This window comes from Hyla sarda, chromosome 7, assembly GCF_029499605.1.
Source record: "Hyla sarda isolate aHylSar1 chromosome 7, aHylSar1.hap1, whole genome shotgun sequence".
Taxonomy (NCBI): domain Eukaryota; kingdom Metazoa; phylum Chordata; class Amphibia; order Anura; family Hylidae; genus Hyla; species Hyla sarda.
In genome coordinates, this window is record NC_079195.1 from 223,202,075 (window position 1) to 223,346,253 (window position 144,179).

The window sequence follows — 144,179 nt, forward strand, 5'->3', positions numbered from 1 at the left end:
ATCTGTAAATTACTTCCATTAAAAAAAAAATCTTAATCCTTCCAGTACTTTTTAGGGGCTGTATACTACAGAGGAAATGCTTTTCTTTTTGGATTTCTCTTATGTCACGAGCACAGTGCTCTCTGCTGACCTCTGCTGTCCATTTTAGGAACTGTCCAGAGCAGCATATGTTTGCTATGGGGATTTTCTCCTGCTCTGGACAGTTCCAAAAATGGACAGAGATGTCAGCAGAGAGCACTGTGGTCATGACATCAGAGAAATCCAAAAAGAAAAGCATTTCCTCTGTAGTATGTAGCCCCTAAAAAGTACTGGAAGGATTCAGATTTTTTAATAGAAGTAATTTACAAATATGTTTATCTTTCTGGCACCAGTTGATTTAAAAAAAAAAATTTAAAAAAAGTTTCCACGGGAGTACCTCTTTAAATTGTACCAGTCATTAAAAAAAAAAAACTTTTAGAATTTGGTAGGGACATGTAAGAAGTTTACATCGGTTGGGGTCTTACTGTGAAGACACCTACCAATGACCAGAATGCTTCTCTCCCAACTCTGTGTCTATGAGACCTAGACGACCCCTTTATACTTTCCTTAGTCTGTCCAGGTCACGTGCCACAGAGCTAGGAGAAAACATTCTCCCGATTAGTTCTCGTGACCCTCACCGATCCCTAGATATAGCCAGGAGGAAGGGTGCCTTAAAGGGGTACTCCGGCGAAAAACATCAACAAAGATAGGGGATAAGATGTCACATCACGGGAATCCCACCGCTGGGGACCCCTGCGATCTCCGAGCTGGCAGCGGCGGCATATGGAACACGGAAGCTTGGAGCTTCTGTGTTCGTGATGTCATGCCACGCCCCCTCCATTCATGTCTATGGGAGGGGGCGTGACGGCTACTACGTAGCCATCACGCCTCCTCCAATAGACATGACTAGAGGGGACGTGGCAGCTGTAGTCAACAGTCATCCGGCACGGAACGGAGTTTTCTCCGTGCACGGATGACCAGGTAGCTGAACCGGAGATTGCATGGGGTCCCCAGCAGCAGGACCCCCGCGATCAGGCACCTTATCCCCTTATCCTTAGGGGATAAGATGTTTTTTACCGGAGTACCCCTTTAAGCACTTCACTCTCCCTTACAGCACAAGACAAGCGCCATTATAAGTTTATGTGGTTCATCTTGTAGAGATTTCAGGGAGCCGGGGAGAGAAGCGCACAGCTGCACACTTCTCCCTGCTATATCTAGAACAATCTCAGATTCCGACTGATACAAAACATCTTTACAACATGTGAAAAATTTTAATTGGTCGGGGTCTGAGTGTTTGGACCACAACCTATTTCTAAAATGATGGGGGAGAGAAGCGCACAGCTGAGCTCTTCTCCTCCTATCTGTGTCGGCAACCGAGACAATCCCATAGACTTACATTGCAAGTCACATGACACAGAGCCGGGAAAGAATGTGCTAAGCGAGATTCTCGTTACCGGTTAGGGTCTGAACACTCACATCCCAATCGTTCACAACCAGGGTACTTCCAGCTGTTCAAAAACTGCAACTCCCAGCATGCCCAGAATGCCTTTAATTGTAGTTTCGCAACAGCTGGAGACACAAAGAATGTCACTACGACAAGTCAAAACTTTTTGAAAATGTAAAGAGTTACACCCTGCGTCAATATCGACAGATCTGCCCCGTTGCGCCATTGCGTAATCTCTGACCGTCTTTGGTTTGTATAAGGTACAATAGGTCTCGGAAACAAAGCAGCCACCTTGCCCGTGGTGACCAATCAAGAGTCCACATTCAGTTTCCCAAATACAAAGCTGAACTCTGATTGGTCCCCGCTTCTCCCTCCGATAATGTTTTGATACATGGGGCCCATTGTCTATTATTATAACACTTTACGTCTTATACAAAAAAAAAAAGAAAAGAAACTCTGACATATATATATATTTTTTTTTCTTCACAAAAATACAGGATAATATAAAGGTCACAAGGCCACTAATAATCGATACGTCATATAAGATATGTACGAAAAATATCAAATAATTGCAGAGGAGAGTTTATTTGGTTGACGTTTTGTGTCGATGCCCTGAACGAAAACATTTGGACGTCATCGCCTAAAGCTCCTGAAAGAGAAGAAAACGTAACAAAAAAACATACGGCATAAACGAGTCACCTATATGGAGGACGTAGCACCACGTGGATACCGCACACGGACAACAATAAATAACCAGGGTGCCTATGGGTCCTCCGGGCGGAAGGCTTGGCTGGTGTCCTCGGGGTGTACCGGCGTAATTCTGGTGCTCATGAGCGTGTAGATGTACGGCCAGATTCTGTTCGTCTCGGTTCCTGAGAATGTGTGGAGAACTCCTTTACTCCTGGAAGAGAGACATACAGGTCAGCGATGATATCCCGCACTGATCCGGAGTTATATCCTGTATTATACTCCAGAGCTGCACTCACTATTCTGCTGGTGAGATCACTGTGTACATACATTACATTACTTATCCTGTACTGATCCTGAGTTATATCCTGTATTATACTCCAGAGCTGTACTCACTATTCTGCTGGTGAGGTCACTGTGTACATACATTACATTACTTATCCTGTACTGATCCTGAGTTATATCTTGTATTATACTCCAGAGCTGTACTCACTATTCTACTGGTGAGATCACTGTGTACATACATTACATTACTTATCCTGTACTGATCCGGAGTTATATCCTGTATTATACTCCAGAGCTGTACTCACTATTCTGCTGGTGAGGTCACTGTGTACATACATTACATTACTGATCCTGTACTGATCCGGAGTTATATCCTGTATTATATTCCAGAGCTGTACTCACTATTCTGCTGCTGAGGTCACTGTGTACATACATTACATTACTGATCCTGTACTGATCCTGAGTTATATCCTGTATTATACTCCAGAGCTGTACTCACTATTCTGCTGGTGAGGTCACTGTGTACATACATTACATTACTGATCCTGTACTGATCCGGAGTTATATCCTGTATTATATTCCAGAGCTGTACTCACTATTCTGCTGCTGAGGTCACTGTGTACATACATTACATTACTGATCCTGTACTGATCCTGAGTTATATCCTGTATTATACTCCAGAGCTGTACTCACTATTCTGCTGGTGGGGTCACTGTGTACATACATTACATTACTTATCCTGTACTGATCCTGAGTTATATCCTGTATTATACTCCAGAGCTGTACTCACTATTCTGCTGGTGAGGTCATTGTTTACATACATTACATTACTTATCCTGAGTTATATCCTGTATTATACTCCAGAGCTGTACTCACTATTCTGCTGGTGGGGTCACTGTGTACATACATTACATTACTTATCCTGAGTTATATCCTGTATTATACTCCAGAGCTGTACTCACTATTCTGCTGGTGGGGTCACTGTGTACATACATTACATTACTTAACCCGCACTGATCCGGAGTTATATCCTGTATTATACTCCAGAGCTGTACTCACTATTCTGCTGGTGAGGTCACTGTGTACATACATTACATTACTGATCCTGTACTGATCCGGAGTTATATCCTGTATTATATTCCAGAGCTGTACTCACTATTCTGCTGCTGAGGTCACTGTGTACATACATTACATTACTGATCCTGTACTGATCCTGAGTTATATCCTGTATTATACTCCAGAGCTGTACTCACTATTCTGCTGGTGAGGTCACTGTGTACATACATTACATTACTGATCCTGTACTGATCCGGAGTTATATCCTGTATTATATTCCAGAGCTGTACTCACTATTCTGCTGCTGAGGTCACTGTGTACATACATTACATTACTGATCCTGTACTGATCCTGAGTTATATCCTGTATTATACTCCAGAGCTGTACTCACTATTCTGCTGGTGGGGTCACTGTGTACATACATTACATTACTTATCCTGTACTGATCCTGAGTTATATCCTGTATTATACTCCAGAGCTGTACTCACTATTCTGCTGGTGAGGTCATTGTTTACATACATTACATTACTTATCCTGAGTTATATCCTGTATTATACTCCAGAGCTGTACTCACTATTCTGCTGGTGGGGTCACTGTGTACATACATTACATTACTTATCCTGAGTTATATCCTGTATTATACTCCAGAGCTGTACTCACTATTCTGCTGGTGAGGTCACTGTGTACATACATTACATTACTTATCCTGTACTGATCCTGAGTTATATCCTGTATTATACTCCAGAGCTGCCCTCACTATTCTGCTGGTGAGGTCACTGTGTACATACATTACATTACTTATCCTGTACTGATCCTGAGTTATATCCTGTATTATACTCACTATTCTGCTGGTGAGGTCACTGTGTACATACATTACATTACTTATACTGTACTGATCCTGAGTTATATCCTGTATTATACTCCAGAGCTGTACTTACTATTCTGCTGGTGAGATCACTGTGTACATACATTACATTACTTATCCTGTACTGATCCTGAGTTATATCCTGTATTATACTCCAGAGCTGTACTCACTATTCTGCTGGTGAGGTCACTGTGTACATACATTACATTACTTATCCTGAGTTATATCCTGTATTATACTCCAGAGCTGCACTCACTATTCTGCTGGTGAGGTCACTGTGTACATACATTACATTACTTATCCTGTACTGATCCTGAGTTATATCCTGTATTATACTCCAGGGCTGTACTCACTATTCTGCTGGTGAGGTCACTGTGTACATATATTACATTACTTATCCTGTACTGATCCTGAGTTATATCCTGTATTATACTCCAGAGCTGTACTCACTATTCTGCTGGTGAGATCACTGTGTACATACATTACATTACTTATCCTGTACTGATCCTGAGTTATATCCTGTATTATACTCCAGAGCTGTACTCACTATTCTGCTGGTGGGGTCACTGTGTACATACATTACATTACTTATCCTGTACTGATCCTGAGTTATATCCAGTATTATACTCCACAGCTGTACTCACTATTCTGCTGGTGGGGTCACTGTGTACATACACACTGTGCAGTCAGGTCATCTATGTTTTTATATAACCTCATCAATGTGAAGATGAATCCAAGATCCTCCAAGTGTTAAACTGTGAACGTTCCGGCTCAGGCTATTTCTGTCCTTGTCACAGAGACTATGCAGAGATTTCTTTTCATGAGACCCCTGGCCGGCAGGATCAGACCGTTTCAGGACAGAGCTGAAGTTCCACAGGGTCACATGATATAGACTGACGTACTGGAAAACCAGTGTAAAAGTGACCTGTAAGATTGTCCGGTTTACACGTCTCCTAGTAACGTGCCCTATTAGGACACAATGAAGCAATAGAGGGAACACAGTTGGCTTTAGACCTAGATGTTCTTTAGCATCAGAAACCCGGATTATACAATTAGTCCAAATAGTAACTAAGGAAATCAAAATGTACTTTAGTGACCGAGACACCTAAACTGAGCCTAAATGTATAATCTGTACTAAAAACACCCAGTATGACATACCGAACATATCAGCTAAATCCTATACCAAGCAAAATGTCCCAACGTGTTTCCCCCAGGTGGTTTCTGGATCATCAGGGAACTATAACTAGCGATCAGGAGCGATACATTAAAACATGGTAGTCATGACATCTGTTCATAGGATAAACATACATTGAAACATTTATAATCCGTACCAAACGAAATCTAGTATATCATACATAAGTGACCTGCTAAATCATATAAACAAAACAAAATGTCCCAACATATTTCCCCCAGATGGTGACAGAATCAACAGGGGACTATAAGTGGAGGGAAAAGCAATACACTAAAACATATTATAGTCATGGTGTTTGCCCCCAGGTGGTTCCTGGATTATCAGGGAACTATAACTGTGGCCAAGAGTGACATACTGAAACATGGTCATGGCACTAGTTCATACGATAAGAACACATGGAAAAATGTATAATCCGTACCAAAAACACCCGGTACAGCGGAAAACAACTAAATCATATACCAAATTAAAGGTCCCAACGCATTTTCCCTGGGGGTGTCGGGATCATCAGGGGACTATAACTGGGGTGAAAAGCAATATACTGAAACATATAGTAGTCATGACACCAGTTTATAAGATAAGTATAATCCATACCAAAAACACATATAGCGTACTGAGCATATATCAGCTAAATCCTATACCAATCAAAATATCCCAACGTATTTTCCACAAGTGGTTTCGGGAGCATCGGGGGACTATAACTAGGATCAAAAGCGATACACTAAAACATATGGTAGTCATCAGGATAAATACTCATTGACAAACGTCTAATCCGTACCATAAACACCCAGTATAGCATACATAGGAGATCAGTTAAAACATATACTAAACAAAGGGTCCCAACGCATTTCCCCTGGTTGGTGACAGGATAATCAGGGGACTATAATGAGTCAAAAGCGATACACTAAAATATATGGTAGTCAGCAGAATAATTACATATTAAAAAAAAGTAAAATTTCCACAAAAAACACCCAGTATAGCCTACATAGAAGAACAGTTAAAACATACAGTTTACTAAACAAAGGGTCCCAACTTATTTCCCCTAGTTGGTGACAGGATCATCAGGGGACTATAACTAGAGACAAGAGCGATACACTAAACAATGTCTAATCTGTACCATAAACACCCAGTATAGCATACATAGGAGATCAGTTAAAACATATACTAAACAAAGGGTCCCAACGTATTTCCCCTGGTTGGTGACAGGATCATCAGGGGACTATAACTAGAATCAAGAGCGCTACCCTAAATTTCTAATCCGTACCAGAAACACCCTGCCTATCATATATAGAAGATCTTTACTAAACAAAGGGTCCCAACGTATTTCCCCAGGTTGATGACGGGATAATCAGGGGAATATAACTGGGGTCAAGTGAATTTGGCTGTCCGGGCATGCTGGGAGTTGTAGTTTTCTACCAGCTGGAGGCATACCAATAAAACGTATGGACAGGGGTTGCCCAAATGAGACATGTTGTAATAAATGCAGACAAGGATATAAAAGAGGAGGCTCTGTTCTCCCGGTTCCGTGCAGCGATGAGTCCTGGTCGTCTTCACACACACAGAACTCCCGACGCGTTTCTTTTTATATAATCTGCTGAATCACTCACCGGATTTTTGCTATTTCCTCTCATGCAATAATAATAATACCGCAGAGTAAACTCACTTATATCGCTCCATCACCGGTTTGGCAACATCTTTGTATTGGCGCAGTCTGGCGACCACCGCCTCCGGCTTGTCGTCCTCCTGCTGGACCAGTTGCTCCCCGGTGACATCATCGATGCCCTAAAAATCACATAAAAAAATAAAAAAAAGGAACAAATACTCAGCTCCGAGAATAACACAAACTGTTTGTTATTTGTTTGTATTTTTATGCTCAATTTATATTGTTCTGCAAGTGGTTACTTTGTTTAATTACCTTAACACAGTGTTTCCCAAGCATGGTGCCTCCAGCTGTTGCAAAACTACAACTCCCAGCATGACCGGACAGCCGATGGCTGTCCGGGCATGCTGGGATTTGTAGTTTTACAACAGCTGGAGAAAAACTGCTAGGAAACACTGCCTTAATAAATAAATACATAAATACATACATAAAAAATAAAGTTCTTATATTATTATATATTTATCTATGTATGTTTATAGTAAGATGCTGACTTTATTACAATATTACAACTCCCAGTATGCCCCAGCAATCTCAGGCTGAGTTATAGTTTTGCAACAGCTGGAGACACACTGTTTGAAAACACTGATCTAATAAACAAATAAAAAAAAATAAAACAAAAAATGTAAAAAAAAGTTCTTATACTATTATATACTGTCTATCTATGCATGTTTATTGCAAGAGGCTGACTTTGTTACAATATTACAATTCCCAGACTTTACGGGCATGCTGGGAGTTGTAGTTTTGCAACAGCTGGAGACACATTGTTTGGAAACACTGTCTAAATAAATAAATAAAAACTTCTTATATTAATATATATCTCTTACTATGCATGTTTATAGTAAGATGCTGACTTTATTACAATATTAAACCTCCCAGGCATTCCGGGCATGCTGGGAGTTGTAGTTTAACAACAGCTGGAGACACACTGTTTGGAAACACTGCCTAAATAAATACATAAAAAAATATTATATATATATATATATATATATATATATTTATGAATGTTTATGGCAAAATGCTGACTTTATTACAATATTACAACTCCAAATATGCCCTAGAAACCTCCGGCTGTCTGGGCATGCTGGGAGTAGTAGTTTTACAATAGCCACGGGTCGCATAGCAATAGCTTACACTATCCACTACAGACTTCCGTGTTATAAACCTCGTGTCTTTCACATGTACCGTGACCGATATAATAAATCTCATTACACTGCAGCCGAACACAGAAACAATTACAAAACAATATTATGTAATGTGGAGAATTCTATAAACAAGACTCCATAACACTGCCACCTAGTGATCACACACGAGATGACAACAACAAGAAAAACAAAACAGAAAAAAAAATCCTACGTGATAAATTAATCCGCCTGGGCTGCAGAAAATGTTACCGAACACGGAGACAGATAAGTAATGGAAGGAAAACAAGGGGCCTCATTTACATTCCAATTCAGTATTATAGTAGTTATATTCTTGTATATAGGAGCAGTATTATAGTAGTTATATTCTTGTATATAGGAGCAGTATTATAGTAGTTATATTCTTGTATATAGGAGCAGTATTATAGCAGTTATATTCTTATATATAGGAGGCAGTATTATATTAGTTATATTCCTGTATATAGGAGGCAGTATTATAGTAGTTATATTCTTGTATATAGGAGCAGTATTATAGTAGTTATATTCTTGTATATAGGAGCAGCATTATAGTAGTTATATTCTTGTATATAGGAGCAGTATTATAGTAATTATATTCTTGTATATAGGAGCAGTATTATAGTAGTTATATTCTTGTATATAGGAGGCAGTATTATAGTAGTTATATTCTTGTATATAGGAGGCAGTATTATAGTAGTTATATTCTTGTATATAGGAGCAGTATTATAGTAGTTATATTCTTGTATATAGGAGGCAGTATTATAGTAGTTATATTCTTGTATATAGGAGCAGTATTATAGTAGTTATATTCTTGTATATAGGGGGCAGTATTATAGTAGTTATATTCTTGTATATAGGAGCAGTATTATAGTAGTTATATTCTTGTATATAGGGGGCTGTATTATAAGTTATATTCTTGTATATAGGAAGCAGTATTATAGTAGTTATATTCTTGTATATAGGAGGCAGTATTATAGTAGTTATATTCTTGTATATAGGAGCAGTATTATAGTAGTTATATTCTTGTATATAGGGGCAGTAATATAGTAGTTATATTCTTGTATATAGGGGCAGTAATATAGTAGTTATATTCTTGTATATAGGAGCAGTATTATAGTAGTTATATTCTTGTATATAGGAGCAGTATTATAGTAGTTATATTCTTGTATATAGGAGCAGTATTATAGTAGATATATTCTTGTATATAGAAGCAGTATTATAGTAGTTATATTCTTGTATATAGGAGACAGCATTATAGTAGTGATATTCTTGTATATAGGAGCAGTATTATAGTAGTGATATTCTTGTATATAGGAGCAGTATTATAGTAGTGATATTCTTGTATATAGGAGCAGTATTATAGTAGTTATATTCTTGTATATAGGAGCAGTATTATAGTAGTTATATTCTTGTATATAGGAGGAAGTATTATAGTAGTTATATTCTTGTATATAGGAACAGTATTATAGTAAATATATTCTTGTATATAGGAGGCAGTATTATAGTAGTGATATTCTTGTATATATGAGCAGTATTATAGTAGTTATATTCTTGTATATAGGAGCAGCATTATAGTAGTTATATTCTTGTATATAGGAGCAGCATTATAGTAGTTATATTCTTGTATATAGGAGGCAGTATTATAGTAGTTATATTCTTGTATATAGGAGGCAGTATTATAGTAGTTATATTCTTGTATATAGGAGCAGTATTATAGTAGTTATATTCTTGTATATAGGAGCAGTATTATAGTAGTTATATTCTTGTATATAGGAGCAGTATTATAGTAGTTATATTCTTGTACATAGGAGGCAGTATTCTAGTAGTTATATTCTTGTATATAGGAGCAGTATTATAGTAGTTATATTCTTGTATATAGGGGCAGTATTATAGTAGTTATATTCTTGTATATAGGAGCAGTATTATAGTAGTTATATTCTTGTATATAGGAGCAGTATTATAGTAGTTATATTCTTGTATATAGGAGCAGTATTATAGTAGTTATATTCTTGTATATAGGAGCAGTATTATAGTAGTTATATTCTTGTATATAGGGGCAGTATTATAGTAGTTATATTCTTGTAAGCAGGGGGCAGTATAATAGTAGTCACATAGTTATGCTATTGCACAGGTGACGTACGATCCTAAAGTACCACGGACGGTTTTATTTTCTCACTTTTACTTTAAATCTAATCCTGGCTGACCATTATTCGCTGTCACTGCTGTGTGAACCCTGTTTCTAGATAACAGATGTAACCATTGAATTGATGTTTTTTCTTCAGTAATATAACACGTTACAATGTAACCCCAACTAAAATGAGCTACATTGTGATCCTAGCAGTTCCCATACAATCTGTACAAATGATTGGAGGACAGAACTGAGTCCTTGAAGCCAATATAAATGTAGCTGAATCCAGAGCCGACCTGGTCCTATATATATAAGAACAGCTCTTCTATGCAATTGTGGACTTCATTTTTTTTTTCTTGTAACGTATTGTTTAAAGGGGAACTCCGCTGCTCAGCGTTTGGAACAAAATGTTCAGAATGCTTAGAGCCAATGCCGGGAGCTTGTGTCCTCAAAACCCCGCCCCCTCAATGCAAGTCTATGGGAGGGGGCGTGACGAATGTCACACCCCCTCCCGTAGACTTGCATTGAGGGGGCGGGGTGTGACATCATGAGGGGGCGGGGCTATGACGTTACAAGCTCCCAGCGCCGTCTCTAAGCATTCGGGAACATTTTGTTCCAAATGTTGAGCTACCCTTTTAATTGGACCAATCTGAAACACAGCGTCCTTAAAGGGGTTATCCATTATTGTGCGATTTTAGTACCTCCATGCCAGACAGTAATGGACATGCTTAGGAAGGATCTGCGCTTGTCTTGGGGCTAAATGGCTATGTTGTGAGATTACCATAATGCTGAGGCTATCTTTCTGTGAACTGGGTATTTCCTGTTGGAGTTCCCTCTCTTCAACTACAAATCCCATCATTCTTTTATTTTTTTTATTTTTTTTATGAGGTCACATTTCTTCCTCTCACACATCAGCCACCCCACCTATTGAAGCACAAGTGAGCTGCATTTCATTCAAAAGACCAGTGTTTTCTATTCAGGGTGCCTCCAGCTGTTGCAAAAATACAATTAATTGCAGAATGATCTCCCACCCAGCGGTCACTCCACCCATTGAAGCAAAGACAGGCTCCATCTAAACAACTGACTAGTGATGTAATGTCTAGGGCCGCACTGCAACCTGGGAAAACCTGAGACAACACTCATTTTGTATGCTGCTAAAAATAAACATCGGGGCAAAAATCACAGAAGAATTAAGAGACCAGCCATCAAACACAGGTACAGGCACTAGATTATGAACTACACTAACTTTACAGCCCCTGTAGCCTAGTCCAATTTAGAAAAATCCTGAAATACCCCTTTAATACAGGTCATGTGCAGCTTTTTAGCCAATCACTACTTTTTTTGTGATCAGCTCAGAAGATGCACATGACAAACAGAAACCATACCAATGCTCTACGAGCTAAATATATCAGCAGCAGTTGCACAAATCTCTCTAGATTTCTACATTGCATCAGTCTGGGTTCCAGGTTGTTTAGCTCACAGAGCATAGTCTGCACTGCATACAATTGTATCAGCTGTGAGCAGGATTAGCTATATACAATGGATTTGTCTGGAGGACAGGCTGTTTAGCTCACAGAGCATTTTCTAGACTGGATACAATTGTACAAGCTGAGACCAGGACTAACTATGTACAAGGTATCAGTCTGGGGTCAAGGTTGTTTAGCTCACAGAGCATTGTCTAGACTTGATACAACTGTACAAGCTGAGATGGGGACTAACTATGTACAAGGTATCAATCTGGAGTAAAGGCTGTTTAGTTCACAGAGCATTGTCTAGACTGGATACAACTGTATAAGCTGAGACCAGGACTAACTATGTACAAGGTATCAGTCTGGAGTCATGGATGTTTAGCTCACAGAGCATTGTCTAGACTAGATACAACTGCACAAGCTGAGACCAGGACTAGCTTTGTACTTTGTATCAGTCTGGAGTCCAGGCTGTTTAGCTCACAGAGCATTGTCTAGACTAGATACAATTGTATATACTTCTCAGCTGAAACCAGGACTAGCTATGTACAATGTATCAGTCTGGAGTCCAGGCTGTTTAGCTCACAGAGCATTGTCTAGACTAGATACAATTGCATCCAGCTCCCCCAGGACCTTCACCAGTCAGCAAAAACAAAGGGCCAAGACACTCCCTAGAACAGTGTTACCTAACCTGCGGCTCTCCAGCTGTTGCAAAACTACAACTCCCAGCATGCCCTGACAGCTGAATGCTATAATGCTGGGAGTTGTAATTTTGCAACACTTTAATAGCCACAGGTCGAGCAACATTGACAAGGAGAGTGTTTCCCAGCCAGTGTGCCTTCAGCTGTTGCAAAACTACAACTCCAAGCATGCCCGGACAGCCGTTGGCTGTCCGGGCATGCTTGGAGTTGTAGTTTTGCAACAGCTGGAGGCACACTGGCTGGGAAATACTGCCCTAGAGTATCAGTGTTCCAGAAACACTAGCTGGAATGTAAAATAGTTTCTCCACCCAAAATAGTAAAATTCCATACAACAACAACAGGGGAGCAGTCGCGGGCGCTCTACGTCCTTACGTGCACTTGGGGAGGGTTGAATTCCAGGTTGTAGACTCTTCCGCTCGGCAGGTGAACCCACCGCGTGTTCAGACGATCCTTCAGGGTCTCAAAGGGGATGTTCAATGTGATCACCAGGTCCAGGTCACAAATCTTATCAAGGGCCTCCGCCTGCACCACCGTCCTGGGAAACCCTAAATACGAGAAGAGGGACAAATCAGATATGGGGACCCTAAAAAAGCTAAACAAAAACAAACCAGAAACAATTAATCAACATTGCAAATGTAACTTGCAGCGGTGACAGCGGTCAGGTCCCGGCAGGCTCCTGGGAATGGCGCATAAGATGATTACTATGCACCGTGATCTCAGCGCTGCCCTGGGGCCGCTTAGCAATCACGTAGCTTTCCACTCGGTCATGTGATGAGGTCGCATCTGAACGGGTCATCTTATTTGTTCCTTATTTCTTCACTGTTTTTATGTTTTGATTGTATTTTGTATTTTATCTACCTGAGGGGGCAGTCATTGTAAATCCGGGAAATAACTCATTGACTTCTATGGGCAGGGCTGGTGCAAGGATTTTTGCCACCCTACTACTGGGGTGACACACTATAACAAACCTCCTCCTCATGTAATCCCCTTAATACTGGGGTGACACACTGTAACAAACCTCCTCCTCATGTAATCTCCTTACTACTGGGGTGACACACTGTAACAAACCTCCTCCTCATGTAATCTCCTTACTACTGGGGTGACACACTGTAACAAACCTCCTCCTCATATAATCTCCTTACTACTGGGGTGACACACTATAACAAACCTCCTCCTCATGTAATCCCCTTAATACTGGGGTGACACACTGTAACAAACCTCCTCCTCATGTAATCCCCTTACTACTGGGGTGACACACTGTAACAAACCTCCTCCTCATGTAATCTCCCTACTACTGGGGTGACACACTATAACAAACCCCCTCCTCATGTAATCTCCTTACTACTAGGGTGACACAATGTAACAAACCTCCTCCTCATGTAATCCCCTTAATACTGGGGTGACACACTGTAACAAACCTCCTCCTCATGTAATCTCCTTACTACTGGGGTGATACACTGTAACAAACCTCCTCCTCATGTAATCTCCATACTACTGGGGTGACAAACTGTAACAAACCTCCTCCTCATATAATCTCCTTACTACTGGGGTGACACACTGTAACAAACCTCCTCCTCATGTAATCACCTTACTACTGGGGTGACACACTGTAACAAACCTCCTCCTCATGTAATCTCCTTACTACTGGGGTGACACACTGTAACAAACCTCCTCCACATGTAATCTCCTTACTACTGGGGTGACACACTGTAACAAACCTCCTCCTCATTTAAACTCCTTACTACTGGGCTAACACACTGTAACAAACCTCCTCCTCATTTAATCTCCTTACTACTGGGGTGACACACTGTAACAGACCTCCTCCTCATTTAATCTCCTTACTACTGGGGTGACACACTGTAACAAATCTCCTCCTCATGTAATCTCCTTACTACTGGGGTGACACACTGTAACAAACCTCCTCCTCATGTAATCTCCTTACTACTGGGGTGACACGCTGTAACAAACCTACTCCTCATGTAATCTCCTTACTACTGGCGTGACACACTGTAACAAACCTCCTCCTCATGTAATCTCCTTACTACTGGGGTGACAGACATCAGAGGGGGTCTATGTGGTGCTGCTGGCTGAGCTGTTGAGTGAGTGTTTTGGATGTTGTCTAACTTTCTTGCGGCATGCAGAGCGGTGCCCCCATCAAGAGGGTGCTCTAGGCGGCTGCCTATTTTGCCTATAGGCAGAGCCGGCCCGTCTATGGGAGAGTGTAGTGGGCATGCTCTGACAGGTGCAGGGAGAAGGCCTCCAGCAGGGTTACCTGACATTGTAATCCTGCCTGTGATAATGAGATGACCTCTAGGGGCTCATTCACACTACGTATTTTCTGAGCAAAATATCACTTGGAAAATACCATGCAGCAGCCTTAGTGTTCTTAAAGGGGTACTCCACCCCTAGACATCTTATCCCCTATCCAAAGGATAGAGGATAAGATGTCTGCCGCTGGGGACCCCCACGATCTCTGATGCGGCACCCCAGACATCCGGTGCACGGAGCGAACTTCGCTTCGTGCCGGATGACTAGCGATGCGGGATGGAGGCTCATGACGTCACGGTCATACCCCCAATCGTGAAGTCACGGCCACGCCTCCTCAATGCAAGTCTTTGGGAGGGGGCGTGACGAGCTATGTACAATGTATCAGTCTAGAGTCCAGAATGTTTAGCTCACAGAGCATTGTCTAGACTGGATACAGTTGTATATACTTCTCAGCTGAGACCAGGACTAGCTATGTACAATGTATCAGTCTGGAGTCCAGGAGGTTTAGCTCACAGAGCATTGTCAGAGACTGGATACAATTGTATCACTTCTCAGCAGAGACCAGGACTAGCTATGTACAATGTATCAGTCTGGAGTCCAGGATGTTTAGCTCACAGAGCATTGTCAGAGACTGGATACAATTGTATCACTTCTCAGCAGAGACCAGGACTAGCTATGTACAATGTATCAGTCTGGAGTCCAGGATGTTTAGCTCCCAGAGCATTGTCTAGACTGGATACAATTGTATATACTTCTCAGCAGAGACCAGGACTAGCTAAGTACAATGTATCAGTCTGGAGTCCAGGATGTTTAGCTCACAGAGCATTGTCTAGACTGGATACAATTGTATATACTTCTCAGCTGAGAGCAGGACTAGCTATGTACAATGTATCAGTCTGGAGTCCAGGATGTTTAGCTCACAGAGCATTGTCTAGACTGGATACAATTGTATATACTTCTCAGCTGAGACCAGGACTAGCTATGTACAATGTATCAGTCTGGAGTCCAGGCTGTTTAGCTCACAGAGCATTGTCTAGACTGGATACAATTGCACACAACTCCCCCAAGACCTTCACCAATCAGCAAAAACCAAGGGCCAAGTCACTCCCTAGAACAGTGTTACCTAACCTGTGGCTCTCCAGCTGTTGCAAAACTACAACTCCCAGCATGCCCGGACAGCTGAAAGCTATAATGCTGGGAGTTGTAATTTTGCAACACTTTAATAGCCACAGGTCAAGCAACATTGACTAGGAGAGTGTTTCACAACCGGTGTGCCTCCAGCTGTTGCAAAACTACAACTCCCAGCATGCCCGGACAGCTGTTGGCTGTCCGGGCATGCTGGGAGTTGTAGTTTTGCAACCGCTGGAGGCGCTCTGGTTGGGAAGTACTGCCCAGAGCATTTTCTAGGCTCGATATAAATATATCCACTTCTCAGCTGTCTCTTCAGTGAGAAAATGAAATACAATTTATGTTATAAAGATTCATTCACACATCATTCAGCTTATTTATCCTGACTCCAGAAAACCCTCTAACACAGCGGCATCTCTCTGACAGAATAAGGTTCATTGCTGGCAGGAGGCACTCCGCATATAACAGGCGGCTATGGTTTATTTTGACAGTAAATTAAATGGGTTCTTCACTGGAAAACATTTTCTTTTAAATAAACTGATGCCAGAAAGTTAAAGGGGTATTCCAGGAAAAAACTTTTTTATGTGTTGTGTATGTATATATATCAACTGGCTCCAGAAAGTCAAACAGATTTATAAATTACTTCTATTAAACAATCTTAATCCTTTCAGTACTTATGAGCTGCTGAAGTTGAGTTGTTCTTTTCTGTCTAAGTGCTCTCTGATGACACGTGTCTCGGGAACTGTCCAGAGTAGAAGCAAATCCCCATAGCAAACCTCTTCTACTCTGTGCAGTTCCCAAGACAAGCAGAGATGTCAGCAGAGAGCACTGTTGCCAGACAGAAAAGAACAACTCAACTTCAGCAGCTGATAATTATTGTAAGGATTAAGATTGTTTTAATAGAAGTAATTTACAAATCTGTTTAGCTTTCTGGAGCCAGTTGATATACAAAAAAAAAAAAAAAAAAAAAGTTTTTTCCTGGATAACCCCTTTAAACAGATTTATAAATTACTTCTATTAAAAAATCGTAATCCTTCCAGTACTTATCAACTGCTGAAGTTCTTTTCTTTTTGTATTTCCTTTCAGTCTGACCACAGTGCTCTCTGCTGACACCTCTGTCCATGCCAGGAACTGTCCATAACAGGATATGGGCTTTCTATGGGGATTTGCTCCTACTCTGGACAGTTCCTAAAATGGACAGAGGTGTCAGCAGAGAGCACTGTGGTCAGACAGAAAGGAAATTCGAAAAAGAAAAGAACTTCCTATGGATCATAGCAGCAGCTAAGTACTGGAAGGATTAAGATTTTTTAATAGAAGTAATTTACAACTCTGTTTAACATCCTGGCACCAATTGATTTAAGAAAAAAAAATTCCCAATGGAGTACCCCTTTAAGAAGAAAAATAATTTTATGTGCATGTCTATGAATGTGAAGTGTCGGCCATATAAATGATTCGGCTCCATACAGCACAGATAATTTCTGCAGATACAAGTATAAACTGGTGACAGCTGGGAGGGGAGGACAGCGCTCCGCAGGGACAGGTCTGCTGGGAGAGATTACACAGCAGGTCCCTATAGACAGGGAGGAGACTACACAGCAGGTCCCTATAGACAGGGAGGAGACTACACAGCAGGTCCCTATAGACAGGGAGGAGACTACACAGCAGGTCCCTATAGACAGGGAGGAGACTACACAGCAGGTCCCTATAGACAGGGAGGAGACTACACAGCAGGTCCCTATAGACAGGGAGGAGACTACACAGCAGGTCCCTATAGACAGGGAGGAGACTACACAGCAGGTCCCTATAGACAGGGAGGAGACTACACAGCAGGTCCCTATAGACAGGGAGGAGACTACACAGCAGGTCCCTATAGACAGGGAGGAGACTACACAGCAGGTCCCTATAGACAGGGAGGAGACTACACAGCAGGTCCCTATAGACAGGGAGGAGACTACACAGCAGGTCCCTATAGACAGGGAGGAGACTACACAGCAGGTCCCTATAGACAGGGAGGAGATTACACAGCAGGTCCCTATAGACAGGGAGGAGATTACACAGCAGGTCCCTATAGACAGGGAGGAGACTACACAGCAGGTCCCTATAGACAGGGAGGAGACTACACAGCAGGTCCCTATAGACAGGGAGGAGACTACACAGCAGGTCCCTACAGACAGGGAGGAGACTACACAGCAGGTCCCTATAGACAGGGAGGAGATTACACAGCAGGTCCCTATAGACAGGGAGGAGACTACACAGCAGGTCCCTATAGACAGGGAGGAGACTACACAGCGGGTCCCTATAGACAGGGAGGAGACTACACAGCGGGTCCCTATAGACTGGGAGGAGACTACACAGCAGGTCCCTATAGAAAGGGAGGAGACTACACAGCAGGTCCCTATAGACAGGGAGGAGACTACACAGCAGGTCCCTATAGACAGGGAGGAGACTACACAGCGGGTCCCTACAGACAGGGAGGAGACTACACAGCGGGTCCCTATAGACAGGGAGGAGACTACACAGCGGGTCCCTATAGACAGGGAGGAGACTACACAGCGGGTCCCTATAGACAGGGAGGAGACTACACAGCAGGTCCCTATAGACAGGGAGGAGACTACACAGCAGGTCCCTATAGACAGGGAGGAGACTACACAGCAGGTCCCTATAGACAGGGAGGAGACTACACAGCGGGTCCCTATAGACAGGGAGGAGACTACACAGCGGGTCCCTATAGACAGGGAGGAGACTACACAGCAGGTCCCTATAGACAGGGAGGAGACTACACAGCAGGTCCCTATAGACAGGGAGGAGACTACACAGCAGGTCCCTATAGACAGGGAGGAGACTACACAGCAGGTCCCTACAGACAGGGAGGAGAAATGACGGCGCGGTGCCCAGTCATGTGACAACAGCGACAAACAGTACAACTTATGATAAATGGTGCTTGATAAGCCGGGGCCCTGTGATAGATTTTGCACTGGGGCCCAGGAGCATTATGTCTCATATGTGTCCTGTCATTTCTCTGATGATACGATTCTGGGGGTGAATCCTGGAGACGGAATTGTCAGAGTGCAGACTAAATAATTCAGCTAAATGTACAGTAATGTACAGTGCTCTGACACGATGCATTGTGGGAGATGTATTGTTCTCCATCCTATGCATTTAAGATGATAGCACAAATGATAATAGACTGAACCAGCAGGGGGCAGCAATCAGATCAGAGATTGTACAGCCAACTAGTCTATGTTGACAACAGCCCTTTAAATATATATATATATATATATATATATATATATATATAGATATATATATATATATATATATATATATATATATATATATATATATTATTTATGTATTTATTTATTTAATGATTTTGCTTAGATAATGCAGCATGAGCTATTACTAGAAAATATATATCCTGACCCCATAGAGATAGCAGCAGCAGTATACAGATAGAGATGAAGGGGAGGGCTATAACTGCTATATATTCTGATCCCATAGAGATCTCAGTAGCAGTATACAGATAGAGCTGGAGGGCAGGTGTATAACTACTATATTTACTGATCCTATGGAGATAGCAGAAGTATACAGATAGAGCTGGGGAAGGTGTATAACGACTATATACCATAATCCCATAGAGATAGCAGCAGTATACAGATAGAGCTGGGGAGGTGTATAGCTACTATATATCATGATCCCATAGAGATAGCAGCAATATACAGATAGAGCAGGATATCCTGTTCCCAAACAGATAGCAGCAGTATACAGATAAACATGGAGGGGAGGTGTATAACTACTATATATCCTGAACCCAGAGAGATAGCAGCAACAGTATACAGATAGAGCTGGAGGGGAGGTGTACAACTACTATATATCTGATCCCATAGAGATAGCAGCAATATATAGATAGAGCTGAGGAAGGTGTATTACTACTATATATCCTGATCCCATAGAGATAGCAGCAGTATACAGATAGGGCTGGAGTGAAGTTGTATAACTATAATATATCCTGATCCTATAGAGATAGTAGCAGCAGTATACAGATAGAGATGGGAGGAGAGGGGTCTGGAAGCCAGCAGGAGAAATCTGATATAAAATGATGTCATCCTGTAGATCCCAGGACAGTGATCACCAGTCTGTGGGTAACACTGGTGATTACATGACCCACTTACAGTAATTAAATTCATAAATTCAGCTGTGCTGGAACAAAACAGATGGCGCTGTAGGACTAGTGATGGTGACTGTGTATGATATGGGCAAAAAAAATGGAGTGTCAGCAATTAATAATATGTTCATCCCTTCGCTATTCTCATGTTGGCTGCTTGAGTGCCCCGACCACTCTTCCTGTGACCCAGCTTTCAAAGACTTCTGATTGGCACATCAATCCAGTTTTACAGTAATACATCACAAGCGACCATATTTCTCCATAAATAGGCTGATATACTACGGAGATGTCTCGAAGTATATAAGGTGTCTCTGCTTTTCTTAGATCTAAACCACATAATGTGCCACTGCCAGAAACCTGACATTATTATTCCTATTAATATTGGTGCAAATATCCTCATCCGGCCCATAAGGCTGATATAAAGCCGGACATGGTCCTCAGCAGCGGCTGTGATTCTGATCAGTGAGCTTCCTGCTGTGACCCCTGGCAGATGGAGGCGATACATAGGAGATCATACAGGATAATAAGGTGTCAGGTCTTCGCTGGTGCCCCCCCCCCCCCCCCCCCCCCCCCGCAGACCCTCTAATGAGGATTCATAACCAGCTGCAGCACAGATCACATGGATAGAGCTAACATCTAGTATACTGTTCACATACTAGTGCAGTGCTTCTCAACCAGTGTGCCTCCAGCTGTTGCAAAGCAACTCCCAGCATGTCTGGACAGCCTTAGGCAAGTGTTTTTTCCCAACCAGGGTGCCTTCAGCTGTTGCAAAACTACAACTCCCAGCATTAAAATTAAACACCCTAAATATCACACAGGTTGTATTGTACAGAGCCTGGAGCCTCAGGACGGCTGTCACTATCTGGGGCGCTTCTCATATACGCCCTTCGCATGTCGGGTCCTGAATATAAAATCCATAAAACATCAGCATCAATTTCATTTCAGTGAATCATATTAATCCAAATCTACTAAGGAGCCATCTTCTTAAAGAAAATGGAAGATATCCTAAACTAACTGAGGATATTGGAGATATGAACAGTACCTGGTAAAGTCAAGTGGATGGTCGGGGTAAAGTGGAAAAGTCGGGGTCCACTGCTGCCCGTCTAGACACCTGGAACAGATGCACCAATAGGATGGGGACAGCACAGGACAAACAAGTAGATGGAAAGGGACAGCACAGGACAAACAAGTAAATGGAAAGGGACAGCACAGGACAAACAAGTAGAAGGAAAGGGAAAGCACAGGACAAACAAGTAAATGGAAAGGGACAGCACAGGACAAACAAGTAGATGGAAAGGGACAGCACAGTTCAAACAAGTAGATGGAAAGGGACAGCACAGGACAAACAAGTAAATGGAAAGGGACAGCACAGGACAAACTAGTCGATGGAAAGGGACAGCACAGGACAAACAAGTAAATGGAAAGGGACAGCAGAGGACAAACAAGTAGATGGAAAGGGACAGCACAGGACAAACAAGTAGATGGAAAGGGACAGCACAGGACAAACAAGTAGATGGAAAGGGACAGCACAGGACAAACAATTAGATGGAAAGGGACAGCACAGGACAAACAAGTAGATGGAAAGGGACAGCACAGGACAAACAAGTAGATGGAAAGGGACAGCACAGGACAAACAAGTAGATGGAAAGGGACAGCACAGGACAAACAAGTAAATGAGCAGGGACAATGCAGGACAAATAAGTAGGTGAACCGGGACAGCACAGGACAAAGAAGTAAAGGAGCAGGGACAAATAAGTAGGTGAACAGGGACAGCACAGGACAATCCAGTAGATGAACAGGGACAGTAAAATGACAAACAAGTAGATGAACAGGGACAGCATATGACAGACGGGTAGATGAACAAAGACAGCACAGGACAAACTAGTCGATGAACAGGGACAGCACAGGACAAACAAGTCAATGAACAGGGACAGCACAGGACAAACAAGTCGATGATCAGGGACAGCACAGGACAAACAAGTCGATGATCAGGGACAGCACAGGACAAACAAGTCGATGATCAGGGACAGCACAGGACAAACAAGTCGATGATCAGGGACAGCACAGAACAAACAAGGTGATGACCAGGGACAGCACAGGACAAACAAGTCGATGATCAGGGACAGCACAGGACAACCAGTAGCCCCAGCATTATTTGTAACCTATAAGAAATCTTGGTGGTTTCTTTAGCCTTTTCAGCTCTGCTCTGTCTAGATGTATATGATGTTTACAGATTCAGGCCTGCCTGGCACATTAACATTTCTGTTTTCATGGTTTTCTGGCTCCAGCTGGCATATAAGATTTAGGGCCTGGGTAATAAAGGTAATAGCGAGAGGGAAGAAAGCGCCGGAAGGTGCTGCCAGAATTATAAATCTCCCTTCTCCCATTGCAATGTGAAGCAACTACCTGGCCGTCTATCAAGTCCCCCGGTTACCATAGCTTCTCATTGTCACTTACCCGACAGCTGGAGAACCAAAGGCAGAGGAGCAGCTCCCTAGACCAGTGTTTCCCAAGCAGGGTGCCTCCAGCTGTTGCAAAACTACAACTCCCAGCATGCCCGGACAGCCAACGGCTGTCCGGGCATGCTGGTAGTTGTAGTTTTGCAACAGCTGGAGGCACCTTGGTTGGGAAACACTGCCCTAAAAGTATAACCTGCATAATGTGTATGGACACAGCTTACATTACGTTTGTAGTATGTAACCAGGAATACACATAGATCTGCATGGGAGCTGTATACACAAACCAGGACTATTTGCACATTGCTTCACTTTATATTTTTTTTAGATGCACAGGAGCAGTAAAATGGTTGCAAGTGTGATAGCCTGGGGGAGTAGGGTATGGGGGGGGGGTGTAGCTGTGCGGTTACTAAAGGGTACTTGTTAACCCTTGCTATTCGTGACGCCAGGGTGAGGGCTCCTTAGCAATGCTTGTCCTACCGCCACCCTTCCCAAGAGCGATAGGGAGGTATTAAATAATTGAATGTCCACAGCATTCTTGTCGGAACTTTAATGAAGATTTTATGCAAGCTTTATAACCGGAACAGTCTCTATACATGCAAAGTCTCTTAGAGATTGACAGTGGTCGGGACTTTAAGCGGTTTAGAGTAAGTACTCTAATATGCATTATATTAGATATTTATATTATTAAATATATACTTATAAACATTATATAATTAGAGTAGAAGGAGGCGACTAAGGGCTGTCCCACCTGGGAAACCCTACCTGAACGTAGGAACTCTGACTTCAGGGACCACTACACAAGGTATGGTATGCAATACGGTACCGGGACACCACACAATTATGCCATGCAACACTTATCTCCCATCTCTTCCAATTGATCTTATTGTTCCAGACTCTTTCCTGTTGGAAGTTATGTTTAAAGGGGTACTCTGGCGCTAAGACATCTTATCCCCTATTCAAAGGATATGGGATAAGATGCCTGATCACGGGGGGTCCCACTGCTGGGGACCCCCATGATCTTGCACGCAGTGCCCCGTTACTATCAGTCCCCGGAGCATGTTCGCTCCGGGTCTGATGACTGGCGATCACGGGGCCGGAGCATTGAGACGTCAAGGTTCCGCCCCGTGTTACATCACGCTCCGCCCCCACAATGCAAGCTTATGGAAGGGGGCGTGACAGCCAGTCATCAGACCCGGAGCGAACATGCTCCGGGGACTGATGGTAACGGGGTGCTGCGTGCAAGATCATGGGGGTCCCCAGTAGCGGGACCCCCGCGATCAGGGATCTTATCCCCTATCCTTTGGATAGGGGATAAGATGTCTTAGCGCCGGAGTACCCCTTTAAGGTTTGCACTTTTCCCTTTGTAGATTGAAAGGGGTACTCCGGTGGAAAACATTATTATTTTTTTTTTATCAACTGGTGCCAGAAAGTTAAACAGATTTGTAAATTACTCCTATTAAAAAATCATAATCCTTCCAGTACTTATCAGCTGCTGTATGCTCCACAGGAAGTTCCTTTCTTTTTGAATTTCCTTTCTGCCTAACCACAGTGCTCTCTGCTGACACCTCTGTCCAGAGTAGGAGCAAATCCCCATAGCAAACCTCTTTTGCTCTGGACAGTTCCTGACGTGGACAGAGGTGTCAGCAGAGAGCACTGCGGTCAGGCAGAAAGGAAATTCAAAAAGAAAGGAACTTCCTGTGTATTATACAGCAGCTGATAAGTACTGGAAGAATTGGGATTTTTTAATAGAAGTAATTTTCTAATCTGTTTAACTTTCTGGCACCAGTTGATTTTAAAGAAAGTTGTGTAGTTCTTTCCAGTCTGACCACAGTGCTCTCTGCTGACCTCTGCTGTCCATTGTAGGAACTGTCCAGAGTAGGAGAAAATCCCCATAGCAAATATTTGCTGCTCTGGACAGTTCCTAAAATGGACAGTAGAGGTCAGCACAGAGCACTGTGGTCGTGACAGAAGAGAAATCCAAGAAGAAAAGCATTTCCTTTGTAGTATACAGCCCATAAAAAGTACAGAAAAGATTAAGATTTTTTAATAGAAGTAATTTACAAATCTGTTTAACTTTCTGGCACCAGAGGAAAAGAAATGCTTTTGAATTAACTAGTGGCAGAAATTTATACAGATTTTTACGTTACTTCTATATAAAATCTTAATCCTTCCAGTACTTATCAGCTGCTGTATGCTCCATAGGAAGTTGTGTAATTCTTTCCAGTCTGACCACAGTGCTCTCTGGTGCCACCTCTCTCACCGTATCAGGAACTGTCCAAATCCCCATAGCAAACCTCTTCTACTCTGGACAGTTCCTGACACGGACAGAGGTGGCGGCAGAGAGCACTGTGGTCAGACTGGAAAGAACAACACAACTTCCTCTGGAGCATACAGCAGCTGATAAGTACTGGAAGGGTTAAGATTTTATATCGAAGTAATGTACATATCTGTATAACTTTCTTGCACCAGTTAAGTTGAATACATTTTTCCCTTCAAAGTAACCCTTTAAAGCTGCTATGACCTGCACCACAGAGCAAGATCCTAGACTGCCTTTAGCAGTTGCAAAACTACAACTCCCAGCATGCCTAGACAGCCAAAGGTTGGTTGGGAAACACTGGCCAGAATGTGGTCCTCCAGATGTAGCAAAACTGCAACTCCCAGCATGCCCGGACAGCCGTTGGCTGTCCGGGCATGCTGAGAGTTGTAGTTTTGCAACATCTTGGAGGTCCCTAGTTTGGAGACCACTGACCAAGACTAAGACTATGTATGATTTTGGGGTAAAAAAAAAATCCATCATGGAACCTGTAGCAATAATCTGAGGAATAGCCACAAATAGAGATGAGCGAACTTACAGTAAATTCGATTCGTCATGAACTTCTCGGCTCGGCAGTTGATGACTTATCCTGCATAAATTAGTTAAACTTTCAGGTGCTCCGGTGGGCTGGAAAAGGTGGATACAGACCTAGAAAAGAGTCTCCTAGGACTGTATCCACCTTTTCCAGCCCACGGGAGCACCTGAAAGTTTAACTAATTTATGCAGGATAAGTCATCAACTGCCGAGCCGAAAAGTTTGTGACGAATCGAATTTACTGTAAGTTCGCTCATCTCTAGCCACAACGTCTGTAGCATCAGCCTGTCCGCACTGCGGAAAATACGCGCCAAATTGTGCAGATTTTTTCCTTGGCAGATATGGTAAAAATTCTGAACATTATGTCTCTTTTTCTGTTTAAAATCCATTTATTTTAAATTTAAAATGTATCTGCAACAAAATCGACAACATCTGTGGGTTCAGATTTTTTATTCCCTATTGAAGTAAAAAAAAAAAAAAAAATCGCACTAGATCTTCAGCGTTACCAACATTGAAGTTTAAAAATCCACAACGCAGGTCGATTTCAGCCTGGATTTCATGTGGATTTTTTATTATGATTTTTATTTTTTATTTAATCCATTTTGATGTTACCGTAAATGTTATAAAAAAAAAAAAAATCCCCAGCACTTCTGCTACATGTGACCGGACCCTAAAATAATTCACAGACAGATCGCTCAGAGATGAGGAATAACCGTGTATGGAATTGCTATTCACAGGGAATTCTCGATTAAGAAAAAAAAAGTCTAAAAATATATTTCTTGGACAACAACCAAAATGACTGCTCCCATGGCTTCCATAGGGGTCATTACCCTGCTTTCCCAGACTTCTGAATGGAAAATACTGCTATAACTACTTATTTCCATATTTCTTCGTGTGGTGTCCCGGTACAGGACTTTGTCCTGTTCCTGTCTAGAGTCCCCTCAGCTTGAGTCCCTCCATTTCCATAGGGCTCTCCTGCAGGGTTTACCCCTGGTCGCCTCATACAACTTATGTTAATATATTATTTAATGTATTGGAAACGTATATGTATAGGACCTTTCTCGGGTCACGTGATGTACAGTTGTAATGTATAATTGCTTAAATGGTACCTTTCATCAAAAAAACGTTTGATATATTATAGATTAATGTATGCAGAATAACTTTCCAATAGCATGTTATTAAAAAATATGCTTCTTTCTGTTTAATTTCTCACTTTGAAAAAATGACCACTAGGGGTCTCCCTACCGACCTTTTTTTTTTTTTTTTATAGATTTCAGACTCATGCTGGAGTCATAAATCTCCGACTGCAGCCGGGACACAGACAAGCTCCCTGGCAGGGAGAAGTGCTGAGTTTGTCTGTGTCCTTGCTGCAGTCTGAGATTTAGGACTCCAGCATGAGTCTGAAATCTATAAAAAAAGGACTGGTAGGGAGACCCCTGGTGGTCATTTTTTCAAAGTGGAAAATTAAATAGAAAGAAGCATATTTTTTAATAACATGCTATTGGAAAGTTATTCTGCATACATTAATCTATAATATATCAAAAGTTTTTTTGATGAAAGGTACCCTTTAAGGACCTTACTGGGTCATGTGATGTACCCAGAGTTCACTGGGTTCAGGACTTACAGGTTTGCTGACCAATGAGCTTAGTCCAGCCCCTTATTATATAAAGGGCTGTAGCCACTAAATTCACTCTCTTATCTCCTGGATTTCAGCCAAGCACATTCAGCACATCTAAAATCATTTAATCTAGGCCAAAGCCTGAAGGAACCTGCAGCCACTAAAACCGTGAGTTACAAAGGTAAATCTACCAAATTCTGTGTGACTACTACGGGCTAAAGCCTTATAATTAGTAGCACAGTGACCTGCATTAAACAGCTCATTATCTCAAGTCCCAGCAAAGCCTGTGAGGAACCTGCATCCTGGTTACTTCTAAAGAGACTGTTTCTGTATAAAGACTGTTGCATAAAATCTGCAAGTAAAGTTCTCCAGTTAATTTATAAAATCTGCTGTGGACATTCTGTTTATTCCCTGCCGTTTCTGGGCCAGTTGGCGGTAGGACTATTAACTCTAAGCAAACCGCACCCAAGCATCTCGACATTCAAGGGTTAATACCACCAGACCCTGTAACATTACTGCAACACCCTAGACACCACAACTCTCCTGGTTCACCACATTCGTATCACGCAAGGAGTCTGTATGTTCCCTACCTGGGTTTGTGTGGGTTTGAATGGGCAGTATAAGGGCCTTCAACTATATATGGGGCAGTATAGGGGCCTACAACTATATATGGGGCCGTATAGGGGCCTACAACTATATATGGGGCAGTATAGGGGCCTACAACTATATATGGGGCAGTATAGGAGCCTTCAACTATATATGGGGGAAGTATAGGGGCCTACAACTATATATGGGGGCAGTATAGGGTCCTACAAATATGGGGGCAGTATAGGGGCCTACAACTATATATGGGGACAGTATAGGGGCCTACAGCTATATATGGGGACAGTATAGGGGCCTACAGCTATATATGGGGGCAGTATAGGGGCCTACAACTATATATGGGGGCAGTATAGGTGTTAGGATTCGGCAGGCTGGATGTGGATCCTCTGTGTCAGCGAGGGATTGGCGTGGACCGTGTCGGTGGACCGGTTCTAGGTTGCTACTGGTCTTCACCAGAGCCCGCCGCAAAGCGGGATGGTCTTGCTGCAGCGGTAGCAACCAGGTCGTATCCACCGGCAACGGCTCAACCTCGCTGACTGCTGAGAAGGCGTGGGACAGAAGGACTAGGCAGATTCAAGGTCAGACGTAGAAGAAGGTCGGGGCAGGCGGCAAGGTTCGTAGTCAATGAGGATAGCAGGAGGTCAGGAACACAGTTATGGCAAACACAGTAATCGCTTCCTCAAGGCACAATGGCAACAAGATCCGGCAAGGAAGTGAAGGGGAAGTGAGGTTATATAGACAGGGAGCAGGTCGAGGCTAATTAGACTGATTGGGCCAGGCACCAATCATTGGTGCACTGGCCCTTTAAATCCTAGAGAGCTGGCGCGCGCGCACGCCCTAAGGAGCGGAGCCGCGCGCCAGGACGAGACAGCCAGGGACCGGGACAGGTGAGTGACTTGGGATGCGATTCGCGAGCGGGCGCGTCCCGCTATGCGAATCGCATCCCCGCCGGCAGTGTCAGTGCAGCGCTCCCGGTCAGTGGGTCTGACCGGGACGCTGCATAGAGAGGAACGCCACGAGCGCTCCGGGGAGGAGCAGGGACCCGGAGCGCTCGGCGTAACAATAGGGGCCTACAACTATATATGGGGGCAGTATAGGGGCCTACAACTATATATGGGGGCAGTATAGGGGCCTACAACTATATATGGGGGCAGTATAGGGGCCTACAACTATATATGGGGGCAGTATAGGGGCCTACAACTATATAAGGGGGCAGTATAGGGGCCTACAACTATATATGGGGGCAGTATAGGGGCCTACAAATATATATGGGGGCAGTATAGGGGCCTACAACTATATATGGGGGGCAGTATAGGGGCCTACAACTATATATGGGGGGCAGTATAGGGGCCTACAACTATATATGGGGACAGTATTGGGGCCTACAACTATATATGGGGACAGTATAGGGGCCTACAACTATATATGGGGACAGTATAGGGGCCTACAACTATATATGGGGGGGCAGTATAGGGGACTACAACTATATATGGGGGCAGTATAGGGGCCTACAACTATATATGGGGGCAGTATAGGGGCCTACAACTATATATGGGGGCAGTATAGGGGACTACAACTATATGTGGGGCAGTATAGGGGCCTACAACTATATATGGGGACAGTATAGGGGCCTACTACTATATATGGGGACAGTATAGGGGCCTACAACTATATATGGGGACAGTATAGGGGCCTACAACTATATATGGGGGCAGTATAGGGGCCTACAAATATATATGGGGGCAGTATAGGGGCCTACAACTATATATGGGGCAGTATAGGGGCCTACAACTATATATGGGGGTAGTATAAGGACCTACAACTATATATGGGGACAGTATTGGGGCCTACAACTATATATGGGGACAGTATAGGGGCCTACAACTATATATGGGGACAGTATAGGGGCCTACAGCTATATATGGGGGCAGTATAGGGACCTACAACTATATATGGGGCAGTATAAGGGCCTATAACTATATATGGGGGCAGTATAGGGGCCTACAACTATATATGGGGGCAGTATAGGGGCCTACAACTATATAGGGGGCAGTATAGGAGGCCTACAACTATATATGGGGGCAGTATAGGGGCCTACAACTATATATGGGGGCAGTATAGGGGCCTACAACTATATATGGGGGCCGTATAGGGGCCTACAACTATATATGGGGCAGTATAGGGGCCTACAACTATATATGGTGGCAGTATAGGGGCCTACAACTATATATGGGGGCAGTATGGGGGCCTACAACTATATATGGGGGCAGTATAGGGGCCTACAACTATATATGGGGGCAGTATAGGGGCCTACAACTATATATGGGGGCCGTATAGGGGCCTACAACTATATATGGGGGCAGTATAGGGGCCTACAGCTATATATGGGGGAAGTATAGGGGCCTAGAGGGGCAGTACAGGGGCCATCAACTATATATGGGGCAGTATAGGGCCTACAGGGCAGTACAGGGGCCTTCAAGTATATATAGGGGCAGTACAGGGGCCTATAACTGTATATGGTAGCAGTATAGTGGCTTACAGCTATATATGGGGGCATTTAGGTGGTGGTGACAACCCCTGTGGGAGCTGTAACCTTGACCATCGTGGTTGTCACGTCTCGGTTGCGATCTGCCGTGTTACATAACTGGGAGTTACATAACATTTCTGTGAATGGACAAGGTTGTAGGAAGGCGCCCATGATGACAACCCTGCCGAGGCCTCGCTCCGTCATGGTCCGGCTGGTAAAGGATGAACGGGCCGGGGGCACCAGGTCTGAACTACGTTCTATTTTGTTAATTAACCATAAACCTAAACGTCGGGTCGGTTCTGTTAAAAAGTAAAGGATTGTGTCAAAGTGAATGAGAAGTTGTGTGAATGTGATTGTATGGGGGAGGGGGGGGGGTACAATGCCAAAAACCACAAGGTTCTGTTATTACACAACGCTTAGTCATCTCTTTCCGTTAATGTCACATCTGAGCCGGGCAGATAGAGACGGAATATTCCACAGGACGAGCGAATACTCAGATTATTTCACAACAAAGGCTTAGGAGGCGATGGAATCGTTGCAAAACTACAACTCCCAGCATGCCCGGACAGCCAACGGCTGTCCGGGCATGCTGGGAGTTGTAGTTTTGCAAGAGCTGAAGACCTACAGCATGGAGATCACTAAGCTAGAGAGTTCAGATGGTAAATAAAGGGGGCTTCTCTGTCTATAACATTGATCATTGGGGATCCAATTGCTGAGACTCCACACCCCCTTTTTTTTAGAATGGGAGTCAATGGGCTACTGAATTATTATGAAACTGCCTGTATTGGTGATTTACAATATACGTTGGGCATTGATCCAGATGTATATGTCTGACGGCAGGACGGCCGGGATGTGATGTGAACAGACCCTTAGTTTTCGGGATGAGAGGCATCCATCACTGACTAGATGTGTTTATACTGACATAAACCACTATGAGGGGGAAACTTTGTTAAAAAAAGAGAAATTTTGGGTGAATTTATATAAGCCCTAAAACAGGACCAGGCAAAATGTCTTCTAGTGCTTCTCAGAGTCATGTTTAGCTGTTAAAGGAGATAAGTTATAGATCAAGGGGGGGTCCAACGGCTGGGTCCCCCTGCAATCTCCTGTAAGGGGCCGCAGGAAGCGCTGTGCCATCCCCAGTAGGAAGCCACGGCAGACACGCCCCCTCCATGTATCTCTATGGGATCGTCATGGTCCTCACATGACACGTCAGCCGACACGCCCCCTTCCTGCCGACTGCCGCGGCCCCGTACAGGAGATTTTGGGGGTCCCAGCACATGGACCCCTGCGATCTGTAACTTATTCCCTATCCTTCAGATATTTATATTCCACTATAGTATTCCTTTAACAATTTCTCGACAAAAGGTACACTACCTAAAAGTAGCCTCTGGGAGCCTTTTTATAGGGCAGCAGGGGAAGCACTTTTAGGTCTTGAGGCAAGACCTAGTATCAGACCACATATTTGCTAAGTTACTTACTATGGATAGGGGATAAGTTAAAGGGGTACTCCGGTGGGAATTTTTTTTTTTTTTAGGTCTTTATAAGTCAACTGGTGTCAGAAAGTTAAACAGATTTGTAAATTACTTCTATTAAAAAAAATCCTTACCCTTCCTGTACATTTTAGCAGCTGTATGCTACTGAGGAAATTCTGTTCTTTTTTAATTTCTTTTTTGTCTTGTCCACAGTGCTCTCTGCTGACACCTCTGTCCGTGTCAGGAACTGTCCAGAGCAGCATAGATTTACTATGGGGATTTTCTCCTGCTCTGGACAGTTCCTGATACGGGCATCAGGTGTCAGCAGAGAGCACTGTGGAAAAGACAAAAAAGAAATTCAAAAATAATAGAATTCCCTCTGTAGAGCATACAGCTGCTAAAAAGTACAGGAAGGGTAAAGATTTTTAATAGAAGAAATTTACAAATCTGTTTAACTTTCTGGCACCAGTTCATTGAAAATTTTTAAATGTTTTCCACCGGAGTACCCTTTAATTTTGGCTGGAGTTCTCTCCTTTAATTATGACTTAATTGTACTGCTCAGATTAATTATGACTTAATTGTACTGTATCAGAATCGGGAATCAGAAGCTGGACATTTGGTTTTCTCTTGATCATGGGAAATGTAGTCAGCAATAGGAAATCATTTCAGTGATGGTATTGCAATCAGTATGGTTGAAAACTAACGCCTCCCACATCAACTAAAACTGGTAAGCACAAGGCATACACAAGACCCTCTACATTATTCTCTAATAATAGCCTACGCTGCACTATATTAGCTAAAAATTAAATTTCTCAGAAAGCCCATTAGGACAGCTATAAGAGTGAGGACCCAGAAGTGCGCGCTCACCGTCTAGCAGCCAGCTGTGCGTCCTCTTCTTCTCTAACTCCGACAGCATGACCCGGGTGATGAGCTCATCGGGGACGGGGAGACCTTGTTGCATATACTGCTTGGCTAACACTCCGGCTTCTGTGATCGAGAAGAAGAAGGATCTGTTAATGGATTTACAGCAACAAAGCAGAACTATAACATGAGAAGAACGTACGCTGCGCTACTAAGGAAGGAAGGAAACATAGCACCAGTTGATTTGAAAACATTTTTTTCTTCTTCCGGAGAACCCCTTTAAAGGGGTACTCCGGAAGGAAAAAAAAAAGTTTTCAAATCAACTAATGCCAGAAAGTTATACAGATTTGTAAATTACTTCTATGAAAAAATCTTAATCCTTTTAGTACTTATCAGCTGCTGGGGGCCACCGTTAATAACCGACATGGGGCTAAAGGGACATTTAAACCATCCTGGTGGTCCAGTGGGGTTCTATGGTACTAAAAGTAAAAAAAAAAAAATTGAATAACAGTAAAAAAAAAAAAAAAAAAACACACATTAACCCCTTCCATATTAAAAGTTTGAATCACCCCCCCTTTTCCCAAATTCCATATAAAAAATATGTTAACATAATAAAAAATTTACATGCGTGCGTAAATGTCCGAACTATGAAAATATAATGTTAATTAAACCGCACAGTCAATGGCGTACAGGTAAAAAAAATTCCAAAGTCCAAAATTGCGTATGTTTGGTCACTTTGTATACCCTAAAGAAGTCCCATCAAAACAAAAATGGTGCCGATAAAAACTTCAGATCCCGGCGCAAAAAAATTAGCCCCCTGTACATCCCCATGTGTGGAAAAATAAAGTTATAGGGTCAGAAGATGACAATTTTACACATACTAATTTTGGTAAAATAAAATAAAACCTATATAAATTGGGTATCCTTGTAACTGTATGGAGCTACAGAATAAAGATAAGGTGTCATTTTTACCGAAAAGTGCACTGCATAGAATCGGAAGCCCCCCAAAAGTTACAAAATGGCGTTATTTTTCCTGTGCAAAATTGAAAGTGTTATGATTTTTAGAAGGTGAGGAGAAAAAATTGAAAGTGCAAAAATGGAAAAACCCAAGTCCTTAAGGAGTACTCCTCTGTAAACATCTTATCTCCTATCCAAAGGATAGGAGATAAGATGTTAGATTGTGGGGGTCTCGCCGCTGGGGACCCTAGCGATCTCCGCTGCAGCACCCCTGCCATTCAGTCCACCAAGCGAACCCCGCTCTGTGCCCAATGACTGACGATGCCGGCCGCCACCCCCCCCTCTATTCACATCTATGGGAGGAGGCGTGACAGCTATGTACTAGCCGCCACGCTCCCCTCCCATAGACATAAATGTGTCGGTCCGGTGGTCGTGGGGGTCCCCAGTGGCAGGACCCCCGCGATCTAACATCTTATCCCCTTTCCTTTGAATAGGGGACAAGATGTTTACGGCGGAATACCCCTTTAAGAATCAAACTAAAAGGGTATGTATACTTTTGCAAACACTTTCCCTTACTTTAAAGCATCTACAATTTACAATCTACACACTAAAAAAAAGAAGAAAAAAAAAGCAAATAAGAAAAATAATCTTCTACCGTTTTGTGTATACAGCTCCTGCCTAGATCTATGTGTCTCCATGGTAACAGACTACAAACACATCAGATTGATGATGATGATGAGGGACTCTCTGTCGAGCCTTTTCCAGACTATTTCAAACAAAAATTCAAACGGCGGATGGAAACCGGGGACAATGGGGGAGATTTATCAAAACCTGTGCAGAGGAAGAGCGGTGCAGTTGCCCATAGCAACCAATCAGATTGCTTCTTTCATTTTCCACAGGCCTCTAAAGAGGCCTGTGGAAAATTAAAGAAGCAATCTGATTGGTTGCTATGGGCAACTGCACCACTCTTCCTCTACACAGGTTTTGATAAATCTCCCTCAATATGATACATCACATTCCTGTTTACTTTGGATTCATAGGGGAGAAGAAAAAATTATTGTGTGTTATATGGGGGGGGGGGGGGGAAGAAGGATCACATGACAAACCTCCAAAAAAATCCTCATCTCTATGGCTCCCCCACTGACTTTAGGTCACACTTATTGGGTACAGTTGTTTCCTATAGGTTTAGCCTTCGCTGGGCATCATGAAGACCCTGCTGTCTATGCAAACGGCCCACGTCCGCGCGGTCCTACCGCCAATGTTTCGGCGGCACCTGCTAACAGTGTGCCTCCAGCTGTTGCAAAAACTACATCTCCCAGCATGTCCGGACAGCCAATGTTGTGATGTAAACAAATGTTGTGATGTAAACAAAAACCTTAAATGGGCACTATCATTAAAACTAATTTTCGCTATTGCTCTCCTTATGGTAAATAAAAAAAAAAATCTTTATAATGTACTTTGTTAAAAAAAAAAAATAACACTTTCAATGTTTTATTCGTGTTTAAAAAAGCTTCCACTAGGTGTCGCTCTACTTGTCCAGAGCACATTTCCCCCCATCTCTTGCACAGACTTTGGACTCCTGCTCGCCTGGCAGAAGTCCAAAATCAGGAAAAGCAGTCTGGAGTGCTGAGGGGTGTGTGTGCAGCTTTAGCCAATCATAGCTCATCTCACACTGAACTGCTCTGGGCTGTGTGTAGCAGAGTGAGGGAGGAAGTTCTCCCCTGTATGGCTTCAGATGATGTCACGCCTGTGGGAACACCCCTTTCCAGTCTGTGAATCTGACTGAGACTGAGCAGAAAATACAGAGCAATATTAAAGTAGAAAACTAACAAATAATAATAAATAAAGGCCGGGGGTGGTTTATCATGATGGGGGAAGTGAACTGGGAGGATTATAACTTTTAACAAGATCATGAGAGGTACTCTTTAAAATTTTACATAAGAAAATGAAGGAAAAGGACCTCAGTTAGGGAGAAAAACTAATGAATCATTTGAGCCATGTGTCTTTACAAAGGAAGAGGTTGTATGTCAGATGTATAAAGTAAAGACAAATAAGTCACAGGGGCCTGATGGGATACACCCAAGGTTATTAAAAGAACTTAGCAGTGAGCTAGCAAAACCGTCAACAGATTTATTTAACCAATAGATTGGAAATTACCAAATGTTGTGCCCATTCAAAAGAAAGGTTGCAGGGAGGAATCAGGTAACTAAAGACCAGTAAGCCTGACATCAATAGTGAGGAAATGAATGGAAACCCTACTAAAGGATAGGAGAGATCATGTCCCTGATCTTCTGGATTTTTTTTGAATGGGTGACTAAAATAAAAAATGGCAGTAGACAGTGCATATCTAGATTTTAGTAAGGCTTCTGACACTGTCCCACATAAAAGACTTATCAATAAACTGCAGTTTTTGAGCTTGGACTCCCATATTGTTAAATGGATTAAAAGGGGTTCTCCGGTGCTTAGACATCTTATCCCCTATCCAAAAGGGATAGGGGATAAGATGCCTGATCGCAGGAGTCCCGCCGCTGGGGACCCCCGGGATCTTGCACGCGGCACCCTGTTTGTAATCAGTCCCCGGAGCATGTTCGCTCTGGGTCTGATTACCGACGACCACAAGGCCGGCGGCGTGTGTCCCCAGCGGCGGGACTCCCGCGATCAGGCATCTTATCCCCTATCCTTTGGATAGGGGATAAGATTTGTAAGCACCGTAGAACCCCTTTAAATCAGTGGCTCAGGGACAGACAACAAAGGGTTGTAGTCAATGGAAAATATTTAGGGGCCCTCAGGGATCTGGACTGGAACAGAGTTGGTTTCTACCAAAAACAGCACCACACTTCTTGGTTTTTCAACTTAGCTCCATTAACTACAATGGAACTGAACTGCAATACCACAAACAACCTGAAGACAAGAGTGGCACTGTTTGTTTGTTTTTTCTTAGTTAGTTTTTTTCCCCACAAATCAGCTGTTTTGGGGAAACCCTTTTAAGTTAGTTAGCAGCTAAATAAACAATACGATAGTACGCTGATAAAGAACTACAGAGATAGCAATACAAGCTGAGACACGCTGCTCTCTGTATGACATTATACAGGTATTCACCCGGGGGCAAAAGTGAGAATAACACCATCTCAATGTTGGGTTTTAACAGCAAATTTTCGGACGATGAATCCTTTAAACCAGTGTTCTCCAAACTGTGGGCCTCTAGATCCGAAACTACAACTCCCAGCATGCCCGGAGTTGTAGTTTTGCAACAGCTGGAGGACCGTTTGGAGACCACGGTCTTAAACGCTTTATTTCTTTAAAATGGGTTAAGAAAGATTAGTAAAGCATAGCTGCTTTTCTTCCAGAAACAGCGCCACCCTTGTGCTCAGGTTGTGCTCGGAATTGCAGATTAATTCCATTGAAGTGAATGGAACCAAGTTGTAATACCACACACAACCTGAGAATGAGTGTGGTGCTGTTCTTGAAAGAAAGCTGCTATGTGTAACTAAAGGGCCTGTTCAAGTATTGCAGCTGTGCTACATTGAAGTGAACCGCTCTGAGCCGCAATACCACACACAACCAGTGTTCAAAGGGTGGCGCTCTTCTTGGGCAAAGTATTACTGCAAAGTCTTATTAGTAAAAAAAAAAGATTTTAGCTCAGTGGTCTTTAAACTGTGGACCTTCAGGTGTTTCAAAACTACAACTCCCAGCATGCCCGGACAGCCGTTGGCTGTCCGGGCATGCTGGGAGTTGTAGTTTTGCAAAAATAAAAAAAAATGTATAAAAAAAAATGCATTCCAATGCACTTTGCATTGGTATTACCAAAGGTCTGTCCAAGTATTGCAACTCTGTTACGTTGAAAAGAACAGCTCTGAGCCGCAATACCACACACAACCAGTGGTCAAAGGGTGGCGCTCTTTTCGGGCAAAGTCTTATTAGAAATAAAGGGTTATGGCTCATTGGTCAGTGGACCGTCAGGTTATCCAATCAGTGGACCTTCACGTGTTGCAAAACTACAACTCCCAGCATGCTGGGAGTTGTAGTTTTGCACAGAAAAATTGTATAATGAATGCATTGTGCTAGTTTTTTGCGCATACGGACAGATCATGGATCCTGCTGAACAAGCGACAGATGGAGAAGGAATTGTGGAGGCCGGGATGTTATTCTCAGCGTGAACACAATAGACTTATAAAAGGGAACCCTGCCAAGTATTTCACACCGCCAAACAATGCCCCCATGCTGAACGGGATTTATGCTTTGATATCATTTATAATGCGCAGGACGGACAAGACACTGCGGTCTCCAGATCTTGGTAAAGCATCGACATAAAAGCCTCTTCTATGGACGTCCATCATTCAAGAGTAAGGATAAAGGATAACACCGCTTATTACTATCCCAGATATGAGATCTCTATGGGATCAGGATATATAGTAGTTATACAGCTCCCCTCTAGCTCTATCTGTATACTGCTGCTGCTATCACTATGTGTTCAGGATATATAGTGGTTATACACCTACCCTCCAGATCTGTGTACTGCTGCTTCTCTCGCTATGGGATCAGGATATATAGTAGTTATACACCTCCTCTCCAGATCTATCTATCTGTATACTGCTGCTATCTCTATGGGATCAGGATATATAGTAGTTATACACATCCCCTCCAGCTCTATCTGTATACTGCTGCTATCTCTATGGGATCAGGATATATAGTAGTTATACACATCCCCTCCAGCTCTATCTGTATACTGCTGCTATCTCTATGGGATCAGGATATATAGTAGTTATACACCTTCCCTCCAGCTCTATCTGTATACTGCTGCTATCTCTATGGGATCAGGATATATATAGTAGTTATACACCTCCCCTCCAGCTCTATCTGTATACTGCTGCTATCTCTATGGGATCAGGATATATATAGTAGTTATACACCTCCTCTCCAGATCTATCTATCTGTATACTGCAGCTATCTCTATGGGATCAGGATATATAGTAGTTATACATCTCCACTCCAGATATTTCTGTATAATGGTGCTATCTCTACATGATCAGGATATATATACCTCCCATCCAGCTTTATCTGTTCACTGCTGCTATCTCTATGAGATCAGGATATATAGTAGTTATAAGTTATACACTTCCCCTCCAGCTCAATCTGTATACTGCTGCTGCTATCTCTATGTGAATAGGATATATAGTAGTTATACTTCTCCTCCCCAGCTCTATCTGTATACTGTTGCTATCTCTATAGGATTAGGATACATAGTAGTTATACTCCTCCCCTCCATATCTTTCTGTATACTGCTGCTATCTCTGTGTGATTAGGATATATAGTAGTTATACTTCTCCCCTCCAGCTCTATCGGTATACTGCTGCTGTCTCTAGGATTAGGATATATAGTAGTTATACTCCTCCACTCCATATCTATCTGTATACTGCTGCTATCTCAGGATATATAGTAGTTATACACTTCCTCTGAGGCTATGTTTACACAGTTTAGTTTTTTTTGCTGTGTTTCTTCTATTTTTGTAGTGATTTTCCCAAAACCACAGCAAAAAAATTGCTATTTTTTGCAGTTGTGCAAATGTGTAATTTTTACAGCGATGTTGGAAAATGGCAGCAAAAACAGCCCATATGCTGTAAATGTCCACTGTGTGATTTGCCTGATGACTTCAAATTTTCAGAAAACCCCACAATTGTGTTTATAGCTCAAATCACATTCACCTCATGATAACATTTCTCTACAAAACACACTTTGAATAGCCAAAAGCATCAAAACTGCACATAATGTGAACTGTCCCCCAACCCACTTATGAGTCTAATCAGTTCACCTGGTTGATCTCCAGCACCAGCAGTCTAATTAGATGACCAGGTGCAGTGATCAAACTCCACACTCTTTCTCTGCAAAGCCAGAGGATTCATGGGAAATGTAGGCAGCAGTAGGAAATCATTTCAGTAATAGAATTGCAATCAGTATGGCTGCAAACTCATGCCTGCCACATCAGCTAGAACAGGTAAGCACAAGGCGTGCACAAGAACTTCTACATTATTCTCTAATAATAGCCTATGCTATGCTGCACTATATAAGCAAACAAAAATGTATTGAATACCTGTTTATTTGCTATGATGTGCTGTTATGTTTAAATGGGCACGGTCACCAACATTTTTTTTTTATATGTTGTAGTACTACAAAATATCTCTAATATAGTTTCATTTTTTATAATTTTTATTAAAATGGTTTAATTTACATTTGAAAACTGCCCACTAGGGGTCTCCCTCCTAGTGGCTGGCTGCAGGCTGGCATGACGTCACGCTTGAATTCGGACCGATGCCGGCCTGGCATTGGTCCTAATTCATTCAGCCTGCGCTCGCTCCCTGCCTGTCAATCAATCGGACAGGCGGGAGCGAGCGCTGTGAAAGCGGGGGCTTGAGCGCATTGGCTCCCTAGCCTCGCACTGGCCCCGCCCCCAGACATACGCGCGGCAGCACGCAGTGCTGTGCTGCTGCTGGTTCTGTCTTGGACATGTTATAGGGAGCTGTAAGGGATCCGGTAGTGCGGCCGTGATTTTATAGGGAGTTTTTTGGAGGCGGGCCGGGGGGTTGGGGGCGATGGGGGGGATTTGCGCTGCGGCCGTGGTCTTATAAAGGAACTGTGGGGTGGGGGCGGAGCGGGTTTCGCCGTTACAAAGATTGTTTTCAGCACAGGGGGCCTCTAGTTGTTTCACCACTACAATTCCCAGCATGCCCTGAAAGCCAATAGATGTCAGGGCAAGCTGGGAGTTGTAGTGGTGAAACAGCTGGAGGCACCCTGTATATTTGAACTAAGGGCGGAAGTCGGCCCTCCTAGCAGGCATCAGTGACGTCACGCCTGCTGGGGAAGGCTGCTTGGTTGTGAGCACACTACCAGGCATGGTAAAAAAAAAATTAAAGGCAGGAAGGGGGTTAGGGATAGATTGGTAATAGGCAGGGACAGAAAAAAATATATAGGATGGTGGGAGCTACCCTTTAATTTATTTTTTATATTTCCATAAATTTTTCTTTGCAGTGCCGCTCAACACCTCTTAAAACTCCAGCTGGGTTGTGTCTGGATTTAGTCGCTGTATAATGCCATATGCCATTGTAGAAACTTTTACGAGCAGGTGCTCTGAAGGTCATTGTGCGGCTGGTACTGGGTGAAGGGGCGCGCGCTGCAGGCAGAAGCGGCTGGCATCTTTATCCATCTTTTGTATACCCTGGATAGTCACAGCCTTTAAAGGGGTACTCCGGTGGAAAACATTTTCTTTTAAATCAACTGGTGTCAGAAAGTTAAACAGATTTGTAAATTACTTCTATTAAAAAATCTTAATCCTTCCAGTACTTATCAGCTGCTGTATGTTGCACAGGAAGTTCTTTTCTTTTTGAATTTCTTTTCTGTCTGACCACAGTGCTCTCTGCTGACACCTCTGTCTATTTTAGGAACTGTCCAGAGTAGGAGAAAATCACCATAGCTAACCTCTCCTGCTCTGGACAGTTCCTGACATGGACAGAGGTGTCAGCAGAGAGCACTGTGGTCAGACAGAAAGGAAATGCAAAAAGAAAAGAACTTCCTGTGGAACATACAGCAGCTGATAAGTGCTGGAAGGATTAAGATTTTTTTTAATAGAAGTTATTTACAAATCTGACAACAGTTGATTTAAAAGAAAATGTTTTGCAGTGGAGTAGCCCTTTAATATTCCAGGAGCAGCTTCTTCCCATCTGATGCGGTCCCTGACAACAGTAGGGGCGCAGGGTGAAAGCTGTCGGAGCTCGTCCCTCTCTGACAGGTTTTGCAGAATCCAGGTGACCCCCTGCAACTCACTGCTGGGCCATGTGGAACCCGTGTGGGTGCGGTCTGACCGATCCTACACATAGATCTTCATTGATGGAAGGATCTGAATCCCTTAAAGCAGTGCTCTTCAAACTGTGGACCTCCAGCTGTTGCAAAACTACAACTCCCAGCATGCTCGGACAGCCGTTGGCTGTCCGGGCATGATGGGAGTTGTAGTTTTGCAATAGTTGGAGGTCCCCAGCATGGAGACCATTGTCTTAAAGGGTTGCTCTGGTGAAAAATAATTTTTTTCATACCAACTGGCTCAAGAAAGTTAAACAGATTTGTAAATTGCTTCTATTTAAAAAAAATCTTAATCCTTCCAGTACTTATCAGCTGCTGTATACTACAGAGGAAGTTGTGTAGTTCTTTCCAGTGTGACCACAGTGCTTTCTGCTGACTGTCCAGGGAAGAAACAAATCCCCAAACAAACTTCTCCTGCTCTGTGCAGTTCCTGAGACAGAAAGAGGTGTCAGCAGAAAACACTGTGGTCAGACTGGAAAGGACTACACAACTTCCTCTGTTGTATACAGCAGCTGATAAGTACCGGAAGGATTAAAAAATTTTAATAGAAGTAATTTATAAATCTGCTTAACTTTCTTGAGCCAGTTGATATGAAGAAAAAAAAAGTTTTTTTTCACCGGAGTACCCCTTTAAATGCTTTATTTATTTAAAGGAGTTATCCAGAATTAGTAAATCATAGCTGCTTTTGTTAAGAAACGGCGCCACTCTTATGCTCAGGTTGTGTATGGTACTGCAGATCAGCTTTATTAAAGTAAATGAAACCTAGTTGTAATACCACACTCAACCTGAGGACAAGTGTGGCACTGTTCTTGGAAGAGAGCTGCTATGTTTTACTGACACTGGATAACCCCTTTAAAGTGTCAGTCCAAGTATCACAGTTCTGTTACCTTGAAATGACCGGCTCTGAGACGCAATACCACACACAACCAGTGGTCAAAGGGTGGCGCTCTTTTTGGAAGAAGGTCTCGTTCTCTGTAACCCCAGAGACACATAGTTATACAGAGGGACTGTAAGCACAAGTGGTGGAATGTCTTCTGCTGGAATTTCAAAGTGTTCTCTGTGCAGCGGAATCCCATTGCCAGCAATGGGATTCCGCTGCCCCGGAATTTCCAACCGAAATTCTTAAGGGGAATTCCATAGTGTGAACCTAGCCTTAAAGGGGTACTCCAATGGAAAAAAATTTTTTTTACAATTAACTGGTGCCAAAAAGTTAAAACAGATTTGTAAATTACTTCTATTTAAAAATCCTAATCCTTCCAGTACTTATCAGCTGCTTTATGATCCGAAGTTTGTGTAGATCTTTCCATTCAGACCACAGTGCTCTCTGCTGCCACCTATGTCCGTGTCAGTAACTGTCCAGAGTAGGAGCAAATCACCATAACAAACCTATCCTGCTCCGGACAGTTCCTGACACGGACAGAGGTGTCAGCAGAGAGCACTGTGGTCAGACTGGAAAGAACGACACAACTTCCTCTGGAGCATACAGCAGCTGATAAGTACTGGAAGGATTAAGATTTTTTAAATAGAAGTAAGTTATGCAAAGGGGCTGTATGCGCAACTCCAGGTGTTGCAAAACTACAACTCCCAGCATGCCCGGACAGCCGTTGGCTGTCCGGGCATGCTGGGAGTTGTAGTTTTGCATCAGCTGGAGGTCCACGGTTTGGAGACCACTGTCTTAAATGCTTTATTTCTTTGAACTAGAACTGTCTGGATGGCACAGGACAGAATGGCGTCAGACTGTGCACTAATATACCGCAGATTTCTGTAGTTCCCTTTTTTCTGAGAACCTCCTTTCTTCTTAGGGCCGAAACCATTCAAGTTCCTACTATTCATTTCAAGTCAGTTCCCTGCAGAAGTAAGAGCATATATCTCGACAGGCAAGCCAACTGTGGGGACCCTAGTGCGGGTGGGCTGGGGGGCCCCTCAGGCTTCTATTAGGCTGGGGTTCAAGTGAAATTCGGCTGCAGCAGAATCCTATTACTATCAATGGGAGTCCGCTGCACGGCGCACACTACAGAATTTCTGCTAATGAATCCTGCTGTACAGCGTTTCCCAACCAGTGTAGTAGTTGCTGCAAAACCACAACTCCCAGCATGCCCGGACAGCCGAAGGCAACATAAGAGCCATTGCACTGGACTGCAACCTTTAAATGGGTACACCAGTGGAAAACATTTTTTTTAATTAACTGGCTCCAGAAAGTTAAACAGATTTGTAAATTACTTCTATTAAAAAAATCTTAATTCTTTCAGTACTTATGAGCTGCTGAAGTTGAGTTGTTCTTTTCTGTCTAAGTGCTCTCCGATGACACCTGTCTCGGGAACTGTCCAGAGTAGAAGCAAATCCCCATAGCAAACCTCTTCTACTCTGTGCAGTTCCCGAGACAAGCAGAGGTGTCAGCAGAGAGCACTGTTGCCAGACTGAAAAGAACAACTCAACTTCAGCAGCTGTTAATTATTGGAAGGATTAAGATTTTTTAATAGAAGTAATTTACAAATCTGTTTCACTTTCTGAAGCCAGTTGATATATATATATATATATATGTATTAAAAAATTGACATTACAGACAACGTTCAGACGAGCGGATTTTCCGCACGTATTTCGCTGCGGATCCGCCGCTGAAGGACCTCTGTATGCTGCCTTTACAGGTGCCTGCTAGGAGCGGTAATATGCCGCTACGAGCAGACACACTGCGATGTGCGAGTGACCGCGCGCATGCGCAGTATACTCGCACATCGCGGCAGCTCTCGGCCTAGCTCATAGAGCAGAGGGAGCGGCTGTAAATCCACTCGTCTGGATGTACCCTTAATCCTTCCAGTACTTATCAGCTGCTGCATGCTCCAGAGGATGCTGCATGCTAAGGGTTAGTTCACATGTGTGTATATTCTGCTGCAGTTTTGCTGTAGCAGATTTTGCTGCCTATTCAAAAGGGCAGCAAAATCTGCAGCAGCAAATCTGAAGCAGAACATTTGCATATGTGAATGTATCCTAAATTCATTTCTGTGCAGAAAATTCGCAGCCAATCCACCACCTGTGATCCTAAGTCTGGGTTCACACAGCTGAAAATGTGCGGAATGTCCAGACAGGCGGACATTCCACACATTTGCACGATCTGGGGGCCACTAGGACCGCTCGGAAATGCACCATCTTACAGTCTATTCTTTTTGCTGATGCCGGAATCTGAATTTCTGCGGCAAAAACATCTGGCAGGGAAATTCTACCGAGTGCACAGTGCAGCAGGATCCAATTGAAATGAAATGCAATGGAATGTCAGTGCGGAATATTCTGACAGAATTCCACAAGGACATTTCGCCATAGGAAAACACCCTAAGGGTACGTTTACATGGGCGGATTACCTGCGGAATTTCCGCAGCGTATTTGCTGCGGAAAAACCGCTGCAGATTTTGCTACCATTAAAGGGGCACTCCCCTGGAAAACATTATTTTTAAATAAACTGGTGCCAGAAAGTTAAACAGATTTGTAAATTACTTCTATTTAAAAATCCCTGTATGCTCCACAGGAAGTTCTTTTCTTTTTTAAATTTCCTTTCTGTCTGACCACAGTGCTCTCTGCTGACACCTCTGTCCATTTTAAGAACTTTCCAGAGAAGAAGCAAATCCCCATAGCAAACTTATCCTGCTCTGGACAATTCCTAAAATGGAGAGAAACACAGAGGTGTCAGCAGAGAGCACTGTGGTCAGACAGAAAGGAAATTCAAAAAGAAGAGAACTTTCTGTGAACCTATAGCAGCTGATAAGTACTTGAAGGATTAAGATTTTTACATATGAAGTAATTTATAAATCTGTTTAACTTTCTGGCACCAGTTGATTTAACAAAAATATTTTTATGGGGAGTACCCCTTTAACTAAAATGGGTCAGCAGAAAATCCGCTATACATGCAGATTTGCAGATTCTCCTTCAGGCCCAATGAAGTCAATGGTAGAAATCCGCTGCGGGAAATTCCGCAAGTAGAGATGAGCGAACTTACAGTAAATTCGATTCGTCACAAACTTCTCGGCTCGGCAGTTGATGACTTATCCTGCATAAATTAGTTCAGCTTTCTGGTGCTCCCGTGGGCTGGAAAAGGTGGATACAGTCCTAGGAGACTCTTTCCTAGGACTGTATCCACTTTTTCCAGCCCACCGGAGCACCGGAAAGATGAACTAATTTATGCAGGAAAAGTCAGCAACCGCCGAGCTGAGAAGTTTGTGACGAATCGAATTTACTGTAAGTTCGCTCATCTCTATCCGGAAGTAATCCGCCCGTGTGAACATACCCTTATACTTGCCTTCCTAATGCCCTGATACAACAGTGCCAACACATCTCCCGACGATTTCCGTTCTTCCTGCCTGGCGGCGATGTGTCATGTGACCGCCGCAGCCAACGATGCCACATATTATCAGCGAAGCAAGAAAAACAGATTAAGGCAGAGGGGAGCTAAGATTGATAAATTGAGTATTCACCCTTTAGTTCCTTTACAAAATTGTTGTTATGTTTGCTTTCAAAAACTGCACCCCTCCTTTCCTCAGGTTGTGTGCGGTATTACAACTCAGCCCCATTCACTTCAATGGAACAGAGGTGAAATACCACACACAAACTGAGGACAATAGTGGCGCTGTTTCTTGAATCCTGGCTAACTCCTTTAAATATTACTCACAGCTGAGCAAGTATATACAGTACTATTAATCCACGACTGATATATTTAAAGGGGTACACCGGTGGAAAACTTTTTTTTTTTTTTTAAATCAACTGTTGCCAGAAAGTTAAACAGATTTGTAAATGACTTCTATATAAAAAAAAAATCTTTACCCTTCCAGTATTTTTTAGCAGCTGTATGCAACAGAGGAAATTGTTTTCTTTTGGAATTTCTTTTTTGTCTTGTCCACAGTGCTCTCTGCTGACACCTCTGTCTGTATCAGGAACTGTCCAGAGCAGGCGAAAATCCTCATAGCAAACCTATCCTGCTCTGGACAGTACCTGATACGGACAGAGGTGTCAGCAGAGAGCACTGTGGACAAGACAAAAAAGAAATTCACAAAGAAAAGAATTTCCTCTGTAGCATACAGCTGGTAAAAAGTACTGGAAGGGTAAAGATTTTTTTAATAGAAGTAATTTACAAATCTGTTTAACTTTCTGGCACCAGTTGATTTAAAAAAAAATTAAAAAAATTCACCGGAGTACCCCTTTTACCCGCACTCACACATTGTCGCACAATGGGAAAGGAAGAATTGCGCTGCTGATGCGTTTTGCCGGTGGAGGATTGTCTAAACTGGATACTAGTGTCACAAACCCTCAGCTGTGAGAAATGTCAGGTTTGTATGGATCCTTGTGAGTGGATAATGAGAGTCAACAATGTAACATCAGGCAGAGTCTATATACACAGCTCCTTATCTTTATAGTGCACTCAGCAGTGCGGACTGGATCGATATACTGTGTCTGACAAATGCTCCTATTTAAAGGGGTACTCCGGTGGAAAGAACTTTTCATATATATATATATATATATATATATATTAATTTTTTTTTATTTTTTTTTTTTAAATCAACTGATACCAAAACGTTAAACAGATTTGTAAATTACTTATATAAAAAATTCTTAACCCTTCCAGTACTTATTAGCGGCTATATACTACAGAGAAAATTCTTTTCTTTTTGGATTTCTTTACTGTCACGACCACAGTGCTCTCTGCTGACACCTCTGTCCAGAGCAGGAGAACCTGTAATAAGATAGAAAAGGGACAACCGTATATGGCGCCTCGTGTATTACCCCAGTGGAAACAAAGGTAGGTATAAGATACAGCAGCTGGGGCAATGTAATGCCCCCTTCAGATGGCCACTCACCTTGGTATAAAGAAATAAAGGCGTATCACCCAACACCCAGGGGGGGGTACAGTATGGGAGGTCATCTGCTGTGCCGCAGTTCACTGGACTCAGAGAGGGAGGGTCCTGATAGAGATGCGAGGATAGGGAGAAAAAGACCTATAAACCGGCGCTGCTGATTCACCACATCAGAGACAGAGATAGGGGTTCAGGAGCCACTTGGGATCCACTTTTATTGAGATTACGCGTTTCGAGGGGAGCCCCCTCTTCTTCAGATCAGTCCATTTTAAGAACTGTCCAGAGTAGGAGAAAATCCCCATAGCAAACATATGCTGCTCTGGACAGTTCCTAAAATGGACAGAGATGTCAGCAGAGAGCGCTGTGCTCGTGATGTCAGCAGAGAGCTCTGTGTTCCAAAAAGGAAAGAATTCCCTCTGTAGTATTTAGCAGCTAATAAGTACTGGAAGGATTAAGATTTTTTAATAGAAGTAATTTACAAATCTGTTTAACTTTCTGGGACCAGTTGATTAAAAAAAAAAAGTCTTTAAAGGGGTACTCCGGAGGGGGGAAAAAATGTTTGAAATCAACTGGTTCCAGAAAGTTCTACAGATTTGTAAATTACTGAAAGGATTAAAGGGGTACTCCGGTGGAATTTTTTATTTATTTTTAATTTATTTTTTTATGAACTGGTGCCAGAAAGTTAAACAGATTTGTAAATTGTTTCTATTTTAAAATCTTAATCCTTTCAGTACTCATCAGCTGCTGTATGCTCCAGAGGAAGTTGTGTAGTTCTTTCCAGTTTTACCCCAGTGCTCTCTGCTGACACCTCTGTCCATGTCAGGAACTGTCCAGAGTAGGAGCAAATCCCCATAGCAAACATCTCCTGCTCTGGACACTTCCTGACATGGACAGAGGTGTCAGCATAGAGCACTGTCGTCATACTGGAAAGAACTACACAACTTCCTCTGGAGCATACGGCAGCTAATAAGTACTAGAAGTGTTAAAGGTGGTTATCCAGGAAAAAACTTTTTTTTATATATCAACTGGCTCCAGAAAGTTAAACAGATTTGTAAATTACTTCTATTAAAAAATCGTAATCATTTCAGTACTTATGAGCCTCTGAAGTTAAGGTTGTTCTTTTCTGTCTAAGTGCTCTCTGATGACACGTGTCTCGGGAACCGCCCAGTTTAGAAGCAAATCCCCATAGCAAACATCTTCTAGACTGGGCGGTTCCTGAGACACGTGTCATCAGAGAGCACTTAGACAGAAAAGAACAACCTTAACTTCAGAAGCTCATAAGTACTGAAAGGATTAAGATTTTTTAATAGAAGTAATTTAAAAATCTGTTTAACTTTCTGGAGCCAGTTGATATATATAAAAAAGTTTTTTTCCTGGAATACCCCTTTAATAGTGTGTAGTAACTGCAAGACAACCCAGTAATATTCCACAATGTACATTGTTTCTACCTATTATGTATCTGGAGTGAATCCAAAGCAAACTCCTTCTCCGAATTCACGTCCCCTCCCCGAGCCGCAGGAACAAGACGAGGCCGCCATCCCGGGTCCCCATAAGGATCAATGATTAATATACACAGGTTATCCTTCATTAGCCACAACCTGATACCCACCGTACCTGCTGAGCGACGGCCACACTCTGCCGCCTCCCGGAGCCGATTAGGAGAAGGAGACGCCACGTGCGGCCGACATCCTGCGGTCACGGGGTAATAGGCCCCGGGAAAATAACAACTAGAAGGATTAAGAATTTTTAATAGAAGTCATTTACAAATCTGTTTAACTTTCTGGCACCAGTTGATAAAAAAAAAAAAAAAAAAAAAAACGGAGTACCCCTTTAAGGGAGTGTTTCCTAACTAGGGTGCTTCAGCTGTTGCAAAACTACAACTCCCAGCATGCCCAGACAGCCAAAGGCTGTCCGGGCATGCTGGGAGTTGTAGTTTTGCAACAGCTGGAGGTCCACAGTTTGGAGGCCACTGACCTAGAGTATCACCTATCACCATGATAGGTAAGTTGTCGCTGGGAGTTGTAGTTTTGCAACAGCTGGAGGCCCACAGTATGGAGGCCACTGACCTAGATTATCACCTATCCCCATGATAGGTGAGTGGTCGCTGGGAGTTGTAGTTTTGCAACAGCTGGAGGCCCACAGTATGGAGACCACTGACCTAGAGTATCACCTATCCCCATGATAGGTGAGTTGTCGCTGGGAGATGTAGTTTTGCAACAGCTGGAGGCCCACAATTTGGAGATCACTGACCTAGAGTATCACCTATCCACATGATAGGTGAGTTGTCGCTTTGCAACAGCTGGAGGCCCACAATTTGGAGATGACTGACCTAGAGTATCACCTATCCCCATGATAGGTGAGTGGTCGCTGGGAGTTGTAGTTTTGCAACAGCTGGAGGCCCACAATTTGGAGATGACTGACCTAGAGTATTACCTATCCATATGATAGGCGAGTCGTTGCTGGGAGTTGTAGTTTTGCAACAGCTGGAGGCCCACAGTATGGAGGCCACTGACCTAGAGTATCACCTATCCCCATGATAGGTGAGTTGTCGCTGGGAGTTGTAGTTTTGCAACAGCTGGAGGTCCACAGTTTGGAGGCCACTGACCTAGAGTATCACCTATCCACATGATAGGTGAGTCGTTGCTGGGAGTTGTAGTTTTGCAACAGCTGGAGGCCCACAGTATGCAGACCACTGACCTAGAGTATCACCTATCCCCATGATAGGTGAGTCATTGCTGGGAGTTGTAGTTTTGCAACAGCTGGAGGCCCACAATTTGGAGATGACTGACCTAGAGTATCATCTATCCACATGATAGGTGAGTCGTTGCTGGGAGTTGTAGTTTTGCAACAGCTGGAGGCCCACAGTATGGAGACCACTGACCTAGAGTATCACCTATCCACATGACAGGCGAGTTGTCTCTGGGAGTTGTAAATGGTTAAAGAACTTAGAAAAACTGGGTCATAGAATCCCAGAAAACAAACAAGCTGCTCATTGAGAAGACGTCAATCCGATTACTACCTGTAAGAGAACGTTTACCCCGGTAGGATAACAAAATAAATAAATGTATTCTAGCAAGATCCAGGATTATATGCAGGATTATAAAAACATGACCGATTTCTTTCCGAAACAGCGCCACACCTGTCCTCAGGTTGTATGTGGTATTGCAGTTCAGTTCTATATAAGGGGTTATCCCAAGATGAAAACTTATCTTTTATCCTAGTGTTTCCCATCCAGGGGGCCTCCAGCTGTTGCAAAACTACAACTCCCAGCATGCCCAGACAGCCGTTGAAAGGTGTACCTAACAAAATGGCCAGTGAGTGTCTCTGACCAGCCATACTCTCCACAATGCAAAACACTCTATAAGAGTCCCTCAGGTGTGAAACATGTCCTTGCAGTACAACATTCCATATCGTCGTAGCCAATAAAATCTCTATAATTTATGATGATCCCACCGATCTATAAATTCAGTGTTTCCCATCCAGGGTGCCTCCAGCTGTTGCAAAACTACAACTCCCAGTATGCCCAGATAGCCTTTGGCTGCCTCCCGCTGTTGCAGCACTACAACTCCCAGCATGCACCGACAGCCTTTGGCTGCCTCCATCTGCTGCAAAGCTACAACTCCCAGCATGCTGGGAGTTGTAGTTTTGCAACAGCTGGAGGCACGCTAGCCAAGAGCTGCAAACCTAGGTACTGGTATAGCTTCAGTTCTCAGAGTTACAGCTCTTGGCTAGTGTGCCTCAAGCTGTTGCAAAACTACTACTCCCAGCATGCTGGGAGTTGTAGTTTTGCGACAGCTGGAGGCAGCCAAAGACTGTCCGTGCATGCTGGGAGTTGTAGTTTTGCAACAGCTGGAGGCAGCCAAAGATTACCCATGCATGCTGAGAGGTGTAGTGTGAACAGCTGGAGGCAGCCAGTGGCTCTATGTGCATGCTGGGAGTTGTAGTTTTGCAACAGCTGGAGGCACACTAGCCAAGAGCTGCAACCCTAGGTACTGGAGGGGTCTCTATGTGTCTCTGATGTATTTTCTGGATGTATCAGCTGGAGGCAGCCAAAGGCTGTCCGTGCTTGCTGGGAGTTGTAGTTTTGCAACAGCTGGAGGCAGCCAAAGGCTGTCCGTACCTGCTGGCAGTTGTAGTGTTTCAACAGCTGGAGGCAGCCAGTGGCTATATTTTCATGCTGGGAGTTTTGGTTTTGCAACAGCTGGAGGCACATTAGCCAAGAGCTGAAACCCTATAGACTGGTGGGGTCTCTATGTGTCTCAGATGTATTTTTACATGTATAACCCCAGTCCCTAGCTGTAACAGCTCTTGGCTAGTGTGCCTCCAGCTGTTGGAAAACTACTACTCCCGGCATGTTGGGAGTTGTATTGCTGCAACAGCTGGAGGCAGCCAAAGGCTGTCTGTGCATGCTGGGAGTTGTAGTGCTGCAACAGCTGGAGGCAGCCAGTGGCTCTATGTGCATGCTGGGAGTTGTAGTTTTGCAACAGCTGGAGGCACACTAGTGAAGAGCTGCAACCCTATGGACTGGTGGGGTCTCTATGTGTCTCTGAAGTATTTTCGGATGTATTTCATGGCATAAATAGGTTAATCCAGCCTGACACTCAGCGTTTCTTGTCTATAAGTCTCTTTTTTTTAAATGCCTGCAGATTTGAGCGGCGGCCCAGCTGTCTGTAGCCACACTGCCTGCCTGTTCTGTGCTGCGCAAATCCTCCAGAAATAAGCTGTGGGCCACACGTATGCCACTTGTTGACTGCGTGTCCCTGTGGGAGGGGGGTGCCATACACCCACTGCAGGAAAACATTGGCGCACTCACTGGTAATGAAGCACTGAGGCGGCAAACGCATTAACCTGGAGATAAAGACGGCACTAAAGTGCAATTCATCTTGTCGTCTGGAAAAAAAAACTAAAGACTAAACAAAAAAAAATAACCCAGATCTACACGTAAGGTATTGGGAATACTGCTGGTGCCTATCTGCACAGATAGCGTGATTGCTTCCTTTCCGCTCTTCATCACAGTACCCCCCATAGGACATCTGCCAGTTCCCCATCCAGAGCTGCTGCCGCATATTTCATTTCACAGCCGACTATCGCACAATCAGTGAGGGTGCAGCACCAGCTGTATTCATTCCCTGTCTGCTCCTCTGCCTGTGTCATTGTTCAGCATAAGGCAGCATGCTGTAATCACACCTTGGGAGATGGTGATGTAGGCAGTAGGGACTGGTCAGTGGTGGTGACATCATGAAGGGGTGTGGCTAGAGATCAGAGACAAGATCAAGCCACACCTCCTGAGACAGGGTGATGTGTTGTCTCAACAGAGAGGGAAAAAGCAATGAGCTGCTGAGACAACACCCCTCTGACAATAAGATGACAACACAACTTGCTGTCTGGAGAGAAGGAGGAGCCAGGGAGCTGCTGAGACAACACCACACTGACAATGAGAAGACTAAACAACTTTCCATCAGGAGAGAGGGAGGAGCCGGGAAGCCGCTAAGACAATGCCACACTGACAATGAGAGGACTACACAACTTCCTGTCAGGAGAGGGGGAGGAGTCAGTGAGCTTTGAGACAACAACACACTGACAATGAAAGGACTACAAAACTTCCTGTGTGGTGAATCACGCAAAAACATGCTGAGGACAGAACAATTTTGATAGCACTTTAATAGTAAGTTATATATCGTGGGGCAATAGTTTTCTTTCAATACAATTTTGTGATATCAGAAAACCCCTTTAACATGTTGCAGCCCCTCAGTTCAAGGTTTTGCTGGGGGTCCAGTTTAGATGATAAGAGAAAGTATAGAACTACTTCAAGAATCTGCAATGATTGTAGGGTCTGTCGAACACCCTATTAGGAAATAGAACCTTAAAGGGGTAGTCCAGTGGTGAAAAACGTATCCCCTATCCTAAGGATAGGGGATAAGTTTCAGATCACGGGGGGTCTGACAGCTGGGGCCCCCCGTGATCTCTCTGTACGGGGGCCAGGCTCTCCGGCCAGATAGCGGGTGTCGGCCACCGCACGAAGCGGCGGCTGACACGCCCCCTCAATACATCTCTATGGCAGTATCGGAGATTGCCAACGGCAGCGCCCCGGCTCTGCCATAGAGTTGTATTGAGGGGGTGTGTCAGCCGCCGCTTCGTGCGGTGGTCAACACGCCCCCTTCCCGCGGGCTGCAGGGGCCCCGTACAGGAGATCGCGGGGGGCCCCAGCAGTCGGACCACCCGCGATCTGAAACTTATCCCCTATCCTTAGGATAGGGGATACGTTTTTCACCACTAGACTCCTCCTTTAATAGGATACAGCTACAAAGAGCGTCTCTCACTCTGGAGGACCTGTCCTGTCCTGCAGTATTATGCACCATTTCACCTGTGGTGGCGCTGCAGGAAAACTGACAGCTAGGTCTACCCATCTAGCAAACTGGAATTTTTCAAAGTGGACAATAACTCCTTAAAAGGGGTATTCCTGGAAAAAATTTTTTTTTAGATATCAACTGGCTCCAGAAAGTTAAACAGATTTGTAAATTACTTCTATTTAAAAATCTTAATCCTTTCAGTACTTATGAGCTTCTGAAGTTGAGTTGTTCTTTTCTGTCTAAGTGCTCTCTGATGACACGTGTCTCGGGAAACGCCCAGTTTAGAAGCAAATCCCCATAGCAAACCTCTTCTAAACTGGGCGTTTCCAGAGACACGTGTCATCAGAGAGCACTTAGACAGAAAAGAACAACCTTAACTTCAGAAGCTCATAAGTACTGAAAGGATTAAGATTTTTTAATAGAAGTAATTTACAAATCTGTTTAACTTTCCGGAGCCAGTTGATATCTAAAAAAAAGTTTTGGCCTGGAATACCCTTTTAAGGGTGCGTTCACACGCTATTACTAGCAGCGAGTTTCACGCTGCGGGAAACCTGCTGCGAGTTAAGCTACCATTGATTTGAATGGGTCCACAGACAGACCGCAATAGTGTCAGATTTGCGGACTGTCCGCGGACCCATTTTAATCAATGGTAGCGTAACTCGCAGCGGGTTTCCCGCAGTGTGAAACGCGCTGCTAGTAATAGCGTGTGAATGCACCCTAAAGGGGTACTCTGCCCCTAGACATCTTATCCCCCTATCCAAAGGATACAGGATAAGATGTCTGATCGCGGGGGTCCACCTCGATCTCCCTGCTGCACCCGGTAGTCGTTTAGAGCGTCGGGTGCAGTGCCGGAGACTTGTGATGTCACAGCCACGCCACGCACGTGATGTCACGGCCACGCCCTCTCAATGCAAGTCTATGGGAGGGGGCGTGACGTTGTCACGCCCCCTCCCATAGACTTGCATTGAGAGGGCATGGCGGTGACGTCACGTCATCCGGCATGGAGCAAAGTTTGCTCCATGCTCCGGATGTCTGGGGTGCCGCAGCCGAGATCGCGGGGGTAGGGGATAAGATGTCTAGGGGAGGAGTACCCCTTTAAATAATAAGTGCTCCATAGGGATCAACTAAATATGCGCATAAACAGCAATACCCTAATCTATACCTGTAATTTCAATTACTCTCTTCCAATAGGAGTGCAGTGAAGTCATATACACCGCCTGCAATGTTTGGTAGGATCACTCCGCACTGCAAGGTTATCACTGGACGAAAACCCTGACAAGCAATTGCTTCCACTATTCAGATGTTTACACGTTGCAGAATGTAAAAATATTAAACCTGCTCAACAATTCAACCCCTGGGAGCGAGGGTTAAATTTGTTCTGTACAGAGCCACCTCTGGGACCAATCCCCAAGGGAAGCCCGAATTATCATACATTTACTACAAAACCATACCGCCCAATTAGGTTTCCAAGCTTATCTCATTGTTAGTTCAATGTTGTTGTAAATCTGTATGATTTATTCATTAATTATTCATGAGAGTCTGAATTATTATATAACTACCATAATACTGCTCCCAATGTACAAGAATATAACTACTATAATACTGCTCCTATATACAAGAATATAACTACTATAATACTGCTCCTATATACAAGAATATAACTACTATAATACTGCCCCTATATACAAGAATATAACTACTATAATACTGCCCCTATATACAAGAATATAACTACTATAATACTGCTCCTATATACAAGAATATAACTACTATAATACTGCTCCTATATACAAGAATATATCTACTATAATACTGCCTCCTATATACAAGAATATAACTACTATAATACTGCTGCTATATACAAAAATATAACTACTACAATACTGCCTCCTATATACAAGAATATAACTCCTATAATACTGCTCCTATATACAAGAATATAACTCCTATAATACTGCTCCTATATACAAGAATATATCTACTATAATACTGCCTCCTATATACAAGAATATAACTACTATAATACTACTCCTATATACAAGAATATATCTACTATAATACTGCCTCCTATATACAAGAATATAACTACTATAATACTGCTCCTATATACAAGAATATAACTACTATAATACTGCCTCCTATATACAAGAATATAACTACTATAATACTGCTCCTATATACAAGAATATAACTACTATAATACTGCTCCTATATACAAGAATATATCTACTATAACACTGCTCCTATATTCAAGAATATAACTACTATAATACTGCCTCCTATACACAAGAATATAACTACTATAATACTGCCCTATGTACAAGAATATAACTACTATAATACTGCTCCTATATACAAGAATATAACTACTATAATACTACTCCTATGTACAAGAATATAACTACTATAATACTACTCCTATATACAAGAATATAACTACTATAATACTACTCCTATATACAAGAATATAACTACTATAATACTGCTCCTATATACAAGAAGATAACTACTATAATACTGCTCCTATGTACAAGAATATAACTACTATAATACTGCTCCCTATATACAAGAATATAACTACTATAATACTGCCCCTATATACAAGAATATAACTACTATAATACTGCCCCCTATATACAAGAATATAACTACTATAATACTTCCTCCTATATACAAGAATATAACTACTATAATACTGCTCCTATATACAAGAATATAACTACTATAATACTGCTCCTATATACAAGAATATAACTACTATAATACTGCTCCTATATACAAGAATATAACTACTATAATACTGCCTCCTATATACAAGAATATGACTAATATAATACTGCTCCTATATACAAGAATATAACTACTATAATACTGCCTCCTATATACAAGAATATAACTACTATAATACTGCCTCCTATATACAAGAATATATCTACTATAATACTGCCTCCTATATACAAGAATATAACTACTATAATACTACTCCTATATACAAGAATATATCTACTATAATACTGCCTCCTATATACAAGAATATAACTACTATAATACTGCTCCTATCTCCAAGAATATAACTACTATAATACTGCCTCCTATATACAAGAATATAACTACTATAATACTGCTCCTATATACAAGAATATAACTACTATAATACTGCTCCTATATACAAGAATATATCTACTATAACACTGCTCCTATATTCAAGAATATAACTACTATAATACTACTCCTATATACAAGAATATAACTACTATAATACTGCCTCCTATACACAAGAATATAACTACTATAATACTGCCCTATGTACAAGAATATAACTACTATAATACTGCTCCTATATACAAGAATATAACTACTATAATACTACTCCTATGTACAAGAATATAACTACTATAATACTACTCCTATATACAAGAATATAACTACTATAATACTACTCCTATATACAAGAATATAACTACTATAATACTGCTCCTATATACAAGAAGATAACTACTATAATACTGCTCCTATGTACAAGAATATAACTACTATAATACTGCTCCCTATATACAAGAATATAACTACTATAATACTGCCCCCTATATACAAGAATATAACTACTATAATACTGTCCCCTATATACAAGAATAAAACTACTATTATACTGCCTCCTATATACAAGAATATAACTACTATAATACTGCTCCTATATACAATAATATAACTACTATAATACTGCTCCTATATACAAGAATATAACTACTATAATACTGCTCCTATATATAAGAATATAACTACTATAATACTGCCTCCTATATACAAGAATATCACTACTATAATACTGCTCCTATATACAAGAATATAACTACTATAATACTGCCTCCTATATACAAGAATATAACTACTATAATACTGCCTCATATTTACAGGAATATGTTATTATGTCATGTAATCCCATCTCCATAGCGTTGTGTTCCCCAGTTCACAGTCTCTTCTCTGTAGATGAATACAGCAGTAGTGGGAGGTCAGGAGGCGCGGCTCTGTGGTTATAGGAAAAACACCCGCCAGTATTTGGAGGACAGGAGTCACCAATCATCTGGGTCTAGATGACCTTGGGAAAGGGACATTGTCTGAAGACGCCAAAAAAGGTGTTTATACAACAACGCACAGCTGGATTGGTATCTATACATGAAGCAGAGCTGGATTGGTATCTATACATGAAGCAGAGCTGGATTTGTCTTTCACCTGTTACTTTTTTTGATTCCACAACAATAAATTTTCTCACAGGTTTTTCTATAGTCCCATCGATAACACATCAGAGAATCACTGCAGACTGATATGATACCAATCTCCTATCTATCTAATTATCTATCTATCTCATATCTATCTATCTATCTCATATCTATCTCATATCTATCTATCCATCTCTCATATCTATCTATCCCATATCTATCTATATATCTATCTCATATCTATCTATCTCTCATATCTATCTGTCTCATATCCATCTATCTCATATCTATCTCTCTCATATCTATCTATCTATCTTTCCATCTCATATCTATCTATCCATCTCATATCTATCTATCCATCTCATATCTATCTATCTATCTATCCATCTCATATCTATCTCATATCTATCTATCTATCTATCTATCCCATATCTATCTATCTATCTATCTATCTATCTCATATCTATCTCATATCTATCTCCTGTCTATCTATCTCATATCTATCTATCCATCTCTCATATCTATCTATCCCATATCTATCTATATATCTATCTCATATCTATCTATCTCTCATATCTATCTGTCTCATATCCATCTATCTCATATCTATCTCTCTCATATCTATCTATCTATCTATCTATCTCATATCTATCTATCTCATATCTATATCTCATATCTATCTATCCATCTTTCTCATATCTATCTATCTCATATCTATCTATCTATCTATCTATCTATGGACTGACACTTTGTACATATCCCCCTATTTCATCCGTCCATATATAGACCCTCATTAATAATAGAGAAAAGTCTCTGCCCCCCTGTATTCCTCTGCGGACATTGTGGTCTCACCAGTGTTGGATCGGATGTTCTGTCTCAGGAAATCTCCGCTGGACAGATGCTGCAGCCCGAAGTTCTTGGCGATCCTTTGGCACACGGTCCCTTTGCCAGATCCCGGGGGTCCCAGAATGACAGCTCGCAGGAGTTTGGACGCCATCAGAAGGAGTGTTTGTACTTCTGGAAACCCAACTCCGACGGGGATCTGTACGAGAACCAATGGGGACATAAGATTTGGTTACAGCCTCCCGCCCTGTCCCGGCCCCTCTGAAGATGCCAAAGAAAACTTAAATAAAATTAACCCCTTCCACCCTGGATTAAAGCGAAACGACCTCCTATCATAATAATAGGAGACATCAATCTGCTGTATTAGATCTGGAAATGATTTGCGACCTTTCACTCTTAGGCTGTGACACTACAACTCCCAGCATGGCCTGACAACTGCATGCAACCTGTTGGCTTCCCATCGGTTGTGACACTACAACTACAACTCCCAGCATGGTCTGACAGCTGCTTGCATTCTGTAGCTCCTCAGTCTGTTGTGACACTACAACAGTGTTCTCCAAACTGTGGGCCTCCAGCTGTTGCAAAACTACAATTCCCAGCATGCCCGGACAGCCAACGGCTGTCCGGGCATGCTGGGAGTTGTAGTTTTGCAACAGCTGGAGTCCCAACAGTTTAGAGACCTCTGCACTACAATGTTCATTGATGCACTGACAACTGTTACCTGAAGCTCCCTAGCTGTTGTGACACTACAACTCCCAGCATGGCCTGACAGCTACTTGCATTCTGCAGCTCCCAATCTGGTGTGACACAACAACTCCCAGCATGGCCTGACAGCTTCTTGTATTTTGTAATTCGCAACCTGTTGTGACACTAAAAAGAGTGGTCTACAAACAGTGGTCCTCCAGCTGTTGCAACACAACAACTCCAAGCATGCCCGGACAGCCGTTGGCCACCCAGGCATGCTGGGAGTTGTAGTTTTATAACAGCTGGGGGTCCACAGTTTAGAGGCCTCTGCACTACAATGTTCAATGATGCACTGACAGCTGTATTTGCAACCTGCTACAACTCCCAGCATGGCCTGAGAGCTTCTTGCATTCTGTAGTTTCCAAACTGTTGTGACACTACAACCCCCAGCATGGCCTGACAGCTGCTTCCCTTCTGTAGCTCCCAAACTGTTGTGACACTACAACTCCCAGCATGGCCTGACAGCTTCTTGCATTCTGTAGCTCCTCAGTCCGTTGTGATACTACAACAGTGTTCTCCAAACTGTGGGCCTCCAGCTGTTGCAAAACTACAACTCCCAGCATGCCCGGACAGCCAACGGCTGTCCGGGCATGCTGGGAGTTGTAGTTTTGCAACAGCTGGACTCCCAACAGTTTAGAGACCTCTGCTCTACAATGTTCATTGATGCACTGACAACTGTTTCCTGAAGCTCCCTAGCTGTTGTGACACTACAACTCCCAGCATGGCCTGACAGCTTCTTGTATTTTGTAACTCGCAACCTGTTGCGACACTACAAAACAGTGGTCTACAAACAGAGGACCTCCAGCTGTTGCAACACAACAACACCAAGCATGCCCAGACAGCCGTCGGCCGCCCGGGCATGCTGGGAGTTGTAGTTTTACAACAGCTGGGGGTCCACAGTTTAGAGACCTCTGCACTACAATGTTCAATAATGCACTGGCAATTGTATTTGCAACCTGCTACTCCCTGACTGTTGTGACACTACAACTCCCAGCATGGCCTGACAGCTGCTTCCCTTCTGTATCTCCCAAATCTGTTGTGACACTACAACCCCCAGCATGGCCTGACAGCTGCTTCCCTTCTGTATCTCCCAAATCTGTTGTGACACTACAACAGTGGTCTCCAAACTTCGGACCTCCAGCTGTTGCAAAACTAAAACTCCCAGCATGCCCGGATGGCCAACGGCTGTCCAGGCAACTGGGAGTTGTAGTTTTGCAACAGCTTGGAGAACACTGCAATGTCCACTGATGCACTGACAACTGTTTGCAACCTGCGGCTCCTCCGTAGCTGTTATGACACTACAACTCCCAGCATGGCCTTAATTGGTGTCGGGAAAATAGAGACTCCCTAAAACTAACGCCCTGAAAAACAGCTACAACCTGGGACTCCCCAGAGAATATGACAAACTACAACTACCAGCACGCCCAGCTCTCCATATGCAACCTGCGGCTTTCCAGCTGTTGTGGCACAACAACTCCCAGCATTCCCAGTTCTCCATTTACGGCTGTTGTGGACCCTCAGAATGGCTCCAAAGCTATATGGATATTAATTATAAAGATAAAACTGATGTAAATGATAGAAAACAGTAGCTACAAAAACTAGGGCAGACGGGATCCCCTGGTGCCACCTTAAGGTGCAGTCAGAGCCCTTCCTTTTGCACTTTGCAGCTTTGATTGACAGCGGAGACGATGCACGGCGGAATACGTTGGCGCTATATAAATAAAGAATTATTATTGTTAATGTTTTTTATGGTTATTATTGTTCTTATTGAGACACAACATCCTGCAGATTGCAAAGTCCCAACTCACCTCCTGTGTATCCGGAATATGGCGAGTAAAGCAGCAGGAGGGATTCTTTACATTACATGTTCCAGGTCCAGGCTGGGAGCCTTTAAGGGAGAGAGAGGATTGTCTGAGGCTCAGGAGGGACACGACGCCCAGGCTGCTCCCTCCTCACACATCAGCAGCAAAGAATTCTGCACAATTCATTGTGGAGCCTCAGACGCCCCCTCCGCAGAGCCTTCTGGGAGATGTAGTCTCACGGCTGCTCACAATAACATAGGACTATAGGAGCTCAAACTACTGCAGCTCTTTGGAGCCATCTAGAGGACAATGTTGGGAACTGTTAGAATGTTTTGGCTACAGTTTTAATTTTGCTAGAAATTGTGTCACTTTTTTTTTTTTTTTTTTTTTTATACAGTAAGGAATTTTTTTTTCGGATTTATGCAATTAGTAATGTTATATAATAAAAGTATTCATTGGTGCCTAGTAAAATGTTCTCAGGCGAAAGTGTAGTCTAGTTACAGTCTAATGTCTTGAGTGCCTTAAAGGGGTACTCCGCTGCTCAGCGTTTGGAACAAACTGTTCCAAACGCTGGAGCCGGCGCCGGGAGCGCGTGACCTCATAGCCTCATGACGTCACACCCCGCTCCCTCGATGCAAGTCTCGACCACCGGGACGGAAGATCGTGACGTAACGACTCCGCCCCCGTGTGACATCACACCCCGCCCCTCAATGCAAGTATATGGGAGGGGGCGTGTCAGCTGTCACGGCCCCTCCTATAGACTTGCATTGAGGGGCGGGGTGTGACATCACACGGGGGAGGAGTCGTGATGTCACGATCTTCCGCCCCAGTGGTCGAGATGGACTCAGCCTGAGGACCTCCAGCGGATCCGGAAGCCGCTACAGGTGGGTGCTGCATGGTAGATCCAGGGGGTCCCCAGCAGCGGGACCCCGGCGATCTGACATCTTATAAGATGTCTAGGTGCGGAGTACCCCTTTAACACAGAACATAGAGTTAGATGAGAAAATTCTGTCTGCCTGCAGCCACCACTAGAGGGAGCTCCCTGCACAGGGATTTCCACTGCTATAATAAGACTATACAATACATCCATATATAACGTGAGTGTCCCCTAGTGGAGCCAAAATATTTACTTCTTTAAATAATAATCATATATATGAATAAATAAGTATTCCCATCTAAGTTTGTTCCCTATCCCAGTGTTCCCCAACCAGTGTGCCTCTAGCTGTTGTAGAACTATAACTCCCAGCATAACCAAGCAACTTTACTGGATGATCTGTTGCAGTTGTCTCGCAACTTTGAACATTCAGCTGTTGCAAAACTACAACTCCCAGCATGCCCGGACAGTCAACAGCTGGAGGCACCTTGGTAGTTTTGCAACAGCTGGAGGCACACTGCCCTATTGTCCCCACTACCACTCCCTTCATTCTCTATACAGTATTGACTTCTACTAGTGAGTTTTGTGGGCATGCTCTGTACAAGGAAATCTACTAGTGAGTGTTGTGAGCATGCTCTGTACAAGGAAATCTACTATTGGCTTCTACTAGTGAGTGTTGTTGGCATGCTCTGTACAAGGAAATCTACTAATGGCTTCTACTAGTGAGTGTTGTGAGCATGCTCTGTACAAAGAAATCTACTAATGGCTTCTACTAGTGAGTGTTGTGGGCATGCTCTGTACAAGGAAATCTACTAATGGCTTCTACTAGTGAGTGTTGTGGGCATGCTCTGTACAAGGACCTATACCATTGACTTTTACTAGTCAGTGTGGGCATTGTCTGTACAAGTAAATATACTAATGAGTGTTGTGGGCATGTTCTGTACATGGAAAGCTACTATAAATTTCAACTAATTAGTATTATAGGCATGCCCTGCACAAGTAAATCTATTCATTTTTACTAGTGAGTGTTGCGGGCATGCTCTGTGCAAGAAAATATACCATAGAATTTTACTAGTCATGGTTGTGGGCATGGTCTGTGCAAGGAAAACTACTATTGGCTTCTACTAGTGAGTGTTGTGAGCATGCTCTGTACAAAGAAATCAACTATTGACTTCTACTAGTGAATGTTGTGAGCATGCTCTGTACAAGGAAATCTACTATTGGCTTCTACTAGTGAGTGTTGTGAGCATGCTCTGTACAAGGAAATCTACTAGAGAGTGTTGTGAGCATGCTCTGTACAAGGAAATCTACTAGAGAGTGTTGTGAGCATGCTCTGTACAAGGAAATCTACTAGTGAGTGTTGTGAGCATGCTCTGTACAAGGAAATCTACTAGTGAGTGTTGTGAGCATGCTCTGTACAAGGAAATATACCATTGACTTTTACTAGTCAGTGTGGGCATCGTCTGTACAAATAAATATACTATTGACTTCTACTAGTGAATGTTGTGAGCATGCTCTGTACAAGGAAATCAACTATTGGCTTTTACTAGTGAGTGTTGTGAGCATGCTCTGTACAAGGAAATCTACTATTGGCTTCTACTAGTGAGTGTTGTTGGCATGCTCTGTACAAAGAAATCTACTAATGGCTTCTACTAGTGAGTGTTGTGGGCATGCTCTGTACAAGGAAATCTACTAATGGCTTCTACTAGTGAGTGTTGTGGGCATGCTCTGTACAAAGAAATCTACTAATGGCTTCTACTAGTGACTGTTGTGGGCATGCTCTGTACAAAGAAATCTACTAATGGCTTCTACTAGTGAGTGTTGTGAGCATGCTCTGTACAAGGAAATCTACTATTGGCTTCTACTAGTGAGTGTTGTGAGCATGCTCTGTACAAGGAAATCTACTATTGGCTTCTACTAGTGAATGTTGTGAGCATGCTCTGTACAAGGAAATCTACTATTGGCTTCTACTAGTGAGTGTTGTGAGCATGCTCTGTACAAGGAAATCTACTAATGGCTTCTACTAGTGAATGTTGTGGGCATGCTCTGTACAAAGAAATCTACTATTGACTTTGACTAGTGAGTATTGTGAGCATGCTCTGTGCAAGGAAATCAACCATTGACTTTTACTAGAAAGCATTGTGGGCATGCTGAAATCCGCCTGTATGAATTTAAGAATTAATTTAGGGATTTAGCATGAGCACGCTGCAGTGTTTCCGGCAAACCATTCAGCTGTATTTCTGACTTATACCACAAAAAATGTGCATCAGAACAGATGTGAATGAAAACTTAGATAAAAATATATCCGAAAATGGCAGCTAGAGCCTTTCTAAGGATATAGCACACACATAATTTTCTTTGCATACATACTACAAAAAAGGTGTGGGTTAATGTTGTGGTTAAATTCCCCCATCTTCCCAGTCATTCCTTTAAAAAAGAAAGAAACAGCGCCACTCTTGTCCTTAGGTTGTGTGCGGTATTACATCTTGGCTCCTTTCACTGCAATGGAAATGAGATGCAATACCATAGACAACCTGAGGACTAGAGTGGCGCTGTTTCTGGAAGAAAACATTTTACACCTTATTTTTACCGTTTGTATTGTCCTGTGCTTCCCAATCAGGGTGCAGAACTACAACTCCCAGCATGCCCGGACAGCCAAAGGCTGTCCGGGCATGCTGGGAGTTGTAGTTTTGCAACAGCTGGAGGCACCCTGGTTGGGAAGCACTACTTTAGGTAGGGTATATGCTTGGTATTGTAGCTTAGTCCAATTCAGGTCAGTCCATCAGTAAATCTCCCCCAATAAACTCTGATCGTGCCCCCATGTTTTAGTGTTTGATATGTTATTTAACCCATTTATGCCCCACTGTCACACACGTACAGCAGTTGGGCATCGGGTGAGTATGGAGCCAGCTTGTAGATGATTCTACTCCCAACCCGGCTGGTGCCAATCGCAGTCGGCAGCTGACACCCGCCAGTTATAATATCAACCACAGCAAAAATCAATAGCGATTGTGGCATTTGGGGAAGGGTCACACAGGAGTGCATCCGCAGCGTATTTGATGCTGAGGATGCGCTGCCGGCAGTCACAGAGTGCTGCAGAGTGAGCTCCATGCTGCTGTACCTCTGTGTCCGCTCGTGATCGCCAGCGGGAAATCTGCAGCTACAAACGGACGTGCAGAGCTACAGCAGCAGGGACTTTGCCCTGCCATCCCACTGTGACTGCCGGCAGCACATCCGCAATGTCAAATATGCTGTGCGAATGTGCTATGGTGTGACCCTACCCTTGAACAGTTTTGCGTCGCATCCCTGGTGGTCTAGTGTTCTGATTGACATCCCTGCTATGTTGATCTAAATAAAGTGTAATAAAAATTTGTATAGCTAAATACAGAATTATATTACCTACAAGCCTAGCGGCTAATCCAAAACTCAATTATATACCTACAAAAATTAGCCCAGAAAAATTATTTATGTAACCAACATCTCTTTATTAATCACAATCAATAACAATAGGTAGAAAAAACCCATAAAAAATACCCACCCTTAAAAATGCTCCCCCACACACACACAAAGGCAGGATGTGGGGAACCCAATATATAGATTCAATGAAATGTAAAAAGTCCCTATCAGCATGCCATCATATAACAATTAGATCAAGTACTGTACCTGTCGGCAGCATGCTGAACAAGTCCCCACGTTCCTACCACCTCGACACGTGTTTCGGGCAATCCCTTTCTCAAGAGGCTCCTAAATACAGAATTGCCTGAACTATAAAACTATAGCCTTCCTGATTCTGTGCGGTCAGCGGTCAGCATTGATCAGTGTTTTCGGCGCTCCATTAGTGCAGCCTGCCATGGCTTTCTGAGCTGAAAGAGCAGCTCCCGAGTGCATCTCAAACTGCGGTAGCAGGCGCAGGGCGTACTTTTATGCCCTGTGCCCTCTAGGGTTAAAGGAGTACTGCAGCCTTATACAACTTATTCCCTAACCGTAGGATAGGGGATAAGTGTCTGATCGGCTGATCGCCTGTAGGGGCCCCGGCTCTGCCTCAGCTCTCCCCATGCAGGGGGCCGACATGTACCCTCCATGTATTTCTATAGAAGATCGTGCATCCCCGCCTCTCCCATAGAAGTAAATGGAGGGGGCATGTCTATTGACTTCTTAGTGAGGTCAACGACACAAGCATTAGCTGCACAGAGCCGCGGCAGATCCGGGTCCCCGTACCAAATGTAACAGGGGGGGGGGGGGGGAGTTCCCAGCAAACGGATAGGGGATGAGTTGTCTATGTCTGCAGTACTCCTTTAAAAGGGTACTCCGGCCTTAGACATCTTATCCCCTATTCATAGGATAGGGGATAAGATGTCTGATCGCAGGGGACCCCAGCGATCTCCGTGCTGCACCTGGTGTTTGTTTAGAGCGTCGGGTTCAGCGCCGGAGGCTTGTGATGTCACGGCCACGCCCTGATCGTGACGTCACCGCCACGCCCCCTCAATGCAAGTCTATGGGAGGGGGCGTGATGGACGCCATGCCCCCTCCCATAGACTTGAATTAAGGGGGCATGGCAGTGATATCCCAAGCGGGGCATGACCCAGTCATCAGGGAGGGAGCAAAGTTCGCTCTGTGCACCCTCTTAAACACAGCCGTCCTCGACGCCCAGTCCTGGAGGGCGGACGACAGCAAGTGGCCACTGGGGCCTAGTGATGACAACAGTTCCTGGGGCATTGTTTCAGTATGTCCTTCACAGGTCTTAGTAAGGAATAACAAATAACTGGGGATGAGTCCATGTAGCATTTGTTTACAATGTCCTTACATGCTCCTTTGATGATGGGATTATAAACATGTGGGATTTAGAAACCATGTAACTGCATACGTAACACATTTTACACACCTGATTCAGATCGGGCTGCCCGAGGCTTTCTACCCGGTGCCTTAACTACTGGGGCCCATTGGAAGACGCTACTTCTCCCCAGAACACTATACATACTTTAGATATTAAAACAGTATTACCTTCATACAACAACTCTGTCACTACACGTGTCTTACTTAAATTGCAGGGGAACCCTCTGGCCAGTAGAGCACCCTGTACACGAGGAAAGGAAAAATGGTTAGACATTTTAATATTTTGACATCACTGACTATGGACTGGAATATATGTTAGATACAGTCCTTACTAGGCATGACAACTGACTAGTTTATATACACAACATTATGTACATCACTGAATTAGTTATATATTAGCATTAACTATGCTCGACTGACTAAATATGGTACAAGGTACTATCACTATTCTCTGTATCTGGCTGGTAATTGTCCCCGAATTGACCTTTGTGATCTGCGCAGCACCACCTCTGGGGAATCTGGAACTCTTGGAGCTTCTGGAGCTGCAGCCGGGTTTTCTTCAACGAAGTCAGGAGCTGGAATTGGTTCAAGATTTGCTGGACTCAGCATCGCTGGCATTTGTGCTGGAGATGTTGGAGACATGGTTGGTACTCGGGAGGCAGGTGTATAGGTTGGAGCCAATGGAGACAGGACTGGGACTGGTGTGGTGACTAACGTGGGTTGAGCAAGTCCTGAGGTTGGAGACACACAGAAGATTGCCGGCTGGTTTGAAGAAAACACGGGGAAATCCATAGATGGGTGGATCCCCTCGCCAGGAACGTACTCCCTTGCAGGTCTGACATCTGGCAAAGACGGAGCTGGGAGCACAGGTAGATCTTCTTTGAAACAGGGCTTGATGTGATCCTGGTGGATGACTTGTGGCTCATACCCAGGTTTCTGTACTTCGTATTCCTCAGATTCGGGATAAGGTATGGCTGTCAACGAATAGGGTTCTGTCTCCCAGATGGAGTCCAATTTGTTAATTCTTGAGAACTTCCGTAGCCAGACTTTATCGCCCAATTGAAGTGGTTTGGCGGAGGCGTGACGGTTGTAATCTTGTTGCCTTTGTCGGGCCTCGCCCATTTTCTTACTGAAAATTTCCTTGATCAGAGACCCACTCAAGGGAGGCCTGTGGAGAGTTGTTGATTGGGGCCTGGAGCCCAAATGTCCAGCCTTTAGTCAGTTGCCCGTGTCACCCCATCATCAAGTAGAAAGGGGTATACCCCGTAGAACAATGGACCGTGTTTTTATAGATCTCCAGTAATTCGGCCAGTAGTCGGGGCCTCTCTTCTTGTCTTCACACAGAGGCTGCTCGCAACATGTGGATAAAGACTTGATTGCTCATTACCTAGAGGGTGGTAGGCGGTAGTCCGGAGTTTCTTGCAGGCATGGAATTGGCAGAGCTCTTGGAAGAGTTGGGCCTCGAAAGCCGTACCACGGTCCATTAGGACAGACTCCGGACACCCAAGGGTTTGCACCCATTTGGAATAGAACATCTGGGCCGCTGTCTTGGCTGTGAGATCTACGACAACCCATTTGAAGTAATGATCCACTATGGTGAGAGTATAAGTATACCCGGACCGGGTAGGAGACAGTTTGACATGGTCTAGTGGGACCAACTGGTTGGGCCTTTCACTCTGGATGGAATGGAGGGGTGCTCTTCCATCCTTACGCACATTCTTGGTGACGTTGCAGACAGCAATGCAGACATTCACTGCACCATTTCTCAATGTCACTCCACATTCTGATCCCATAGAATCTTCGCTTGACATCTTCGGTCTTGTGGACTCCAAAGTGCCCCGACTGGTCATGGTATGCGTTGAGGACCATTGCCGCGTAACTTCGGGGAACCAGAATCTGATGAAGTCGATCACCAGAGACCGGATCCAAAGAATTTCGGTACCACAGTGATTTGTGCACAAACAGTCGCTTCCTTTGTCGCCACAGACATTTCAACTCGTAGTCACACATGGCCCGGCGTAGACAGGTTGGTACCTTTTTCGCCCGAAGGTAGTCCAACAGACCCCCCCATGACTTGAATTTCGTCTTGAAGAGTCTTCCAGGTGTATAGGTCTTCTTTAACCCCTTAACGACGCAGGACGTATATTTACGTCCTGCGCCGGCTCCCGCGATATGAAGCGGGATCGCGCCGCGATCCCGTATCATATCGCGTCGGTCCCGGCGCTAATCAACGGCCGGGACCCGCGGCTAATACCACACATCGCCGATCGCGGCGATGTGCGGTATTAACCCTTTAGAAGCGGCGGTCAAAGTTGACCGCCGCTTCTAAAGTGAAAGTGAAAGTGACCCGGCTGCTCAGTCGGGCTGTTCGGGACCGCCGCGGTGAAATCGCGGCGTCCCGAACAGCTGATCGGACACCGGGAGGGCTCTTACCTGCCTCCCCGGTGTCCGATCGACGAATGACTGCTCCGTGCCTGAGATCCAGGCAGGAGCAGTCAAGCGTCGATAATGCTGATCACAGGCGTGTTAATACACGCCAGTGATCAGCATTAGAGATCAGTGTGTGCAGTGTTATAGGTCCCTATGGGACCTATAACACTGCAAAAAAAATGTAAAAAAAAAGTGTTAATAAAGGTCATTTAACCCCTTCCCTAATAAAAGTTTGAATCACCCCCCTTTTCCCATAAAAAAAATAAAACAGTGTAAAAAAAATAAAAAATAAACATATGTGGTATCGCCGCGTGCGTAAATGTCCGAACTATAAAAATATATCATTAATTAAGCCGTACGGTCAATGGCGTATGCGCAAAAAAATTCCAAAGTCCAAAAAAGCGTATTTTGGTCACTTTTTATATCATTAAAAAATGAATAAAAAGTGATCAAAAAGTCCGATCAAAACAAAAATCATACCGATAAAAACTTCAGATCACGGCGCAAAAAATGAGTCCTCATACCGCCCCGTACGTGGAAAAATAAAAAAGTTATAGGGGTCGGAAGATGACATTTTTAAACGTATAAATTTTCCTGCATGTAGTTATGATTTTTTCCAGAAGTGCGACAAAATCAAACCTATATAAGTAGGGTATCATTTTAACCGTATGGACCTACAGAATAAAGATAAGGTGTAATTTTTACCGAAATATGCACTGCGTAGAAACGAAAGCCCCCAAAAGTTACAAAATGGCGTTTTTTTTCCGATTTTGTCGCACAATGATTTTTTTTTCCGTTTCGCCGTGCATTTTTGGGTAAAATGACTAATGTCACTGCAAAGTAGAATTGGCGACGCAAAAAATAAGCCATAATATGGATTTTTAGGTGGAAAATTGAAAGGGTTATGATTTTTAAAAGGTAAGGAGGAAAAAACGAAAGTGCAAAAACGGAAAAACCCTGAGTCCTTAAGGGGTTAACCTTTTCGGACCTTGGTTCACTGTCCATGAGGGCGGTCACAACATTCTGGTTCACAAACCGTTAATAAAATGGGGGCATCTCCACATCTTCAACAGGTGGTTCTTCGCCGGGGGTCATCCGAGACAGTACATCGGCATCAAGCTTCCACCACTAAGCAGCCCGCAGGGGGCCCCCGTCACATTCTTGACATCCCTGTGTCCCGAAAGATTTTTCGGGACACAAGGATGTCTTGTTACCTTTCTGCGGCCCCGCGTTAACTTTAAAAACGCAGGGGCTGCCGGAAGGTAGCGCACACAGGGATGTCACTGACGTCCCATGCGTGCGCCCATAGCAACAGCAGAGCGGAGCAGCGAGGAGGAGAACGCGCGCACATGGTAAGCTACCTGTATGTTGTACGTCATCTTCAGTGTTCCGACCACCACTCCTCCGGTCCCGGGACCTACTGCTATGGCCTGTAGGAGGAGGAGAGGTGGTCGGAATACTGAAGTGGGGTAGTACACAGGCATACAGCCTCCAGCCATACACTGTATGTCTGGGGGGGGAACATACTGCACCTAATGTGGGGGAACTGTACTGCCAACCTAATGTGGGGGAACTGTACTGCCAACCTAATGTGGGGGAACTGTACTGCCAACCTAATGTGGGGGAACTGTACTGCCAACCTAATGTGGGGGAACTGTACTGCCAACCTAATGTGGGGGAACTGTACTGCCAACCTAATGTGCGGGAACTATACTGCCAACCTAATGTGCGGGGACTTATACTGCACCTATATGAGTGCAGGTCTGTGTGCATGCAAGCAAGAGTGTATTTGTGTGTGTGTGTGTGTGTGTATATATATATATATATATATATATATATATATATATATACGCACGTGCGTGCGGCGTGAGTTTGTGCTTTAGGGTGCAAACCCTAATGCAATAGGCTGCGCACGCCTATGATTACAGTACAATAATAATTCACAGTGATGTCAAAGTACAGGGATAATACACAGTGAAAATTAAGAATCAATAAGAAGTGATTAGTTCTATGGGCAACTGGTCATTTTTTCTCTTGCACAGGTTTTCATAAATCTACACCTAAGTGATTATTTATGGTTAATTTTTATTATCGCTTGCATGTATTATGTTCATGGGGGCCTCATGTCCAAGTTTTGCCTAAGGCCTCAGAAAGTCTAGAGCCGCCTCTGGTGCACACATCAGATGATGGTCTCCGTGTTGGGTTGTAAGGTCACCGACCTGATGTCTTGAACTCGTACTCGGCAGATTTCACCTTGCTTGTTGGCAAACTTCTGCTCTGCCTGTAGAACTTCCAAGTGGTGCTGCAATGTCCGCTGGCCTGAAGGGGACATATAGGGAAGAGAGACATGCAAGGCATCTAATATCTCAGTGAAACAGTTTTTCATAATGTTCATCCCAATATAAACTCAGCAGACCCCTTATCTGTCACGTTAGTTGCAATCACTCCCTGTCCGGTAAGTACATGCTTTCCCAAATGAATAGTTGGCTCCCAGTATCCATGTCTGGGGACTGGTTGCCCATTATGGAGAATGTGACTCAAATACCTGGTAAAGTCCTTCAAAGATCTGCTCTACAGTCGCCTTCCCAGATGCTGGCCAGGTGCGGACTTCCTCTAGTGACAGTCCCTGGAGTTGTCATGTTAGCAATTTACCTGTTGGTTAGGAGGGAAAGAGTTAAAGACAAACAAACTCTGGATCCTCTCTTAGAAATCCCTCAGGTTAAAGGGGTCTCCACTGTAGGAAGGAAGGACAGGGTTCTCCATGAATACCGATGCAGGCGCTGGAACACCAGGACTGTTGAGGTTGACTGCAGGCAAGGGGGGGAAGAACCCCGGCTACCGGAGCAGGTGATGACCTCGCTGCTGGAGATGAGGTGTTGCTGGTGCCTGGTTGATCTGTGGTGCTGGGTTCTGACATTCTGTTTATTTGAGTGTGCTGTCACTTTAAGAGAAATAAGGCGCATTCCCCTTTAAGATGCTTGCTGAAGCGCTGCAGCGGCTTTGACTTGACCAATGAGGGTACTGTAATGAATACTCTCCCTCTATTTTGCAGGCACCCGGTTATGGATAGTCTTGCAACCAGACTTGCGGGCAGTAACGTGGTAATGCTGATGGCTACGAGCACTGGAGACTTGATGCTGACAATCGTTGGTGTTTGCAGAGTTTGCGCTGCAGCGGGTGCTTGACAGATGAAGCAGAGACTAACGCAGCAGCCGGCACTTCCAATATGGCTGCTCCCAGGTAACTTCCATTTTGGGTCCAGTCTGCAAAATCTTCCCCTGTGCAACACAGGGCGGCTCTTTGGTTCCTCCTTGCTGTACTGAAGAGGCATCACCGCTGGAGACTGACAGGGCGGAGCTGCGACCGCTCGCGCACGGGAAACACCGGACCAAGTTAACCCTTTCAGATACAGGCTCTCTACAGTTCACAATGGCAACTAACAGTCTTTTCTTCACCTCCCCCTCTATTTCACAAGCGCCTCTTGACATAAACTTTTCACAGACAAAGTCCCATATACTTTCTGGCGCAATTTTTGTCGCACTTTCGCATTTTACTCTGCAATGTTGGACACAGTTCAAACTGGGGGGGGGGGGGGGGTACTTAAGGCATAAGACGCACACCTGTATCCTGTTCATGACGCCAAAAGTTGTGGTAGAGAGTGTTACCCTAGGGGCAGATGGCATTAATCCCTTGTATTCGTGACGCCAGGGCGTGGTTTATCCTCAATACCACCCGAAGGTATACCGCTGGATCCTGGCCTAGGCACGGGAGCAATAATGACTCCAACGCCAAGTTACGGAGGAACGGTAGCTTTACTGAGTTAGGCAGGTGGAATACAGGTGGTCTATACAGCTTAGCAGGGCCCACGGAGGTGACCAGTGACTTCAGAGACCTTAGGGCTTGCTGGAACTTGCAGTGGACTGGGACAATTTGGATGCAGGCCATGCTGACTGAAGACAGGTTGACTTTGACTGACTATACCCTGTTTGTAGCTTACCAGGCTCTGACTGGGAGTAGTGGACTTGTAGATTTGTGGCTGCTTGATTGACTTGAGGCCTCCTCTGGACTCCAGACACACTCTTAGGACTTGACTGCACTGGACCTCAGCAACGATTTAACTGGAATCAAGAGAGAGAGCTAGCTCCTCCCAGGGCTTATATGGGGGGAGACTAGGAGGGGTCCCATAGGTCGACCTAAGGTCACATGGTCACTGATACCTCACTGAGTTACAATCACATGACACTGGTTCTTAAAGCTATAACACATTACAGGTATAATACACTGGATAACATATATTCAAGTGAAAACAGAAGGGGAACAAGTGCAGGGGACCCAGCGGACACTGTAGGGAGGCTGCCTGACAGGGCAGCTAGGGTACAGGGGTACAACCCCTGTACCGGGCCACCACACTCTTTTAAAGGCCCACGTTCACACTACTAAATTTCCTATAGGTTTTATATATGATCTAAATTAATTCTGCTGTGAAGTTCACGCTATGGAAGTTCCGTGGCGGAACTTCAGACACGTTATTTGATTCCACCAGAAAAATTAACACGTTCAGTCCTCTAGCGGAATCCGCCGGCGAAGTTCCGGCACTGCGCTGTAGTAAATGGGTCAGCGCTTACTTTCCGCAGCAAATTACATGTCATGTCATGGGACTAAAAAATTGCAAAAAAGAATTTTTTTTTTTTTTATCAATGTGAATAAGCCCCTTCACCCCCAAAAAAAGCTTTCAATAAAAAAATGTAAACAAAACATATGTAGCATGTATTTACATATGTATCACCACGTGCAGAAATTAAAATACGATTAAACGATTACAATAGAACGATTAAAATATAAGGTTTATGAAACCGCACGGTCAATAGCGTTCAGTCAGAGTTTTGGTAACTAAAAAGCGATCAAAACTCCCATCAAAACGATCACAGCACAAAAGATGAGCCCTCATACATTCATACATCCTCGTATAAGGAAAAATAAAAAAAATTATAGGGTTCAGAAGAGGACAATTTAAAGCATGATGATTTTCTTACAAAAAGTCATATTTTTTGTAGTAATTAAATAAAACAAAATCTATATAAATTGGGTACCGTTATACAGTGTTCCCTCAACATACGATGGTAATTCGTTCCAAACGACCCATCGTTTGTCGAATCCATCGTATGTTGAGGGATCCGTGCAATGTAAAGTATAGGAAGCTGTACTCACCTGTCCCCGCCGCTCGCGATGCTGTCCCCGCTGCTCGCGATGCTGTCCCCGCTGCTCGCGATGCTGTCCCCGCTGCTCGCGATGCTGTCCCCGCCGCTCCCGATGGTGATCCCGGGCCTCCACTGGGCTCTCCTCTGTCTTCCCCGGTCCTCTTCTGTCTTCTCCGGTCCTCTTCTGTCTTCTCCGGTCCTCTGCTGTCTTCTCCGGTCCTCCGCTGTCTTCCGCAAGGCCTTACTGGGCCTGCATAGCGACATCATTACGCTGTTGCGTACGCCATTCCTATTGGATGGCGTGCGCAGCAGCGTATTGACGTCATCGGAGAGGGCCGAGAAGACACCGGAAGACCAGCGCTGGACCCGGAGGGCACCCCGGAGCATCGTGGAGGGGTAAGTAATACTTACCGCACCACACGGGGAACATTAAGCTGCTATCCGGCAGCAGCTTAAGCATTTGGCGCTGCCGGATAGCACTTAATGCGATGGCCCCGACATAAAAAAGCATCGTATGTCGATTTCATCATATGTCGGGGCCATCGTAGGTCGGGGGGTCACTGTAGTCGTATGGACCTACAGAATAAAGATAACTTGCCATTATACCATAAAGTGATTTGCATTAATAAAATGCCCACTCTGTGCATGGGGAGAGCAGAGGCGCCAGGCAGCAGATTGCGGAGGGTCCCAGAGGTCAGACACTTATCCCCTAACCTGTGGATAGTGAATAAGTTGTTCTGTACCAAAGTTCCCCTTTAAGGCGTTTAAGTGAATGGAGCAAAGTTGTAATACCACACACAAACTGAGAACAGGGGTGGTGCTGTTTATGGAAGAAATTCGATTTTTTTGGATAACCCCTTTAATTACTACACTGTAAAGTGTAATCTGATTAGTTGCTAGGGGGACAAAAGCTCTAACAGGTTTCTCGATTGGCTGTTACCAATGGGAGGAAGGAACAACCAATCAGGACTCTGCTTTTATTCACCTGCTTTAATATAAACTGTAGTCTGATTGGTTAGGAGGCAAAAGCTCTAATAGTGTTTTCCGAACAGAGCGCCTCCAGCTGTTGCAAAACTACAACTCCCAGCATGCGCAGACAGCTGAAGGCTGTCCGGGCATGCTGGGAGTTGTAGTTTTGCAACAGCTGGAGGCACGCTGTTTGGAAAAACACTGCTCTAACAGTGCTTCTGTATTGGCTAAAACAAATGGGCATAACAACCAATCAGGGCTTTGCTTTTATTATCCCGCTTTTATATAAACTGTAATCTGATTGGTTGCTAGGGGATACAAAAGCTCTAACACGTCTTTGTATTGGCTGAACCAAAGAGAGGGAAGTTATGACAGCCAATTAGAACTCTTCTTTCATTATCCCGCTTTAAAGGGGTACTCCGGTGGAAAACTTTTTTTTTTTTTTTTTTTAAATGAACTGGTGCCAGAAAATTAAACAGATTTGTAAATGACTTCTATTAAAAAATCTTAATCCTTTCAGTACTTAATAGCAGCTGTATGCTACAGAAGATATTCTTTTCTTTTTGAATTTCTTTTTTGTCTTGTCCACAGTGCTCTCTGCTGACATCTCTGTCAGTGTCAGGAACTGCCCAGAGCAGCATAAGTTTGCTATGGGGATTTTCTCCTGCTCTGGACAGTTCCTGATACGGGCCTCAGGTGTCAGCAGAGAGCACTGTGGAAAAGACAAAAAAGACATTAAAAAAGAAAATAATTTCCTCTGTAGCATACAGCTGCTAAAAAGTACTGGAAGGGTAAAGATTTTTTAATAGAAGTAATTTACAAATCTCTCTAACTTTCTGGCACCAGTTGATTTAAAAAATAAAATGTCTTCCACTGTAGAACCCCTTTAATATAAACTGTACTCTGATAGGTTGCTAGGGGATACAAAAGCTCTAACAACGTCTCTGTATTGGTTGGTAACCAAAGAGAGGGAAGTTATGACAGCCAATCAGAACTCTGCTTTCATTATCCCGCTTTAATATAAACTGTAATCTGATTGGTTGCTAGGGGATACAAAAGCTATAACAACGTCTCTGTATTGGCTGATAACCAAAGAGAAGTAAGTTATAACAGCCAATCAGAACTCTGCTTTCATTATCTTGCTTCAATATAAACTGTACTCTGATAGGTTGCTAGGGGATACAAAAGCTCTAACAACGTCTCTGTATTGGCTGGTAACCAAAGAGAGGGAAGTTATGACAGCCAATCAAAACTCTACTTTCATTATCCCGCTTTAATATAAACTGTAATCTGATTGGTTGCTAGGGGATACAAAAGCTCTAAAAACGTCTCTGCATTAGCTGTTACCACGGTGAGGGACTCTGCTTCAGCAGCCAATCAGGACTCTGCTTTCATATCTCCTGCTTCAATGTAAAAACCGTAATCAGGTTGCTATGGGCAACTGCCAGTTCTCCTCGTTGCTATGCACCCTTCACTGTTTGTTTTAATAAAAATGGCGTCACATTGTCCTGTACATACATTCTTATAAATACACAGTGTACATCGGTGGTGTAGTGTGAACACAGCCCAGCACTCAGTCAGCCCCCTCTTCCCCTCCCCCCGGGTCTCATGTGCCTTTTGTTATTTTCCTGTCATGAGACCCGGAAGTTTTTTTTTTTTTTTTTTGATCCCATCACATGGCTTAGTAGGAGATTTAATAAAAACACAAAAATGGCGACAGTCACGTTAGTGCTGCTGCGTCACCAGCTCTCCGTCCTGGGTGTGAGGGTGCACGGGGGCTGAGGCGGGATACAGTGCTGGGATACGAGGACGGAGACCGTCAGGAAGACCCCCCGGGGGGTGCAGGTGATGCCCGTCCTGCTGTCGGGGTGCAGGCTCCATGCCAGGTGGGTATAGACGGCTACTATGGCGATCGTTCTTATGCATTGCATGTCGTCTGCTTTGCATTGAGTACATGGATGCACGGAGCAGGTTTTGCACGTCGTCATGTATTGTCCCTGTAGACGTGCGTGCATGTATGTATGTTTGTATGTATTTGCGTAGGGGGTGCGAGGACTTATGCACTGGGGTAGGGGTGTTTATGTCACTGGGTTTGGAGGGGTTAAGCTGCCACCCTTTATTTTCCTGCTTTACTGTCTATGTATATAAATATATAAGATTTAAATAAAGCAGTGTTTTCCAAACAGTGTGCCTCCAGCTGTTGCAAAACTACAACTCCCAGCATGCCCGGACAGCCTTCGGCTGTCCGGGCATGCTGGGAGTTGTAGTTTTGCAACAGCTGGAGATGCACTGTTTGGAAAACACCGCTATAAGGGCTGTTTACATGGGGTCCTGCAGGAGGGGCACAGGGGAGGGCACAGAGGAGGGCACAGGGGAGGGCACAGGGGAGGGCACAGAGGTGGGCACAGAGGAGGGCACAGAGGAGGGCACAGAGGAGGGCACAGAGGACGAGGCTCCTGTACACACTGGGTATGGAGGTGGAGAAGATGCCAGTAAACACCAGACGCTGTAACCCTTTCCATCCTGCCTGTGCACGTTTTATTTATTTATTTAGTTTTATTTGGAGTGTATAATAGACCTTATGTAATGTAAGGGGCTCACATGTTCCCGTAGACCGGGTGTAGCGCCATATTTTGTGTTTTCTTTTTGTCACCATTCTGCGTTTCTCTCTCTCTCTCAGGGCGGCTCTCACGAGATGTTTTCAGGACATTTTGTTTTCTCCTTTGTTGGAGTCTATGTGCTCTTTCTTCTTCACATTCTTCAGCTTTTATTGATGCACATTTTATAACTATTTCTTTTGGTGCTGTCACTGCTGTCACCCTCCCTCCTGCTGCACCGCCTGTCACTGCTGTCACCCTCTCTCCTGTCACTGCTGTCATCATCTCTCCTGTCACTGCTGTCACCCTCCCTCCTGCTGCACCGCCTGTCACTGCTGTCACCCTCTCTCCTGTCACTGCTGTCACCCTCCCTCCTGTCACTGATCTCACCCTCTCTCCTGCTGCTTCTCCTGTCACTGCTGTCACTCTCTCTCCTGCATCACCTCCTGTCACTGCTGTCACTCTCTCTCCTGCATCACCTCCTGTCACTGCTGTCACCCTCTCTCCGGCTGCACCTCCTGTCACTGCTGTCACCCTCTCTCCGGCTGCACCTCCTGTCACTGCTGTCGCCCTCTCTCCGGCTGCACCTCCTGTCACTGCTGTCACCCTCTCTCCGGCTGCACCTCCTGTCACTGCTGTCACCCTCTCTCCTGCTGCACCTCCTGTCACTGCTGTCACCCTCCCTCCTGTCACTGCTCTCACCCTCTCTCCTGCTGCACCTCCTGTCACTGATCTCACCCTCTCTCCTGCTGCATCTCCTGTCACTGCTGTCACTCTCTCTCCTGCATCACCTCCTGTCACTGCTGTCACCCTCTCTCCGGCTGCACCTCCTGTCACTGCTGTCACCCTCTCTCCTGCTGCACCTCCTGTCACTGCTGTCACCCTCTCTCCTGCTGCACCTCCTGTCACTGCTGTCACCCTCTCTCCTGCTGTCACCCTCCCTCCTGTCACTGCTGTCACCCTCTCTCTTGCTGTCACCCTCCCTCCTGTCACTGCTGTCACCCTCTCTCTTGCTGTCACCCTCCCTCCTGTCACTGCTGTCACCCTCTCTCTTGCTGTCACCCTCCCTCCTGTCACTGCTGTCACCCTCTCTCTTGCTGTCACCCTCCCTCCTGTCACTGCTGTCACCCTCCCTCCTGCAGCACCTCCTGTCACTGCTGTCACCCTTTCTTCTGCTGCACCTCTTATCACTGATGTAGCCATTCCTCCTCCTGCGCCTCCTGTCACCCTCTCTCCTGCTGCACCCCCTGTCACTGCTGTCACCCTCTCTCCTGCTGCTCCTTCTGTCACTACTGTCACTTTAACTTCTGCTACACCTCCTGTCACTGCTGACACCCTCCTTCCTGCTGCACCTCTTATCACTTCTTTCACCCTCCCTCCTGCTGCACCTCCGGTCACCCTGCTTTCTGCTCCACCTCCTGTCACTGCTGTCACCCTTCCTCCTGTCACTGCTGTCAGGCACTTCTACATAAACAGACGCCTACTCCAGTGCTTAAAGGGGTACTCCACTGGCCAGCGTTCGGAACATTTTCTTCTGTACGCTGATGTCACGTCACGCCCCCTCAATGCAAGTCTATGAGAGGGGGTGTGCCAGCAGCCCCTCCCCCTCCCATTGACTTGCATTAAGGGGGAGTGACGTCACAAGGTGGCGTGGCCGACCTCCCTCAGCACGCACACTACGTTCGGAACTAAATGTTCCGAACGCTGGCCAGTTGAGTACCCCTTTAAAAACGTATCCCCTATCAACAGGTGTGTGTGATTACTGGGGGTCCAATCTCTGGGATAAGATTTTAAGGCCCCATTCACACGGCCGAATTTCCATGCAGAATCCGGCAGAAAACTTCTACTCGGAAATTCCGTAGAATCAGCTGCCTATTGTATTCAGCGCGACTCTGCTGCACCGTGCACATGGCAGTGTTTCCCCCGCCGAAATTCAAATATCTGTCTCTGTAGAGAGAATGAACATAACAATTTTGGGCATCCTGGGAGCTGTAGTTTTGCAACAGCTGTGGGCACCCTGGTTGTGACGCACTGTTTTAAGAGCTGGAATACCTCTAAAGGCAATGGGAACCATTCTTCTCAAGTTGTGCAACAGACCGTCCAGCTCCGTTCACTGGCCCCTTAAATGAGCCTCTGCCGCAAATCTGAACGAGGCCCTTTTGAAGACCTCCGGTTGCTGTCAGTGAACGGTAACAATGGCCCCATACAGATTAAAGGCTACTATTATAATCTCTCGCCGGGGTTTATCTTTAAAGGGGTTATCCAGGGAAAACCTTTTTTATTTTATTTTATTTATTTATTTATTTTTTTATATCAACTGGCTCCAGATTAAACAGATTTGTAAATTACTTCTATTAAAAAAATCTTAATCCTTCCAGTACTTATCAGCTGCTGTATGTTCCAGAGGAAGTTCTTTTCTTTTTAGATTTCCTTTCTGTCTGACCACAGTTCTCTCTGCTGACACCTCTGTCCATGTCAGAAACTGTCCAGAGCAGGATAGGTTTGCTATGGGGATTTGCTTCTACTCTGGACAGTTCCTAAAACGGACAGAGGGGTCAGCAGAGAGCACTGTGGTCAGGCAGAAAATAAATTTAAAAAGAAAAGAACTTAAGATTTTTTTAATAGAAGTAATTTACAAATCTGTTTTAACTTGTTGGCACCAGTTAAAGGGGTAGTCCAGTGGTGAAAAACGTATCCCCTATCCTAAGGATAGAGGATAAGTTTGAGATCGTGGGGGGTCTGACCGCTGGGGCCCCCTGCGATCTCTCTGTACGGGGGCCAGGCTCTCCGGCCAGATAGCGGGTGTCGACCTCCGCACGAACCGACACGCCCCCTCAATACATCTCTATGGCAGAGCCGGAGATTGGCGAAGGCAGCGCTTTTGCTCTGCCATAGAGTTGTATTGAGGGGGCGTGTCGGCCGCCGCTTCGTGCGGAGGTCGACACGCCCCCTTCCCGCGGGCTGTCGGGGCTCCGTACAGGAGATCGCAGGGGGCCCCAGCGGACGGACCCCCCGCGATCTCAAACTTATTCCCTATCCTTAGGATAGGGGATAAGTTGTTCACCACTGGGTCACCACTGGACTACTCCTTTAATTTAAAAAAATAAATGTTTTCCAGTGGAGTGCCCCTTTTTAATTACAATTATTGATACAAAGCCAGAACCAGAATATAAATGGAGGACAAGTATAAAGGAAAGATCAAGGCTTCTCCTCTCCTCAGATCCAAATTCAAATTTAAATTCTGGACCAGTTTGTCTCCAGCTGTTGCAAAACTACAACTTCCAGCATGCCCGGACAGCCGGAGGCTGTCCGGGCATGCTGGGTGTTGTAGTTTTGCAACAGCTGGAGGCATTTTGGTTGGGAAACACTGCATTAGATTGTTGGCAAAAATTTGGTTGAATTGCGGTTAGCTAATTTCTTTAAAATAAATTTAAAAAAAATGGCGCCACCCCTGCCCTCAGGTGGTTGTATGTGGTATTGCAGCTCAGTTTGATTGAAGTGAATGGGGCCAAGTGAACGGCTTCTCCTCCTCGCTATGCATTGGAGGGCGGCCAGCCTCCCAGCCCCGGCAAGAGATTACCATCGCTCCAAAAATAACCTTATACTGCAAATGCAGTGCTAGCGGATCTGATGTTGATCAGTTTTTTACAGCCCCCACAGCTTTTGGCACCCAGCTTTTCCAGACTCCTGATAATCTGCTTAAAGGGGTTATCCAGGAAAAAAACTTATATATATCAACTGGCCCCAGAAAGTTAAACAGATTTGTACATTACTTCTATTAAAACATCTTAATCCTTTCAGTACTTATGAGCTGCTGAAGTTGAGTTGTTCTTTTCTGTCTAAGTGCTCTCTGATGACACCTGTCTCGGGAACTGTCCAGAGTAGAAGCAAATCCCCATAGCAAACCTCTTCTACTCTGCGCAGTTCCTGAGACAGACAAACAAATGTCAGCAGAGAGCACTGTTTTAGGAACTGTCCAGAGTAAAAGGAAATCCCCATAGCAAACATATGCTGTTCTGGACAGTTCCTAAAATGGACAGAGATGTCAGCAAAGAGCACTGTGGTCATGATGTCAGCAGAGAGCTCTGTGTTCCAAAAAGAAAAGAATTTCCTCTGTAGTATTCAGCAGCTAATAAGTACTAGAAGGATTCACATTTTTTAATAGAAGTAATTTACAAATCTGTTTAACTTTCTGGCACCAGTTGATTTAAAAAAAAAAAAAAAAAAAAAAGGTTTTCCACCGGAGTACCCCTTTAAAATTTAAAGGGGTACTCTTGGGGGTACATTTAGTTCAGAACACTCAGAGCCGGAGGCAGTGATCGTGACGTCACGGCCACGTCCCCTCCATTCATGTATATGGAAGGGGGTGTGACGACTGACATGCATTCTCCCATAGACAAGAATGGAGGGGCGTGGCTGTGACTTCCTGAGGGGCGTGGCCGTGACGTCACGACCACTGCCGCTGGAACCTGGCGTTTGTTTAGAACGGTGGGCGCTGCAGAAGATCGCTGGGGGCCCAAGCAGTGGGACCCCCGCAATCAGGCATCCTTTGAATAAGGGGTAAGATGTCTAGCAGCGGAGTACCCCTTTAAATTTAATTAAATTAACCTATGAACCCTAAATCCTAGATTGCTTCTAGGTAATGTTGGGTCCATCTGGTGTTTTTTTTTTTTTTATGTGTTCAGTGTCGCAATGGCGCACAACCTAACCAAAACATGCCGGGAACCCACTATACCCTTGTGTTATGTTGTTCTTCCTGGAAATAACAATAACTAGATGTTGCAATTCCTTTTTGCCAATAGGATGTATCCAGTACAGTCAGAAATGATTGGACAGCGTCAGTTTTAACAGTGCAAATAGTACCACCCAGTTGTCAGTTTAGTCATAGATTTCCAGGAGGATTAATAGAGGAACAATACAATATGAATATGTAAGAATGTTTGTTTTTTGTATTGTATACAGCATTTTTTTACCAACCAGCTTGCCTCCAGCTGTGGCAAAACTACAACTCCCAGCATGCCCGGACAGCCAAAGGCTGTCCGGGCATGCTGTGAGTTGTAGTTTTGCCACAGCTGGAGACACCCAGGTTGGTAAACAATGTATTCAGTATTATAATATGCAATAGGCTCTTTGCCTCCCCCTAGTGGTGATTGCCAGATGACAGAATTGCAGCATTTTGTCTAATCACTCAATTATCAGCTTGTAGAGGCACAGCGCCCCATGTAAGTGTGTGGCTTTGCCCGGTATTGCAGCTTAGTTGCATTCACTTGAATGTGACTCGGCTGCAGTACCAGGCACAGCTACTGATACACCGAGCCGCTGAGCCTGTGTAAGCAGTGATGGGGCCACAACACTTGCGCAGTTTCCGGGGCCCTTCTGCTGATTGGTTTACTTTATTTTTCCCAAGTTGATGCTCGTTTTCTGCTCTGCAGTTTTATATGTACAATACTGACCTCTAGTGTTACATTCCAGTACTTCAGAGAGAAAATAGTTATTGTTTACAATGGATTGCAACATCTTGCACTGCAGGTTTTGTGTTATTGTGTTTTTTTTTGTTTGTTTATTTTTTCATAATTTTTTTAATTTTTTTATTGCGGTTTTTTTTTTTTTTTTTTTTGTGTTTTTCTTGTTTTTATCCATACAGGAAGCGACTCAGAAAAGGAAACATTTATTGCAATTCTCCTGAACCTGGGTCAAGGGCGCTGTAACATATTGCACTGCAGGTTTTGTTTTTTGTGTTTTTTTGTGTGTTTGTTTTTTTCATTTTTTTTATTTTTTATTGCGATTTAAATTTTTTATTTATTTATTTGTGTTTTTTCTTTTTTGTGTTTTTCTTGTTTTTATCCATACAGGAAAGACTCAGAAAAGGAAACATGTATTGCAATTCTCCTGAACCTGGGTCAAGGGCGCTGTAACATATTGCACTGCAGGGTTTGCTGTTTTATGTTTTTTTTATTTGTTTGTTTTTTTTGTTTGTTTTTGTGTGTGTGTGTGTTTTTTTTTTTTTTTATTAATTATTATAAATTTTTTTTTGCTTTTCTTGTTCTATCCATACAGGAAACGACTCAGAAAAGGAAACATTTATTGCAATTCTCCTGAACCTGGGTTAAGGGCGCTGTAACATATTGCACTGCAGGTTTTGGTTTTTGTGTTTTTTTTTGTGTGTTTTGTTTTTTCATTATTTTTTTTTTTTATTGCGATTTTTATTTTTTCTTTATTTATTTATTTGTGTTTTTCTTTTTGTGTTTTCTTGTTTTTATCCATACAGGAAAGACTCAGAAAAGGCAACATTTATTGCAATTCTCCTGAACCTTGGTCAAGGGTGCTGTAACATATTGCACTGCAGGGTTTGCTTTTTTTTTTTTTTTTTTTTTTTTTGTGCGTGTGTGTGTGTTTTTTTTTTTGTTTATTAATTATTATAATTTATTTTTGCTTTTCTTGTTCTATCCATACAGGAAACGACTCAGAAAAGGAAACCATTTATTGCAATTCTCCTGAACCTGGGTCAAGGGCGCTGTAACATATTGCACTGCAGGTTTTGTTTTTTGTGTTTTTTTGTGTGTTTGTTTTTTTCATTTTTTTTTTTTTTATTGCGATTTAAATTTTTTATTTATTTATTTGTGTTTTTTCTTTTTTGTGTTTTTCTTGTTTTTATCCATACAGGAAAGACTCAGAAAAGGAAACATTTATTGCAATTCTCCTGAACCTGGGTCAAGGGCGCTGTAACATATTGCACTGCAGGGTTTGCTGTTTTATGTTTTTTTTATTTGTTTGTTTTTTTTGTTTGTTTTTGTGTGTGTGTGTGTTTTTTTTTTTTTTTATTAATTATTATAAATTTTTTTTTGCTTTTCTTGTTCTATCCATACAGGAAACGACTCAGAAAAGGAAACATTTATTGCAATTCTCCTGAACCTGGGTTAAGGGCGCTGTAACATATTGCACTGCAGGTTTTGGTTTTTGTGTTTTTTTTTGTGTGTTTTGTTTTTTTCATTAGTTTTTTTTTTTATTGCGATTTTTATTTTTTCTTTATTTATTTATTTGTGTTTTTCTTTTTGTGTTTTCTTGTTTTTATCCATACAGGAAAGACTCAGAAAAGGCAACATTTATTGCAATTCTCCTGAACCTTGGTCAAGGGTGCTGTAACATATTGCACTGCAGGGTTTGCTGTTTTATGTTTTTTTTATTTGTTTGTTTTTTTTGTTTGTTTTTGTGTGTGTGTGTGTTTTTTTTTTAAATTAATTATTATAATTTTTTTTTGCTTTTCTTGTTCTATCCATACAGGAAACGACTCAGAAAAGGAAACCATTTATGGCAATTCTCCTGAACCTGGGTCAAGGATGCTGTGACTGACAGGCTACCCTGGCTCAGTTATCACAGTGCTGATGCTGTCTAGTCTAAAGGTACAGTACTGTGATAACTGAAGGATGGCAGCCATCTTAACATCATGATCTCACAACTTACCAGAAGACTACGCTCCGGCATCTTGTTTTGTGCTCAGAAGAATTCTTATCTGGAAATGTACATTGCTACAGAAAATAGTAATTACTGCAATAAAACCAGTGAAATATATATGGGCTGATAATATTTACTTGCGCCCCTTTCACATCATATTTATCAGCTTCCCTCTTTGGCGATTTTTCATTTTTGCACTTTTACCTCTTCGCCTTCTAAAAATCATAACACTTTCAATTTTCCACCTAAAAAGCCACATGAAGGCTTTTTCTTTGCGCCAACAAGTTTGCTTTGTGATACCGTTAAGAATTTCACCACAAAATCTAATAAAATTATTTGTGGGGCAAAAAAAAAAAAAGCTATTTTGTAATTTTTAGCGGCTTCCGTTTCTACCCAGTGCAGTTTTCGGTAACAAATTGCACCTTATATTTATTCTGTAGGTCCATACGGTAGCAAGGATACCCAATTTTATATACGGTAGGTTTGATTTTATTTTACTACTTAAAAAAAAAAAATAATAACTACATGCACCAAAATTAATACGTTGAAAAATGTCATCTTCTGACACCTATAACTTTTTTTTTTTTTTTTCTGTATAAGGGGCGGTATGAGGGCTCATTTTTTGGTGCCGTAATCTGAAATTTTTATTGGTACCATTTTTGTTTTGATTGGTATTTTTTATTTTTTTTTATTCATTTTTTTTATTGTATAAAAAGTGACCAAAACTACGCTATTTTGGACTTTGGAAATTCTTTACGTGTACGCCATTCACCGTGCGGTTTAATTAACAATATATTTTCATAGTTTGGACATTTACGCACACATTTAAACTTTTTTTTGTAATGTTATAGTCCCCATAAGGGGGGCTATAACATTGCAGACACCAATCTCCTACACTGTTCACTGCTATGTCATAGCATAGCAATGATCAGTGTTTCTGCCGCTTGACTGCTCCTGCCTGGATCTCAGGCAGGAAGCAGTCATTTGGCGATCGGACAGCGAGGAGGCAGGTAGGGATCCTCCTCGCGTCCTGCAAGCTGTTCGGGACTCCGCAATTTCACCGCAGCGGTCCCAAACAGCATCACTGAGCTAACCCGCAATGTTTACTTTTGTTTTAGATGCGGCAATCAAGTTTGATCGCCGCTTCTAAAGGGTTAATGCTGGACATCAGCCCAATCGGTGATGTCCGGGATTAGCCGTGGGACCCACCGGGTATGATGCGCGCTCACCTGCTGAGCGCGCGTCATACCTCGGGAGCAGCAAATGGACGTTAACGAACGTCCATTTGCGTTAAGGGGTTAAGAATGTATATACAATATTTACCAAAAAAAGAGAACAAATAACCACTATAACGACCAAAAGGTTATATAATAAGAGGGACATTTTGGTTTGTAGTTTATCTTGTTTTTGTCCTGTTCTCTCCTCCTACACTTCCCCCTCCCCTTCCCTCTCACGTCCATGTTGGTCACCCGAGACTTTTTAGAGACAAGGGGTATAGAGGAAACAGAGATGGGTACTGGGGAGGGGAGTGATACTCGTGGGGTTTAGCAAGCCTGTACCCCATATGGCATGCATATGAGATCCATACATAACAAACCCAAATGAGAAATTAGTGGTTGTATTATCAGACCATGCAAAACTATGGACATGTGTCAATGTAAATGCTGAACCGTGAATCCAACATATCCACTGGGTAGGCAGTGGATCATCTAGATCTACACTGAATAAAGTGGAAAGTGCACATACACCAAAGGGGTAGGGAATGCTAGGACAGTACCTATAGGTCAAAGAAAGACCAACAACCAACCAAACATGCATGCAGAGTATACACAACGAACAGTGTCTCCCCAAAACCCAGTTACCCACCACACCTCTGACTCGTTTTGCTGATAAGGCTTTGTCCAGGAGCCCTTTCACATCATGTTAATGCTTTCTGCAATGGGTATACTTGTGAATTACATCAAAAAGGTATCCAGACATATAGTACTTATATTCTGAAACATTCTGAGTATAATACTGCCCCCTATGTACAAGAATATAACTACTATAATACTGCTCCTATATACAAGAATATAACTACTATAATACTGCTCCTATATACAAGAATATAACTACTATAATACTGCTCCTATATACAAGTATATAACTACTATAATACTGCTTCTATATACAAGAATATATCTACTATAATACTGCCTCCTATGTACAAGAATATAACTACTATAATACTGCTCCTATATACAAGAATATAACTACTATAATACTGCCCCCTATATACAAGAATATATCTACTATAATACTGCTCCTATATACAAGAATATAACCACTATAATACTGCTCCTATATACAAGAATATAACTACTATAATACTGCCCCCTATGTACAAGAATATAGCTACTATAATACTGCTCCTATATACAAGAATATATTAGTTATATTCTTGTATATAGGAGGCAGTATTATAGTAGTTATATTCTTGTATATAGGAGGCAGTATTATAGTAGTTATATTCTTGTATATAGGAGGCAGTATTATAGTAGTTATATTCTTGTATATAGGAGGCAGTATTATAGTAGTTATATTCTTGTATATAGGAGCAGTATTATAGTAGTTATATTCTTGTATATAGGAGCAGTATTATAGTAGTTATATACTTGTATATAGGAGCAGTATTATAGTAGTTATATTCTTGTATATACGGTATAGTATTGCCTATTTTGCCCTGCATTTTTACAATTTTTTTTAAGTGCATCAAAACTGCACCTAATGTGAACTGACCTCAACCCTCTTATGTGTCTTAGCAGATTCTGGAATCTAGTCTGGTTATTAGATGACCAGATGCAGTAATGAGACTTCAAATCCTCTCTCTGTGCAAAGCCAGAGGCATCATTGGAAATGTAGGTAGCATTAGGAAATCTTTTCAGTGATGAAATTGAAATCAATATGGCTGAACACCCCCATGACTTCCTAACAGGTAAGCACAAGGCATACCCAAAAACCTTTACATTATTCTAACAATAATAGCCTATGCTGCCCTATAAAAGCAAAAAGAAGGGTTGAGATTTTTCACTCTTCAGCCAGAAGGTGGCAGTGTTTTGCATCTGTTTTATAATGATACTTTTTGGCAAAACAAAGGAAACGAGCTGTATCTGTGTCATTCTGATGTAGATACAGTTTGGTTCTGGGACGTGCTGTTTTTCTGATTTTAGAATTGCTGGTTATTTTAGGGGCAAGCCGTGTAGACTGTGTATGACAGAAGAAGGAATACAGAACACCGCTTCTCTATACAAGATGGAGCGAGAAGAGTTAGGTTTTGACGTTTGTTTATACAACATATAAAGATATAAACCTCTTTCTGTCTCCTTATATTGGTAGATACGGAGACTTTTAAAGGGGTACTCTCGTGGAAACCTTTTTGGTGCCAGAAAGTTACACAGATTTGCAAATTACTTCTATTAAAAAACCTTTATCCTTCCAGTACTTATTAGCAGCTGTATACTACAGAGGAAATTCTTTGCTTTTTGAATTTCTTTTTTGTGTTGTCCACAGTGCTCTCTGCTGACACCTCTGTCCGTGTCAGGAACTGTCCAGAGCAGGAGAAAATCCTCCTAGCAAACCTATGCTGCTCTGGACAGTTCCTGACATGGACAGAGGTGTCAGCAGAGAGCACTGTGGACAAGACAAAAAAGAAATTCAAAAAGCAAAGAATTTCCTCTGTAGCATACAGCTGCTAACAAGTACTGGAAGGGTAAAGATTTTTTTAATAGAAGTAATTTACAAATCTGTTTTAACTTTCTGGCACCAGTTGATTTAAAAAAATAATAATAAATAAATTAAAATGTTTTCCACCGGAGTACCCCCTTTTAAAGTAGGTCTTTGCACTTCAGGGTATTTAGCTCGGTGTATACTTTTTTTAGTAGGTATGAGTATTGGAGTAGAGCTGACTGGGCACAGGTCAGGCAGACAGTCCTTGCACATTACTGCAACCTCAGTCTCTATACAGCAGTTTTTTTTCCCAACCAATGTGCCTCCAGCTGTTGCAAAACTCCAGCATGCCTGGAAAACTTTTGGTAGTCATGGCACCAGTTCATAGAATATGCTCATTTCCCACGGGTGGTGCCGAGATCATCAGATGATTTTAACTGTGGTCAAGAGCGATACACTACAACAGTGTTTCCAAACCAGGGTGCCTCCAGATGTTGCAAAACTACCGCTCCCAGCTTACCTGGAGGCACCCTGGTTGGGAATCACTGCACTAAAGCATATGGTATTGATGACTCCAGTAATTTGAATTAAAAAAATGCCCAGTATAGCATACATAAGAGATCAGCTTAATCTTCTACAAAAAAAAATAAATAAATAAAAAAAAAAGGTCCCAACCTGGGTGGTGACAGGATTATCAGGGGACTATAATGGGTCATTTTGGGGTTTTGTGCTGCTGATGCACTTCCATTTACCTCTATGATAGTAATGTAAATTGCATAAAACAGACCATTTTCAGTTTTTAAGCTGGCTCCCTAAGGCAGTGTTTTTCAAACAGTGTGTCTCCAGCTGTTGCAAAACTACAACTCCCCGTTGGCTGTCCGGGCATGCTGGGAGTTGTATTTTTGCAACAGCTGGAGGCACCCTGGTTTGGAAACACCGCTATTAGAAACACTGCTAAGGAAACCTTAGATACTACTCTTTAGCAGACACTATTCCCAATAGAGGACACTCACAGAAAATAGTTTCCACTATTGAGAGATGTCCGCTATTGGGGAAAAAAAGGCCCAAAAATCCTTCTTAATGATGGAATAATGTTCTGTACTCACTACAGAGTGTAATTACCTATAAAACATGATAATAAGCAATATTACAGTAGAATCTCCCAGTGCAGTTTAATCACCCCTTATCATCCCCTGTTATCTTCTTACCTGGCCAGCAGGCTCAGGTGCAGGGGCTCTCTGCGGGTTTGACTTTCTCCTGACGTCTGGCGAATGACCTGGCTGTTGGATGTACAGAAGCAGGAGACCACTGTGTAAATGGTGGCCTCCGACTTCTGTGCTGGGGCTGCTGCAGGGGGGTCCCTTATTGGGTGTGTTCGCGGCCGCTATTGGGAGTATCCGCTATTCGGAGAGTGCAAATACATTAAGTCTTATGGGACTCAGGAATAATAAACTGTCTGTTATTGTGAGGTGTCCCCTAAGGGAGATTTTATTGTACCTAATAAGTTAAGAGTTAAGTGTTTCCCAACCAGTGCGCCTGCAGTTGGTGCAAAACTAAAACTCCCAGCATGCTTTGACAGCCAACGGCTGTCCCGGACATGCTAGGAGTTGTAGTTTTGTAAAAGCTGGAGGTGCGCTGGCGAAAACACTGAACAAGGGCTGTCCGGGCATGCTGGGAGTTGTACTTATGCAATAGCTGGAGGCACACTGGTTGGGAAATACTGGCCAAAGGTTGTCCGCACATGCTGAGAATGATAGTTTTGCAACAGCTGGAGGTGCACTGGTTAGGGAACACTGGACAGAGGCTGTCTGGGCATGCTGGGAGTTGTAGTTTTGCAACAGCTGGAGGCACACAGGTTTGAAGACACTGCGTCATAGGCTTAAATACCCTAATTCATGAAAAAGTATCACACACACACATACGCGATAGTCTTAGATTCTTCAACTAAGCAGGCAGTATCCCACATTGGTAGCTTAGATACACTGGCTCAGCAGGGGGCAGTGTACTCTGACTAGTTCCCTACTATCGTTTTCCGGTCTTGGCTCACACACCATTTCCGTCTGTCTTGAAATCAGTGCGATACCTTTCGCAATACGGCGCCTCCTCACTTGACTTTTCGGTATTACGCCAAGATCAGATTTCATCTCTTCAACTTTTGCAAGAAAAAAAATAAAATATTTTTATTTTATTTTATTTGGGGGAGGGGGAATTTAAAGAGGCCTTTTATTACCGTTCTTTCTCTCCACCCCCATTTCCTGCCATTTACTCAATGCCTTTAATTGTAAAAAAAAAAAAAAAAGCGTCCTGTAGAAATAATAAAACGTAGGATTTTTAATGTGATCCGCTCTATCGACTTGATGGCGAGCTGTTGCTCTTACAACGCGATATATTAATCCCGCCTCGATCGATATGTTATGGGAATTCCAGGCTATTAGGCTGTAAAGGAGCCTGGAGGATTCCGCTTTCGGTAAATAACACATTTCCCTGCCCACATTATAATTTTCTGGCAATTACGTCTTCCTGCAGAATCTCTTTTAACGCCAGACGCCTCCCCCCCCAATTGAGCTTCCCGTCCCAATGTAGGGTCCTAAAGCCCTCCTGGTGTCGGCCAACAACTCTATCTTCAGCCTTAGATCAGTGTTTCCCAACCAGGGTGTCTCCAGCTGTTGCAAAGCTACAACTCCCAGCATGCCCGGACAGCCAGTGGCTGGGAATTGTAGTTTTGCAACAGCTGGAGGCTCCAAAGGCTGTCCGCGCATGCTGGGAGTTGTAGTTTTGCAACAGCTGCAGGCACCCTGGTTGGGAAACACTGCTCTGATCCATAATCTTTTCATTTATAAAAAAAAAAAGACCTCAAACAGATTTATTTATTTTGAAAAAAAAAAGGCTTATAGAAATAAGAACTATGCACATTATTATTATTATTATTTATTTGTTTTTTTAAACAGAAGTAATAATTACAGCTGTAAAAAAAAAAAAAAAAAAAAAGTTTTTAATGTAATTGAATAGGGTGCATCCAGCTGTTACAGATTTACAACTATAGCATGCTGGGAGTTGTAGTTTTGCAACAGCTGGAGGCACACTGCTTGGGAAACACTGCAATAAGAAGAAAAATAAAAGGCTTTGTTTCAACACAACATATATCTGGCATTTGTTTTTTTTTTTTTTTTTATTTTTTTTTACCTAAAAAAGAAAACACCTTTTGAAGCCATAACTTTTATTTTTCCATCCACAGACCCATTTGAGGACTTGTAATGACACTTTTCATTTTACCATACAAAATAGTAGCAACCAATGAAATCTGTATTTTTGATGTATGGCATTTATTTTACATTTACACCGTTTTCTGTGCCGGACCATAAACATTATATTTTAATAGTTCGGATAGTTCGGAGTAAGCTAATTTTTTTGGGTATATTTTTTGGGACTATAAACTGTTTACCTTCATATGTTGCAAAACTACAACTCCCAGCATGCCTAGACAGCCAATGGCCATAGAAATCTAATCCTCTATCCACAGGATAACGGATAAGTGTTTGATCCTCTGCCCCCCATCTCTACGATGAATAGAGCAGTAGACCCCCGTGATCAGACACTTATCGCCTATCTTATGGATAGGGGCTATTTTCTTTTTTTTTTTTTTAGGGCTGGAATACCCTTTTAAAATAAGGATTTTGCCAACTTCTTGTCACTCATTCTTTTAAAATATTAACATCTCTACTTCTACATTTAGAATGGATGATAACGGGGAGCAATGGAGTATAGTCAATTACAAAGAAATGTAGGAGAAATTGGCTTTTGTTATAGTGTATCTGTAATAATACATATTTATTTATAATAAAGATATGAGGTCAGGATATAAGGACGGGAGAGGAGGACCGAACATGAGGTCGGGATATGAGGATACAGTCATGGCCGTAAATGTTGGCACCCCTGAAATTTTTCTAGGAAATGAAGTATTTCTATACAGAAAAGGATTGCAGTAACACGTGTTTTGCTATACACATGTTTATTCCCTTTGTGTGTATTGGAACTAAACCAAAAAAGGGAGGAAAAAAAGCAAGTTGGACATAATGTCACCAAACTCCAAAAATGGGCTGTACAAAATTTTTTGCACCCTTTTAAATTTGTAGAAAAATAAGTTTGTTTCAAGCATGCTATGCTCCTTTATACTCACCTGGGGGCAAGTAACAGGTGTGGACAATATAAAAAACACACCTGAAATCAGATAAAAAGGAGAGAAGTTCACTTAGTCTTTGCTTTGTGTCTCTGTGTGCCACACTAAGCATGGACAACAGAAAGAGAAGAGAACTGTCTGAGGACTTGAGAACCAAAATTGTGGGAATATATCAACAATCTCAAGGTTACAAGTCCATCTCCAGAGATCTAGATTTGCCTTTGTCCACAGTGCGCAACATTATCAAGAAGTTTGCAACCCATGGCACTGTAGCTAATTTCCCTGGGCGTGGGCGGAAGAGAAAAATTGATGAAAGGTGTCAACGCAGGATAGTCCGGATGGTGGATAAGCAGCCCCAAACAAGTTCCAAAGATATTCAAGCCGTCCTGCAGGCTCAGGGAGCATCAGTGTCAGCGCGAACTATCCGTTGACATTTAAATGAAATTAAACGCTATGGCAGAAGACCCGGGAGGACCCCACTGCTGACACAGAGACCTAAAAAGCAAGACTACACTTTGCCACTTTGTCTACACTTTATTTACCGAGAACAGAATGAGGCCTACAAAGAAAAGAACACAGTACGTACAGTGAAATATGGTGGAGGTCAGTGATGATTTGGGTTGTTTTGCTGCCACTGGCACTTGGGGCCTTGAATGTGTACAAGACATCATGAAATCTGAGGATTACCAATGGATTTCTGGTCACACTGTACAGCCCAGTGTCAGAAAGCTGGGTTTGCGTCTGAGATCTTGGGTCTTCCAGCAGGACAATGACCCCAAACATACATCAAAAAGCCCCCAGAAATGGACGGCAACAAAGCGCTGGAGAGTTCTGAAGTGTCAGCAATGAGTCCAGATCTAAATCCCATTGATCACCTGTGGAGAGATCTTATAATTACTGTTGGGAAAAGACGCCTTCCAATAAGAGACCGGGAGCAGTTTGTAAAGGAAGAGTCCAACATTCCGGCTGAGAGGTGTAAGAAGCTTATTGATGGTTATAGGAAGACACTGATTTCAGTTATTTTTTCCAAAGGGTGTGCAACCAAATATTAAGTTAAGGGTGCCAATAATTTTGTCCAGCCCATTTTTGGAGTTTGGTGACATTATGTCCAATTTGCTTTTTTTCCTCCCTTTTTTGGTTTAGTTCCAATACACCTAAAAGGAATAAACATGTGTATAGCAAAATATGTGTTTATGCAATCCTTTTCTGTGTGAAATACTTAATTTTCTTGAAAAATTTCAACATTTACGGCCATGACTGTATGCGGTCGGGATAGGAGGACGAGATATAGGGACAGCACATGAGGATGAGATATGAGGTCAGGACATGAGGATGAGATATGAGGACGAGATTTGTGGACAAGATATGAGGACAGGAGTGGCATTTGGTTTCATGCAGGGAGCCTAGGCTCCATGCGGGAGATCGCAGGGGGCCCCAGCGGTCAGACTCCCCGCGATCTTACACTTATCCCCTATCCTTAGGATAGGGGATAAGTTGGTACATCCCGGAGTTCTCCTTTAATGGGGCTACTATTACTATTTAAAAAGGACAACTACTACCTAAAAGGGGGCTACTCCTACTACCTATATGGGGCTTATAATACTACTACCTAAAGGGGTCTGCTGCTATTACCACCTGTAGCTATATACAGAGGACTGCAACTATATACATGGGGCTATTATGTCCAGGGAAAATAACCTACTGGGATTAACCCCTATCTGTGTACAGATGGTACCTACCTACTCAGGACACCTGTGTAATGGGGAAACTATGTGAAGGATCCTTTCTACCTGCTGAAGCGACCTAACTACTTAATGTGGGAGACCTACCTACTCTTTCCCAACCCACTTTATCTACCCACTGTGTGGGACATCAAGGAGGTAATTATTACTGCTTGGAGCAATATAGGTGCTGGAAAAGTGCTGAGCCAAAAATGTTTGGCAGGTTCTGCTGATGAGTCACGGCTGGAAGAAATTGTCATGGCAATCTGGGCCGAATAGAGAAGTAATAGAAAAGTTAACGACTCCAATCAGACAAGACATCACCTGATATAACTGTATATAATCACTTATATGGTCTGTAGAGTCTGTGTAGTGCTGATATCTACATCTGTGAGGAATATTTCCTCTTTGTATGCTGGTATTATTTATAATATTGGCCTCAGTATACAGGATTTGGTCAGTAACAGTATGATTGTAATATGTATGGTGATATTTCCTCCTTGCATACTGGTAATTTTGGTCTCCGTATACAGGATTTGGTCAGTAACAGTGTGTATGGTAATAATATTCTGCCTTGTATTATGGTAATATTGGCAATATTGGTCTCAGTATACAGGATTTGGTCAGTAACAGTATGGTGATACTATTCCTCCTTGTATACCGGGAGGTGAAATATATATTACCATAAGTAAGGCCTTAAAGGGTACCTCTCATCAAAAAAAACCTTTTGATATATTATAGATTAATGTATGCAGAATAACTTCACAATTGCATGTTATTGAAAAATATGCTTCTTTCTATTTAATTTTCCACTTTGAAGAAATGACCACTAGGGGTCTCCCTACCAGTCCTGGCAGCAAGCATTTCAGACTCATGCTGGAGTCCTAAACACTACGAGCTTCCAGTCTGCTTTGTTCACAAAGGAGAACACTCAGAGCTGCCAGCCTGCTTTGTTCACAGCCTGTTTGGCTGTGAACAAAGCAGGCTGGCATCTCTGAGTGTTTAGGACTCCAGCATGAGTCAGAAATGCTTGCTGACAGGAATGATCGGGAAAAATACAATAGAAAGAAGCATATTTTTCATTAACATGCTATTGGAAAGTTATTCAACATTCATTAATCTAAAATATATCAAAAATTTATTTGATGAGAGGTACCCTTTAATGGGCCAAAATGGGCTGATAAGTTTAAAATGCCCAGGCCTATTTTCGGTCCCAGTCTTGCCCTGGTCAGCTCTGCTGTGTGGTGTAGTATAGAGGATCTCTACCGTGTGGTGTAGTATAGAGGTTCAGTCGGCTCATGTCTATCTCTCTCGGTCCACCTTAAGTGGTGCTGCGGGGCGGGCTCCCGTGTACACTTATTCCTAGCAGCAGCGAAGCCGTTTCCTGAAACTAATTCTGACCTAACATTGTCTGTTCATGAGCAGCAGACGCTTCTGTCACCAGGAAATCCCCTCCATTTCCCATATGAAATGTAGAGAAGACTCCAATGTCTTTTTATATCCAGGACCTGGAGCTCGTTACATTGTATAGAACACTTTTATATTGTTACTTATTATTATTTTACATACCAGCGATCCCGGTGACTGTGAACTTTAGTTCATAATACTTATTGTATCACTAGTCAGTGTTTACTGCAGTGTTTCCAAGACAGTGTGCATCCAGCTGTTGCAAAACTACAACTCCCAGCATGCCCGGACAGCCAAAGGCTGTCCGGGCATGCTGGGAGTTGTAATTTTGCAATAGCTGGATGCACACTGGTTGGGAAACAAATGTCTAAGGAAGAGTTGGGAGTTGTAGTTTGGAACAGCTGGAGGCACACTAGTTGGGAAACAAATGTCTAAGGGGGAGTTGTAGTTTGGAACAGCTGGAGGCACACTGGTTGGGAAACAAATGTCTAAGGGGGAGTTGTAGTTTGGAACAGCTGGAGGCACACTGGTTGGGAAACAAATGTCTAAGGGGGAGTTGTAGTTTGGAACAGCTGGAGGCACACTGGTTGGGAAACAAATGTCTAAGGAAGAGTTGGGAGTTGTAGTTTGGAACAGCTGGAGGTACACTGGTTGGGAAACAAATGTCTAAGGGGGAGTTGTAGTTTGGAACAGCTGGAGAGCCACAGATTGAGGCACAGTTTTACTCACTCCAGCAGTGATGTCTTCTCTGTTGTCTTTCCTTTCCCTTTCTTCTTATCTGGTCCAGATGCCAGGACTGTTGACATCATTGGTTCCTCACTTTGCCAGCAGATCCTCATTCTGTTTGAAGACCATAATCATTATAACCCTGCCACACACTCTGCCTCCTAAATATAACCCTGCCAGACACTGTTCCCCCTAAATTTAACCCTGTCAGACACCATGTCCCCATAAAATTATATTTCCACACACTGTTTCCCCTCGGCTTGGCTAAATCTCACCCCTGTACTGTCCTCTTATAGACCCCTCTGTCCCGCCACCCTTTTGTCTTCTCCTCCTTCAGTTTCCTCTACCCCCCCCCCCCCCTCAAACCCCTCTGTCCCCTCCTCCTCCAGACCCGGCTGACCCCGTCCCCCAGACCCCTGTCCCTTCCTCCTCCAGTTTCCGCTAATGCCCAAAACCCCTCTGTACCCTCCTCCTCCAGACCCCTCTGAACCCCCCCCCCCCCCAACTCCTATGTCCCCTCTTCCTCCAGTTGCCACTGACCCTTCCTCCTCCCCAGACCCAGAGTGACAGGAGGCACAGAATATTTTTTTCTGGTTTTATGGCAAGTGGACGGCCCAACGGGTGGCTCGGGGCAGCGGGCAAATGCCCAGTGTGCCCGATGGCCAGTCTGGCCCATTTGGCAACACACATTGTATGGCAAAACATTGCAGTGTTATAGTGAATCCGGTTGTGCCAGCACTCTCTTAGCTGCGATACAGGAGGCACATTGGCGATCTTTGGTCATACGAGAAGAAAGGGAAAGGGGAGCACCTTTAGAGACAAAACTTGCTCCTGCGGGTCCCGTCCTCAGGGATTCAACAGGTAATAGTGGCCTTGTGTGGTGACTACCATAAATGCTTTAAAATTAAATAAATAAATCTTTGTAAAGTGAAGCTTCGGTTTCCGACATTTGACCTTGCAACAGGACCATTCTGTCTTCCCCCTGCAGCATCTCGAGGGGTCAGTTCTAAACTTTGGGATCCAATTTATATTTAGATATGATTTTTTGTAGGAGTTGAGAGTGAGGAGAGAGAGAGACCAAGTTTGTTTGTCACCTAGCCTATTCCTTGCTTACAGGATGTCCACTATAGTCAAAAAGGAAGCTTTCAGGAGAAGTTAATCAAGGTCCTGATAGCACAAAAAGAAAACTGGGTGTCTCTTTCCTCAAAGTCCTGGTCCAGTTAGGCAGAACCATTGTTAGTCAGAGGCTACCCCAGAGGGAATCTTCTCAGCACGACCAACTCTGTTGGCAGTAGATCCTGTGCAAAAGTCTTCAAAATACCTCAAATACACTCCTGAGAAGACCCTGCATCTGTTAGTACAATAATGGATTAATGGATTGTGCTAGTGAGCCCACAAGTCATAGTCACACGTCCAAGAGTCCTGGAACAATTCAGGCTATACTCTATATAGGGACTAATTTATGTCCTGGGATAGACCCGACCGCTGAGTCCAGAACTCCTAAAGGAAGGAACGTAATATTCAAGTCAAGTCCTTTTAATTGCTTTGCATTGGAATTAGGGCTGCACGATTTGGTGGAAAATGTGCGATTACAATTATGAAAGTAAATATTGCGATATAATAAACAAATTATAAAGTCCCCTTTATTTTATGACCATTCCCCTCTTTTCATGTCTAATCCCCCCATTTTATATAGCAAGTCTCCTCATTTCATAATATGGACATATGGAATGAGGGGAATGGTTATATGGAATGAGGGGAAAGGTTATATGGAATGAGGGGAATGGTTATATGGAATGAGAGGAATGGCTCTATGGAATGAGAGGAATGGCTCTATGGAATGAGGGGAATGGCTCTATGAATTGAGGGGAATGGTTATATGGAATGAGGGGAATGGCTATATGGAATGAGGGGAATGGCTATATGGAATGAGGGGAAAGGTTATATGGAATGAGGGGAATGGTTATATGGAATGAGAGGAATGGCTATATGAATTGAGGGGAATGGTTATATGGAATGAGGGGAATGGCTATATGGAATGAGAGGGATGACTATATGGAATGAGAGGGAATGGTTATATGGAATGAATGAGGGGAATGGTTATATGGAATGAGGGGAATGGCTATATGAATTGAGGGGAATGGTTATATGGAATGAGGGGAATGGTTATATGGAATGAGGGGAATAGTTATATGAATTGAGGGGAATGGTTATATGAATTGAAGGGAATGGTTATATGGAATGAGGGGAATGGTTATATGGAATGAGTGAAATTGTTATATGGAATGAATGAGAGGGAATGGTTATATGGAATGAGGGGAATGGTTATATGGAATGAGGGGAATGGTTATATGGAATGAATGAGAGGGAATGGTTATATGGAATGAGGGGAATGGTTATATGGAATGAGGGGAAGGTTTATATGGAATGAGGGGAAGGGTTATATGGAATGAGGGGAATTGCTATATGAAATGAGTGAAATGGTTATATGGAATGAGGGGAATGGCTATATGGAATGAGGGGAATGGTTATATGGAATGCATATGGCCATTTCTCTCATTTTGTATAGCTAATCCCATCCCCCCATTCCATTTACAATCTGTTCCATTTCATGTTCATTGACTGAACATATAATGGAGGGGATTGGATATTAATTTGGGAGAAAGGAGTCTGAAGGGAAACTGACAGCTGTTCACCCATACTGAACCCAATACGCTGGGTTATAGTGCGGGTGAACAGTAGTAAATTTATGCCTTACTTACAGTAATTGGTCCAGTAATTTCAAAGTTATGGCCCCTCTGTTGTCCTATTGATAAAGTGTTTCTGTGCACAATGGAGGCAGGGAACTGGCTTGTCGAGCTTCCCTGCCTCCTCTATGCAGCGATATGCCCATCCCTGATATGTACATGCAATTTTCTTCACTCTCACATCCAAGTGATGTGAGAGTCGGAGGTCACGTGGGCACTTTGCTATTATAGCAGAGTGCAGGCACCGCTCTTCCAGGTGTAGGGAGCAGTCCATATGCTCTGCTACAATAGCAATGCTCTCACATGACCCTACCATCAGCGATATCTGTTATTAGCCACAGGAGGAGCTATTAGCAGCCGGGACCAAACGGGTAGGAAGCTCCTCCGGGTAGGAAGTTCCGTCGTAGCTCTCTTCATAGACCTGCCACATGGCTGCACTAGGCACATCAGTGGGGCGCAAGCTGGCGGGGTCGGGCCGTGCTACCTGGGAGCCAACAATCAGGTGAAACATAGGAGCTGAGTCTGCTGCGGCCACTGTCGGGCCTGGGCCGAGCTGCCGTGTTTCACCTGACGTGTTTCGCAAGGTCATTTTTCACAAGGTCATAATGAACATGTCGCAAAAATCTCGATGCGATATAATTATATCGTGCAGCCTTTATTGGAAGCAGGCCCTTCCTCATTTGACACAACACAAGACCCGCATCACTTACGGTGTCGCGAGCTCAGCTGTTCCTGGCGCGCACTTGCCCATCCCTGGCAAAAAGTACCTCACTCGCAGACAGAAGCAATCGAGCTTTTGCTCATTGCTTCTTCTGCCCACCTAGTGTCAAACGCACTTAGGGGTTACTGAGCTCTAACCCTTGATACAAACACGAACCCCTCACCATAAAGTGTAAACCCCTAGTCCAAGATATGCCAACCATACGTGCATTTGGCCCTAGGTGGGCAAGAGCTGTACTTTGAGCAAAAGCGCAATAAGCAGAAGAGCTCTGCAATTGATTGCTTCTGCCTGCGAGTGATGCCATTTTTTTTTCCTGGCAGAACAGAGCAGTAATCGCGCATGCACAGTACTAGAAACAGCTGTCTCTTTTTTTTTTTCTTTTTTTTTTTTAATTCCCGCCTTCCACACGAGTTGAACTCTTCTCGTCCCTTTCCACCATTTCCCCCCTATCTCTGTTCTTCCTCTTCTTTCTTTCATAAGTAGCGCAACTCCTGTCCTCAGGTTGTAAGTGGTATTGCAGCTCAGCTCTATGACCACAATGTAGTATCTACCTGTCATGGTAAATTTCACACAGCAGCCAAGACTTAGGAGCCAGGTTTATGTATGTGTATGGTAAGAATGCACAAAGTTTATTATACAGTTTAGTCACTTATTTACACTGTTGAAAGTAGTTGTGAAAAAATGGGAGGTGCCTAAAAAGTATATAAGATATGCACTATTTTTGGTGCAAAATGGTCGGAAGTGATGAAAATTCCTTTTGTTTGTTTATTTCGGAATCGAAGAGCTGACATTAGTTGTTTTGTATGGGGGTGAGTGTATTTATAGACCACGGTAGTCGTGACATCCGGCCAAAACACATTTTTATTTTAAGAGCTGAACTTTGGTTTTAATGATCTTTTAGGATAAGCTGATCGAGGACAGAAGTGACTGTCACTGTGCACACAGTCCTGGCCAAAAGTTTTTAGACTGACTTTTTTATTTATAAATTTTTTACAAAATTTGCTGTTTTAGTGTTTTTTTAGATCTTTTAGTCAGAGGTTTCTATGGTTACTAATTTACAACTAGAAGAGTTTTTCAGCTTGTATTGACAGATACATTAGTTTTATGTAAAGACTCAATGGTGGCGATTTATCAAAACCTGTGTAGAGGAAGACTGCCCAAAGCAACCAGGTTGCTTCTTTTATTTATAATACGGCCTTTGAAAAATGAAAGAAGCAACCTGATTGGTTGCTTTCGGCAACTGCTCCACTCTTCCTCTTTACAAAAAACTCATGTAGCTGTCAATACAAGCTGAAAAATTCTCCTAGTTGTAAATTAGTAGCCATAGAAACATCCGACTAAAAGATCTAAAAACCACTAAAACAGCAGATTTTGTATAAAAAATAAATAAATAAATAAATAAAAAATGGGCACTGGTCCCTTGGCTTGATTAAAGTTCAGGGTAACATTAATCAAAATTATTAACAAAACTGTATGGAGGTCTGGGAAACATCAGGAAATGAAGGGTTAACAAGCTTAAAAACAAAAACAAAAAAAAATCAAACCGGGAACCAGGATACTATGTAACAGCAGGAATGCAAAGTTGTAACGAACAGATATCGGAGATATATAATAGCAGGTATATAGCCTACTGACAACAGCCTCAGGAGCAAAGCAATATATGTCAGGTATGAGTGTAATGACAATTATGGACATTTATCAACTGGTTTAGTCAGGTTTTCTTTACTATAATTGTCGCAAAATTGTCGCAACTGCGACTACGCGATTTTGCGGCCGACATTTTGACTGGAAAGCGAGAAAAGCAAGTTTTCCAAAAATGAACTACGTAGTAATAATTTTAAAATGGACTACGCGTAGTCAGGTATTTATTAACTGCGACAGTCGCAACAGGGTTAAAAATTGACTAAATTTACTCCAGCTCAAACATGGAGCAGAAAAAGCTACTACCAAAGTAAAAAAGGAAAAATTGCTTACGTGAAAGAAAATTAACAGGCTGAAACCAGTTGATAAATAAGTCACAGATAAGCAAAAAAAAAGTAAGGAAAAAATTACTAAAAAAAAAGAATGCATAAGCAAACATTGATAAATGTCCCTCAATAAGGTTACAAATAGATATACCGGCAGGTTTACTAGGAATTAAGGTGAGTGAAAAAATACTGAACTAAGGACACTATACAGATCATCATATTACTAGAACACACAAGACAGTAAAAAATCACCAGGTATAGGGGCAAAGCACAAACAAATGGATCAGGACCTATTCCATGGCAGAGTACAAAACACAAACAAGTCTAAATAAAGTCTTAATACAGTGGTCCCCCGAAATAAGATAGTTTCAACATACCTCTCAGAGACCATTGTATGTTGAAAGCAGCATTGACATGTGAAGCTTCTGTGTGTCGGGGCCATCGCAAAAACAGCTGTCCGGCAGCGCTGACTGCTTCAGCTGCTGCCGGATAGCCGTTTAATGTGCCCCATGTGCCCCGCTCAATGATACTTGCATGTCCCCGCCGTTCCGTCCAATAGGCGCAACAGCGCAGGGCAGCCGCGAACTGACGTGCCAGATTGGCAGGGACAGGCGAGTATCATTGCGCATCCATGTACAATACAAAACCCTCAACATACAATGGTTTCAACAAACGATGGTCCACCTGGAACCAATTACCATCATTTGTTGAGGGACCACTGTACAAGTCAGGATTCTATACAGATCAGGATCCACATGTTCTGGAACACAAGACTAACATAGTAAAACAACACTAGGTCTAGGGGAAAAGCAAGAAGCAATGGATCAGGACCTATACAGTGGTGCAACACAAACAGGTCTGAATATGATGCAAGGTACTGTACAGTTCAGGATACAAACTAAAGAGGCTTTAAACCAACCATAAGTACAGACAGAAAACAGGACAAGGCTAAAAGCTTAACAAACAGGTGAGAACTACAAATCCATGGCTAAAGCAAAGTAACAAGTCTTAACTGAACTCAAGAGGACTAAAACAAGAACAAAACTGAAATCAAGAGCCAAAAGCCTGTGGAGGAATCAAATACCCCACCTCAGCTTCTGATTGGCCTGAGCCTGTAACTCCTTACTGACCAGAATGCAACATGCAAGGCCTGGCCAGGTGCGATTGTTACAGGTGCACAATGGGACTTAGATTTTGGGAGGTTCCTGGTAGGGATCGACCAATATCGATTTTTTAGGGCTGATACCGATAATCTGTGGAGGTTAAGGCCGATAGCCGATAATTTATACCGATATTCCGGTATAAATTATCGGCTATTTCTCTCAAAATCTTGGCAGCACATTAAGATAACATTGGGCCAAAAAGTTTGCGGTTGTGTAAAGCTCAGATAGTCTCTGATAGCGGAGTGCCCCTTTAAAGAAACAAATATTTGGTCCTCTGCGATAAAATACTGGAGAACAAGGAGCCCATAAAATGGTTCTTAGATTCTTACACCCTTTGCTGTCTGTGTCCACTGTGTCCACCTGTGCTATCCGCAGTCTGTGATAAGGTAGATATAGTAGCGCATTGGCTTAAATTGCGCCATTTTACGTGACTCTACGACGACGAAACGTCATCTACTTTTGCTGCGTTTCTCTTGGTCTAAACCCGAGCGATCAGACCGAGCCGGCGGACACAGAGGGTGAACTTTTCCTCTGAACACGGCCCTGTGCATTTACCATAGCAACATCCTTCCTGCCATGGTTTGTACAGAACGCAAAGTACTCATCCCCGAGACGAGAACAATATGTTTACTACTATAGAGGCGGCCTGAGTGCACCCGGAATGTTCTTCTGATGACACCCGGCGGAATCAAAGCTTTATTTAAAGGGACAGTCAGTTCCCCACTCCTTGTGATAGTGGGCGAGATGTTCTGTATCCGATGACTGACCCAATGTGCCATGTATTCAGGCTCTACTAGTCCATGTATTTATATATACGTTTCCATAGAGCGATCTCTATAGACTAAACTGATTATAGATTCATGTACCGGGGTACGGTAACCTCTATGGGCACTCAGATTATGTATAGATTAATGTACAGGGGTACGGTAACCTCTATGGGCACTCAGATTATGTATAGATTAATGTACAGGGGTACGGTAACCTCTATGGACACTCTGATTATGTATAGATTAATGTACAGGGGGTACGGTAACCTCTATGGACACTCGGATTATGTATAGATTAATGTACAGGGGTACGGTAACCTCTATGGACACTCGGATTATGTATAGATTAATGTACAGAGGTACGGTAACCTCTATGGACACTTGGATTATGTATAGATTAATGTACAGAGGTACGGTAATCTCTATGGACACTCGGATTATGTATAGATTAATGTACAGGGGTACAGTAACCTCTATGGACACTCGGATTATGTATAGATTAATGTACAGGGGTACGGTAATCTCTATGGACACTCGTATTATGTATAGATTAATGTACAGGGGTACGGTAACCTCTATGGACACTTGGATTATGTATAGATTAATGTACAGAGGTGCGGTAACCTCTATGGACACTCTGATTATGTATAGATTAATGTACAGGGGTGCGGTAATCTCTATGGACACTCGGATTATGTATAGATTAATGTACAGGGGTGCGGTAACCTCTATGGACACTCGGATTATGTATAGATTAATGTACAGGGGCACAGTAACCTCTATGGACACTCGGATTATGTATAGATTAATGTACAGGGGTGCGGTAACCTCTATGGACACTCGGATTATGTATAGATTAATGTACAGGGTACAGTAACCTCTATGGACACTCGGATTATGTATAGATTAATGTACAGGGGTACAGTAACCTCTATGGACACTCGGATTATGTATAGATTAATGTACAGGGGTGCGGTAACCTCTATGGACACTCGGATTATGTATAGATTAATGTACAGGGGTACGGTAACCTCTATGGACACTCGGATTATGTATAGATTAATGTACAGGGGTGCGGTAACCTCTATGGACACTCTGATTATGTATAGATTAATGTACAGGGGGTACAGTAACCTCTATGGACACTCGGATTATGTATAGATTAATGTACAGGGGTGCGGTAATCTCTATGGACACTCGGATTATGTATAGATTAATGTACAGGGGTGCGGTAACCTCTATGGACACTCGGATTATGTATAGATTAAGGTACAGGGGTACGGTAACCTCTATGGACACTCGGATTATGTATAGATTAATGTACAGGGGTACGGTAACCTCTATGGACACTCGGATTATGTATAGATTAATGTACAGGGTACAGTAACCTCTATGGACACTCGGATTATGTATAGATTAATGTACAGGGGCACAGTAACCTCTATGGACACTCTGATTATGTATAGATTAATGTACAGGGGGTACAGTAACCTCTATGGACACTCGGATTATGTATAGATTAATGTACAGGGGTGCGGTAATCTCTATGGACACTCGGATTATGTATAGATTAAGGTACAGGGGTACGGTAACCTCTATGGACACTCGGATTATGTATAGATTATTGTACAGGGGGTACGGTAACCTCTATGGACACTCTGATTATGTATAGATTAATGTACAGGGGTACAGTAACCTCTATGGACACTTGGATTATGTATAGATTAATGTACAGGGGTACGGTAACCTCTATGGACACTCGGATTATGTATAGATTAATGTACAGGGGTACGGTAACCTCTATGGACACTCTGATTATGTATAGATTAATGTACAGGGGGTACAGTAACCTCTATGGACACTCTGATTATGTATAGATTAATGTACAGGGGTACGGTAATCTCTATGGACACTCGGATTATGTATAGATTAATGTACAGGGGTACGGTAATCTCTATGGACACTCGGATTATGTATAGATTAATGTACAGGGGTACGGTAACCTCTATGGACACTCTGATTATGTATAGATTAATGTACAGGGGCACGGTAATCTCTATGGACACTCGGATTATGTATAGATTAATGTACAGGGTACAGTAACCTCTATGGACACTCGGATTATGTATAGATTAATGTACAGGGGGTACAGTAACCTCTATGGACACTCGGATTATGTATAGATTAATGTACAGGGGTACAGTAACCTCTATGGACACTCGGATTATGTATAGATTAATGTACAGGGTACGGTAACCTCTATGGACACTCGGATTATGTATAGATTAATGTACAGGGGTACAGTAATCTCTATGGACACTCGGATTATGTATAGATTAATGTACAGGGTACGGTAACCTCTATGGACACTCGGATTATGTATAGATTAATGTACAGGGGTACGGTAATCTCTATGGACACTCGGATTATGTATAGATTAATGTACAGGGTACAGTAACCTCTATGGACACTCGGATTATGTATAGATTAATGTACAGGGGTACGGTAATCTCTATGGACACTCGGATTATGTATAGATTAATGTACAGGGGTACGGTAACCTCTATGGACACTCGGATTATGTATAGATTAATGTACAGGGGTACAGTAACCTCTATGGACAGGCTTTTCTCTATAGATTTATGTACAGGGGTACAGTAACCTCTGTGAACTAGGTGAGAACCTACAGATCAATGTACAGAGAAACGGCAGTATCTATGGACCGGATGGGTACCCAACGATCAATGCATAGGGAGACAGCCGCCTGTGTGGATCAATTGAGTATTTAAAGGTCGTAGTACAGGATGCGACTTATACTTACCAGCTGAGAAAGTAATATCCATTTATAAGGATCCTATAGACAAGCCAAGTGCATAAGCATCAATGTATTAGGATACAGTCTTTATGGACCAGCTGAGTTCTCACAGATCAATGTCTAAGGGTAAAACAACGTATATGGACCAGTTAAGTGAATAAAGATCACTGCATAGGGCTAAAACAACGTATATGGACCAGGTGAGTGAATATAGATCAATGTATGGGGTAAAACAATGTATAGGGACCAGATGAGTGAATAAAGATCAATGTATGGGGTAAAACAACGTATAGGGACCAGATGAGTGAATATAGATCAATGTATGGGGTAAAACAACCTATAGGGACCAGATGAGTGAATAAAGATCAATGTATGGGGTAAAACAACCTATAGGGACCAGATGAGTGAATATAGATCAATGTATGGGGTAAAACAACCTATAGGGACCAGATGAGTGAATAAAGATCAATGTATGGGGTAAAACAACCTATAGGGACCAGATGAGTGAATAAAGATCAATGTATGGGGTAAAACAACCTATAGGGACCAGATGAGTAAATAAAGATCAATGTATGGGGTAAAACAACCTATAGGGACCAGATGAGTGAATGAAGATCAATGTATAGGATAAAACAACCTATAGGGACCAGATGAGTGAATGAAGATCAATGTATGGGGTAAAACAACGTATAGGGACCAGATGAGTGAATAAAGATCAATGTATAGGATAAAACAACGTATATGGACCAGATGAGTAAATATAGATCAATGTATAGGATAAAACAACCTATAGGGACCAGATGAGTGAATAAAGATCAATGTATAGGATAAAACAACCTATAGGGACCAGATGAGTGAATATAGATCAATGTATAGGATAAAACAACCTATAGGGACCAGATGAGTGAATGAAGATCAATGTATGGGGTAAAACAACGTATATGGACCAGATGAGTGAATAAAGATGGATGTATAGAAGTCTTTATAGACCTGCTGAATGCATAAAAATATAGGTACTGTATAGGGTTACAGTACAGCAGCTTATGAGCCAGAGGTGTAGATAAAGATCAATGCTCAGGACAATCTCTATGGACCTGATAAGCACTTATAGATCAATATTTTTTTTTCTTTGCCGAGGAACGTGCTCTCGAATCACCCAAAGTTCAAGAAAAAGTGCAAACGTGTTACACTAAAAAAAACGTGCACAGAGGATGCGGTCTATCGCAAGCCCTTCTCCGATAGGAGAGAGACCCCCAACAAACCTTATCCTTCGCCTCCAGACCAAAAGGTACCTGCGAGGTTCCAGGTTCAATGTCCCTTTTCGCCGAAGCTACTAGGGGACCACAAATGCTCCCGGCCTCCCCCCTGGCGTTAGCCAATGTATCTGCCCGCAGAGCCGATAACGGTTGGTACCCTGCCCATGCAGGAGTACCCGGGGGTGTTTGCAGGGAGGTGCGGAACCTAATGGCCACACACACCTCCCCTAGACCGCCAGGAGGGACACCCAGAAGGGCCACCGCATCCTGCCATATCCTGTGAACACACAACACGCAAAAAGTGACACAGTGAGAATAAAATAAATAAATAAGTGAATGTGCGCAGATATACTGCCCGGACATCCGTCCGGATCTATAAATATCGCCACTTCCAGACTGGACACTGATCCCTCCCTTCTTATAAGGCGAGATATAATTGCGCATACGCACTATAATTATAATTGCGCATGCGCACTAATTTCATTACTAATTTTCGCATAAAAAAAAAAAAAAGAACGAACATAGCAAATATGCGAATTTCGCGAACATAGGACGAATATTCATCCATATATTCAAGAAATATCGCAAATTCAAATATGGCCCCTGCTGCTCATCGCTATTGCTCACATACACGCAGTGTCCGGCAGCTCATTCTACTGAATGGTCGAGGGCTAAACACTCAGACCCCGATCTATAAAAACAATGTGCCTCCAGCTGTTGCAAAACTACAACTCCCAGCATGTCCGGACAGCCAAAGGCTGTCCGGACATGCTGGGAGTTGTAGTTTTACAACTACCTCAAGCAAATTATGTTGCCACCCACTGAAGGGCTCATTCACACTACAGAATCCCTGCACGGAGATATTCCGGGCAAAGATTTAGTCTGGAGCGAAAAACAAGCCTCAAAAGATGGCAGTGCATTTCGGAGCGAATTCAGAGTCTGGGGTCCGGAATTTCCACTGTGGAACATCTGCCACGGATCCCATTGAGAACAATGGGCGGCTGCAGCACCGTTTTTTCAAGCGTAATTCCGCTCGTAAAATCCATAGAGTGAATGAGAACTAACGGCTGCATAATTGTGTTATGCACAAGAAAATTGCTGCAATTTTTATTATTATTATTATTATTATTATTAATAATATTATTATTATGATTATTATTATTATTATTGCAATGTATTTTCGGATTTGCGGGTCCCCCGCTGCAACACCTGCTGGATTGAATTTGTAATTGGAAAAATCTGCAATAAGTCCCAATTCCTTTTTTTATTTTACATTTTTTTTACAGTATTTGTGGTTAACATTTAAAAAATCCATTTTGCTGCAACTGTAAGGCTATGTTCACACGGCAAAATATCCACTTGGATTTCCGCATTGAAATCCGCATGGAAATTCTGCATGTGTTTTAAAGCCTATTCACTTCAATGGGATTCTGCAGTCCCATTCACACTGCGAAATTTCCCCTGCGTACGTTCCGCCGCTTCATTTCGCGTACTGTAAAAATATAAGTCTGTCTTGTAGTTTTGTGGAATTTGGCAGTGGAAACCTATTAAAGTCAATGGGGCTTTTTTTTTTTTTCTCTGCTAAATGCGGATTTTGTGCAAATTTCTTGCAGAATTTGCATGAATTCCTCGCAAAATTTTACTTTTGCAATGAATGGAGGCACTTTTGTAATGTGCACTGTGGGTTCATGCAGGATTCATGTGGAAATTCCGCACAAATTCCACGAACGATTAAAAGATGCGGAATTCCGGCCAAATTAATGCGGCTGCGGAATTCACTTATCTGTGCGGAATTACACCCGTGTGAACATAGCACAAAAGTTGTGCATTTTCAGAAACAGAAGAGATTCATTCAATTTGCCATATTTGACCCAGGTAATTTCACATGTGTTTTTTTTTTTTTTTTTTTTGGGTATAAAACACATAGGGGGAGAATTATCTAAACCTGTCCAGTGGAAAAGTTGCTGAGTTGCCCATAGCAACCAATCAGATCCCTTCTTTCATTTTTCAGAGGCCTTTTAAAAAAAGAAGCGATCTGATTGGTTGCTATGGGCAACTTTTCCTCTGGACAGGTTTTGATAAATCTATTCCTTAAAGAGTACCCCTCGTGATCTTGTTATATTTTATAATCCTCCCAGGTCACTGCCCCCATCATGATAAACCACCCCCGGCCTTTATTTTTATTATTTTATAGTTTTCTACCTTGATATTGCTCTGTATTTTCCGCTCAGTCTCAGTCAGATTCACAGACTGGGAAGGGGCGTTTCCCAGCAGGCGTGACATCATCTGAAGCCATACAGGGGAGAACTTACTCCCTCACTCTGCTACACACAGCCCAGAGCAGTTCAGTGTGAGATGAGCTATGATTGGCTAAGGCTGCACACACACCCCTCAGCACTCCAGACTGCATTTCCTTATTTTGGACTTCTGCCAGGCCAGCAGGAGTCCAAAGTCTGTGCAAGAGATGGGGGGAAATGTGCTCTGGACAAGTAGGGAGACACCTAGTGGCCTCTTTTTATTTATTTTTTTTTTTTGAAACAAAGTACTTTTTTGTGGCATATTTTTTTCATTTTTGGGTTAGTACGATCCAGCAGCTATGTTTTTTTTTTCCCAGTTTGTGGTGATTTTCTCCCATTTTTTATTTATTTGGTTATTTTTTCTTTCTTTAGATATGCCACTTCAGCAGCGAATCATTCTTTGCAGGCTTAGATACACTAGCTCAGCAGACTATGGCCGGCATTTATCATTGTAGTGTAAGTGAAGCATTTTTTTACACTTTTTTTGTGCGCTAGTAATGTGTAGGAGCGCCAAATTTATTAAATGGTCACAGAGCATTTGATATATTTTGTGCAGGTCACATTTTCTGAAATTTCTCTCTTCACATACACCAAAAAGCTAAGTCTGGGCTGGTGTAGTTTTAGAGACTTTTCAGTGGCTTTGCGCCTTTTTTGCGCCTTTTCACAAAAAGGCGCAGTTCATAAAACCCGTCCATATCATGTGTATTGCCAAAATCAGTGGATTGCAACTCAAAATCAGCAGAAATGTGTAAACCAAATGGCGCAAATAAACCCTGCTTGCACCTTTTTTGAGCCTTTTCTACACACAAAAAACACTCTAAAGACAATGATAAATGTCGGCCTGTGTCCCAACACTTGAGGAGATGTAGTGCGGGAAGGAGAGATGACTTAGACGCAACACGATTATTATATCTGGGAAATCCATTATTTGTTACTGTAAGAAAGGAAGAACGACAGAGCCCATTACCGGTAATGTGCGTGATGGACGCCAACACGTGAGCGCGGTGTCTGCATCTACAAGAATCCACATCACTACGCGGCTGTCCGTCATGACTATTTGTATAGAACATAATGAAATAAAACAAAAAAATACTAATACTCAGAAGCAATGTACACTGTTAATTGACCAAACACTGCCTGGTCACGAAGGGGTTAATCCCTCCAGAGCTTCTTCAGTCGATACGAAGGAGTTCTTAGATCCTTCTCCATGTTTCCCGCTATTGATCCAACGCTTTCAGCGCGGTTATTGACTGTGAAAAATTCCAGACCATCTGACACTTTACGGTTAAATCAGAGCAGTGGTCACAAACTGTGGCCCTCCAGATGTTGCAAAACTTCAATCCAAAGGATAGGGGATAAGATGTCTGATCGTGGGGGTCCGGCTGCTGGGACCTCCCGCGATCTCCTGGCCGGCAACCCGGCGTACTGAACATTTATGTTCAGAGCACCAGGATCAGGCGGCCGTGTTCGTGACATCACAACACGCCCCCTCCTTTCATGTCTATGGGAGGGGGCCTGACAAGTGACCATAGCCATAACGTCCGCTCCCATAGACATGAATGGAGGGGGCATGGTGTAAGGTCACGACCCCAGCCGCCCGAACGGGGTGTCGGCCAGGAGATGCCGGTGGTCCCCGCAGCTGGACCCCCTGGATAAGGGATAAGATGTCTAGGGGCGGAGTAGCCTTTTAACTCTGATTCAGTGATCGCAAACTGTGGCCCTCCAGATGTTAAAAGAACCCCTTTAAGAATTATCGGTTTAAAGGGGTATTTCAGTAAAAAAACATTTTTTTTTTTATATCAACTGGCTCCAGAAAGTTAAACAGATTTGTAAATCGTAATCCTTCCAGTACTTATCTGCTGCTGAAATTGAGTTGTTATTTCTCTCTGACCACAGTGCTCTCTGCTGACACCTATGTCCGTCTCAGGAACTGTCCAGAGTAGGAGCAAATCCCCATAGCAAACCTCTCCTGCTCTGGACAGTTACTGAGATAAACAAGTTTGCTATGGGGATTTGCTCCTACTCTGGACAGTTCCCGAGACAGTCAGAGGTGTCAGACAGAAAATAACAACTCAACTTCAGCAGCTGATGAGTACTGGAAGGATTAAGATTTTTTTTTTTTTTTTTTTTAATAGAAGTAATTTACAAATCTGTTTTTTTTCTAAAGCCAGTTGATGTGAAAAAGATTTTTTTTTTAACTGGAAACATTGGAAGTGAGACAAATCAGTATATGGGCTCCCAGTGATGGAGCAACAGAGGGGTGCGGAATATTTTTAGCAAAAATTGCATTACACTTGAAATCTTTTTTTGCTAAATTCACATGGTCTCCCACTGAAATATTTTTTTGTCAAATTTGCATCGTCTCCTAGTTACATTTTCTTATTGCTAAATTTTCATTGCCCCCCCCCCTCCTCCTCACTGAAATATTTAGCAAAATAGGTATTGTTTCCCGTTGAAAAATTTTTTTTTCCAAAATTTGATCCCCCCCACCCAAAAAAAAAAAAAAATATTCTTGCTAAAGTAGCATAGTATCCCATTAAAATATTTGTGCCAACTTTGCATTGTCGACTGAAAAAATTTTTTCCCTTTTTTTTTTTATTTGTGAAATGTGTCTTCCTTTTTGCATCGCCCCCTCCGTATGGTCTTCCTTTTTGCATCGCCCCCTCCCACTAAAATAATTTGCAAAATTGACACTGTAGCCTGTAATATTTTTGCTAATTTAGCATTTATTTTTTAAGTTTTGCAAAATTTTTCTTTTTTTCTTTGCTTAATTTTCATTGTCCCCAGTTAAGATATATTTGTTTTGCTAAATTTGCTCCCTCCCCTTCCCCCACTGAAATCATTAGCAAAGTTTGCATTGTATCCTATTAAAATATTATTGTAAAAAATTGCCTCATCCACCACTGGTTTTCCACAGATTATCATTTTTAATTTTTTTTTTTTTGTGAAATTTGCATTTTCTTCAATTGAGATATTTTTTTTGCTAGATTTGGATTGTCTCCCACTGAAACAATTTGTTTTGCAAAATTTGTATGGTCTTTTTCCCATTATAAAATTTGTTATTTCTTGCCCACTGAAATTTTTTAAATCATGTTTTGCAAAATTTGTATGGTCTTCCACTAGATTTTCTTTTCCATTATAATATTTGCATTGTCCACAGTTGAGATATTTATTTTGCTAACCCCCCCCCCCCCCCAAAAAAAAAAAAATCAATAGCAAAATTTGCATTGTATCCCTTTGAAATACATTTGTCAAATTTGCATAATTCCTCACTGGCCTTCCACTGAAATTTATTTTTCTTTTGTTTGTCTGTTGTTTTTTTTTTTTTTTTGTTTGTTTTGTTTTCGCGAAATTTGCATTATCTCCAGTTGAGATTTTTTTTACTTGCAAATTTGCATTGTCTCCCACTGAAATCTTTTGTTTTTCAAAATTTGTATGGTCTTTCAAAATCATTAGCAAAATTTGCAATACATTTTTTTTTTGTAAAATTTGCATCTTCCCTCACTGGTCTTCTATTGGAGTATTTTTATCATTATTAATTTTTTTTTTTTGAATTTTTTGCAAAATTTGCTCTGTCCACAGCTGAGATTTTTTTTTGTTTTGCTAAATTTGTCTTCCACTGAAATTTTTTGTTTTGCAAAATGTGTATGGTCTTCCACTGGATTTTCTTTTCCATTATAATATTTGCATTTTTCACAGTTGAGATATTTGTTTTGCGATATTTTCTCCCCCTTCCTCCCCACTAAAATCCTTAGTATAATTTGCATTGTATCCCATTGAAATATATTTGTAAAATTTGTATAATTTCCCCACTGGTCTTCCACTGAAATATTTATTTTTTTCTTTTGCAAAATTTTCATTGTCTCCTATTGTAATATTTTGTTTTGAAAAATTTGTATAGTCATCCACTATTTTTTTTTTCATTGGAAAATTAGCATTCTCAACATTTGCGGCCCCCTCCTCGCCCCCAAAAACAGCATTATCTCCCAATGAAATATTTTGGCAAAATTTGCACATTGTCTGCTTTTTAAGTACGGTATTTTTATTTTTTTGCAACATTTATTCTGGTCTTCTATTGAAATATTTTTTTTGGGGGGGGGGGGAAATTTGCTTCTATATTCTTCTTGACATGCTGCAGATTTTCAGGTCCTATCAGATGCTGAAATTCATTGGCAACTGGTAACCAATTCATTCAGGGCATGATGGGAGTTGTGGTTTTGTAACAGCTGGAGAGTCACAAGTTAGGAAACGCTGGTCTAAGAGCTCTTCAGCATTGACTATAGAAAAGTGGTCTCCAAACTGTGGACTTCCAGCTGTTGCAAAACTACAACTCCCAGCATGCCCGGACAGCCGAAGGCTGTCCGGGCATGCTGGGAGTTGTAGTTTTGCAAACGCTAGAAGTCCACAGATTGGAGACCACTAATCTATAGTGTATTACTAGTTTTGGAATATCTCACTTTAGCTGATGCTCATTGCTGGGATTTGTGGTTCTTCAATAGCTATCTATGCTATGTTAAAAAAAACTTTTTTTTATTTTTTTTATCAACTGGTGCCAGAAAGTTAAGCAGATTTGTAAATTACTTCTATTAAAAAAATCTTTATCCTTCCAGTACTTATTAGCTGCTGAATACTACAGAGGAAATTATTTTCTTTTTGGAACACAGAGCTCTCTGCTGGCATCACGAACACAGTGCTCTCTGCTGACATCTCTGTCCATTTTAGGAACTGTCCAGAGTAGGAGAAAATCCCCATCTTCAAACTTATGCTACTCTGGACAGTTCCTAAAATGGACAGAGATGTCAGCAGAGAGCACTTTGTTCGTGATGTCACCAGAGAGCTCTGTGTTCCAAAAAGAAAAGAATTTCCTCTGTAGTATTCAGCAGCTAATAAGTACTGGAAGGATTAAGATTTTTTAATATAAGTAAATTACAAATCTGTTTAACTTTCTGGCACCAGTTGATTAAAAAAAAACAAAACAAAAAAAACACAAGTTTTCCACGGGAGTACCCCTTTAAGTAGCGTAGAACAAAAAGTCCCAGAATGTCTCATTTCAGCTGCTGTTTGTTGTTGTGACTTATGGTTCATCCTTTAGCATTTATTCATTTCTGGGACTTGTTGTTCTTCAGTATCTGAAGAGTTGTAGTCCCAGAGTATCTCAATCTGTTATGGATTGCTGGGGCTTGTTGTTCTTCCGTAGCTATCTATGCGATGTTCAGTAGAGCAGAATTAGAAGTCCTGGAATATCTCACTTCATGTTATGTTTATTGCTGGGACTTGTTGTTCTCCAGTAGCTAAAGAGCTCTGGTCTCTGAATATCTAATTTAATCTGTTCATTGCTGGGACTTTTGGTTCTTCAGTAGCTATCTATGGTATGTTCAGTAGTGCAGAAATCCCAGAATATCTCATCAATTGCTGTGACTTGTGGTTCTTCAGTAGCTGAATAGCTGTTTCTCACTTCAGCAGTTGCTGAGACTTGTTGTTCTTCAGTAGATAAATAGCTGCAGTCTTAGAATATCTTACTTCATCTGTTGTTCTTTGCTGGAACTTGTTCAGTAGACAAGGTGCCATGCTCCAAGAATATCTTAAAGGGGTACTCCGGTGGAAATTTTTTATTTTTTAGGTCTGTATAAGTCAACTGGTGCCAGAAAGTTAAACAGATTTGTAAATGACTTCTATTAAAAAATCTTTACCCTTCCAGTACTTTTTAGCAGCTGTATGCTACCGAGGAAATTCTGTTATTTTTGAATATCTTTTTTTGTCTTGTCCACAGTGCTCTCTGCTGACACCTCTGTTCATGTCAGGAACTGTCCAGAGCAGGAGAGGTTTGCTATGGGGATTTTCTCCTGCTCTGGACAGTTCCTGATACGGACATCAGGTGTCAGCAGAGAGCACTGTGGACAAGACAAAAAAGAAATTCAAAAAGAAGAGAATTTCATCGGTAGCATACAGCTGCTAAAAAGTACTGGAAGGGTAAAGAATTTATCTTATAAAGACCTAAAAAAAAAATGTTTTTCACCGGAGTACCCCTTTAATACCAAATTTTAGCTGCTGTTTGTTGCTGGGACTTGTGGTTCTTCAGTGGCTGTATAGCTGTATACTCAGATTTTCTCACTTTAGCAGCTGATGTTCATTGCTGGGACTTGTGGTTCTTCAGTAGCTGAAAAGCTGCAGTCCCAGAATATCTTACAATCAGTTGTTCATTGCTGGGACTTGTGGTTCGTCAGTAGCCAGAGAGCTGCAGTTCCAGAATATCTCAAAACCGTTGCCATGAATTGCTGGGACTTGTGGTCCTTCAGTAGCTATCTATGCTAATTTTAGCTGTTGTTTGTTGCTGGGACTTGTGGTTCTTCAGTAGCCTAATAGCTGTATACCCAGACTCTCTGACTTCAGCAGCTATTTATTGCTGGGACTTGTGGTTTCTTTATCTGCACCTGTAGAGATGTGAGAGATGATGATCGCTTCTGGATCGGGTTTGCACATTATTTCTTAGATCCACCTTAAGAGATCTCGCGGCGGGGGCTCCCTGCGCATGCGCAGCGCCATGATTACTTGCGGTAGCTGTCAGTCAAGTGACGGGAAACGGGTCCGCGGGGCCGCGCGCTGAGAACTGAGGAGACCGGAGGAGAGAGGCCGAGCACCGGGGAGACCGGAGGAGAGAGGCCGAGCACCGGGGAGACCGGAGGAGAGAGGCCGAGCACCGGGGAGACCGGAGGAGAGAGGCCGAGCACCGGGGAGACCGGAGGAGAGAGGCCGAGCACCGGGGAGACCGGAGGAGAGAGGCCGAGCACCGGGGAGAGAGACCGGACACCGGGGTGAGCAAGAGACAGAGAAAACTGAGGGGAGTAGTGATGTGATCTGTATATAATGAGGGGAGTAGTGATGTGATCTGTATATAATGAGGGGAGTAGTGATGTGATCTGTATATAATGAGAGGAGTAGTGATGTGATCTGTATATAATGAGAGGAGTAGTGATGTGATCTGTATATAATGAGGGGAGTAGTGATGTGATCTCTATATAATGAGAGGAGTAGTGATGTGATCTCTATATAATGAGGGGAGTAGTGATGTGATCTGTATATAATGAGAGGAGTAGTGATGTGATCTCTATATAATGAGAGGAGTAGTGATGTGATCTCTATATAATGAGAGGAGTAGTGATGTGATCTGTATATAATGAGAGGAGTAGTGATGTGATCTCTATATAATGAGAGGAGTAGTGATGTGATCTCTATATAATGAGGGGAGTAGTGATGTGATCTCTATATAATGAGGGGAGTAGTGATGTGATCTGTATATAATGAGGAGTAGTGATGTGATCTGTATATAATGAGAGGAGTAGTGATGTGATCTGTATATAATGAGGGGAGTAGTGATGTGATCTGTATATAATGAGGGGAGTAGTGATGTGATCTGTATATAATGAGGGGAGTAGTGATGTGATCTGTATAATGAGAGGAGTAGTGATGTGATCTGTATATAATGAGAGGAGTAGTGATGTGATCTGTATATAATGAGAGGAGTAGTGATGTGATCTGTATATAATGAGGGGAGTAGTGATGTGATCTGTATATAATGAGGAGTAGTGATGTGATCTCTATATAATGAGGGGAGTAGTGATGTGATCTCTATATAATGAGAGAAGTAGTGATGTGATCTCTATATAATGAGGGGAGTAGTGATGTGATCTGTATATAATGAGGGGAGTAGTGATGTGATCTGTATATAATGAGGGGAGTAGTGATGTGATCTGTATATAATGAGAGGAGTAGTGATGTGATCTGTATATAATGAGAGGAGTAGTGATGTGATCTGTATATAATGAGGGGAGTAGTGATGTGATCTGTATATAATGAGGGGAGTAGTGATGTGATCTGTATATAATGAGAGGAGTAGTGATGTGATCTGTATATAATGAGAGGAGTAGTGATGTGATCTGTATATAATGAGGGGAGTAGTGATGTGATCTGTATATAATGAGAGGAGTAGTGATGTGATCTCTATATAATGAGAGGAGTAGTGATGTGATCTCTATATAATGAGGGGAGTAGTGATGTGATCTGTATATAATGAGGGGAGTAGTGATGTGATCTGTATATAATGAGGAGTAGTGATGTGATCTCTATATAATGAGGGGAGTAGTGATGTGATCTCTATATAATGAGAGGAGTAGTGATGTGATCTGTATATAATGAGGGGAGTAGTGATGTGATCTGTATATAATGAGGAGTAGTGATGTGATCTGTATATAATGAGGAGTAGTGATGTGATCTGTATATAATGAGAGGAGTAGTGATGTGATCTGTATATAATGAGGGGAGTAGTGATGTGATCTCTATATAATGAGGGGAGTAGTGATGTGATCTGTATATAATGAGGAGTAGTGATGTGATCTCTATATAATGAGGGGAGTAGTGATGTGATCTGTATATAATTTTTACCACCCTAGGTGAAAGCTAATTTTGCTGCCCCTTGACCCCGCCATTGGCTCCTCCCTCCTCCTCCATGTATGAAGGCACGCACCATGTCAGGATTTTGGTGATTGCCCCTGTCTGCCTAGGAGGTGCGCTGCGCTCCTCCAGCAGGATGAAAAATGCTGATTATTCTAGTACGGCTGGGATGGGGGGTTTTAGTTGATGGGCAGGGGCTTTGGATCGGTAGGGGCTTTAGATGCCAACTTCATTGCAGCGCGCAGAGCGGTGCCCCCATAAAGAGGGCGCTCTAGGTGGCTGCCTATGTTGCCTATAGGCAGAGCCAGCCCTGGGATTAGTGGGGTGGAGGTGGAAATTAAGTAGACTAGTGGAGGGTACAGTAGGATGAGGGTTGTAGTTACTGTGGAGAAGACTGCTTTCAGGAGGAGGATCATTCATAAGGGGATGTTGGGAGTAGTGTACAGTAAGATATCTAAGGGACACTGAGGGAGGGCATAGTGGGTAGGGATGGTGTATATAGTGGGTAGAAATAGTGCATATAGTGGGTAGGGATGGTGTATATAGAGGGTAGGAATAATGTATATAGTGGGTAGGGATGGTGCATATAGTGGGTAGGGATGGTGTATATAGTGGGTAGAGATGGTGTATATAGTGGCGGGTAGAAATAGTGTATATAGTGGATAGAAATAGTGTATATAGTGGGTAGAAATAGTGTATATAGTGGGTAGGGATGGTGTATATAGTGGCGGGTAGAAATAGTGTATATAGTGGGTACAGATGGTGTATATAGAGGGTAGGAATAATGTATATAGTGGGTAGGGATGGTGTATATAGTGGGTAGAAATAGTGCATATAGTGGGTAGGGATGGTGTATATAGTGGGTAGAAATAATGTATATAGTGGGTACAGATGGTGTATATAGTGGGTACAGATGGTGTATATAGTGGGTACAGATGGTGTATATAGTGGGTACAGATGGTGTATATAGTGGGTACAGATGGTGTATATAGTGGGTACAGATGGTGTATATAGTGGGTAGAAATAGTGCATATAGTGGGTACAGATGGTGTATATAGTGGGTACAGATGGTGTATATAGTGGGTAGAAATAGTGCATATAGTGGGTACAGATGGTGTATATAGTGGGTACAGATGGTGTATATAGTGGGTAGAAATAGTGTATATAGTGGGTAGGGATGATGTATATAGTGGCGGGTAGAAATAATGTATATAGTGGGTAGAAATAGTGTATATAGTGGGTAGAGATGGTGTATATAGTGGCGGGTAGAAATAATGTATATAGTGGGTAGAAATAGTGTATATAGTGGGTAGGGATGGTGTATATAGTGGGTAGAAATAGTGTATATAGTGGGTAGAGATGGTGTATATAGTGGCGGGTAGAAATAATGTATATAGTGGGTAGAAATAGTGTATATAGTGGGTAGGGATGGTGTATATAGTGGGTAGAAATAGTGTATATAGTGGGTACAGATGGTGTATATAGAGGGTAGAAATAATGTATATAGTGGGTAGGGATGGTGTATATAGTGGGTACAGATGGTGTATATAGTGGGTAGAAATAGTGTATATAGTGGCTCTCTATTCGCTCTCTCTCTATTCGCTCTCTCTATTATCTCTCTCACTCTATTCGCGCTCACTCTCTCTCTCTATTCGCGCTCACTCTCTCTCTCCGCGCTCACTCTCTCTCTCTATTCGCGCTCTCTCTCTCTCTCTATTCGCGCTCTCTCTCTCTCTTCGCTCTCTCTCTTCGCTCTCTCTCTTCGCTCTCTCTCTTCGCTATCTCTTTGCTCTCTCTTTGCTCTCTCTTTGCTCTCTCTTTGCTCTCTCTTTGCTCTCTCTTTGCTCTCTCTTTGCTCTCTCTTCGCTCGCTCTCTTCGCTCGCTCTCTCTCTTCGCTCTCTTCGCTCGCTCTCTCTTCGCTCGCTCTCTCTCTTCGCTCGCTCGCTCTCTCTCTTCGCTCGCTCGCTCTCTCTCTTCGCTCGCTCGCTCTCTCTCTTCGCTCGCTCTCTCTCTTCGCTCGCTCTCTCTCTTCGCTCGCTCGCTCTCTCTCTTCGCTCGCTCTCTCTCTCTCTTCGCTCGCTCTCTCTCTTCGCTCGCTCTCTCTCTTCGCTCGCTCTCTCTCTTCGCTCGCTCTCTCTCTCTCTTCGCTCGCTCTCTCTCTTCGCTCGCTCTGCTCTCTCTTTGCTCTCTCTCCTCTCTCTCTCTATTCGCTCTCTCTCTCTATTCGCGCTCTCTCTCTCTCTATTCGCGCTCTCTCTCTATTCGCTCGCTCTATTCTCTCTCTCACTCTCTCTCTATTCGCGCTCACTCTCTATTCGCGCTCACTCTCTCTCTATTCGCGCTCACTCTCTCTCTCTATTCGCGCTCACTCTCTCTCTCTATTCGCGCTCACTCTCTCTCTCTATTCGCGCTCACTCTCTCTCTCTATTCGCGCTCACTCTCTCTCTCTATTCGCGCTCACTCTCTCTCTCTATTCGCGCTCACTCTCTCTCTCTATTCGCGCTCACTCTCTCTCTCTATTCGCGCTCTCTCTCTCTCTCTATTCGCGCTCTCTCTCTCTCTATTCGCGCTCTCTCTCTCTATTCGCTCACTCTCTCTCTCTTTTCGCTCACTCTCTCTCTCTCTCTTCGCTCTCTCTCTCTTCGCTCTGTCTCTCTCTCTTCGCTCTGTCTCTCTCTCTCTTCGCTCTGTCTCTCTCTCTCTTCGCTCTCTCTCTCTCTCTTCGCTCTCTCTCTCTCTCTTCGCTCTCTCTCTCTCTCTTCGCTCTCTCTCTCTCTCTTCGCTCTCTCTCTCTCTCTTCGCTCTCTCTCTCTCTCTTCGCTCTCTCTCTCTCTCTTCGCTCTCTCTCTCTCTCTTCGCTCTCTCTCTCTCTCTTCGCTCTCTCTCTCTCTCTTCGCTCTCTCTCTCTCTCTTCGCTCTCTCTCTCTCTCTTCGCTCTCTCTCTCTCTCTTCGCTCTCTCTCTCTCTCTTCGCTCTCTCTCTCTCTCTTCGCTCTCTCTCTCTCTCTTCGCTCTCTCTCTCTCTCTCTTCGCTCTCTCTCTCTCTCTCTTCGCTCTCTCTCTCTCTCTCTTCGCTCTCTCTCTCTCTCTCTTCGCTCTCTCTCTCTCTCTCTTCGCTCTCTCTCTCTCTCTCTTCGCTCTCTCTCTCTCTCTTCGCTCTCTCTCTCTCTCTTCGCTCTCTCTCTCTCTCTTCGCTCTCTCTCTCTCTCTTCGCTCTCTCTCTCTCTCTTCGCTCTCTCTCTCTCTCTTCGCTCTCTCTCTCTCTCTTCGCTCTCTCTCTCTCTCCGCTCTCTCTCTCTCTCCGCTCTCTCTCTCTCTCCGCTCTCTCTCTCTCTCCGCTCTCTCTCTCTCTCCGCTCTCTCTCTCTCTCCGCTCTCTCTCTCTCCGCTCTCTCTCTCTCCGCTCTCTCTCTCTCCGCTCTCTCTCTCTCCGCTCTCTCTCTCTCCGCTCTCTCTCTCTCCGCTCTCTCTCTCTCCGCTCTCGCTCTCTCCGCTCTCTCTCGCTCTCTCCGCTCTCTCTCCGCTCTCTCCGCTCTCTCCGCTCTCTCCGCTCTCTCTCGCTCTCTCTCGCTCTCTCTCGCTCTCTCTCGCTCTCTCTCGCTCTCTCTCGCTCTCTCTCGCTCGCTCTCTCTTCGCTCGCTCGCTCTCTCTTCGCTCGCTCGCTCTCTCTTCGCTCGCTCGCTCTCTCTTCGCTCGCTCGCTCTCTCTTCGCTCGCTCTCTCTCTCTTCGCTCGCTCTCTCTCTCTTCGCTCGCTCTCTCTCTCTTCGCTCGCTCGCTCTCTCTTCGCTCGCTCGCTCTCTCTTCGCTCGCTCGCTCTCTCTTCGCTCGCTCTCTCTCTCTTCGCTCGCTCTCTCTCTATTCGCTCTCTCTCTCTTCGCTCGCGCTCTCTCTATTCGCTCTCTCTCTATTCGCTCTCTCTCTCTTCGCTCGCTCTCTCTCTATTCGCGCTCTCTCTCTATTCGCTCGCTCTATTCTCTCTCTCACTCTCTCTATTCGCGCTCTCTCTCTGTTCGCGCTCACTCTCTCTCTCCGCGCTCACTCTCTCTCTCTCCGCGCTCACTCTCTCTCTCTCTCCGCGCTCACACTCTCTCTCTATTCGCTCACTCGCTCTCTCTTCGCTCTGTCTCTCTTCGCTCTGTCTCTCTCTTCGCTCTGTCTCTCTCTTCGCTCTGTCTCTCTCTTCGCTCTGTCTCTCTCTCTTCGCTCTGTCTCTCTCTCTTCGCTCTGTCTCTCTCTCTTCGCTCTGTCTCTCTCTCTTCGCTCTGTCTCTCTCTCTTCGCTCTGTCTCTCTCTCTTCGCTCTGTCTCTCTCTCTCTTCGCTCTGTCTCTCTCTCTCTTCGCTCTGTCTCTCTCTCTCTTCGCTCTGTCTCTCTCTCTCTTCGCTCTCTCTCTCTCTCTTCGCTCTCTCTCTCTCTCTTCGCTCTCTCTCTCTCTCTTCGCTCTCTCTCTCTCTCTTCGCTCTCTCTCTCTCTCTTCGCTCTCTCTCTCTCTCTTCGCTCTCTCTCTCTCTCTTCGCTCTCTCTCTCTCTCTTCGCTCTCTCTCTCTCTCTTCGCTCTCTCTCTCTCTCTTCGCTCTCTCTCTCTCTCTTCGCTCTCTCTCTCTCTCTTCGCTCTCTCTCTCTCTCTCCGCTCTCTCTCTCTCTCTCCGCTCTCTCTCTCTCTCTCCGCTCTCTCTCTCTCTCTCCGCTCTCTCTCTCTCCGCTCTCTCTCTCTCTCTCCGCTCTCTCTCTCTCTCTCCGCTCTCTCTCTCTCCGCTCTCTCTCTCTCCGCTCTCTCTCTCTCCGCTCTCTCTCTCTCCGCTCTCTCTCTCTCCGCTCTCTCTCTCTCCGCTCTCTCTCTCTCCGCTCTCTCTCTCTCCGCTCTCTCTCTCTCCGCTCTCTCTCTCTCCGCTCTCTCCGCTCTCTCTCTCTCCGCTCTCTCTCTCTCCGCTCTCTCTCTCTCCGCTCTCTCTCTCTCCTCTCGCTCTCTCTCCTCTCGCTCTCTATTCTCTCGCTCTCTCTCGCTCTCTCTCGCTCTCTCTCGCTCTCTCTCGCTCTCTCGCTCTCTCTTCGCTCTCTCGCTCTCTCTTCGCTCGCTCGCTCTCTCTTCGCTCGCTCTCTCTTCGCTCGCTCGCTCTCTCTTCGCTCGCTCTCTCTTCGCTCGCTCGCTCTCTCTTCGCTCGCTCGCTCTCTCTTCGCTCGCTCGCTCTCTCTTCGCTCGCTCGCTCTCTCTTCGCTCGCTCTCTCTTCGCTCGCTCTCTCTTCGCTCGCTCTCTCTTCGCTCGCTCTCTCTTCGCTCTCTCTTCGCTCTCTCTTCGCTCGCTCGCTCTCTCCGCTCGCTCTCTCCGCTCGCTCTCTCCGCTCGCTCTCTCCGCTCGCTCTCTCCGCTCTCTCTTCGCTCTCTCTTCGCTCTCTTTGCTCTCTCTTCGCTCTCTCTCTATTTGCGCGCTCTCTCTCTCTCTCTATTCGCACTCTCTCTCTCTCTCTATTCGCTTGCTCTATTCTCTCTCTCATTCTCTCTATTCGCGCTCTCTCTCTCTATTCGCTCGCTCTATTCTCTCTCTCACTCTCTCTCTCCGCGCTCACTCTCTCTCTCTCTCTCCTCTCTCTCTATTCGCTCTCTCTATTCGCTCACTCTCTCTCTCTATTCGCTCACTCTCTCTCTATTCGCTCACTCTCTCTCTCTTCGCTCACTCTCTCTCTCTTCGCTCACTCTCTCTCTCTTCGCGCTCTCTCTCTTCGCGCTCTCTCTCTTCGCGCTCTCTCTCTTCGCGCTCTCTCTCTTCGCGCTCTCTCTCTTCGCTCTCTCTTCGCTCTCTCTTCGCTCTCTCTTCGCTCTCTCTTCGCTCTCTCTCTCTTTGCTCTCTCTGCTCTCTTCGCTCTCTCTCTTCGCTCTCTCTTCGCTCTCTCCGCTCTCTCTCTTCGCTCTCTCTTCGCTCTCTCTCTTCTTTCTCTCTCTCTCTTCGCTCTCTTCTCTCTCTCTCTCTCTATTCGCTCTCTCTCTCTCTCTCTTCTCTCTCTCTCTCTCTATTCGCTCTCTCTCTCTCTATTCGCTCTCGCTCTCTCTCTCTCTATTCGCTCTCTCTCTCTCTATTCGCTCTCTCTCTCTATTCGCTCTCTCTCTCTCTATTCGCTCTCTCTCTCTCTATTCGCTCTCTCTCTCTCTATTCGCTCTCTCTCTCTCTATTTGCTCTCTCTCGCTCTCTCTCTTTATTCGCTCTCTCTCTCTCTATTTGCTCTCTCTCTCTCTCTTCGCTCTCTCTCTCTCTCTCTTCGCTCTCGCTCTCTCTCTCTCTTCGCTCTCTCTCTCTCTCTCTCTTCGCTCTCTCTCTCTCTCTCTTCGCTCTCTCTCTCTCTATTCGCGCTCTCTCTCTCTATTCGCTCTCTCTCTCTATTTGCTCTCTCTCGCTCTCTCTCTTTATTCGCTCTCTCTCTCTCTTCGCTCTCTCTCTCTCTCTTCGCTCTCTCTCTCTCTCTTCGCTCTCTCGCTCTCTCTTCGCTCTCTCTCTCTCTCTCTCTATTCGCGCTCTCTCTCTCTATTCGCGCTCTCTCTCTCTATTCGCGCTCTCTCTCTCTATTCGCGCTCTCTCTCTCTATTCGCGCTCTCTCTCTCTATTCGCGCTCTCTCTCTCTATTCGCGCTCTCTCTCTCTATTCGCGCTCTCTCTCTCTATTCGCGCTCTCTCTCTCTATTCGCGCTCTCTCTCTCTATTCGCGCTCTCTCTCTCTATTCGCGCTCTCTCTCTCTATTCGCGCTCTCTCTCTCTATTCGCGCTCTCTCTCTCTATTCGCGCTCTCTCTCTCTATTCGCGCTCTCTCTCTCTATTTGCTCTCTCTCTCTCTATTTGCTCTCTCTCTCTCTATTTGCTCTCTCTCTCTATTTGCTCTCTCTCTCTATTCGCGCTCTCTCTCTCTCTATTCGCGCTCTCTCTCTCTCTATTCGCGCTCTCTCTCTCTCTATTCGCGCTCTCTCTCTCTATTCGCGCTCTCTCTCTCTCTATTTGCTCTCTCTCTCTATTTGCTCTCTCTCTCTATTCGCGCTCTCTCTCTCTCTATTCGCGCTCTCTCTCTCTATTGGCGCTCTCTCTCTCTCTATTCGCGCTCTCTCTCTCTATTCGCTCTCTCTATTCGCTCTCTCTCTCTATTCGCTCTCTCTCTCTCTCGCTCTCTCTCTATTTGCTCTCTCTCTCTCTATTCGCGCTCTCTCTCTCTATTCGCGCTCTCTCTCTATTCGCGCTCTCTCTCTCTCTATTTGCTCTCTCTCTCTCTCTGTTTGCTCTCTCTCTCTATTCGCGCTCTCTCTCTCTCTATTCGCGCTCTCTCTCTCTATTCGCTCTCTCTCTATTCGCTCTCTCTCTCTATTCGCTCTCTCTCTATTCGCTCTCTCTCTCTCCGCTCTCTCTCTCTCTCCGCTCTCTCTCTCTCTCCGCTCTCTCTCTCTCTCTCTATTCGCTCTCTCTCTCTCTCTATTCGCTCTCTCTCTATTCGCTCTCTCTCATTCTCTTTTTCTCTCTCTTATTCTCGTTTTCTCTCTGTCAGTCTCTGGTCTCCTTCCCCTTTCCACCATTTCTTCTTCTTCTTCTATTTGTCTCTTTATTCCAGGGGAGTTCATGTTATTTATCACGACATAAATGAAGTGCGGTAATGACAGTTACTTATCGTCACATTTTACCAGACTAATCACGACAACATCTTGGCCAAGCGTTCACTTCATGACGATAGATCTGATACCAGCAGCGCCGTCTCTGGAGTTTTATTCTGATCATCTGGTGTCTCCTCCTCCTCCTCCTCCTCTTCCTCCTCCTCTCGGAGCCTTCAGTTATTTGTTTTGCTGGATAAAGCTCTGTCTTGTATCCTGTTTATGAGCGGCAGCTGCTGTACACAGTATTATCGGCGGGTGGTGAGATGATGATGATGATGATGATGATGATGATGCACACGTTGTGATGACGCTCTTAAAAATCGCCATCGCGTTGACTTCCTCCTTTTTTTAAACAAGGTTCTATTCATGGTTATTGTGTGAACTCTGGATCAAGGAGGATAATACTGATAAGTAAAAAACTCTGGTGGGAACTCTCTCTTCTTATAGACAAGACACAATAGAGGAAAAGTCGGGGTGACACCACTGACCCGACGCTGGAAATACAAGCTCCGAAATATACCGGGAGTAAATAACCGTACAGGAAAAAGTAGGTGGTGCACAATGCCAGGAAATGTAGTATAAAACAATCAAAATATTACAAAAATGACACTCGCCTAGTTAAATGCTTCATCTTTATTTCAATTCATTAAAAACAGCTGCAATCCAGCAGGATAAAACGAAAAAAACGCCACAGCCGCGGCTGTGGCGTTTTTTCGTTCTATCCTGCAGGATTGCAGCTGTTTTTAATGAATTGAAATAAAGATGAAGGATTTTATTATTTTAATAGGCGAGTGTCGTTTATGCCATTTTTCCAAAGATTTTTGACTTTTTGAATTTTGTGTCCGTTTAAATCAGCTTTTGCAAAAATGCTGCAAGTTGTAGTTTTGCAACAGCTGGAGAGCCACAGGATAGAGAAGACATTTTTTTTTTTTTAGAGGATGAGGTTCTCTCTTTGGACCACCTTCAATTAGCCAAAGGGGAGACACGAAGAAGAACCAGTTGACCTTGAGGTCAATGGAAATGCGGACGTGCCGGCTGCTTCACAGTGATGAAGGCTTAAAGGGGTACTCCGGCGCTAAGACATCTTATCCCCTATCCAAAGGATAAGGGATAAGATGCCTGATTGCGGGGGTCCCGCTGCTGGGGAACCCCGTGATCTTGCACGCAGCGCCCCGTTACTATCAGTCCCTGGAGCATGTTCGCTACGGGTCTGATGACTGGCGATCACGGGGCCGGAGCATTGTGACGTATAAGGTGTCTTAGCTCCGGAGAACCACTTTTAAAGGGGTTCTCCACCATAAGGTAATTTTAGTACGTACCTGGCAGACAGTAATGGACATGCTTAGGAAAGATCTGCGCTTGTCTTGGGGCTAAACGGCTATGTTGTGAGATTACCATAACACTGTGGCTAGCTTTTTGTGAACTGGGATTTCCTGTTTGACTTTTCTTTTTTTGACTACAAATCCCACAATTCCACTTTCCTCCCTCCCACACATCAGCCACCCCACCCATTGAAACATAAATGAGCTGCATCCGATCGTGGTGATGCCCGGTATTAACCCTTCAGACGAGGAGATCAAAGTTGATTGCCGCGTCTAAAGTGAAAGTAAACATTGCCGGTTAGCTCAGTGGGGCTGTTTGGGACCGCCGTGGTGTAATCGCAGCATCCCGAACAGCTTGCAGGACAGCAGGAGGGTCCCTACCTGCCCCCTCGCTGTCCGATCGCCGAATGAATGCTCCGTGCCTGAGATCCAGGCAGGAGCAGTCGAGCGGCGATAACACTGATCAATGCCAGGCTATTGCCTGGCAGTGATCAGTGTAGGAAATCAGTATGTGCAATGTTATAGCCCCTATGGGAGCTATAACATTGCAAAAAAAAAACTATGTAAATAAATATAAACATATGTGGTATCGTCGCTTCCGTAAATGTCCGAACTATAAAAATATATCTTCAATTAAACCGCACGGTCAATGGCGTACAGGTAAAAAAAAAATTCAAAGTCCAAAATAGCGTATTTGTGGTCACTTTTTATACCATAATAAATTTCCCCTTTTGGTGGCGCTGTGCTGATTACTGAGGGTCCTTGTCACAGAAGAACCGGTGATCTGTTTATAGTCAGGGGACCCTTAAGGGTACGTTCCCACCTGGCATATTTTGCTGCTGCGTATTTTATTTCCCATTGAAGTCAATGGGTAGGAAAATACGCAGCAGCAAATACGCAGCAAAATACACCAGGTGGGAACCAAAAAAGGAATGGTCTATGTTGCAGAACCCCTTGAATTCTGTTCAGATGATTTGTCTCAGATAAAAGAAAGTTGCTGAACTTTTATGTATTGATTTTGGGACATGATAGAAACCACTGTCACTTATAGTATCAATACTTTATTTCAGTTTATGCTTTTATTAGATGTCTGCTATGCAGAGTCTTCATCCTTGCCGATCCCCTTATTGGCCACCGATGGACTTCTTGCAGAGAGACGCTACTTGACTACCATTGATAGTTTTCTTCCTTTTTCAGGACAGAGAAGATGCTACCTGACTACCATTGATAGTGTTCTTCCTTTTTCAGGGCAGATAAGACGCTACTTGACTACCATTGATAGTTTTCTTCCTTTTTCAGGACAGAGAAGACGCTACTTGACTACCATTGATAGTGTTCTTCCTTTTTCAGGACAGAGAAGATGCTACCTGACTACCATTGATAGTGTTCTTCCTTTTTCAGGGCAGATAAGACGCTACTTGACTACCATTGATAGTTTTCTTCCTTTTTCAGGACAGAGAAGACGCTACTTGACTACCATTGATAGTGTTCTTCCTTTTTCAGGACAGATAAGACGCTACTTGACTACCATTGATAGTTTTCTTCCTTTTTCAGGACAGAGAAGACGCTACTTGACTACCATTGATAGTGTTCTTCCTTTTTCAGGACAGATAAGACGCTACTTGACTACCATTGATAGTGTTCTTCCTTTTTCAGGACAGATAAGACGCTACTTGACTACCATTGATAGTTTTCTTCCTTTTTCAGGACAGAGAAGATGCTACCTGACTACCATTGATAGTGTTCTTCCTTTTTCAGGGCAGATAAGACGCTACTTGACTACCATTAATAGTTTTCTTCCTTTTTCAGGACAGAGAAGACACTACTTGACTACCATTGATAGTGTTCTTCCTTTTTCAGGACAGATAAGACGCTTCTTGGCCAGTATGGATATTTGTCTTCCTTTTTTTCCAGGACAGATAATTTGCATACTTATTTTCCCATGAAGCATTTGAATATACAAATGTCAAAACTAAGTTACATTGTTACATTACTTGTTGACCTTTTCTTACTCCTTTGTGGTGTTTTCAAGCATATAAGAAGCTGTCCATGTGTGTGTTTGTCTGACAGCTATTTCTCCTAACACTCATTTATAAACCTGTGTGCTTGGCTCAGCTGAGCGTGCATGTGTTGTCAATGGGGAAGAGGGTATAAGCCTCTGCTAAACATCTGTCCCAACCAGACAGCTCTGGCAGCAGCTTATCCCCCTCCCCCTGAGAACAAAAGGATCATGCATGTTGAAATCCATCAGCTCAATCCTTCTCAGCTCTAACATTGGTCTTCATTGTACTCCATACACCAGTGTTTCCCAACCAGGGTGCCTCCAGCTGTTGCAAAACTACAACAGATATGTAAATTACATCTATTAAAAAAAAACTTAATCCTTCCAGTACTTATTAGCTGCTGAATACTAAAGAGGAAATGGTTTTCTTTTTGGAACACAGAGCTCTCTGCTGACATCACGAGCACAGTGCTCTCTGCTGACATCTCTGTGCATTTTAAGAACTGTCCAGAGTAGGAGAAAATCCCCATAGCAAACACATGCTGCTCTGGACAATTCCTAAAATGGACAGAGATGTCAGCCGAGAGCACTGTGCTCGTGATGTCAGCAGAGAGCTCTGTGTTCCAAAAAGAAAATAATTTCCTCTGTAGTATTCAGCAGCTAATAAATATTGGAAGGATTAAGATTTTTTAATAGAAGTAAAACATTTATTTATTTATTTATTCAACTGATGTCAGATAGTTAAACAGATTTGTAAATTACTTCTATAAAAAAAATCTTAATCCTTCCAGTACTTATTAGCTGCTGAATACTAAAGAGGAAATGGTTTTCTTTATGGAACACAGAGCTCTCTGCTGACATCACGAGCACAGTGCTCTCTGCTGACATCTCTGTCCATTTTAGGAACTGTCCAGAGTAGGAGAAAATCCCCATAGCAAACATACGCTGCTCTGGACAGTTCCTAAAATGGACAGAGGTGTCAGCAGAGAGCACTGTGCTCGTGATGTCAGCAGAGAGCTCTGTGTTCCAAAAATAAAAGAATTTCCTCTGTAGTATTCAGCAGCTAATAAGTACTGGAAGGATTAAGTTTTTTTATAGAAGTAAAACATTATTATAATTTTTTTAAATCAACTGGTGCCAGATAGTTAAACAGATTTGTTACCCATTTAAAGAGACAGTACACCTAAAAAGTGTCTTTTCCATCACACTCAAAGCATAATTCTGTTAGTGCAAAACTACAAATCCCAGCATGCCCGGACAGCCTTTGGCTGTCCGGGCATGCTGGGAGTTGTAGTTTTGCAACAGCTGGAGGCACCCTGGTTGGGAAACACAGCCATACACAGTGGATGAATGGAACAGTCACTACAAACAACATCTACAACAAATCTGCTACATTTGTGCATTAGACGTTTGGCTGACGCTCGTTCCATAAATGTTGGGAGCATTGGATTTCTATTGCTTTTTTTATGCTGTGACATTCTGGTGTCTGAAATGTTTGATTTTGTAATTTTTTTTCTTCATATTTTACAGAACTCACTATTATTTGATACACGCATGAATGGGAGTGAATAAGATGAGATCAGTTTTACAGCGTCGGTCTTAACATTCAACAGAAGACATGTTTCTGTGAGTAAAAAGGAAAAAAACAAGTTAATATAATTTTATTTTTAAATATATATTTTTTTCCTTTTTATTTATTTATTTATATTTTTTTTGTCTTCCTTTTTTATAATTTATAATATAATTTTATTTTTAAATATTTTTTTTCCTTTTATTTTAATTTTTTCCTTCCTTTTTATAATTTATAATATAATTTTATTTTTAAATATATATTTTTTCCTTTTTATTTTATTTATTTATTTATTTTCTTCCTTTTTTATAATTTTATAATATGATTTTATTTTTAAATATATATTTTTCCTTTTTATTTATTTTTATTTATTTTTTTCCTTCCTTTTTATAATTTATAATATAGTTTTATTGACCAAAACTGTACATGAATTTGATGGGAGAGATGTATTTGTGAACATAGGCTTTTTTGCATAGGCCGATTATCAGGTGAATGAGAGTTTGGTAGAAACTTTTGTTCACTTCCGATAGTCCCGGCAGCTTTTTTAAACTATGATTTCTCGCTAGGTATCGGTCAGGTCTGGGTCTTACAGGTGGGGCCTATATCCATTACTCATTGATCATGTACTTTGTATTAAAGGGGTAATCCGGCCCTAAGACATCTTATCCCCGATCCAAAATATAGGGGATAAGATGTCTGATCGCGGACGTCCCGCCGCTGGGGACCCCTACAATCCCTCATGCAGCACCCACCTGTCTCAGCTGCACGAAACGATGATCGCTCCGTGTCTGAAGCCTCACGACCACGGGGCCAGAGTATCGTGACGTCACAACTCCGCCCCCTCATCGCTTCGTGCAGCTGAGAAAGGTGGGTGCTGCATGAGAGAATGCGGGGGTCACCAGCGGCGGGACCCCCCACGAACAGACATCTTATCCCCTATCCTTTGGATAGGGGATAAGATGTCTTAGGACTGGAGTACCCCTTTAAGGCTGTGTTCACACACAGTAATTTGGTCAGGATTTTGTCTGTGTCAGCTCCACTCCTGGTTTTGGTTAAAAATACTGAGTAAAATCCTGATTAAAATGTAACCTGTGAACATAGCTAAAATGGGAATACCCCTCTAAGTGACTAAAAGAACTGGAAATGATATAGCTTTTTATGTTGAGAATAAAGTGTATCCTGATCCTATAGTCATAACTTCAGCAGTATACAGATAGAGCTGGAGGGAATGTGTATGTGTACTATAAATCCTAATATTATAGATTTGCAGCAGTAAACAGAGAGCTGGAGGGGAGGTGTATAACTACTATATATCCTGATCCCATAGAGATAGCAGCAGTATACAGATAGAGCTGGAGGGGAGGTCTATAACTACTATATATCCTAATTCCATAGAGATAGCAGCAGCAGTATACAGATAGAGCTGGAGGGGAGGCATATAACTATGCGATTAGGATATATAGTAGTTATATGCCTCCCCTCCAGCTCTATCTGTATACTGCTGTTATCGCTATGTGATCAGGATATATAGAAGAGATAGAGCTGGAGGGGAGGTGTATAACTACTATATATCTTGATCCCATAGAGAGAGAGCAGCAGCAGTATACAGAGAGAGCTGGAGGGGAGGTGTATAACTACTATATATCCTAATGCCATAGAGATAGCAGCAGCAGCAGCATACAGATAGAGCAGGAGGGGATGTGTATAATTACTGTATATTCTGATCCCATAGAGGAACAATCATGATGATGATGTCAGGTGATCTATGTCATCCTGTAGTTCGCAGGAAGGCAGTTGACCCAAGAATTGACTTCCTTTGGACACATTAGGCCATGTAACTTTCTGTAAGTCAGGCTGATCACATGACCAATTTAGTGTAATAAAACGCATAAATACGGCTGTACTGGAAAGAAACAAATGGTGCTGTATGACTAGTGATGGTGAGTGTGCATGATATGAGCGAGAAAAAATAAATAACATTTAGCGCTTCTTTAATGTGGCCCCTCCAGGACCAACCTACAATGATCAATTACATAGCGCTGTTCGCGGGCACTAGTGTTGCATGTGATAGCAGCCTTAGGGAGCATTCACACCACATTCATTATATACGGGGACCGGATCCGGCTGGGGGATGGGAAAACCGGGCGCTCCCGTATCCCGGCCTGACCCGGCCCCCCCCATCTCATTCATTTGAATGAGCCGACCGGAGTCAGATAGTGACTCCGGTCGGCTGATTTTTGTCCCGGATCCAGTCTTGTGACCGGACCTAAAACTGTAGTATACTGCGGTTTTAGGTCCGGTCACAAAACTGGATCCGGGGCAAAAATGAGCCGACCGGAGTCACTATCTGACTTAGGGCTGGGCGGTATATACCGGTTCATACCGAATACCGATTTTTTTGGGCTGCACGATATGAATTTTCCCCCATACCGCAATACCGGTTGGGTCCCTCCCCCTCGGGAATGTATTATCAGCCTACTAATTCTATGTGACCCTCCAGCGCAGTTCTGCCCCCTCCCCTCCCCCCCAATTAATGATCAGCCCAGCGGGGCACTACTCACAGATGTCACGTTCAAGCACTGCCCCCTCCTCTTTATTGGGGGGGGACGCTGGCGCTGGAACTCACTGTACGCCAGTGGTCTCCAACCTGCGGACCTCCAGTTGTTTCAAAACTACAACTCCCAGCATGCCCGGACAGCCAACGGCTGTCCGGGCATGCTGGGAGTTGTAGTTTTGCAACAGCTGGAGGTCTGCAGGCTGGAGACCACTGATGTCCGCTGTAGCTCTGGCCGGCTTCTTACATGACAGTGGGCTCAGCCTATCACTGGCAGGGGCGGGACATCGCTCCGGCCGGTGATAGGCTGACAGCTGTCCTATCCAGTCCCCAGCGTGTGGCCCCGACAGTAGGTGAGTTTAAAGTTTATTTTCTTTATGTTTTACAGCCCGGGCATAGGGATACAGCGGACAGCAGTGGTCTCCAACCTGCGGACCTCCAGCTGTTGCAAAACTACAACTCCCAGCATGCCTGGACAGCCGTTGGCTGTCCGGGCATGCTGGGAGTTGTAATTTTGCAACATCTGGAGGTCCGCAGGTTGGAGACCACTGGCGTACAGTGAGTTCCAGCGCCAACGTCCCCCCAACAAAGAGGAGGGGACAGTGCTTGAACGTGACATCTGTGAGTAGTGCCCCGCTGGGCTGATCATTAATTGGGGGGGGGGGGGGGGGGTGACAGAACAGCGCTGGCGGGTCACATGATTTGGGTAGGGGTGGGGGGGGGGTCGCTGAACACTGCGTGCGAGCCACATGATTGAAGGGGGGGGGGGGGGTGAAAATACCGTTATATACCGTGGAACCGCCGTAAGTAAAAAAAATACCGTGATACACATATTTGGCCATACCGCCCAGCTCTAATCTGACTCCGGTTGGCTCATTCAAATGAATGAGATGGGGGGGGCCGGGTCAGCTGGAATGAATGAGATGGGGGGGCCGGGTCAGCTGGAATGAATGAGATGGGGGGGGGGGGCCGGGTCAGCTGGAATGAATGAGATGGGGGGGGGGGCCGGGTCAGCTGGAATGAATGAGATGGGGGGGGGGCGGGTCAGCTGGAATGAATGAGATGGGGGGGGGCCGGGTCAGCTGGAATGAATGAGATGGGGGGGGCGGGTCAGCTGGAATGAATGAGATGGGGGGGGCCGGGTCAGCTGGAATGAATGAGATGGGGGGGGCCGGGTCAGCTGGAATGAATGAGATGGGGGGGGCCGGGTCAGCTGGAATGAATGAGATGGGGGGGGCTGGGTCAGCTGGAATGAATGAGATGGGGGGGGCTGGGTCAGCTGGGATACAGGAGAGCCCGGTTTTCCCATCTCCCAGCCGGATCCGGTCCCCGTATATAATGAACGTGGTCTGAACCCAGCCTTACTACTGAAGGGCAGATAGTCACATGACTGCGGAGCACAGGACTACGCACGGGATTTGCTGGTCAGATACATAGGTCGCCATGGGATCTGGATGTGCCGAAGGGTAGGAGGCTTTTTATAATCAGAATGTTTGCAATGTTCCTTCACGGTCTCCTACTGCGATTCAGCGGACATGAATCCGATAAGCCGGATGATTCCTCGTGTTTACCATAACCAGAGACTGTTCCAACTTGCACAGAAGATGCAGCCATAGTTACAAGTGACCTGTATTCCTCCGGCTGCCATCCTAACAACGCATAGAACTCCGGGGCGACAACATAAAGGGAGATGTTGTTATACGGATGTGACTTATTGCCGGTGTCACGTAGCTTGTACTCCTAGAAATTAGCTCCTTGCGCCAAACTATTGATTTCTATCATGGTGATGGTACCAGCCGACCGGTCTTTCTTCTTTTTACAGACGCCATAAACCCTTATGTGCGGCGATGTGTGGAATCTCAGTCAGTCTCTAGGGCAGAGTCTGATTTGTCTAACTCCTGTTCCAGACATTCTGTAGCTTATCATTCAGTGTATAAGGCAGTGTTTTCCAACCAGGGGGGCTCCAGCTGTTGCAAAACTACACCTCCCAGCATGCCATGTTCTAGTTGTAGTTTTCAATTGGCTGCAGAGCCGCATGTTGGAAACCATTGCTGTAGATTAGGTGTAGAGTGCCGCAACAGTACCAGAGAATCATTGCTGTAGATTAGGTGTAGAGTGCCACAACAGTACCAGAGAATCATTGCTGTAGATTAGGTGTAGAGTGCCGCAACAGTACCAGAGAACCATTGCTGTAGATTAGGTGTAGAGTGCCACAACAGTACCAGAGAATCATTGCTGTAGATTAGGTGTAGAGTGCCACAACAGTACCAGAGAATCATTGCTGTAGATTAGGTGTAGAGTGCCACAACAGTACCAGAGAATCATTGCTGTAGATTAGGTGTAGAGTGCCACTACAGTACCAGGGAATCATTGCTGTAGATTAGGTGTAGAGTGCCACAACAGTACCAGAGAATCATTGCTGTAGATTAGGTGTAGAGTGCCACAACAGTACCAGAGAATCATTGCTGTAGATTAGGTGTAGAGTGCCGCAACAGTACCAGAGAATCATTGCTGTAGATTAGGTGTAGAGTGCCACTACAGTACCAGAGAACCATTGCTGTAGATTAGGTGTAGAGTGCCACAACAGTACCAGAGAATCATTGCTGTAGATTAGGTGTAGAGTGCCACAACAGTACCAGAGAATCATTGCTGTAGATTAGGTGTAGAGTGCCACAACAGTACCAGAGAATCATTGCTGTAGATTAGGTGTAGAATGCCACAACAGTACCAGAGAATCATTGCTGTAGATTAGGTGTAGAATGCCACAACAGTACCAGAGAATCATTGCTGTAGATTAGGTGTAGAGTGCCACAACAGTACCAGGGAACCATTGCTGTAGATTAGGTGTAGAGTGCCACAACAGTACCAGAGAATCATTGCTGTAGATTAGGTGTAGAGTGCCACTACAGTACCAGGGAACCATTGCTTTAGATTAGGTGTAGAGTGCCACAACAGTACCAGGGAATCATTGCTGTAGATTAGGTGTAGAATGCCGCAACAGTACCAGAGAATCATTGCTGTAGATTAGGTGTAGAGTGTCACAACAGTACCAGAGAATCATTGCTGTAGATTAGGTGTAGAGTGCCACTACAGTACCAGGGAATCATTGCTGTAGATTAGGTGTAGAGTGCCACAACAGTACCAGGGAACCATTGCTGTAGATTAGGTGTAGAGTGCCACAACAGTACCAGGGAATCATTGCTGTAGATTAGGTGTAGAGTGCCGCAACAGTACCAGGGAACCATTGCTGTAGATTAGGTGTAGAGTGCCACAACAGTACCAGGGAATCATTGCTGTAGATTAGGTGTAGAGTGCCACAACAGTACCAGAGAATCATTGCTGTAGATTAGGTGTAGAGTGCCACAACAGTACCAGAGAATCATTGCTGTAGATTAGGTGTAGAGTGCCACAACAGTACCAGGGAATCATTGCTGTAGATTAGGTGTAGAGTGCCACAACAGTACCAGAGAATCATTGCTGTAGATTAGGTGTAGAGTGCCGCAACAGTACCAGAGAATCATTGCTGTAGATTAGGTGTAGAGTGCCACTACAGTACCAGAGAACCATTGCTGTAGATTAGGTGTAGAGTGCCACAACAGTACCAGAGAATCATTGCTGTAGATTAGGTGTAGAGTGCCACAACAGTACCAGGGAACCATTGCTGTAGATTAGGTGTAGAGTGCCACAACAGTACCAGAGAACCATTGCTGTAGATTAGGTGTAGAGTGCCGCAACAGTACCAGGGAATCATTGCTGTAGATTAGGTGTAGAGTGCCACAACAGTACCAGGGAATCATTGCTGTAGATTAGGTGTAGAGTGCCACTACAGTACCAGAGAACCATTGCTGTAGATTAGGTGTAGAGTGCCACTACAGTACCAGAGAACCATTGCTGTAGATTAGGTGTAGAGTGCCACTACAGTACCAGAGAACCATTGCTGTAGATTAGGTGTAGAGTGCCACAACAGTACCAGAGAATCATTGCTGTAGATTAGGTGTAGAGTGCCACTACAGTACCAGAGAACCATTGCTGTAGATTAGGTGTAGAGTGCCACAACAGTACCAGGGAACCATTGCTGTAGATTAGGTGTAGAGTGCCACAACAGTACCAGGGAACCATTGCTGTAGATTAGGTGTAGAGTGCCACAACAGTACCAGGGAACCATTGCTGTAGATTAGGTGTAGAGTGCCACTACAGTACCAGAGAACCATTGCTGTAGATTAGGTGTAGAGTGCCACTACAGTACCAGAGAATAATACCTAGCCCATATGTTATCAGGCAATGGGCTCCGGCCTCCTCATCTGTTCTGTAGTAATGCTGCTCAGGAAGTGGTCATCGCTGCACAGAACCTTATTACAACTTGTAAAGGGAACTGATTACTGCAATGTTCACACAAGCCCACTGCTACATAAAATTCCCATTCACCACAATGTAAGAAAAGCTTAACCACTGGGATAAAAACAAAAGCAGTTCTGTAACTCTCTAATGAACTATTGGGAAAATGTATAAGCTCATCAAGTGGCAGACAAATGTTTGTGATATTTAACATCTATATATATACATATATATATATATATCTATATCGTATATACTCGAGTATAAGCCGACCCGAGTATAAGCCGAGACCCCTAATTTCAACCCAAAATCCCAGGAAAAGTTATTGACTCGAGTATAAGCCTAGGGTGGGAAATACCTCATCCCCCCCTGTCATCATCCAGACCCGTCATTAACATCCTCATCATCATCCCCTTGTCATCATCCCACACATCCCCCCTTCTTCATCCCCTTATCATCCCACACATCCCCCCTTCATCATCCCCTTGTCATCATCCCACACATCCCCCCTTCATCATCCCCTTATCATCCCGCACATCCCCCCTTCATCATCCCCTTATCATCCCACACATCCCCCCTTCATCATCCCCTTATCATCCCACACATCCCCCCTTCATCATCCCCTTATCATCCCACACATCCCCCCTTCATCATCCCCTTGTAATCATCCCCCCCCCCCCTTCATCATCCCCACCCCCCTTCATCATCCCCACACCCCCCCTTCATCATCCTCTTCTCATCATTCGCCCTCAGTGGTCTTCAACCTGCGGACCTCCAGAGGTTTCAAAACTACAACTCCCAGCAAGCCCGGGCAGCCATCGGCTGTCCGGGCTTGCTGGGAGTTGTAGTTTTGAAACCTCCGGAGGTCCGCAGGTTGAAGACCACTGCGGCCTTCAACATCATCCAGCCCCCTCTCGCCCCCTTTAGTTCTGAGTACTCACCTCCGCTCGGCGCTGGTCCGGTCCTGCAGGGCTGTCCGGTAAGGAGGTGGTCCGGTGAGGAGGTGGTCCGGGCTGCTATCTTCACCGGGGGCGCCTCTTCTCCGCGCTTCCGGCCCGGAATAGAGGCGTTGCCTTGACAATGACGCAGAAGTACGTTGGCAATGAACGCACCTCTGCGTCGTTGTCACGGCAACGTGACTATTCTGAGGCCGGGCCCGAAGCGCTTAGAAGAGGCCTCCCCGGTGAAGATAGCAGCCCGGAACCAGTATCCCACCGGACCACCTCCTCACCGGACAGTCCTGCAAGACCGGACCAGCGCCGAGCGGAGGTGAGTACTCAGAACTAAAAGGGGTGAGAGGGGGCTGGATGATGTTGAAGGCCGCAGTGGTCTTCAACCTGCGGACCTCCGGAGGTTTCAAAACTACAACTCCCAGCAAGCCCGGACAGCCGATGGCTGCCCGGGCTTGCTGGGAGTTGTAGTTTTGAAACCTCGGGAGGTCCGCAGGTTGAAGACCACTGCGGGTGGGGGAGTTCACTCGAGTATAAGCCGAGGGGGGTGTTTTCAGCACGAAAAATCGTGCTGAAAAACTCGGCTTATACTCGAGTATATACTATATATATATATATATATATATATATATATATATATATATATATATATATATATATATATATATATATATATATATATATATATATATATATATATAATAGAAAAAGGATCTCTCCACAGCACCAATAGTGTCAAAAAAGCACTTTTTTGCCACTATTGGTGCTGTGGAGAGATCCATTTTCTGTCCGAAGCAAAAGCCTCTGGCCCAGGCTCCAGATTCTGCGAGCACCTAAGGGCTTCTTCAATTGTTGGGATGTGCTGCTTTTCTTATTTTTCTATCTATCTATCTATATCTATCTATGTATATCCCCATATATCTGTGTGTGTGTATATATATGTATATATATATATATATATATATATATATATATATATAAGAAAAATAGGGCAGCACTCCACTCCAGTGATCCAAATGTACAAAAATAACTTTATTCACCCAATAGTGAAGCCTTCACTATTAGGTGAATAAAGTAATTTTTGTACATTTGGTCGAGTCTAACATAGGACTGAGGACCTGCCCGGATCCGGGGATCTGAATCCCACACAGTGCCACTCAACACTTGGAATATTTTTTATATACATACAGTGATCCCTCTACTTACAATGGCCTCAACATACAATAGTTTCAACATGCAATGGTCTTTTCTGGACCATTGTAAGTTGAAACCAGACCCAACATACAATGTTATGGACAGTCCAGATCTGTGAAACGTGTCAATGAACTGACCAATCAGAATGGACATTCACTGGTAAAACTCCTGTATTACTGAAGCGTATGCTGGGAATTGTAGTTTTGCAACAGCTGGAGGCTCCCTGGTTGGGAAACACTGACATAGACAGTGATTTACAGCTCCCAGCAGCTCTTTCTTACTTTTATATGTAAGGACTTGCTATATCTTTATTATCTACTTATTTTTCTTTAATTCTCACTTTTTCCTATTTTTGGATGACATTTTGGGGCTTCAGAACCAATTACCAGGTATCCATAGAGTTATGGTCTCAACATACAATGGTTTCAACATACAATGGTCATCCTGGAACCAATTAATATTGTAACTTGAGGGACCACTGTGTATATATATATATATATATACTGTGTGTGTGTGTGTGTGTGTATATATATATATATATATATATATATATATACTGTATGTATATATAATCTACCTTCTGGGGAGCCCTACCTGATGGGGGTCATATCTATCTGGGGGCCTGCCTACCCACTGGGGAGCCCTACCTGATGATTAGGTGGAGCTTCCAGGTAGGTAGTAAGGCCCCCAGATAGATATGACCCCCGGCAGGTAGGGCTCCCATTTAAACAATTATACCCCCCTAAGTTTCAACCAGGGTGCCTCCAGCTGTTGCAAAACTACAACTCCCAGCATGCCCGGACAGCCTTCGGCTGTCCGGGCATGCTGGGAGTTGTAGTTTTGCAACAGCTGGAGGCACCATGGTTGGGAAGCACTGCCCTAAATAGATAGGTTAGCCCCAAGTGGTAGGCATGTGCTCCCTTATATAGTAAGTAGCCAAGTTTGAGTAAGTAACTCACTGCTACTTACATCTCCCAGTTCCCTGCGGGGACCTCCTAGCGGAGGCGCGCGCCGTGATTGACGTCATCGATCGCGCCGCGCAGGACGTCAGCATCCCTTGGTCCTGTGCGGCACGTGCGATGACGTCAGGAAGGCTCGCTATAGGCTGCAGCGTACAGTTTAGTGACGGGGAAAGACAGTCTCTCCCCGTCATATGTGAATTCTTCTGGAATTTAGCGCTACTTACCCGAAGCCGGGCTAAATCCCTGACGAATTCACCTGCCCGGCGTCGGGCGACACAATTGCCACATCCCTGCGTTCAGGATACGATGACATGACGACATAGTAACTCGCTATTGACTGCAAAAAAAAAAAGTATTCACCGACCACCAACACATAGAAAACGAAAAAAAATGTGCATAAAAAAGACGCAAAAGAACCCACTGCGCAAAATCATAGAACAGAAAAGCAATGTACATACAATGATAAATGTCACCATATAATGGCAATGTTTTTGTGAACCAGCAAGCTCTGTATGGATAGAAGTGTCACTCGTAGGAGGAAGTGCTGCTGTTTATAAGGTTGTGAAATGACTATAGATATATAAAAAAATAAAAATAAAACCATATTAAAGTGATTCGTGATTATTAGGTTTTGTAGACGTGTGGATCTGCAGTCTCTGGGGTGTTTTTGCTCCTCTTATTTGAACATCTGGTAACCTTACTTTACATCCACAGCTGAATGATGAAATCTGATTATTTATAGTAATAAAGATGCGATGTGATATCAGCCGCGGTTATCATTGTGGTCTCCGTACAGAATTGGTGTTTGAGGTTATAAATATAATGCATAATAATATCTTTTTTGCACATGAAATCTAATACTGCGCATGCATTTTTGTTGGACTTGAATCTTTGTGTAATGTCCTGCACTTGGCGCGACAGTGTATCAGCGATGCTTTAAAGGATAACTGTCAGCTTGCTCCCCCCCCGCGCAAAACAGCAGTACTGGCTGGTAGTGCGGGAGGCGCTGATGAGCCTACTGCCTACAGCGCCAGGATCCGCCCCGCCGTTCTGAAAAAATCTTTGTTTTTTTGTGTATGCTAATTAGGTGCTAACTGGCACAGCAAGGGTTACTGGCACTCTGAATTCAGCGCCGCCCAGCTCATCAATATTCCTCCCCTCCCTCCGCCTCTTCCTCTTCAATACAGAGCGGGGAGAAGAAGGAGAGGCAGAGGAAGGGGAGGAATATTGATGACGGGGAGACGCTGCGTACAAGCGGCACTGACGACAGAGTGCCAGTTACCCTGCCTGTGCCAGTTAGCACCTAATTAGCATATACAGAAAAACGAAGATTTCGGCCAAACGGCGGTGCGAATCCGGGCACAGTAGGCATCAAACTGATCAGCATCCCCCGCACTACCAGCCAGTACCACTGGTTAGCGCGGGGGGAGCCAGCTGACAGTTTTCCTTTAATACTTATATGTGGACAAGAAGCTCAGAAGTTTACATTTGGCACAACACAGGGGCATATATGACATAGGCTGCATTCACACCACGTTTTTGCAATACCGTTCCCGTATACATTTTCTATGTGAAAACCATACAGAACCGTATTGAAAACCGTACGCATTGACTCTCCATTGAAAACCGTATGCCAAAAGATGCATCAGGTTGTGTCAGTTTTGCATCCTGTAAGGTTTTGTCAGTTTTTTTCCCCCGTACCCAAAACCGTAGCCTACCACAGTTTTTGATCTGGATGAAAAACTGTATTAAACCGTATACGTTTTTTTTTAAAACATGGGAGTCAATGGGAACCGTAGAGAACAGTATATGCGTACGGTTCCATCCGGTTTTCACCATACGGTTTTTGACTTTGTACAGTTTTTTTTTTTTCTTGAAATTTCAATCAAACAAGTGAAACTTTATTCATAATGGAGTGAAAAGTTATAAACGTATACGTTTTTCTCTTAAAAAACGGATGCAACCGGACATAATTTTTTAAGCCGTATATGGGTTAAAATTTGTACACCCGTTTTGATACAGTTTAGTCCGGTTTTGAGGAATCCGTTTTTAATCAAAAACCTGATACGGGAACTGTATTGTAAAAATGTGGTGTGAATGCAGCCTTAGATAGAAGCGGTCCCTGTGGTACACATGGAGAACTGGGCCATACCTGAGGTTGGTTTGTTATTCCTCTCCCTTAAAGGGGTACTCCGCTGCTC

The 144,179-nt window shown here is 43.5% G+C and overlaps 2 protein-coding genes across 8 annotated transcripts in view; one reads left to right on the top strand and one right to left on the bottom strand.

Annotated features, from left to right (window-relative positions):
• Positions 1-344: 344 nt before the first annotated feature.
• On the bottom strand, positions 345-61,379 carry AK4 (adenylate kinase 4). Of its 4 annotated transcripts, XM_056532845.1 has the most exons (7): positions 61,207-61,379; positions 61,026-61,109; positions 58,664-58,853; positions 32,612-32,731; positions 13,029-13,201; positions 7,208-7,326; positions 349-2,363 (listed from the first exon to the last, which is right to left on the bottom strand). In XM_056532845.1, exons 3-7 carry the CDS (start codon positions 58,806-58,808, stop codon positions 2,225-2,227), a joined length of 696 nt encoding a protein of 231 aa, XP_056388820.1. In that variant the 5' UTR covers positions 58,809-58,853; positions 61,026-61,109; positions 61,207-61,379; the 3' UTR covers positions 349-2,224. The 4 variants fall into 4 exon arrangements, with proteins under 4 accessions (XP_056388822.1, XP_056388821.1, XP_056388820.1 ...); XM_056532844.1 differs by lacking the exon at positions 61,026-61,109 and having other exon boundaries at positions 61,207-61,378; XM_056532847.1 differs by lacking the exons at positions 58,664-58,853; positions 61,026-61,109; positions 61,207-61,379 and adding an exon at positions 34,218-34,394 and having other exon boundaries at positions 345-2,363.
• A 15,747-nt stretch (positions 61,380-77,126) lies between these two features.
• Positions 77,127-144,179, top strand: part of JAK1 (Janus kinase 1) — a 188,713-nt gene continuing 121,660 nt past the window's right edge. Inside the window, exons 1-5 of one of the 4 annotated variants that reach the window (XM_056532839.1) lie at positions 84,801-84,843; positions 84,970-85,048; positions 85,182-85,260; positions 85,383-86,030; positions 131,944-132,039. The gene's annotated coding sequence lies outside the window, so the exon portion shown is untranslated. Of the gene's footprint in view, positions 77,391-84,800; positions 84,844-84,969; positions 85,049-85,181; positions 85,261-85,382; positions 86,031-117,533; positions 117,835-127,344; positions 127,637-131,943; positions 132,040-144,179 lie in introns of those variants that run through there. The other 3 variants (XM_056532842.1, XM_056532838.1, XM_056532840.1) reach the window with 3 other exon arrangements.

Excerpts from the sequence above, each read along its gene's own strand:
- AK4 (XM_056532846.1), bottom strand. The coding sequence starts at position 58,808 with ATGGCGTCCAAACTCCTGCGAGCTGTCATTCTGGGACCCCCGGGATCT. Across the intron at positions 32,732-58,663 it reads GAACATCCGATCCAACACTG|AAGCCGGAGTGTTAGCCAAG; the intron begins GTGAGACCACAA and ends TCTCGATCACAG. Across the intron at positions 13,202-32,611 it reads GCACAGCTGGCTGCTAGACG|GGTTTCCCAGGACGGTGGTG; the intron begins GTGAGCGCGCAC and ends TCTCGTATTTAG.